The sequence below is a fragment of the Schistocerca serialis genome, chromosome 6, assembly GCF_023864345.2.
Source record: "Schistocerca serialis cubense isolate TAMUIC-IGC-003099 chromosome 6, iqSchSeri2.2, whole genome shotgun sequence".
Lineage (NCBI taxonomy): Eukaryota > Metazoa > Arthropoda > Insecta > Orthoptera > Acrididae > Schistocerca > Schistocerca serialis.
The window spans coordinates 748,006,677-748,150,855 of NC_064643.1; the positions used below are offsets into that span (position 1 = coordinate 748,006,677).

General features: G+C 43.5%; 1 protein-coding gene across 1 annotated transcript; it reads right to left on the reverse strand.

Moving 5' to 3' along the window:
- Positions 1–7,488: 7,488 nt before the first annotated feature.
- Positions 7,489–115,891, reverse strand: LOC126485064 (doublesex- and mab-3-related transcription factor 2). Its single transcript, XM_050108666.1, has 4 exons — positions 115,731–115,891; positions 80,197–80,429; positions 58,301–58,437; positions 7,489–7,844 (listed from the first exon to the last, which is right to left on the reverse strand). The coding sequence occupies exons 2-4, from the start codon at positions 80,400–80,402 to the stop codon at positions 7,489–7,491; spliced, it is 699 nt and encodes a 232-aa protein (XP_049964623.1). The 5' UTR covers positions 80,403–80,429; positions 115,731–115,891.
- Between the last annotated feature and the right edge of the window lie 28,288 nt (positions 115,892–144,179).

Below are 144,179 nucleotides of genomic sequence, written 5' to 3' on the forward strand. Positions count from 1 at the left end.
AGAAACCAATAAATGCATAATGAACGGGATGCCGTGAAAGACTTTTACCGCAAATGTAGGGATTTCATGCAGACATATTATTCGTGACGATAAGCATGTAAGTGAGAAACAGTTTAGAAAAGGATTGAAATAATGGTTACAGTTTTTTGGAAGTCGCTAAATGCTTTCATTATGAAAAACTGGATGGTTATCGGATAGGTAATTTGCGCTCTATTTTAAGCAGAATCGCCTTTTTGACGCATTTAATTATTTCTTGAACTATTTGCCGTACAGTGATACGTTGCAGGTGCATTGAGTGATACATGTGGATACGGTCTGCAAAGTGTGTTGTAATAGTTGGTGGAGCAGGGAACAGTATCGATAAAGACCAGGGCTACAGTACTGGTAAAAATAGCATCAGCAACGAACCATACTAATGTTGAGTTTGTGCCTGTTTTCAAGCGGTACGATCAATCCCAGTTGAACAGCTCTTTGAAGAGGGTCAGTGTGGAGTTGGATCGACTGCTTCGGGCTGGTACTAGGTCAGGGATTGGTTGGATTCCTGCTGACACTATTGGTAGATGGGGCTTTACTTTCCATGGCCTGCATCTTAATAGAATAGGGAATGATGTACTGGCTGGGCTGATTGCAAATTCTTTAAGTGGGGACACTGCAACTCATGGAAGTAGTTCTTTTTTAGGTTAAGCTCATTATCTACACATTCAATATTGAAACAAGATGTACCTGAAAATGTTAAGCATAATAATAAGACAAAAAAGTAACAGTAAATTTACTGCATCAAAATATCAGTGCTTTAAAAAACAAAATTAATGATTTTCAGATCTGTTTAGATAAGCTACAGTCTACAAATCCTGTTGATATTATTTGTATTACTAAGCATCATTTAGGTAGTGAAATTGAAATGCTGAATATGAAAGGGTATACCTTAGCTTCAAAGTATTGTAGAAAAGAGATAGAGAAAGGAGGAGTTGCCACTTACATTAGAAAGGGGCACAATTATAAAAACATTGACATTCTTAAATACTGTAGTGATCACCATTTTGAAGCCTGTGCAACACAATTAGAAACACACAAAAGAAAAATAATTATAGTCACAATATACAGGACTCCAATTAGTAATTTCCAGCTATTCACTAAACAGCTTTATGCAGTATTAAATTTCTTCTAAAAATAATCAACTCATACTAAATGGAGATTTTAATTTAAATTTTCTGGAGTATAGTCACTCAAGGTCCATACTAGAGTCTCTTACCACTTCTTATAATCTCATTCCCTTAGTGCAGTTCCCAACCAATGTTATGAGTACCAGCAGCACTGTTATTAATAACATTTTCATACATACTACCACACTAGCAAATCATAGTATAAATCCAGTATTTAATGGCCTTTCAGATCATGATGCCCAGTTGCTTACATTTAATGTAGTGGGGTCTGATTCAACTAATAACAGGATGTGGGAAACTATACGAATAATAAATGAAACAGGAATTGAAGGTATAAAAAACTGTATGAGGATTGCAGACTGGGAAGATGTATACAATTTACCTGGGATAAAGTGCACCTCAATATGGTCATAGGTCAAATTGAAAAGTGCTACCCTAAGAAAGTAATCAAAGCAAATAGATTAAATGTTTCAAAACCTTGGATTACAAATGGAATAAATGTATCTCACACAACAAAAAGAAGATTGTACTTAATGTCAAGGCAAAACGATGACTACAGAGCTAAATCACACTGCAAATTGTATTGTAAAATTCTAAACAAAGTAAGCAGAACATCAAAATGCATTTTTTCAGGAAAAAATAAATGTCTCTAATAACAAGATAAAAACTATATGGAACATAGTAAAAAGTGAAACAGGAAAAACTAATCAGGCAAATGAGAATATTATGTTAAAGATAAATAATGAGCTGATTAGAGATACCTCCAAAATTACAGACACTTCCAACAACTTTTTCCTTTCAGTAGCAGACAAATTAGGTTTGCATAGTTCCTCAGAAGACAGCTTAAAATATTTAAAAAATGCATTTCCGCTGACGTTTGACAAAATTCAACTATATCCTACCTCACCCAAAGAGAATTCTAATATTATCAGCTCTCTTAAAAACAAGTGTTCCAGTGGTTATGATGAAATCAGCTCTACCATAATTAAATGTTGCTCCTCAGAACTTTGTGACATACTGAGTTACTTATATAATGAATCCCTCAACAGTGGTTCTTTTCCAGATAGGCTTAAATATGCTATTGTCAAACCGTTACACAAAAAGGAGACAAATCATCAGTGGAAAACTTCTGTCCCATTTCATTATTGGTAATATTTTCAAAAGTGTTTGAAAGGGTTATGTACAGTAGACTGACTGGTTTGCTGTGGCCCACCACGAATAGTAGTACAGAAAAATATTCTCATTCGCAATCAGATTGGATTTCGGAAAGGATTGTCAACTGATCAAGCTATATTCACTTTTACAGATGATATATTAGAATCAATAAATCAAAAGTTATTACCACTAGGAATATTCTGTGATATGGCTAAAGCTTCTGATTGTGTTAAGCATGATATCCTTATACAAAAGTTAAGATATTATGGGATAACAGGAGTAGCAGGCTCATGGTTCTCATCCTATCTTTTTAATAGGAAACAGTATGTGTCTGTATCAGGCTTACCACATAACAATAGTCATTCAAAATATGAAACCATCAGACAAAGGGTACCCCAGGGCTATATATTAGGTCCCTTGTTGTTCCTATTATATATTAATGACCTTCCATATACAGTCTCACAAAATGCAAATTTTGTCTTATTTGCAGATGATACAAGTATTGGTATAAAAAAACAGTACCCATGATCTCAATGAGCAATCAGCTAATGAAATATTTGTATCAATGGGTGGTTCACAGCAGATGGACTGACACCGAATTTTGACAAGACCCAGTACATACAGTTTAGTACCTCACAAAGAATATCTGACCCTGTAAGTATAATGTATTCAAACACTGAAATTAAAGCTGTAGACAGTGTCAGATTTTTAGGGCTACAAATTGACCACAATATAAATTGAAAACCTCACACTCTAGACTTAATGAAACACCTTAGTTCAGCTACGTTTGCAGTATGCATGATAGCAGAAATAGGTGATTTAAAAATGAAGTTAGTTAAATGGCCTACTTCCATTCACTAATGAGTTATGGAATCATCTTTTGGGGAAACTCCTCTCACAAAGAGAACATTTTCAAAATTCAGAAACGAGTCATTAGAATTATATCTGGTGTCAAGTCCTAGATCATCATGCAGAGACCTCTTTAAGAAACTTGGTATTCTAACTACTACTTCTCAGTACATATACTCATTGATGTCCTTTGTCATTTCCAGCATATCTCTTTTTACACAAAATAGTGCAAAACATGATTATAATACCAGAACCAAAAAAATCTGTATAAGGACTATAAAAGCTTAACATTAGTACAAAAAGGAGTCAAATACATGGGTACTCATATATTCAATAACTTACCAGAGCATATCAAAGGTCTTGTAAGTGATAAAGATCGGTTTCGGAGTGAAGTTCTTTTTCCTGTTGGCCAGCTCCTCCTACTCCACCGATGAATATCTTCACAAACAAGGATTATAGCTCATAACTATCTATCTGAGTAAAAAAAAAAAAAAAAAAGAGGGAGAGAGAGAGAGACTTTTGACTCTTTCCACATCCCAGAGACTCCTCTCCAAGGGATCCATGGAAATCGATAAGTGTAATGTGATGTAAGATGATGAAGTCTGACCACATGAGCAGTGAAAATGTAGTTAGCGATAAACTTTTTCCTTCCATCATTTTGTGGGAGCAGCCAGTGACAAAAAGTTTCGTAAAAGGTTTGAAGTTATATGTGAAGTTTATTGGAAGTCGGTAAATGTAATCATTTTCAAGAAATGCATGAACGAAGTTGCAATATTTGAGCTCTTCAAGACATATACATAGTTTCTAATTGTAATACTTGTGTTAAACGTAAGATATTCTTAATGAGTAGATTATGACAGCATGTTACATTTTTAAATTTGGTCAACAATTACGCGAAGTACTGAAAGTGAACTTTTTGTAGCCGCTGGAAGCCGTTAGATAGGCCAGCCGCAACAAAAAGTCCAGGACACGCACACAGAAACGGATTTTATATCGTAGATTGTAGCTGTTGAGGATCCCTTAATAAAGCGTACGATAATTTCGATGCAAGTATACGCGGTCCAGTAACGCTGGAAGGGTGGCAACGTTGTTGCCTGAAGCCGTTTGCGCTATTAGAAACGCTGGCGTCAGAGACTTCCTTAATTTGACTCGACTGTACGAGTGACATTGATAAAGAATATATGTATTAAAACTACATCCGCAATACGGCAATCTTTTACGCATCTCAGTGCTCGTGACGTCATATCTCTATGTAACGTATTTGATTAGGAGCATTCAGCGGCGTATGTGGATATTCTCTAGGAAATATGTTGCAAATAGGGCCAGTAGTAAATGAGTAATAAATACACGTCAAGCATGAAGCGGCATTTTTCCACGCTTCTGGTTGTTTATGACGTCATATGTACTGAGCTACGTTAGGTACGTGGTTCTCACCCCCACAGCCGTTGTTGCCGGAGGACTGTAACGGATATCTGAACCAAGTTTGGGTGAAATCGCACCATTGTTTTAGGATCGATCTCACACACACACACACACACACACACACATTTTTATATTATGTTTGTTTACAGTTCACAAAACTACGTAATGGGAGAACACTTAACTATGCCGTGTTATATCTTCAAGACAGTATAGTGTTTTAATGTGTTATCTAATTCATGGATATTATTTTTGACTATTGTTAAAAGTGCGACAAGTGTTGTTTTCCATTGCCTTGAGTTTGGTAGCGTAGACAAAAAATAAGCTCTGAGCTGCTGAAGATTTTGTATAATTTCTGTGAGTGTCTTAAATGTAGTCCTTGGAAATGACGGAAATACGTTGAAGTTGATTTTCGCCTGTTTTGACTAGTATGTTTGTTCGTTACTAACATGTGCAATCCGCACGAATTTAGTTCTGAACTTTTTTGTCCCGTTCGCCACATGCTGGTAAAATTAGTTAAGAGTACTGCATTTATCTGTTTGTTCTGTAATGTGTCCTCGTAACGTGGAGGAGTATTTTATACTTTATATAGATGGTCTACGTAACAAGCGCTGATAGGAGCCTTGGCACACGCACTTTTTCTTAGTGTTGACTATCGATGCGCTTTCTGCGCCTGTAATCACTTGAAAATGATAACATGTCGAATTCCAACAGTGAATATTTTAATAAATAGAGTCTATGGCGACTATGACGTCATTAATAATTTCTGTGAGATTGTGATCTCACAACAACTACAATTTATAAAGATCGGAATGTTTTGCGGGTGTTTATGATTCGAAAAAATTAAAAACATTTCCTGGGATATGATTCGGATTAGTCTGTTGCGGCATACAGGGGATAGGCAAAATAATGTGAACAGTGGCAGTAATGGGATTCTTGTGTTTGACGGTCAACAACGCAGGTAAGGCACGTGTCGCACTGAAATGTGCGTGTTCAGTACGGACTAGGCATCAGTGCAGGTTATTTATGAGTACTGCACATTTCGTATTCGCATTCAGAGCCCGAGGTCGACGTGCAATGGAAGACCGAACAGAGTACGAAAGAGAGCAGATAGTGGGGGCGCGATTAGGTGGAGCGATGTAGTAACCAAGGCAGCCAACTTATTGAATGTTCCAAGAGAAATTGTTTCAACAGTCATGACAGCCTACACAAATTATGGAAAGACATCATCGTGTAAATGTAATAGTGGGCGCATATCAAAACTATATGACAGATCGTCATACTCTTAACACGAATTGTCTCAAAACAACACAAAAGTAACTGCAGAGCTCAATAGCCACCTTCGAGACCCCGTATCTATCGACACTGTCCGCCGAGAACTCCATAAAGCGAATATTCATGAACGGGCTGTTATACCGAAACCATCAGTGACGAAACCAACGCAAAGAAGCGTAAAACATGGTGTCAGGAGCGTAAATCCTGGACGGCTGATCAGTGGAAAAACGTCATACAGTCCGACGAGTCGACGTTTTCGTTATTTCCAACATCGGGCCGGGTTTACGACTGGAGAACACCAAAAGAAGCCCACAATCCTGATTGCTTGATTCCAACGGTTATGCATGGAGGTAGAAGCGTGATGGTGTGGGCATCCATATCATGGTATTCTGCTGGTCCCATCATTACTCTCAAACGCCGTGTTACAGCCAATGATTATGTGAACATTTCACGTGATCAAGTGCACCCCATGACTCAAATGTTATTCCCCAACAATGATGCCATATTTCAGGACGATAATGCACCCATTCACACACCAAGACAGTACAATCGTGGTATGAGGATCGTGCAACTCAACTGCAGCGTCTTTCCAGTCTTCCCTGGCCAGCACAGTCCCCAGACGTGAACATAATCGAACCCTTAATCTTCGTTGATCCATTATGGATCGTGGGACGACGGCTGGCATGAACTTCTTGATGCAATAATTTACCAACAGCCGTATGTATTGTAGAAATTTATTTTATTTTATGAACTTCTATGTGCTACCAGTTTCGGCATTACATTGATGCCAGCTTCAGGCCCCACTCGTCATAGTCACACAGTCTGTGTCGCCTGGCCACCAAGAGCTGTTGCAGGACGATTTGATACACGGATGCAGTTATATGGCTCCTTCCGTATATAGCGATTTTACGACTACGACGAGTGGGGTCTGAAGATGGCATGAATGTAATGCCGAAACTGGTAGCACATATAAGTTCATAAAATAAAATAATTTTCTACAATACACACGGCTGTTGGTGAATTATTGCATCAAGAAAAAAAAAATCGAACCCTTGTGGGCGGTATTGGAGCGCAGACCCTGGAGCAGATTTCCGCCTCCCTCGTCACTACAGGAGTTAGAAGAGTTTCTGATTGAGGAATGGCGTAACATTCCACTGGAGACTGTACAATCACTATATGCCAATACTCCAAGAAGAATCGCAGCACTATTACAGGCAAGTAGGGGTCCAACCACTTATTAATAAACCATTTCCAAGTAAGTACAAGAGCTCACATTATTTTGCTTATCCCCTGTATTTTAGATCTGAAACTTCCTGGCAGAGTACTGCGGAGAAATGGCTGGTCGTGAGTCCTGCCCAGCAGACAGTTTTAGTCCGCCAGAAGGTTTCAAAACGGTGCACTCCCCGATGCATTCAGGATTTTTCTGGTAATCTGGAAATAAAGTAGACTCAAAAGGTTAATCACATTCTCGGTAGCAAAGCTGCCGGTCGTGTTTTATATTTGGTAACATTAAATTACATACACACGAAGAATAACAACAATAACGAGAGCAGTTGAACACACTGTCAGAAACATTTTCTGTCCGTGCTCCTGTGTTGTAGTGTCCGCGGAAGAGTGGGCGTCGACGCTACTTGACGCCTATGATGGCCTCCACAGAGAACGACAGCCGGGGCCTGGGCTTAGGCGGGGGCGGCACTGCGGTGACGACGGTGGCCGGCGGGAGCAGCAGGTCCGCCGCGAGCAACAGGCGCGGGGGCGGAAGGGGAAGCGGAAGCGGAAGCTGCGTCACGGCCCGGTGTGCCGGCGGCGGCGCTAGCGTAGTCGGCGTCGTCGCCGCCAGAGCCGGGAGGAGCGCCGGCGGGGGCGGCGGCAGCAGCAGCGGCGCCGCCTCCAGGGCGCGGTCGGCGAAGGCGCGCCGCTTGCGGAGGCGGTCGCGCAGCGCCGCGGGCAGCAGCGGGTGGCGGCCGCCGGCCTGGCCCACGCCTGTAACACACGCACGACTTAGACGACTGTTTACGGCGTAGCACAGTGGCGGAGGCGACGTCGATACGAACAATTTGATAGGGGACACTTGGGTCGCCTTCACACGGGACGAGGCAGCTAACGTTGACGTGGACACGGAAGGGACATCCGACTTGACGAGGGAGAGAGAGCACTGCCGGCTCACGGGACGAACTGGCTAACGTGCTTTGCTCTCTCAGCGCTCTCAAGCGGTCTTTATCGGCTTTGTTTGGCTCGCAAGAAACAGTATCCTTAAGCCGTCGGCACAGAGACCGTGCATCCGAACGTTGAGCGTTGAGCGTGCCGAGTTTCTGACGTCATATCGTGGAATAGCACGCTCGGGAGTCTTTCCGAACGTGCAGAGCAATATCTGGCATGTCAGATATTCTGAGCGAGCGTCTGAGCGTTGACCAATGAGATGGCACAACGCCACCTACGCCACACGCACGCCGTCTCCCTTCAGTACAGAGTTGTGAGGCGCCATATTGGCATTCATTTCAAGCCTATACGTATACAGGGTGTTACAAAAAGGTACGGCCGAACTTTCAGGAAATATTCCTCACACACGAAGAAAGAAAGTATGTTATGTGGACATGTGTCCGGAAACGCTTAATTTCCATGTTAGAGCTCATTTTATTACTTCTCTTCAAATCACATTAATCATGGAATGGAAACACACAGCAACAGAACGTACCAGCGCGACTTCAAACAGTTTGTTACAGGAAATGTTCAAAATGTCCTCCGTTAGCGAGGATACATGCATCCACCCTCTGTCGCATGGAATCCCTGATGCGCTGATGCAGCCCTGGAGAATGGCGTATTGTATCACAGCCGTCCACAATACGAGCACGAAGAGTCTCTACATTTGGTACTGGGGTTGCGTAGACAGGTATTTTCAAATGCCCCCATAAATGAAAGTCAAGAGGGTTGAGGTCAGCAGAGCGTGGAGGCCATAAAATTGGTCCACTCTACCAATCCATCGGTCACCGAATCTGTTGTTGAGAAGCGTACGAACACTTCGACTGAAATGTGCAGGAGCTCCGTCGTGCATGAACCACATGTTGTGTCGTACTTGTAAAGGCACATTCTAGCAGCACAGGTAGAGTATCCCGTATGAAATCATGATAACGTGCTCCATTGAGCGTAGGTGGAAGAACATACTGACGAAACTAAAATGAGCTCTAACATGGAAATTAAGTGTTTCCGGACACATGTCCACATAACATCTTTTCTTTATTTGTGTGTAAGGAATGTTTCCTCAAAGTTTGGCCGTACCTTTTTGTAACACCCTGTATATGCCGTTTCTGAGCACCAGCAAATTGAGAATCACTGGAAAACTCGTTGTTAACTGTGTGATTCGTTCCAATAAAATAATGAGAAACATCATATTCGTGGCAAAAAAATCATTGTAAGTTGCGTATTATGAGAGTATGCTATTTGAAGGCAGCGACACACTGAAGATCCACCCAAAACGTATTGTTCTTGGTAGAATTTGTTATAATTAAATTTCAATTAGCAACATATCTACGATTACGGTTTTCAGCAAGGGGTAACATAATATGCTTATATATAAAAAATATGAAATTGGTTTAGCGTAATGAGTAGCGCCACTGTCCAGTATTGCGTTCCCGTCTTGATACTTCCAAATTCTTTTTCCTAACTTTCGCGTTTTTATTAGGTTCTTATACTTTATTACTAGTTTAATATAAACATATATTATAATATTTGATGTTATGTAAATATAAGTTCAACTGTTTTGAGGGGTGATTTTGTTCGATTGGCTTAATCTACAGGACAGCTTGCGGTACTTGTTTATTTTCCTCCTTTTTCTTTTACGCTTCATAATTCACATGTTGCAAAGATTCTGCTACTAGATAGGAATAGAGATCAAGTAAGACTGACCTTGGGGTTTTACTAAAATGTGGGAATGATGAAATAATGTTTATCTTATGCGGGGAAGTATTCCAAATTTGCAACGCACTGTTTGTAATGGAACATTTATAAGCCTGTGTCCTTATTGATTGGACATGGTACTTTCCTCTTCGTCGACGATGGTGGAAATGCGCGTTTTAATAGAGCTAACGTGGGAATTTTACGCGCGCCCGTTGAGTAAACAGTGTGATTTACGAACTAGAAACATCCCTCAACTGCCGCTGGAGTGCGTTGCGATCGCGTATACCACGTTGGGGCTCATGTACCGTATGCACAAGTCGCATCGTTCCTGAGCGTTCAGCAGCACGTTGAACTTGGCACGGTCAGCGTTAAACGTTCGATAGCACGGCCCGTGTGCCGACGGTTTTACGAAAATGAACGCGCGTAGAACGGCTGCGTTAACTCTGAATGCAGCTGTCGAAGAAGAGCGGAGAAAACCGCGAAGAAGATTGTAGAATCATCGACGGCTTGAACGGTGGATTCCTGGTAGAGGAAACTAGGTAAAGCCGTCGGCACAAGGACCGTGCTGTCGAACGTCAACGTTGAGCGTGCCAAGTTCAACCTGCTGCTGAACGTTCAGGAACGATGCGACTTGTGCATGCGGTACGTGGGCCCCAACGTGGTATACACCACCGCAACACACTCCAGCGGCAGTTAAGGGATGTTTCTAGTTCGTAAATCACACTGTTTACTCAACGGGCGCGCGTAAAATTCCCACGTTAGCTCTGTTAAAACGCACTTTCCTCCATCGTCCATGAAAAGGAAAATACCATGTCCAATCAATAAGGACACAGGCTCATAAAATTTCCATTACAAACAGTGCGGTACAAATTTGGAATACTTCTCCGCATAAAATAAACATTATTTCATCATTTCCCGATTTTAGTAAAACCCCAAGGTCAGTCTTACTTGATCACTGTTCCTATCCAGTAGCAGAATCTTTGCAACATGTGAATTATGAAGCGTAAAAGAAAAAGGAGCAAAATATCTTTATACAAGTAGCACAAGCTGTCCTGTAGATTAAGCCAATAGAACAAAGTCACCTCTGAAAAAAAGGGAACTTATATTTACATAAGATCAAATATATACTTATATTAAACTAATAATAAAGTATCAGAACCTAATAAAAACGCGAATGTAAGGAAAAAAATCGGAAGTGTCAAGACACGAACCACCGCCCCAACATACAACTCAAACCGAGCCAGTGACGCTGCTCATTACGCTAAACCAACTACCACATATACCATCTGATCATGTTATGTTACCCTTTGCTGCAAACCTTAACCGTAGATATATTACTAATTGAAATTTAATTATAACAAATTGTACCAAGAACAACGCGTTTTGGGTGTATCTTCAGTGTGTCGCTGCCTTCCAATAGCCTACTCTCATAATACGCACGTTACAATAATTCTTTTGCCACGAATATGATGTTTCTCATTAGTTTACTGTAACGAATAACACAGTTAACAAGGGTTTTCCAGTGATTCTCAATTTGCTGGTGCTCAGAAACGGCATATGTACATATATGCTTGAAATGAATGCCAATATGGCGCCTCACAACTCTGTACTGACGGGAGACGGCGTGCGTGTGACGTAGGTGGCGTTATGCCATCTCATTGGTCAACGCTCAGACGCACGCTCAGAATATCTGACATGCCAGCTATTGCTCTACACGTTCGGAAAGACTCCCGAGCGCCGGCCGCGGTGGTCTCGCGGTTCTAGGCACGCAGTCCGGAACTGTACGACTGCTGCGGTCGTAGGTTCGAATCCTGCCACGGGCATGGATGTGTGTGATGTCCTTAGGTTAGTTAGGTTTAAGTAGTTCTAAGTTCTAGGGGACTGATGACCTCAGTAGTTGAGTCCCATAGTGCTCAGAGCCAGCCACTCCCGAGCGAGCTATTCCACGCTATGACGTCAGAAACCCAGCACGCTCAACGCTCAACGTTCGGATGCACGGTCCGTGTGCCGACGGCTTAATGCTGTTCAAAATGGCTCTGAGCACTATGGGACTCAACTGCTGAGGTCATTAGTCCCCTAGAACTTAGAACTAGTTAAACCTAACTAACCTAAGGACATCACAAACATCCATGCCCGAGGCAGGATTCGAACCTGCGACCGTAGCGGTCTTGCGGTTCCAGACTGCAGCGCCTTTAACCGCACGGCCACTTCGGCCGGCAATGCTGTTCAACTATCTGAGATACACACTAGTACAAGTTACTACTTATCTCTTTCGAATTTTCATCCCATTTTCGGCTTTAAATTTGAGTATAGTGTCTAACGTCAGTCTGCGCATCTACAATATCCATATTCTCCGTGTTGCGTTGACTACCAACACTGAAATATCGCGCTACTTCACTTAGATTTCAAGATAAAAATTCGTTTCGTAATATCATTCGAATTGAAGAAGAGGTATTTTCGAAGCTGATAGAGATATATACCGGCAAGATACAAATACGAGCATATCTGTAAACTCACAGATACGAACATATATTTCACACAAAGTATCATAATGGCATAAACTTCCAGTGTGTAACTTCTGTTTACTTTCAGACACAAACTGGCAGTCACGTTTAGATTTCTGACCACTGGGGAAACATTCCATCGTTGGCCTTTGCAACATCAATTGTAGCAAATAGATTGTTTTTAATAAATAATATGACTTTTGGGATAATACTTGTATTAAATGAATAAGAAAGACACAGAATCTTTATAAATCAGAAGGTGGGAAAAAAGTGGTGGGAGGTTGGCACGAACCTACTAATTTTCTTTTCACCCTTCGTGAGCTGACGGCACTTCCCACTACGCTATAATTTCGACATTGTAGCAAGGTCTCCTTATATTGTATACATCAGGGGTGTCCAGCACGTGGCTCGCATGCGGCCTAATGCAAGTATCAGTGCGGCCCAACAAGTGAGCATGTATCACATGCTAAGTAAAAAAAATCCATTAAACCCTGTTTGTGTAAAGCTATGATGAATGAAATATTTTCCGTTTGGAACTCGTGCCATACAATCATGTGTGTGAGGTATACACGCATCCGACGTCCCCCTTTTTTGTCCGCTGTTTTTCTCAGTATAAATTATATTATGTGTGGCCCAGAAATACTCTCCTTTCAATGTGGCACTCGTAAGCTAACAGGCTGGACACCCCTGGTATGCACTATCTAAAGACTGTATGTCTTTATTTAACATTTAATATGCAAACTGTACCAAAAAGACGAGCTTTTGGTAAACCATCATTGTGCCGTAGCACTGAAACGGTACATTTTCGTACTAGCACACCAGTTATAACACTGAAAACAGCTACAGGGAGCCTCTATTTACCGATATTCATAATAGTTTGCTGTTGTTTTATTACAACAAATCGCAGCTAAAACGACTCGTTTTCGGGAGAATCTCAATCTTGTGATGCTTTGGAAGAACTTTTATTCATACCACGTACCCTACGAGAAAGAAAACACACCAAATACGGTTTAATGCCATACAGTATGGTAGGTCCTACGTTCTGCTTGTGACGTAAAACAACGTCGGACCTCACTGGCAACGTTCCTCTCGACGGGACAAAAATCTGACATCGCAGATTCTTTAATTCACACTCCACAGAGCAGCTCCACGCTGTGACGCCACCAACTCCTCGTCCACGTGCGTCTTCACGTCCAGTAACAGTTCCTGTCTACTAAGGCGAGAAACAACAAATTGGGCTGCAAAAGCCGCCAAAGCTCCAGGTTTTCAAATATCCTACCGCTCTCTCATGGCATCGTCTTAGTCGGTTGTTTTGTTGACATTATTGATCTAAGCTTACCCTTTAGGCTAATGAACAAAAAAAAGGATTTTGTAAACGTATGCAAAAACTAATTACGTTTACAGTTCGTTCTAAGGCTCGTGTGGTGTCATCGCCAGACACCACACTTGCTAGGTGGTAGCTTTTAAATCGGCCGCGGTCCATTAGTATACGACGGACCCGCGTGTCGCCACTGTCAGTAATTGCAGACCGAGCGCCGCCACACGGCAGGTCTAGAGAGACGTCCTGGCACTCGCCCCAGTTGTACAGCCGACTTCGCTAGGAAAGGTTCACTGACAATTACGCTCTCATTTGCCGAGACGATAGTTAGCATAGCCTTCAGCTAAGTCAATTGCTACGACCTAGCAAGGCGCCATTTATCCTTTGCTATGTATCTAATGACGCATATACTGTATCAACAAGACCAATGTTCACCAATTGTGGATTAAAGTTAAGTATTCCAGCAGCTACGTACTTTTCTTTATAGCATTCATTACGTATCCTGTTTCAGACCTCACGCCATCCTGCGTGATTTTAAGCGCGTGCCTTTCGGTTACCCGTCACTGTGGATTGGCTGTCTTGCCAGTCCACAACAGCTCGCATGGTACACTTGTGCTTAGCACACATGTGTGCTTAGATAGCCGTTGTAGGCCAATTTGAGGTAGCGTCCCGGTTTGATATTCCACAGGTGTTCTACATCAATCCGTTCATCTCGGTTTCGCCTATCCGCGTCCGGCCATCCTGGTTCAAGTTTTCTGCGATTTCCCTAAATCGCTTCAGGCAGATGTCGGGACGTTTCCTTTGAAAGGGCACGGCCGATTTCTATCCCCATCCTTGACACAATCCGAACTTGTGCTCCGTGTCTAACGATCTCGGTGTCGACGGGACGTTAAATCCAATCTTCCTTCCTTCCTTCCTTCGATTTAAGCTACACTACTGTGGTACGCTGTAAATAGTTACAGTTTACACTCTGTAGACTTAATCACACGCTCATGTTAACCCTTTGAGTACCAGTAGTTTCTGCCTGTTAATTTTTTTTTTTTTTTTTTTTAGTACCGACGCCTTTCGTATCAAACCAATGATGCTACTGCAAAGACAGAGACATCTAGTGGTACACTGAAGTACTTCTACGAATGTAGTGCATTGTAGCAGTCACTTCAGCGTTCAAAGCAACAGTGAGAGCCGAGATTGAGCTAAGTGATTCTAGTCGTGACATGCAATTTCTTTCATAACGATCGTGATGACAACATACTGACAGTGAAAGTAAGTATATCTAAAGTTATTGAATAAAATGTTCTCGGGTTTCCAGTCGCGTCAATTGCTTAAAACTACACGAGCTTTCGGCCAAGCACTCCTTGGACATTGTCAAGTGATATGACTTGATATCAGATGGAAACCCAGTTGTAAGCAAAGAAGGGAAAGCTGAAAGGTAGAAGGAGTATATAGAGGGTCTATACAAGGGCGATGTACTTGAGGACAATATTATGGAAATGGAAGAGGATGTAGATGAAGATGAAATGGGAGATACGATACTGCGTGAAGAGTTTGACAGAGCACTGAAAGACCAGAGTCCAAACAAGGCCCTGGGAGTAGACAACATTCCATTGGAACTACTGACGGCCTTGGGAGAGCCAGTCCTGACAAAACTCTACCATCTGGTGAGCAAGATGTATGAGACAGGCGAAATACCCTCAGACTTCAAGAAGAATATAATAATTCCATTCCCAAAGAAAGCAGGTGTTGACAGATGTGAAAATTACCGAACTATCAGTTTAATAAGTCACAGCTGCAAAATACTAACGCGAATTCTTTACAGACGAATGGAAACACTGGTAGAAGCCGACCTCGGCGAAGATCAGTTTGGATTCCGTAGTAATGTTGGAACACGTGAGACAATACTGACCCTACGACTTATCTTTGAAGAAAGATTAAGGAAAGGCAAACCTACATTTCTAGCATTTGTAGACTTAGAGAAAGCTTTTGACAATGTTGACTGTAATACTCTCTTTCAAATTCTAAAGGTGGCAGGGGTAAAATACAGGGAGCGAAAGGCTATTTACAATTTGTACAGAAACCAGATGACAGTTATAAGAGTCGAGGGACATGAAAGGGAGGCAGCGGTTGGGAAGGGAGTGAGACAGGGTTGTAGCTTGTCCCCGACGTTATTCAATTTATATATTGAGCAAGCAGTTAAGAAAACAAAAGAAAAATTCGGAGTAGGTATTAAAGTCCATGTAGAAGAAATTAAAACTTTGAGGTTCGCCGATGACATTGTAATTCAGTCAGTGACAGTAAAGGACCTGGAAGAGCAGTTGAACGGAATGGACAGTGTCTTGAAAGGAGGATATAAGATGAACATCAACAAAAGCAAAACGAGGATAATTGAATGTAGTCAAATTAAATCGGGTGATGCTGAGGGGATTACATTAGGAAATGAGACACTTAAAGTAGTAAAGGAGTTTTTGTATTTGGGGAGCAAAATAACTGATGATGGTCGAAGTAGAGAGGATATAAAATGTAAACTGGCAATGGCAAGGAAAGCGTTTCTGAAGAAGAGAAATTTGTTAACATCGGGTATAGATTTAAGTGTCAGGAAGTCGTTTCTGAAACTATTTGTATGGAGTGTAGCCATGTGTGGAAGTGAAACATGGACGATAAATAGTTTGGACAAGAAGAGAATAGAAGCTTTCGAAATGTGCTGCTACAGAAGAATGCTGAAGATTAGATGGGTAGATCACGTAACTAATGAGGAGGTATTGAATAGAATTGGGGAGAAGAGGAGTTTGTGGCACAACTTGACAAGAAGAAGGGACCGATTGGTAGGACATGTTCTGAGGCATCAAGGGATCACAAATTTAGCATTGGAGGGGAGCGTGGAGGGTAAAAATCGTAGAGGGAGACCAAGAGATGAATACACTAAGCAGATTCAGAAGGATGTAGGTTGCAGTAAGTACTGGGAGATGAAGAAGCTTGCACAGGATAGAGTAGCATGGAGAGCTGCATCAAACCAGTCTCAGGACTGAAGACAACAACAACAACATGACTTGATATCACTTGACTTGATATCACTTGATAATGGCCAAGAAGTGCTTCGCCGAAAGCTCGTGTAGTTTTAAGTAATTGACGCGGTTGGAAACCCGAGAACATTTTATTCAATGTTATCGCCGCGAGACTGCATTCATACATCTAAAGTTATTGTAACATAAATTTGAGTTTGTACTACTACTCTTTTGAGTGTTTTAGAAATGAAGTCACTGGAGCAGTATATACTTTTGATATGTATTTATTAAATTTTAGCGCCATTTTTGCTCATAAATTAGAACTATAATTTGATTTAGGCATTACGAGTTCATGGAAGTTTCGGGGTGTGGGATTGTTTCTAGGAAAATGGCGAAATTGCCTTCAAATGTAACTCATGAAGTATTGGGTGATTGAAAACCCAAGGTCCCAGTGGTTCCAAAGCGAAACCGTTTTCTTAAACAATTGATTGGTTACTTTTTGCCAATTTCTTCTTGCATTCCTTGCGTACTATGATGATAAAGGTCAGTTTTATTTTTTTTATATTGTTGGGACTCAAAGGGTTAAGAGGTAGGGCGGTGTAGCATGCCTGCAGGGTTGGTAACAGGGAATATGATATGTTTTTAGCCATGGATGTACACTATCCGCATTACAAACAGCCAAACACCATGTTCGGCCTGATGCGTCGATCATTCGTGATGCGACACTACATTTATTTTACTACGGAACTAAGCCATAAATTAAAATACAGTATAAACCCTTCCTTCTAATTTTCTGCGTGTCTCCGGGACGAGAGTGACACGGAAATTGCTATACATTATTCCCTCTTTATGTTGCTGTTGTGGTCTTCAGTTGAAAGACTGGACTGATGCAGCTCTCCATGCTGCTCTATCCTGCGCATCTCTGAGCTACTACTGCAACCTACATCCCTCCGAATGTGCTTATTGTATTCATCCCTTAGTCTCCCTCTATGGTTTACACTCCACACACTTCCCTCCAGTACTAAACTGGTGATCCCTCGATGCCTCAGAATGTGCCCTACCAACCGATCCATTCTTCTAGTCAGGTTGTGCCACAAATTTCTCTTCTCACCAGTTCTATCCAGTATCTCCTTATTAGTTACGTGATCGACCCATTTAATCTTCAGCATTCTTCTGTAGTACCACATTTCAAAAGCTATTTTCTTCGTGTGTAAACTGTTTATCGTCCATGTTTCACCCCCTTACATGGCTACACTCCATACAAATACTTCAGGACTTCCTGACACTTAAATCTATACTCTATGTTAACAAATTTCTCCTCTTCAGAAACACATTTTTTGCCCGTGTCAGTTTATATTTTATATCCTCCCTAATTCGACCATCATTCGTTATTTTGGTTCTTAAATAACAAAATTTATCTACTACTTTCGGTGTCTCATTTCCTAGTCAAATTCCCTCAGCGTCACCTGATTTAATTCGACTACATTCCTTTCCATTATCCTCGTTTTGCTTTTATCGATGTTCATCTTATACTCTCCTTTCAAGACCCTGTCCATTCCGTTCAACTGCTCTTTCAAGGTCTTTGCTGTCTCTAACAGAATTAGAAGGTCAAAGTTTTTATTTCTTTTCCCTGTATTTTAATTCCTACTCCAAATTTTTCTTTGGTTTCCTTTGCTGCTAGCTCAATGTACAGATTGCATCAGGAATAGGCTGCAATCCTGTGTCACTCCCTTCTCATCCACTGCCTCTCTTTCATGCCCCTCGACTCTTTATAACTAATGTCTGGTTTCTGTACAAACTGTAAATGGTTTTTCACTCCCCATATTTTACACCTTCCACCTTTAGAATTTGGAAAAGAGTGTTCCCATCAACATTGTTAAGAGCTTTCTTGAAGTCTACAAATGCTATAAACGTAGGTTTGCCTTTCCTTAACCTATCTTTAATGAGAAGTACAGGGTCCGGCATAAAAAACTCCCCGATTATAAAGTAACGTGCAGCGGACTGTAGAAGGAGCAGAGTGGTGGGGGGCGCGTCGTTAAGTAGCTGCCTACGTGCCGTTTTCAGTGTACGCCATGGCGTGGTCTGGTGAACATCGTGCCTTCGTAGTGGAAGATTTTATTAATACTCAACGTGCTTTTCGCGTTCGCTTTGCGCTCGGACGACGGGACCCTGTTCCCGATAAGAAAACAATTTATTCTTGGGTTGCTAACTTTCGTGAGACAGGTTCCGCATTAAAAAGGAAACCACCTGGACGACCACGGACTGCAACAGGCCCCGGAAATGTTGATGCAGTTAGAGCTTCAGTTCAACAATCTCCTCGACGATCCGCTAAAAAGCATGCGGCAGCATTACGGATATCTGATCGAAGTGTGAGAAGAATCTTGCACCGAGATCTTAAAATGCATCCTTACAAACTTGTAACTACGCAGGAACTGAGTGAACGAGACTGTGGTGTCCGTGTAAGTTTGTGCCAAGACCTTCTTCGGAACATTCGTCCCAACGATATTGTGATTTTTTCTGATGAAGCACACTTTCACCTTGCCGGAACAGTGAACAGCCAAAATTGCAGTTACTGGTGTGAACACAATCCCCAAGAACTTCATCAACAACCACTTCATAGCCCTAAAGTAACAGTATGGTGTGCTGTTTACAATTCCGGAGTGATCGGTCCTTACTTTTTCGAAGAAAATGACAGGAATTTAACCGTCAACAGTGAACGCTATTGTGCCATGCTCCGCGACTTTCTCCAACCGCAACTAAGGGAGCTTTTTGGTGAAATAGAGAACGTGTGGTTCCAGCAAGATGGTGCTACAGCCCACACAGCGCGGCAATAACTGGCATTGGTGAAGGAAATGTTTCCTGGACATGTGATCTCGTTGCGTGGAGACATTGGCTGGCCCCCACGATCGCCGGACTTAACGCCCTGTGATTTCTTTCTTTGGGGCTATTTAAAAGCAAAAGTTTATGAACAACGTCCATAATCTTTACGAGCCCTGAAAGAAGCAAATACACAAGATGTTGAAGCTATTCCACCTGAAATGACTCAAAGAGTAATGAATAACTTCAGGGAAAGACTCAATCAGTGTGTCGACAGTGCAGGAAGCCATTTAAGGAATGTTTTATTTAAAAAGTAAGACCATAAGAGTATTTTCTAAAATGGCATAATATGTACTTTTATTTAGTATAAATAAAATTGTTCTACCTTATTTGGTTTTGTTTTTATTAGCTTTCCTTAAAGGGGAGGTTTTTCTGCCGGACCTTGTAGTTGGGTCAGTATTGCCTCGCGTGCTCCTTCGTTCCTCCGGAATCCAAATTGATTTTCCCTGAGGTCAGCTTCTACCAGTTTTTTCCGTTCTTTTGTAAAGGATTCGTGTTGGTGTTATGCAGCCGTGATTTTACTGAACTGATAGTTGGATAATTTTCACACCTGTCAGTTCCTGCTTTCTTTGGAACTGGAATTATTATATTCTTCTTGAAGTTTGAGGGTATTTCGCCTGTTTCACACATCTTGCGCACCAGATGGAAGAGTTTTGTCATGGGTGGTTCTCCCAAGGCTATCAGTAGCTCTAACGGAATGTTATCTACTCCCGGGGCCTTGTTTCGACTTAAGTTTTCATGTTTTGTCAAATTCTTCACGCTGTATCATATCGCTCTTCCCATCTACCTCTGTGCCTTATTCCATTACCATAATATTGCTCTCAAGTACATCTCCCTTGTACAGACCCTCTACATACTTCCTCCAACTTTCTGCTTCCCCTCCTTTGCTTAGGACTGGTTTTCCATCTGAGCTCTTGATATTCGTACAGGTGGTTATCTTTTCTCCTAAGATATCTTTATTTCCTGCAGGCAGTATCTATATTATTCCTAGTGATATATGCTTCTACACCTTTACATTGGTCCTCTAGCCATTCCTGCTTAGCCATTTTGCACTTCCTGTCGATTTCATTTTTTAGACTTCGTATTGCTTTTCGCCCGCTTCATTTATTGCATTTTCGTATTTTCTCCTTTCATCGATTAAAGTCAACATGTCTTGTTACCCAATGATTTCTACTAGCCCTCGTATTTTTACCTACTAGATTTCCTGCTACCTTCTCTATTTCATCTCTCAAAGCTACCCATTTTTCTTCTACTGTATTCCTTTCCCCTGTTCTTGTCATATGTGCTCTAATGTTCCCTCTGAAACCCTGCACAACCTCTGGTTCTTTCAATTTATCCAGGCCCGATCTCCTTAAATTCCTACCATTTTGCAGTTTCTTCAATTTTAATCTGCAGTTCATAACCAATAAATTATGGTCACAGTCCACATCTGCCCCTGTAAGTGTCTTGCAATTTAAAATATGGTTCCTAAATCTCCAACTAACCATTATATAATCAAACTGAAATCTTCCGGTGTCTCCAGGTCTCTTCTACGTACGCAACTTTCTCTCATGATTCTTAAACCAAGTGTTAGCTATGATTAAATTATGCTTTGTGCACAATTCTACAAGGCGGCTTCCTCTTTCATTCCTTTCCCCCAATCCATATCCTTCTACTACTTTTCCTTCTCTTCCTTTTCCTACTATCGAATTCACTCCTCATCTGCGGAGCTAGGTGGAATATAAACTTGTACTCCTGCGGTGGGTGTGGCTTTCGTGTCTATCTTGGCTACAATAATGCATTCATTCACTATATTGTTCATAGTAGCTTAAACGTGTTCCTATATTTTTACTCACTATTGAACCTACACCTGCATTACCCCTATTTGTATTTATAGCCTTGTATTGTATTGTATTTATAGCCCTATATTCACATGACCAGAAGTCCTGTTCCTCCTGCCATGTAATTTCACTAATTCCCACTATATCTAACGTTAACCTATCCATTTCCCTTTTTAAATTTTCTAACCTACCTGCCCGATTAAGTGATCTGACATTCCACGCTCCGATCCGTAGAACGCCAGTTTTCTTTCTCCTGATAACGACATCCTCTCGAGTAGTCCCCGCCCGGAGATCCGAATGTGGGACTATTTTACCTCCGGAATATTTTACCCAAGAGGACGCCATCATCATTTAACCATACAGTAAAGATGCATGCCCTCGGGAAAAATTACGGCCGTAGTTCCCCTTGCTTTCAGCCGTTGGCAGTACCAGCACAGCAAGGCCGTTTTGGTTATTGTTACAAGGCCAGATCAGTCAATCATCCAGACTGTTGCCCCTGCAACTACTGAAAAGGCTGCTGCCCCTCTTCAGGAACCACGCGTTTGTCTGGCCTCTCAACAGATACCCCTTCGTTGTGGTTGCATCTACGGTGCGGCTATCTGTGTCGCCTAGGCGCGCAAGCTTCCTCACCAAATGCGAAGTCCATGGTTCATCGGGGACCCTCTTTATGATGAAACATAATTATTCGCTCTGAACAGGAGTAATTTTGGGCCAGATTAATTTCAAGGCAACGCCTTTCACATTGTAAGCACTGGTGGTCTCCAAGATTGCGGTGACCGTTAGAGACGTTCCTTGATCTGAAGCAGGATGCCAGGATTTCAGGGATACATTCCTCAGAGGTAGTTGGCGGTTATGACCAGCCGCGTTATGTCAACATAACAGAACTGAAGATTGTAAAATGTAAACTTCAGCGGCGGGGGATGTCAGACCCGTTAAAATGTTCGGGAATATTATGCAGTGGTCGGATGAATTTTTTACTCGTCCTCACCCGCGGAGGACATCTTCAAGTGGAGGTTGTAGCTTGTTTTCCGCTCCTGCGCGGAGGTGTGACGTCACATGTTTTGAATACTCCAGTGCAGGCATTCGCAGACGCGGGTCCGCTTAGCGCTGGTGGTATGCAAGGAAATTTCAGACTGTATGGATACAAGTAAACGAAATACGTACTGATATAACTAAGATTATTCTCTTACGTTACTTTGTTTTTAAAGTAAAATGATAGGCTGGCGGAGGTTCGAGTCCTCCTCGGGCATGGGTGTGTGTGTTTGTCCTTAGGATAATTTAGGATAGGTAGTATGTAAGCTTAGGGACTGATGACCTTAGCAGTTAAGTCCCATAAGATTTCCCACACATTTGAACATTTTTTGAAAATGATAGTGCGAAAACTGATTGATAAAACTAGCATCTGTATAACGTTAAAGGAAATGTATTTACTTCAGAATGTTTGCTTCGAGCCGTACTCAGTATACATGAAGGTTAGATTGTATCCTCCCACCCCCATCCTCCCTTTCTTCATTAGTCGTCGCTGCGTAGGCCGGAAATGATCCATCTTATTTTGAGAATGGCGATATTTTGATCAGATTATGGTGATAATGCGAAAGTTTTCGTGCTGCTTTGCAACTGCTGCAAACTCGTGTGGTGTACCGATATGTGGGGCTGCAACAGTTATTACGCAGTGAACGAATTGCTATTGTTAGTCTTTGTTGCACGTTACGTCATACGGGTGAGCAAGAGGGCGAAAATAGTTCCCTCCCTACTACGACTGTTGATAAAATATTGATATGTCGATAACTTTTACAAAAACTATCGATACATACCGGCGATATTTCTTACAACGTTATACGTATATATCGACATCGAAATGGCGAATTCGAGTACTGATATTTTTATTTTGTATTATATTTTTTCGCAAAGTAGTTCATTTGAAATTGTAGAAGAACATAATTTCACTTTCACTGTTTGAAGGAGTCTTACTAATTTTTGAGCTTTCATGAGCTTCATCGTCTTTGACTGTGTGAAGCGAGTATACATGGCACAAAGAAGTAGTCCCATTGCACAGGGGGTTTGGTGGCGTGAATGGAATAACAAGACATCCGATGTGAAGAAATAGCATACCAGTTGCGTAAAAAAACTTTAACGTAACTAGTGTGCTATTTCTTCACATCGGCATTCTTCAAAGACTCATGAACAAAAATCTAAATGACAAGATTGGTCATTCATGGATGTATGTGCCGTCTTTGCTGGTAAATGAAAGGCAGTTTTTTATTGCCTTACTCGTTTCGCCTCTTATTTGTGTAGCATCTTCAGGAGCCTGTAAGATATGTTTCTTTTTATACATATAATGAATGTATTATTTAGTAGCTACTATGTTACACTTTCTGATGTTTTTCTCTTGTTTTTCAGATTAGAATCAACTTTTATAGCACAAACTTCGTGAGGCGAAAATATCGTTCAGTGTTACTTACGATTTGCAGTGCTTTTAGCCCATATGTGTGGTCCTAGAGATGTGTTCATTAGTCCCCATGACGACAAGATTGGCCTTTGCGGTGAGGGGAGGCGCGTGAGGGGAAATGCTGACGCAATTGGCGCTCCCACAGAAAACGCAACGATTAACTTCACGCAATTTTGACATTGGAGCTGCTAGGTCTCTGGCTTTTGCAGAGATGAAAAGAACAGGGAAGTCGACTTTAAGTGTACCAGACAAACCCGACATGTGTCGAATCCGAATGACAGACCTATCGGATACCTTTTATTGTGCCACTTACGAGCAATTGCCATTGTCAGCAAAGTGGCTATCGCCAAGCTTGAACGTGCATCGTTTTCTTTTCATTTCTTGCCCTAAGGGGGATAAGTAAGCTGCTAGCATGTTGCTGTACCGGTTCTAGGCGCTTCAGTCTGGAACTGCGCGACCGCTACGGTCGCGGGTTCGAATCCTGCCTCGGGCATGGATGTGTGTGATGTCCTTAGGTTAGTTAGGTTTAAGTAGTTCTAAGTTCTAGGGGACTGATGACCTCAGATGTTAAGTCCCATAGTGCTCAGAGCCATTTGAACCATTTTGAACCATGTTGCTGTACAGAACATCTAATAATAAATCAATAGTTAAATATACAGCTCTAAAACTGGCAGTATATTTACAATGTGCAGCGGATTTTTTTTTGCATGTACGTCGATACTTCTTCCGTTTATATGTCGATAATAATGATTTTTTAAAATATCGATATATCTGGTTCCCCATATTTGTAAGAATATCAACAGTCCTACTCCGTACCGTTCCTCACAAGCCATAGGGAAACCAGAGCTCGTACGCAAAGATACAGGTGATCATTCTTTCCGCGCGCTATGCGAGATTGGAATAATAGAGAATTGTGAAGGTGGTTCAATGAACCCTCTGCTAGGCACTTAAATGTGATTTTATCGATGTAGACGTAGATGTAGATAGTGGCATGCCCAGATTTCTAAAAATGACATGTGGTGCAAAAAATCTGGGAACCCCTGCTGTAGTGCAGTTAGCCGTTGTTGGTTGTTGCTGGCAAGTATTGTTATCACCCTACGCTGGAAGACTGGTGTACACTTTCTGCATCGGCATCCAGATATCATTCAGTTTCACACCCCCCCATGTTCCGATTGAAATTTGGCTTTCTTTTGTAGTCTTTCACAGTATCCGTTCCCTTGTGAGTCTCTCATTCGCCGCATCTGTGACTGATTTTATGTGGTCGCTCCGCTTTAAATCGTTCCGTTACGCATATTCCTAGATATTTTATGGATGTTAGTGCTTCCAGTGATAGTTCTGCAATCGTGTAATCATACGATAATGGGTCTTTTTGCCTGTTTGGGTACAATAAGTGACATTTGTTTTTATACTGAAGGTCAGCCGTCAAGCCCTGCACCTAATATCGATACTCAGCAGGTGCTAAAATCTTGTTAACGTTCCGATTTCTCTGTATGCAGCAGCGTCGTCCGTGAAAAGCCTCATGGAACTCCCACTAGTTCATTTACCCACTAGTTCACCTACCCACTTGTTCACCTACCCACTAGTTCACTTACCCACTAGTTCACCTACCCACTAGTTCACCTACCCACTAGTTCATTTATAAAGCGTGAGCATTAATACGACCGACAAACTGCAGGGACGGATTCCTAACTGGAGCCGGCCGCTGGTGGCCGAGCGGTTCTGGCGCTACAGTCTGGAACCGCGGGACCGCTACGGTCGCAGGTTCGAATCCTGCCTCGGGCATGGATGTGTGTGTTGTCCTTAGGTTAGTTAGGTTTAAGTAGTTTTAAGTTCTAGGGGATTTATGACCTCAGCAGTTGAGTCCCATAGTGCTCAGAGCCATTTGAACCATTTGAACCATCCTAACTGGAAATAGCAGAAAAAAGGTCCTTAGAACATGTGCTCGGAAATACATCGTTGCCACGGCAGATGACGCTGACGAATTCCTCTGACCGCGTGTCGTGTGTTCCTTGTGTGTTCCAGGCTGTGTGATTGACGCAGCGTACTGTAAGCAGCACAGTGACCGCGCAGTGGTCAGTACACTGGACTCCCATTCGGGGGGACGACGGTTCAAATCCGCCTCCGGCCACCCTGATTTAGGTTTTCCATTATTTCCCAAAATCGCTTCAGGTAAATGCCGGGATGGTTTCTCTGAAACGGCACGGACGACTTCCTTCTCCACCCTTCCATAATGCGATGAGACTGATGATCTCGCTGTTTGGTCCCCTCAACCAACCTACTAAGCAGCAGAATGGTCCGGTATTCATGTCGGGAACAAGCCGATATGGTGTTTGTGTACGCCAAGCAGACGCAAACTGTCTAGAAGCAACATGGCTGCACCAAAACAAATACCCTCCCAGACACCAATCACATCACGCAACATTTCAAGCCAATTTTGGCGTTTGTTATTATGGGTCCTTCCAGACAGATGAACGTGCAGGGAGGTGGCCGACTGAGAGTACACCAGACTTGGAGGACCGGGTTCTAAAGTATATTGAGACGAACTCTCATACAAGCTCAAGGAGAGTGGTCCGCGAACATTGTGTAAGTCAAAGTACGATTATGTGTATCCTTTTTTTTTTTTTTTTTTTTTTTTTCTTTATTGTATTTCAATTCCCCATCGGGGCGGGCCGGCAGCAGCATATGCGCTGCTCTTCAGCCGAAAGACATAGAACAAAACAATAGAAGACAATTAAAAACAGCAAAGGAGAGACTAAGGTGAACATAGATATAAAAAAGGGGGAACAACATGGAAGGCAATAGACAAAAAAAATGGGGTGACTAAAATGAAGATAAAAAACTGTTTAAAAGTAGCACACACAAAAAGCCACACACTGCGACGATTAAAAGAACACAAGGCACAGTATAAAGGTAACGACGGATGGCATAGCACATAACATAACACTGACGGCGAACCTCAAGGCAGTACACAATTAAATCACACCTCTCGACGCACAGGAGAAAACAGCACTAGACAACACTGATGTGGCACACTGATGATGATCAATACAGAGGATCTGCCAGGCGCTAGGAGATGAGGGGGACCTGAAGAAGGGAGGGAGGGGAAGGGATGGAGGAGATGAGCGGGGGGCGCGCTGAAGAAGGCCAGGTAGGGAGGGATGTGGGAAGGAAAGAGGCAAGTATGGGGTGCAGGGTCTCAGGGGAGGGGGGGGGGGATGGAGGGAAATCCGCTCTGGGAGAAGGAGGGAAGAGGAAAAAGGGGGCCCTGGGGAGGGGGGGGGGGGGAACAGGGCCAGGTTATAGTTGGAAGGAAGGGTAGATGTCAGGGCGAAGTTCGTCATCCGGGAGGGGGAGGCGTTATGTGTATCCTTCATGATAACTGCTTTTATCCTTATCACCTGCAAAGAATGCAGGGATTATCAGAGGATTTCCCTCCACGGGAAGGATTTTGTCGATGGTTTTTCCACCAGACCACCACAATTATGGGATTTCTGTCGTCAGGCCTCTTTGCGACGAACCATCCAGGTGTTTACAGTACACTTTCAAAACACAAGGAACACAGGGCCTATGGTCAGAGGAGCTTCCAGTCGTCAGCGCCATCTACCATGCCAACGATGCATTTCTGGGCACATGCTCATACGACCTTTTTCCCTCCATTTCCATTCAGAAACCTGTTCCTGCAGTTCGTTAGTGAGCCCTGTATATTAACCTGTGAAGAGTAATTGTCCTATAACACTCCCTTGTCGTACGCCCAGCGCTGATATTACTCCGAAGATCTCTATCCGTTCAGAACGACATGTTCTGTTTGCTAGAAACTTTTCAGTCCAGTCACATAGCTGCTCTGGCATTCCGGTCGATCATATTTTGTTCATCATGTGACAATTTATACCTTGTGGAAGTCAAGGAGTACGACATGAACGTGGCCGCTGGTACCTTCTGCTTTCTGGGTCTCTCTGACAAACAGAGCGAGCTGGGTTTCACCGGTTCATTTTTTTTATACATGTTTATTCGCACAGAGGGGATTTTCTCTCTCAGTAAGTGTCATAAAACACGAGCATAAAACGCGTTCGAGAATTTTACAACAGACTATCCATAGTTTTTGTGCATCTGTACAAAGATCGTTTTTGAAAACGATTTATTAACTCCAATTTTCTGTATGATATTTCGATGATGGCCCAGTCGTCTTCTTTAGGTACAGTGATCTGTGTTATGTGTAACCGCTGCCTGGAATCCAGCCAGCTTGTGAAGTGCACGCCCCTTGATGCACATTTGTTACTCATTCGTTTTTCGGAATCCGCATTATTGTCCCGTAAAACGCACATTCTCTAAAAATATTCCAGCTCTGACGAATGATATGAACGGCGAGATCTTATAAACCGAGTGCCAGATCCTAAGACTCACTTAAATAGAACTTTTCCGATATCTTTATTTCGGCAGATTCCTTATTCACGCTGCCCCAAGGACTTTAAGCACCAGTGGCCAGATGATACTGGCGTGGTCGTAAAAAATTTCGTTATTACACTCGAGCCAGTGTTCGGTGACAGCTGATTTGCTCGGTTGTTTTCGTGTCGCTGTTTCCTTGCTCATCTCGACGGTTTTAATAGCCTGCCTAACATAAAATATGCCTCATTCGCATAGAATTGATTCCATATTTTTAAATTTCCAGAAGGCTTTCGACACCGTTCCTCACAAGCGACTTCTAACTAAACTGCGTGCCACTGGAATAACGCCTCGGTTGTGCGACTGGATCCGTGATTTCCTGTTAGGAAGGTCACAGTTCGTATTAATAGACGGAAAGTCATCGAGTAAGTAATACCTGGCGTTCCCCCAAGAAGTGTTATTAGCCCTCTATTGTTCCTGATCTATATTAACGACATAGAAAAGTCTGACTAGTCGTCTTACATTGTTTGCAGATGATGCGGTCATTTACCGTCTTGTGAAGTCATAAAATGACCACAATGAATTGCAAAATGATTTAGATAAGATATCTGTATGGTGCGAAAAGTGGCAATTCACCCTGAATAAAGAAAAGCGTGAAGTTATTCACATGACTACTAAAAGAAATCCGCTAAATTTCGAGTACGCGATGTCACACAAGTGTGAAGGCTGTAAATTCAACTAAATACTTAGGAATTACAATTAAAAATAACCTAAATTGGAACGATCACGTAGATAATGTTGTGGGTAGAGCAAACCAAAGACTGCAATTCATTGGCAGAACACTTAGAAGGTGCATCAGGTGTACTAAAGAGACTGCTTACACCCGCTTACCGGCCGGGGTGGCCGAGCAGTTCTAGGCGCTTCAGTCTGGAGCCGCGCGACCGTTACGGTCGCAGGTTCGAATCCTGCCTCGGGCATGGGTGTGTGTGATGTCCTTAAGTTAGTTAGGTTTAAGTAGTTCTAAGTTCTAGGGGACTGATGACCTCAGATGTTAAGTCCCATAGTGCTCAGAGCCATTTGAACCATATGAACACCACGCGTGTCCGACCTATTCTGGAGTATTGCTGTGCGGTGTGGGAACCGCATCGGGTGAAACTGGCGGATGACATCGGCTCGTTTTGTATTATCGCGAAATAGGGGAGATTGTGCCACAGACGTGATACGTGAATTGGAGTGACAATCATTAAAACAAAGGCGTTTTTCGTTGCGACTGGGTCTTCTCATGAAATTTCGATCACCAGTTTTCTCCGATTGCGAAAACATTCTGTTGGCACCCACCTACATAAGGAGAAATGGTCATCGCGATAAAATAAGAGAAAGCAGGGCTCGCACAGAAAAATTTAAGTGCTCGTTTTTCGTTTTCGAGAGTGGAACGGTAGAGGTGGTTTATTGAACCCTCTGCCAGGCATTTTGTTGTGAATAGCAGAGTAATCATTTAGATGTAGATGAAACTACAGGGTCATCACTTCCTTCTTCCTCATTCGAACAGGTCTCTGATTAAAACCATTCCCCAAAAAAGTCTGGGAAAGTAAAACGGCGTAAAACGAACTGGAAACCGCACTGAAAGAGAAAGCTAAAAAGTTAGCCGAAAGGGGAAAACTTGCACTAAAAGAGAAAAAAAGCGGTAGAAGGAATTAAAATAATGTAGTTAATGGCCTGGGCTGGCTGATCGCAAGAATAAAAAAGGATGAGCCAGTCATTCTGCAATGCACTAAAATCTCCACCCTAAGAACACAAGGCTAGAGAAACACAGATAGGGGAAAGACGAACATCAAGGCGAAAAAACAGCTAAGAAAGTGCGAGGAAGAGTTAACATGGTGGGAGGATAGGTTAAGTCCTAATCTACCTTTCACCAGATAGTAGACTAACTCGCACTCTTTCACGGATCATGTACGCTAACAGGAGAACCTAGTTCCTCATGGACTCGGTATGTCTTGAGAGTAATTAAACGTGAGGTAATAAGTTGTAGAATACTGGAAAGTTAGTAGACAAACAGAAAACCTCGGCCGGGGGATTAAACGTAAACACTCCCGGAAACAACCCCCGGCTTTCCCGAGCTCACCGTCCGCGGCAGTCCCCAGGGGACACCCAACACTGGGGCCACCTCGCTTGCAAGCAGGTAGCGGGCACCCAGTTCGCCCCGACCGTAAGCCGATCCCTTTGTTTCGGACGCGCGCGGGGGCGCAGCACACGACACTTATCGAGTATTTATAAACACGGGGGCCGCGGCAAGCTGTCCGCAGCCGGCGACTACCGGAGGAAGTGGAGCGGCAAAATAAACTCCACTTTACGACCTCTCCCGACCGACAATATGACGGCCCGCACGCCGAAAGGACCGCCGCACTAAAACCGTGTTGTTTTCGCGAAAGAGAAACCTTTGTGAATCCCTACGCCGCGGCCTCACACTCGTACACACGACTGTCGGCCCCTTGTATACAAGACTCGTTCGGAGCGAGTTGCGCTCTCGGCCGTTATCCTGCACGTCCGCCCACTATTTCCGAATTTTCCACTTTGTTGTTGAGCGGACAGCGTCTTCGGGCGGAACCACTGGTTAGGTGAGAACTTTTAACACTCCAGCAGTGTGTTCTCCTAGAGCTGGCCGCTGAGCTAAACGTCCCCGCACGATGTACAGATGAGCACTGACACCATCTATGGTGTCTTAATAATCAGGTGTATACACCTAGTAATCGGATCGATATGCATCTGACTACATCCAAGTACATTTAAACAAACGCCGATACATACACTGCTCAACAGTACAATCTACACTACTGGCCATTAAAATTGCTACACCATGAAGATGACATGTTACAGACTCGAAATTTAACCGACAGGAAGATGATGCTGTGATATGCAAACGATTAGCTTTTCAGAGCATTCACACAAGGCTGGCGCCGGTGGCGGCACCTACAACGTGCTGACATGAAGAAAGTTTCCAACCGATTTCTCATATACAAACAGCAGTTGACCGGTGTTGCCTGGTGGAACGTTGCTGTGATGTCTCGTGTAAAGAGGAAAAATGCGTACCATCACGTTTCCGACTTCGATAAAGGTCGGAATGTACGCTATCGCTATTGCGGTTTATCGTATCGCGACATTGCTACTCGCGTTGGTCGAGATCCAATGACAGAATATGGAATCGGTGGGTTCAGAAGGGTAATACGGAACGCCGTGCTGGATCCCAACGGCCTCGTATCAGTAGCAGTCGAGATGACAGGCATCTTATCCGCATGACTGTAACGGATCGTGCAGTCACGTCTCGATTCCTGAGTCAACAGATGGGGACGTTTGCAAAACAACAACCATCTCCACGAACAGTTCGACGACGTTTGCAGCAGCATGGACTATCAACTCGGAGACCACGGCTGCGGTTACCCTTGACACTGCATCACAGACAGGAGCGCCTGCGATGGTGTACTCAATGACGAACCTGGGTGCACGAATGGCAAAACGTCATTTTTTCGGATGAATTCAGGTTCTGTTTACAGCATCATGACGGTCGCATCCGTGTCTGGCGACATCGCGGTGAACGCACATTGGAAACGTGTATTCGTCATCGCCATACTGGCGTATCACCGGACGTGATGGTATGGGGTACCATTGGTTACACGTCTGGGTCACCTCTTGTTCGCATTGACGGCACTTTGAACAGTGGACGTTACATTTCAGATGTGTTACGACCCGTTGCTCTACCCTCCATTCGATTCCTGCGAAACCCTACATTTCAGCAGGATAATGCACGACCGCATGTTGCAGGTCCTTTACGGGCCTATCTGGATACAGAAAATGTTCGACTGCTGTCCTGGCCAGCACATTCTCCAGATCTCTCACCAATTGAAAACGTCTGCTCAATGGTGGGCGAGCAACTGGCTCGTCACAATACGCCAGTCACTAATCTTGATTAAGTGTGGTATCGTGTTGAAGCTGCATGTGCTGCTGTACCTGTACTCGCCATCCAAGCTCTGTTTGACTCAATGCCCAGACACATCAAGGCCGTTATTACGGCCAGAGGTGGTTGTTCTGGGTACTGATTTCTCAGGTTCTATGCACCCAAATTGCGTGAAAATGTAATCACGTGGCAGTTCTAGTATATATATTTGTCCAATGAATACCCGTTTATCATCTGCATTTCTTCTTGGTGTAGCAATTTTAATGGCCAGTAGTGTACTATTACTGTAGAGATATTCTGGTGTGGCTCAACCAATAAGCAACCTCTGGATGCCACTAACGGCCAGTTCCCACCCTTATATATCGGATAAAGGTACTAAATCCTAGATATGTTTACTCTAACAGGGACTGACAATGCGACACTGCCTGAACAGAATAACGTAAGAGCTCGGCAGGCGCAGTTTCGTCATTCTGCAGCGTGACTTACCATACAGTTACCAAATCGTTATACAACTGTGACTTCTCATAGACATCTTACTTAGCCAGAAATAAGTTAAAAATCCGGAATAGCACCAATCGCAAAACGTTTGTTTGTTATTACTTCAGAAAGTCGTGAGATGGGAACGGTAGTCTGACTAAGGTAATGTAAAATGGAAATTTCAAGTAAACTTATTATTTATTAAAGTAATTATTATGGCAAACTCTCAAACAGATTAATACCACATGAACCATCCGCTAGGCATGGGGCAGCCACGTGCTGCCCGATTCCTGAATCGGCAATATACAGGGTGTAAATTTTAGGTTGACAAACAAACGAAAAATAAGCTTCACACGAAAAATCGTGTAGAATCCAAGGTTGATTATTTTCGAGGGGGACATCTGCTGGTGCTAAAATTACCCCGTCACCACAGCCCCCTGGGGGTGGGGCGGGAGGCAACTTTAAATTTTTCATATGGGAACCCCATTTTTATTGCAGAATCAGATTCTACGTAAAAAAGCTACGTACATTTTGTCTTAAACATTTGTTTTGATTCTTGGTAGTTGGCGCTGTAATTCAAGAAAATCCATGTTCCCTTTTTTGCGTGGAAAATGGTTACGAATGAAAAATAAATACTTATTTTCTTCGTCAATTTTGATTCGCTAAAACTAAAACTCTCCCTCTCTCCCCATAGGGTGGGGTTTGAGAGACAGGAATTAGAGTTTTACAAACGTTGACTCAAATATTAATTTTTTCCGCTGATTAATATTTGGGTCGAAGCTTATTATTCGAGTTATTCTGGTTTGTCAACTTAAAATTTAAACCCTGTGTGTATACGTATATATTACATAAACCCACAGAAATATTACCATTTTGTTTGGTGAATGAAACAATGGCTCCAAATTCACAGTCAGTTTAAACATGGGATGCGAATATAATCAAAATGCTGTATATCGGTTCAAAAAAATGGTTCAAATGGCTCTGAGCACTATGGGACTTAACTTCTGAGGTCAACAGTCCCCTAGAACTTAGAACTACTTAAACCTAACTAACCTAAGGACATCACACACATCCATGCCTGAGGCAGGATTCGAACCTGCGACCGTAGCGGTCGCGCGGTTCCAGACTGTAGCGCCTAGAACCGCTCGGCCACCCCGGCCGGCTTGTATATCGGTCTCAGTCTAATCGTCACTCTCGTTCGTATGAAAACCTGATTAGTCACACGGCTAACACACCAAACCGTGTGGAAAACAGTATCACGTTTGCCAAGTATCGCTGAGCTAAATAAAAAGAGGAGTGACATGGGCATGTAATTCATTTAAAAAATGTAGCTCACTCTCAATATACGGGGTATTGCTGGTATAAGTGCAGAGATTTCTACTGGTGACTGGGGACGGTGTACTGAAAAACATTACATCAGTATTTACTTCATTTGCAGGATAATAATTATAGCTATTAGGAGTAGTATGTTTTTAGGTTTGTTACCGCCCTTTTCAACCTCTACTTGAAAAATATGATCGACCAATGCTCATTAGATGACAAAGGAGTAGAAATTGGAGGAAGAAGAGCAGGGTGTTTGAGGTTTGCTGATGACATGGTCCTTCTCGCCACAGGGGAAAAAGAATTACAGGATTTGGTGGACACCATTGAAGCTAACTGAAAAAATTATGGAATGAAATTTAACACAAAGAAAACAAAAGTATTGGCCCTAGGAGGAAATAAAGAAATAAAAATTATGCTGAATGAGAAATATTAGAACAGGTGCAAAATTTTAAGTATCTTGGAAGCAGGATAGACGCCGACTGGAAGTGTACCATAAAAACTGAAACAAGGATAGCAATGGCAAAAGAGGCATTTTACAAGGAAAGGAGAATTTTCTGCAGCGGTCTGGACAGAGAACTCAAGAAGAGACTCATAAAATGCCTTGTATGGAGTGTTCTTCTGTATGGCGCTGAAACATGGACTTTGGGGAAGAACGACAGAGAAAGGCAGGAGGCTTTTGAGATGTGGACATGGCGGAGGATGGAAAGAATAAGTTGGACGGACAGAGTAAAAAATGAAGAGGTACTGAGGAGAGTGGAGAGAAAAGACAGTTACTAGATGTAATAAAAAGAAGAAAAAGAAATTGGATTGGGCATATATTAAGAAAGAATGACGGACTGATAAAAACAGCTTGAGAAGGTTATGTAGAAGGGAAAAGGAACCGACGAAGGAAGAGATTCCAGATACTGGATGACGTGATAGACGGTACAACATACAGCAGCCTTAAGAAGGAAGCAATGGATCGCAGAACATGGAGAGGCAAAGGACCTACTAATATAGGAGAAAACTAATGATGATGAATACCTCCAAGGACATGGGGCAAGAGCAGTCCATTAATGGTTATTTTACCCTGGGCAGCAGTCAAGGTGGTGAAGAGTAGACACATGGATGCAAAACGGTTAGTCTCCAATGACTGGCGTAGTCGACTTAATGGTGCAATCACGGAGATGCAGAAAACATCAGTTCATAAAGTTTGTGACGTGCTTGTGGGAAAACAGTTCGACACAGAGAAAAACAACCAGCACACAGATGTGGGTACATATTAAAATACCACACCTAATAGTTCCGCATTTATATCCGCTCCGTATTATATTGTTGTTGTTGTTGTGGTCTTCAGTCCTGAGACTGGTTTGATGCTGCTCTCCATTCTACTCTATCCTGTGCAAGCTTCTTCATCTCCCAGTACTTACTGCAACCTACATCCTTCTGAATCTGCTTAGTGTATTCATCTCTTGGTCTCTCTCCACGCTGCCCTCCAATGCTAAATTTGTGATCCCCAGAACATGTCCTACCAACCGGTCCCTTCTCCTTGTCAAGTTGTGCCACAAACTCTTCTTCTCCCCAATTCTATTCAATACCTCCTCATTAGTTATGTGATCTACCAATCCAATCTTCAGCATTCTTCTGTAGCACCACATTTCGAAAGCTTCTATTCTCTTCTTGTCCAAACTATTTATCGTCCATGTTTCACTTCCATACATGGCTACACTCCATACAAATACTTTCAGAAACGACTTCCTGACACTTAAATCTATACTCGATGTTAACAAATTTCTCTTCTTCAGAAACGATTTCCTTGCCATTGAAAAATCTACATTTTATATCCTCTCTGCTTCGACCATCATCATTTATTTTGCTCCCCAAATAGCAAAACTCCTTTACTACTTTAAGTGTCTCATTTCCTAATCTAATTCCCTCAGCATCACCCGACTTAATTCGACTACATTCCATTATCCTCGTTTTGCTTTTGTTGATGTTCATCTTATATCCTCCTTTCAAGACACCATCCATTCCGTTCAACTGCTCTTCCAAGTCCTTTGCTGTCTCTGACAGAATTACAATGTCATCGGCGAACCTCAAAGTTTTTATTTCTTCTCCGTGGATTTTAATACCTACTCCGAAATTTTCTTTTGTTTCCTTCACTGCTTGCTCAATATACAGATTGAATAACATCGGGGAGAGGCTACAACCCTGTCTCACTCCCTTCCCAACCACTGCTTCCCGTTCATGGCCCTGGACTCTTATAATTGCCATCTGCTTTCTGTACAAATTGTAAATAGCCTTTCGCTCCCTGTGTTTTGTCCATGCCGCCTTTAGAATTTGAAAGAGAGTATTCCAGTCAACATTGTCAAAAGCTTTCTCTAAGCCTACAAATGCTAGAAATGTAGGTTGGCCTTTCCTTAATCTTTCTTCTGAGATAAGTCGTAGAGTCAGTATTGCCTCAGGTGTTCCAATATTTCTACGGAATCCAAACTGATCTTCCCCGAGGACGGCTTCTAGTAGTTTTTCCATTCGTCTGTAAAGAATTCGCCTAAGTATTTTGCAGCTGTGACTTATTAAACTGATAGTTCGGTAATTTTCACATCTGTCAACACCTGCTTTCTTTGGGATTGGAATTATTATATACTTCTTGAAGTCTGAGGGTATTTCGCCTGTCTCACCAGATGGTAGAGTTTTGTTAGGACTAGCTCTCCTAAGGCCGTGAGTAATTCTCCGGAGGCCTTGTTGCGACTCAGATCTTTTAGTGCTCTGTCAAAATCTTCACGCAGTATTATATCTCCCATTTCATCTTCATCTACATCCTCTTTAATTTTCATAATATTGTCCTCACGTACATCGCCCTTGTATAGACCCTCTATATACTCCTTCCACCTTTCTGCTTTCCCTTCTTTGCTTAGAACTGGGTTTCCATCTGAGCTCTTGATATTCATACAAGTGGTTCTCTTTTATCCAAAGGTCTCTGTAATTTTCCTGTAGGCAGTATCTATCTTACCCCTAGTGAGATAAGCCTCTACATCTTTACATTTGTCCTCTAGCCATCCCTGCTTAGCCATTTTGCACTTCCTGTCGATCTCATTTTTGAGACGTTTGTATTCCTTTTTGCCTGCTTCATTTAATGCATTATTATATTTTCTCCTTTCATCAATTAAATTCAATATTTCTTCTGTTACCCAAGAATTTCTACTAGCCCTCATCTTTTTACCTACTTGATCCTCTGCTGCCTTCACTACTTCATCCCTCAGAGCTACCCATTCTTCTTCTGCTGTATTTCTTTCCCCCATTCGTGACAATTGTTCCCTTATGCTCTCCCTGAAACACTGTACAACCTCTGGTTTAGTCAGTTTATCCAGGTCCCATCTCCTTAAATTCCCACCCTTTTGCAGTTTCTTCAGTTTTAATCTACAGTTCATAACAAATAGATTGTGGTCAGAGTCCACATCCGCCCCTGGAAATGTCTTACAATATAAAACCTGGTTCCTAAATCTCTGTCTTACCATTATATAATCTGATATCTTCTAGTACCTCCAGGATTCTTCCATGTATACAACCTTCTTTTATGATTCTTGAACCAAGTGTTAGCTATGATTAAGTTATGCTGTGTGCAAAATTCTACCAGACGGCTTCCTCTTTCATTTCTTAACCCCAATCCATATTCACCTACTATGTTTCCTTCTCTCCGTTTTCCTACTCTCGAGTTCCAGTCACCCATGACTATTAAATTTTCGTCTCCCTTCACTACCTGAATAATTTCATTTATCTCATCATACATTTTTTCAATTTCTTCGTCATCTGCAGAGCTAGTTGGCATATAAACTTGTACTACTGTAGTAGGCATGGGCTTCGTGTCTATCTTGGCCACAATAATGCGTTCACTATGCTGTTTGTAGTAGCTTACCCGCACTCCTATTTTTCTATTCACTATTAAACCTACTCCTGCATTACCCCTATTTGAGTTTGTATTTATAACCCTGTATTCACCTGACCAAAAGTCTTGTTCCTCCTGCCACCGAACCTCACTAATTCCTAGTATGTCTAACTTTAACCTATACATTTCCCTTTTCAAATTTTCTAACCTACCTGCCCGATTAAGGGATCTGACATTCCACGCTCCGATCCGTAGAACGCCAGTTTTCTTTCTCCGATAACGACGTCCTCTTGAGTAGTCCCCGCCCGGAGATCCGAATGGGGGACTATTTTACCTCCGGAACATTTTACCCAAGAGGACGCCATCATCATGTAACCATACAGTAAAGCTGCATGCTCTCGGGAAAAAGTACGGCTGTAGTTTCCCCTTGCTTTCAGCCGTTCGCAGTACCAGCACAGCAAGGCCGTTTTGGTTAGTGTTACAAGGCCAGATCAGTCAATCATCGAGACTGTTGCCCCTGCAACTACTGGAAAGGCCGCTGCCCCTCTTCAGGAACCACACGTTTGTCTGGCCTCTCAACAGATACCCCTCCGTTGTGGTTGTACCTACGGTACGGCTATCTGTATCGCTGAGGCACGCAAGCCTCCCCACCAACGGCAAGGTCCATGGTTCATGGGGGAGGGGGGGGGGGGGAGGAGATATTATAGTGTAGGCACCCTCAATGTCAATTCCAGTTTATGCCATCATCCTCTTCAACTGAGTGGCAGCAGAATTATCAGACCACAGCTCGCATGATACAAACAACGTTTTAACGACCTCTTCTGGCTTAACGCTGCGTATCCACACAAGATGACAATAATAGACACTTCATACGCGAAACTCGTCAGCGCCAATTAACTCTCAATAATATGCGCTACATTACCTGGCGAAATCGCTTAGAACAACTAACGTCTGTTCACAACAGACTGTCTCAGTGCGATTGGTTCAAATGGCTCTGAGCACAATGGGACTCAACTGCTGAGGTCATTAGTCCCCTAGAACTTAGAACTAGTTAAACCTAACTAACCTAAGGGCATCACAAACATCCATGCCCGAGGCAGGATTCGACCTGCGACCGTAGCGGTCTTGCGGTTCCAGACTGCAGCGCCTTTAACCGCACGGCCACTTCGGCCGGCCAGTGCGATTGCCTTTCCTTCTTGTTCTCAAATTCACCTACTCACATGGCACGACTACTCCCTAACCGTTCATTGGCCGAGCTACCGACTCCAAAAACTAGAAGTAAAACTTAAGTATGTCCCATGTAGTAGAGATAACTATCAAAATAGATCAATATGTGATCAGTAAATAAAGACAAAGAGCTCTCCCGTAACCAATGCGTAGAATGTACGATGTAAATGAAGGGTGGATGAGTCAACAGACATCTTTCAACAGCCTCATGGCTTCATCCCATAAGACACCATAGCGAAATTTAAAATTTGTTATAAGACACTGGCGTACACCCGTACTTCATCATACAGCTTAATGCACAGAGCGCGAGTTTGAGAGACAATGTCACGGATTAAATTCCGAACCTCTCCTTAGTGGCTCATGGAGACTGAATTTTTTGTTCGAAAATTACTTCGAGCAGGTAGAATACCACCTCGAGATGGTAACGTCTTAGACCTCCAAGAAAAATGCAAACTGGAACTTTTCGAATCAGTTAACGTAGAGGAGGGTACCATTGCAAGAAATGTTATAGAGGTTTGGAAAATATTTTTGCTTGGCAAGCATAACAGAACAGAAATGGCATGATATTTGAGTACTCAACATCAAATACCCAGTTCTGAGTACGAAGATATGGACCACAAATGGATAAAATTCGAAAGCATACTCCAGTACACCTTAGACAAGTACGTTCCCGGCAAGGTGTTAAGGAATGGTAGAAGCCCACCGTGGTTTTATAGCCTTGTTAGAAAGTTGTTACGGAAACAAATAGAGCTTTATCACAGACTTATACGAACTCCAAGCCTAGCTGACGAACAGCAGCAAGAAGCGAAAGTGAGCGTAAGGAGGGCAATGAGAAAAGCATTCGATGAACCCGAAAGCAGAATTTTGGCAACCGGTCTGGCTAAAATCCGTAAGAAGTTTCAGTTTTCTGTAAAGTCAGTAAGCTGATCGAAATTACCTATTCAGCTTCTCAATAACCACAATGTCACCGCACGGAAGATAACAGAAGACTGAAAATTGAATTCGGTCTTCCGAAATTCTTTCACTGCGGAGGAGGAATTCAGTGTTTAACGTCCCGTCGACAACGAGGTCATTAGAGACGGAGCACAAGCTCGAAGTAGGGAGATATGGAGAAGGAAATCGGCCGTGCCCTTTTAAAGGAACCATCCCGGCATTTGCCTGAAGTGATCTAGGGAAATCACGGAAAACCTAAATCAGGATGGCCGGACGCGGGATTGAACCGTCGTCCACCCGAATGCGAGTGCAGTGTGCTAACCACTGCGCCACCCCGCTGGGTTTCACTGCGGAACATCGTACGAGTAATAGGGTCCTTCATTTCAGTCATCGCACAAAATGGCAGATGTTGAGATAAGTGATCAAGGAATAGAGAAGTGACTGCAGTCGCTTAATAGCGAAAAGGTACCTTGGCCACATGAGGAACCTGTAAGGTTCTACAGAGATTTTGCGAAAGAACACGCTCTCCCGTTTAACAGTACTTCATTGTAGGTCGCTGAAACCACGAAGAGTACCCAGCAACTGGGGAGAAAAACAATCGCAGACCATTCCCATTTTTAAGAAGGGCCATAGGTCGTATGCACATAATTATAGGCCGTTGTCGCTGACACCAATCCGCTGTAGAATTATGGAACATATTTTATCCTCACTCTTTATAGAGTTTATGCAGAAAGAAAATCTCCGCTATCAAAAATCAACATGGGTTCCACAAACACAAATCTAGCGAAACTAAGATCACTGATTACTTATATGTATATGGTGTCCACCATATTCACATAAGTATATAGCTCTGGCAACACAGGCCATGACCTCCTTCTTCTGTGCGCACATATTCCCGAAACTCTTACGGGACTAAGTAAGAATGTCTTCCACGAGTAATGAGTGTGTTAGGGTATATACAAGGTGAGAATGTGGGTCGCGCGGGAGGCGTGCGCGAGATAGTCCCTGCACTCGCACTATCCTCTGTGCACTCGGTGGCTCAGCTGGATAGAGCGTCTGCCATGTAAGCTGGAGAGCCCGGGTTCGGCTCCCGGTCGGGGCACACATTTTCACCTGAAACCCGTTGGTATATATCAACGCCCGTTAGCAGCTGAAATTATTAATATAATTCTAATTTCAGATCACTATTCGTCCATAAGTACCAAAGTGTAGTAGACATCGCTGCTTAGGTTTACGGCGTGTTCCTTAACTTCAGAAAGGTGTTTGATACAGTTTTTCACTGTTATTTACAAATAAGAAATCAAGTTTATCGAGGATCGGGCCAGATTCTGGAACCAAATAGTCAGTTGTAAAAATAATTAAAGGAACATTTCAAGGAATTGTAATAGGTCCGTTACTGATACATGGTGAGGCAGTTAAGATAGGTCACGCCAAATATATCGAGAATAAATAAATAAATAGAGGTGCGGTTTTCACCAAATTATAGCTGACAATATGACGAATTTCCTAACATTCCCAAGTAATTATTGTCGTTTATATTCGCCGAATTACGACACCGACTGTTTTTTTTTCTGCTGGAACTACACTACTGGCCATTAAAGTTGCTACACCAAGAAGAAATCCAGATGATAAACGCCCATTGGACAAATATATTATACTAGAACTGACATGTGATTACATTTTCACGCAATTTGGGTGCATAGATCCTGAGAAATCAGTACCCAGAACAACCACCTCAGGCCGTAATAACAGCCTTGATACGCCTGGGCATTGAGTCAAACAAAGCTTGGATGGCGTGTACAGGTACAGCTGCCCATGCAGCTTCAAGACTATACCACACTTCATCAAGAGTAGTGACTGGCGTATTGTGACAAGGCAGTTGCTCGGCCACCACTGAGCAGACGTTTTCAATTGGTGAGAGATTTGGAGAATGTGCTGACCAGGGCAGCAGTCGAACATCTACTGTCTCCAGAAAGGCCTGTACAGGACCTGCAACATGCGGTAGTGCATTATCCTGCTGAAATGTAGGGTTTCGCAGGGATCGAATGAAGAGTAGAGGCACGGGTCGTAATACATCTAAAATGTAACGTCCACTGTTCGAAGTGCCGTCAATCCGAACAAGAGGTGACCGAGACGTGTAACCAATGACACCCCATATCATCACGCCGGGTGATACGCCAGTATGGCGATGACGAATACACGCTTCCAATGTGCGTTCACCGCGATGTCGCCAAACACGGATGCGACCATCATGATGCTGTAAACAGAACCTGGATTCATCCGAAAAAAATGACGTTTTGCCATTAGTGCACCCAGGTTCGTCGTTGAGTACACCATCGCAGGCGCTCTATAAAATAAATAAAATAAATAAATTAAAAAAAATATATTGTTGTTGTTTTTTAAATATGTTAATTATTCTATCTGTATGATGGTGATTGTGATTGCAATTGGATTTGCTTATCTGGAATGTGGACGTTTAATTATTCGATATCAGACGCTTGACAATGGCTTTTTCGTAAAGGCAATGTTACTCGTAGTTGACCGTGAAATAAAACTGAATAATCGGACTTCGTAATTAAATCGTTTCCAAAGATTGCTGCGGTAGGTGCGGACTCATAATCTAAATCTCAATATTACAATAATTTGCCAGCCATGCCAATACGTCGTACAGAGGTGATTGTCTACTAAACATAAAAAAGTTACACAGTTAGTTAAATCAGATATATTCAATGAATAAGCCTACAGTTCATAATCCTACTTACTTTTATAAATATAAATTCTTTACAGAATCGAGTGCCTAGTGTGGTTGCAACTCGCAGTATTCTTCTATAACATGAAATATGGCGGTGTGCCAGACAATAAAATAAAATACGTGCTTCTCGCACCACTTCAACCTGAGCTCTCTCTTTCTTAATCAAACATAAGAGTAACGTAATTGTGCTTTTGTTTTATCAGCGACACAGCGCTGCAGTTGTGTGCCATAGGCTTTATTTATTTGTCACTGATTATTTATTTAATTAGTATTTCGCGTTTCCGCGGAAACTCACGCTCGGCATGCAAATGTGCCTTTATAGCTCCTGTCTGTGATGTAGCGTCAAGGGTAACGGCAGCCATGGTCTCCGAGCTGATAGTCCATGCTTCTGCAAACGTCGTCGAACTGTTCGTGCAGATGGTCGTTGTCTTGGAAACGTCCCCATCTGTTGACTCAGGGGTCGAGACGTGGCTGCACGATCCGTTACAGCCATGCGGATAAGATGCCTGTCATCTAGACTGCAAGTGATACGAGATTGTTGGGATCCAGCATGGCGTTCCGTATTACCCTCCTGAACCCACCGATTCCATATTCTACTAACAGTCATTGGATCTCTACCAACGCGAGCAGCAATGCCGCGATACGATAAACCGCAATCGCGATAGGCTACAATCTGACATTTATCAAAGTCGGTAACGTGATGGTACGCATTTCTCCTTCTTACACGAGGCATCACAACAACGTTTCACCAGGCAATGCCGGTCAACTGCTGTTTGTGTATGAGAAATCGGTTGGAAACTTTCCTCATGTCAGCACGTTGTATGTGTCGCCACCGGCGCCAACCTGGTGTGAATGCTCTGAAAAGCTAATCATTTCCATATCACAGCATCTTCTTCCTGTTGGTTAAATTTCGCGTCTGTAGCACGTCATCTTCGTCGTGTAGCAGTTTTAATGGCCAGTAGTGTATAAACTTTTCTGTGGCATTTGAACGAAGCTTTGAAGAGAACTTCAACGACGCTACATGTATGAGATTTGATAGAATAATATAAAGATTACAGCTCCGCAAAGCACTGTCCCGCCATCAGGAGAAGAGGTTGTAAGTAGGCTGTTTAAGTTTTTTTATTGGTAACGCCACCTCTGTATGAAAATCACTGGCTGTGCTGTGTGCAGTCTGTGGCTGCTTTGCATTGTTGTAATACTCGCCATTGTAGTGTTAGGCAGCTGGCTGTGAACAGCGCGTAGCATTGCGCAGTTGGAGGTTAGCCGCCAGCAGTGGTGGATGTGGGGAGAGAGATGGCGGAGATTTGTAATTTGTCATGAACTGCTATATTTATATATGATGATATCAAGGTAAATACATTGTTTGTTCTCTATTAATATCTTTCATTTGCTAACTATCCCTATCAGTAGTTAGTGCCTTCCATAGTTAGAATCTTTTATTTAGCTGGCAGTAGTGGCGCTCGCTGTATTGCAGTAGCTTGAGCAGCGAAGATTTTTGTGAGGTAAGTGATTTGTGAAAGGTATAGTTTAATGTTAGTCAGGGCCATTCTTTTGTAGGGATTTTTGAAAGTCAGATTGCGTTGCGCTAAAAAAAAAAAAATATTGTGTATCAGTTTAAGGACAGTCGTGTATAATTGTTCAAAGGGGACGTTTCATTCCCCCGCAAACGTCTGCCCTATTATACCAGATGTAGGCAAACAGGTATCTCAGGTACGGTTCGTGTGTTTATTATCGCGGCTGTCATGCCAAGTGCTCAAATTATTGACTTTGAGCATTGCTGCACGGTATAAAGTATTTGTGGAGAAATGACACTGCGCGTTGAAGTTCATCTGGAGTTAGCGATAACACACACTCGTATTTTAAGGGATTTCATGCCTTCGGGACACGTCAGTGTTTCCTAATAGCACTCAAAGTTGATTTTCGCCGCAGATAAAAGTATAGGAGTGTTCCCTAAACAAAATTGGGCTTAGATATGCCACATCATTTCGCACTTTTCGTAAGTAATATTCGGAGAATTGGAAGCAATCTTGGAAGTCATTGCCATGGAGCTGTACATGCAGCAAAGTGTGAAGAGGATGAAACACGATGGGACGTTGTGTTCGCATATACCACACTTGCTTGCGAGACGCCTCTTACTGCTCCTAAAACGTTAGTTTCCTTTCCTTCATCAGTTGGCTTTTTTCCTTGGCGTATTCTATTCTTCTCACTTCCAGTTTCTACAACTTTTCTTAAAATAATGTTTGCAAAGACAGGCCGTGAGTGCTTGGCACGTTCTGGATACTCTCCAGTGTACAATCGCACCGCCGCTCTAGTATTTTGGTGACATTCACCATAAACGATATTCACCTTTTCGACTGTCGTATACATTGTGATTGTCTCAATAATTTTACGAGCAAGTTATGTGATTGCTGCAACAGCAGAACAGAGATTGATAGGCATCAAGAGCACAGGTAAACACACGAACCGTACCTGAGTTACGTTTTTGCTTGCATTAGCTATAACAGGGCAGACGTTTGTGGAATCTCTTCTCCTGACGCTGGGACTGGTTTGCGGCGCTGTTACCTTGACACTATTTGATCAAGTCCCATACATGTTATGTCGTTTAAATACTATTAGAAGCTTCACTGAAATGTCGCAGAAAAAATGTATAGTTCCTTCTTTAAAAAAAAAAAAAAAAAAAAAAAAAGCAAAGTCTCTGTCGTCGTCCAGCGACTATAAACCGTACAAATTACTTGGGAATGTCAGTAAATGTGCTATATTGTCAGCTGTAACTTAGCGAAAACCTCACCTCGATATTTTTATTCATTCTTGATATTTACTGAAGACCCTAAGAAACCGGTACAACTGCTTAAGATTTGGTGTAAGGTCTGACAGAATGCACAACACTTCAGCAGACGTCGCTATGTATGCTGATTACACACTGGATTCTTCGAACCTGCAGAACTATATTTTCTTCTTAGTGCTTGAATCAAAACAGGAGCTGCATATGCCAGTTACTGGTACCTTTGTAAATTATTTTCATCGCTCTTGTACCCAGTCCCCGGTTGAGCCTTGCTGATTTAGCTAAAGAATGAATAAATTTCGTGCATATTTCAGTCATGTACTGTGTGTGTCCATTGAACAAAAATTTATAATGAATAATTATAAAAAACTAAACTCCTCCCGAACAGGTCATGAAGGCCCAACGGTTCCGACCGGCCGCCGTGTCATCCTCAGCCCACAGGCGTCACTGGATGCGAATATGGAGGGGCATGAGGTCAGCACACCGCTCTCCCGGCCGTATGTCAGTTTACGAGACCGGAGCCGCTACTTCTGAATCAAGTAGCTCCTCAGTTTGCCTCACAAGGGCTGAGTGCACCCCGCTTGCCAACACCGACCGAATGGTCACCCATTCAAGTGCTATCCCAGCCCGACCGCGTTTAACTTCGGTGATCTGACGGAACCCGGTGTTACCACTGTGGCAAGGCCGTTGGCACTCAATAATTATATCCAAGTATTTTAATTGTTCAACTTGTAAAACATTATTTAAAACGATACTAAATGTTGCTCTGTGTTTACCCCTTCCCCTTTTTATTAGCATTACTTTCGACTTTTGCTCACTAAACGGGAATACGATCGGGTAATCTGGCAGGCCAGCCGAGGTGCCTGAAAGTTTTCCTCAAACAAGGAGCGTACGCACGAAACCGTGTGAACTCGGCTGTTCATCTTGATAGATAGGAGTGTCCACAGCCTACGAGGTGTGTGAGAAATGTAATGGGACTGACAACAGTGCGAGCGATCTGGCAACGGCGTGTTGTCCTACTTGTATAGACAGGTGAGTTCATCCCTTCCACACGCTCAGTCCGAGTGTCACTCTCTACAGCCATCAGTGATTTTTGAAAGTGCCGTCAGTGAAGTTATGTTTTTGTCGTGTGTTACGAAATTGGATCAGCGGAATTTAGAGCAACGTTATGCCATCAAGTTTCGTGTTAAACCTGAGGAACCCGCAAGTGTGACCTTCGAATAGTTGAAACAGGTCTATGGGGAACATTTTTATCAAGAGCACATGTTTTTCGCTGGCACAAAACATTTTTGGAATGCCGAGAATACGTTCATGATGAACCTCGCTCAGGGAGACCAACTTCAAAAACCGACGAAAATGTCGAACCTTTGCATGCTCTTGTGATATCCCGAACGACATTTAACAATGAAGATGATGCGTTCCCGGTTAAACATTTTCACCGTAAATCAAATATCGACTGAAGTTTTGCACGTGCGAAAATGGTGCCGAAAAACCTCAAAACTGAGCAGAAGGGCAATCGAAGAAATGTGTTCGTTGATCATCTTGAGAGGATTGCCAGTGGTCACGAATGGTTCCACCACCAGCAGGAGTCGAATCAGAGTACCTCCGAACCGAGCGCCACTGCACACGGGTGCCTTAGCAGCCTCGGCTATTGAGGCAGGTCTCAGGGTAAAGGCTCCAGGTGACTTAATATTTTGTTCGCTGTTCCAAGTGTACGGTATATAGGGCAGGCACCAGTGGTGAATCCTACATTTTTTAGCACAAGCCTGAGACAAAACAGCAAAGTGAAGAGTGCAACACCAAGACATCTCCTCGAAGGACAAAAGCTCGAGTAAGAGAATCAAAGTTCTTAACAATGCTGATTTGCTTCTTGACAGTATGGGTATTGTGCATAAAGAATTTGTTCTTCTAGGGCAACCTGCCACCGAGAGTTTTTCAAAGCTGTCCTTCAAAGACTGGGGAAAACGATAAATCGAGTGAAACTAAACACTGCAGACAATGACAGTGCCTCATGTCACACGGCCACGTCCATCTCGGAATTTTTGACCTCAAACGGCATTCATGTTGTTCCGCAGCCCTCCCAACTCCCTATTCACCTGATATGAGTCCGTATGAATTTTGTTTCCCCGAAATTGAAAAATGTGTTAAAAGGACGTCATTTTGGGACTCTGAAGAGGGTTAGTAGTAGTAGTAGTAGTAGTTGTAGCTTTATTCATCCGTAGATCTATTTTTACAAGGATATACGACATTCAAAGTATTTACAAGTTTAGACCAATTTAAAATTAGCTAATTCGCACACGCATACATTTGCAGACTTATAGTTAGTTAATAAAAATGCCTTCCGAAACGTCTTCACAAAAGAAGACGAAGTAAATATTCCAGAATTCGAATTAAGAACGACTGCCAACATGAGTAACGTAGAAGTAAATATCCTCGGAGTAGTGAAGCAAAAGCAAGTCTTCTGGTCCAGGCCGTACACCAATTAGGTTCCTTTCAGAGTATGCTGATGCATTAGCTCCATATTTATCAATCATATATAACCGTTCGCTTGACGAAAGATCCGCACCCAAAGACCGGAAAGTTGCACTGGTCACACCAATATTCAAGAAAGGTAGTAGGAGCAATCCACTAAATTACACGCCCATATCGTTAACGTCGATATGCAGCATGATTTTGGAACATATATTGTTTTCGAACATTATGAATTACCTCGAATAAAACGGTCTATTGGCACACAGTCAGCATGGGTTTAGAAAACATCGTTCCTGCGAAACACAACTAGCTCTTTTATTCACGTGAAGTGTTGAGTGCTATTGACAAGGGATTTCAGATCGATTCCGTATTTCTGGATTTCCGGAAGGTTTTTGACACTGTACCACACAAGCGGCTTGTAGTGAAATAGCGCGCTTATGGAATATCGTCTCAGTTACGTAACTGGATTTGTGATTTCCTTTCAGAGAGCTCACAGTTCGTAGTAATTGACGGAAACTCATCGAGCAAAACAGAAGTGATTTCTGGCGTACCGCAGGGTAATCTTATAGGTCTTTTGCTGTTTCTTATCTATATAAACGATTTGGGAGACAATCCGAGCAGCCGTCTCAGGTTGTTTGCAGATTACGCTGTCGTTTATCGAATAATAAAGTCATCAGAAGAACAAAACAAATTGCAAAAGAATTTAGAAAAGATATCTGAATGGTGCGAAAATTGGCAGTTGATCCTAAATAACGAAAAGTGTGAGATCATCCACATGAATGCTAAAAGAAATCCGTTAAACTTCGATTACACGATAAATCAGTCAAATCTAAAGGCCGTAAATTGAACCAAATCCCTAGGAATTACGATTACGAACAACTTAAATTGGAAGGAATACATAGAAAATGTTGTGGGGAAGGCTAACCAAAGACTGCGTTATATTGGCAGGACACTTGGAAAATGTAACAGATCAACTAAGGAGACGCATACACTACGCTTGTCCGTCCTCTTTTAGAATACTGCTGCGCGGTGTGGGATCCTTACCAGATAGGACTGACGGAGTACATCGAAAAAGTTCAAAGAAGCGCAGCACGTTTTGTATTATCGCGAAATTTTGGAGACAGTGTCACTGAAATGATACAGGATTTGGGCTGGACATCAATAAAAGAAAGGCGTCTTTCGTTGCGACGGAATCTTCTCACGAAATTCCAATCACCAACTTTCTCCTCGAATGCGAAAATATTTTTTTGACACCGACCTCATAGAGAGAAACGATCACCACGATAAAAGATGGGAAATCAGAGCTCGCGCCGAAGGATACAGGTGTTTGTTCTTTCCACGTGCTATACGGGATTGGTATAGTAGAGAATTGTGAAGGTGGTTCGACGAACTCTCTACCAGGCAGCTAAATGTGATTTGCAGAGTATCCATGTAGATGTAGAGACAATCGTTAGATTTACTCCTGGTATACTTCTTTTACAACTAACTTATTGTAATGCGATACTGTTCACTCATATCTCACTATCAGACACTACACTCACACATTGTTTCATAACACTTCACTCACTACATACGCACACACACACACACACACAACACACACACACACACACACTGGTGATCTCTGAGCCATTTTCTGTACCGCAACTTCCCATTTGCTATCCTGAAAAACTGAGTTAGCATCCCTCTATAATGAGCGAGATGTTGAACTCAGAAAGAGGAAGAGGTGTTAGTATTGTGCTATGCATAGCTTCGGGGAAAGTTTTTCTAGAAAAGGAAAAAAGAACGAAAAAAATAGTGTGAAGGTGTTCTGTGAAATGTTGGATGTTTTATAATCATTATTATTATTATTTATTTGTATATAATTTTTTTTACCAAACCCCTACTCTGCTTCATCTAAGTAATCCTTCAATGTAAAGATGTTTTGCATAACAGATACTGTTTAGCTGCCTTTTTAAATAAGTGTATTTTTGCAATTTCTTTAATCTCTTTTGATAATTTACTGTACAGTTTTAATGCTGTTTTGAGTTTTATGTTTATTTTTTCTTGGTAAATTTAAGTTGAGTCCAGCTCTTGTTCCATGGTCATGGACAGAGCTGTTTGTGCAGTATTTACTAATGTTACATTTGATGTGTACAACTGGCTGGTAAATGTATTCACACGGAGCAGTTGAATTCCCCAGTGTTTTGAACAGATCTTTACAATGAGTTCGACTAGTATTTTTTGTTATTATTATTTCGGTTGTTTTCTGGAGTTTGAAAATTTGTCCATGTTTTGTGCATTTGTTCCCCAAAAAAGAATGACATAGCTAAGAATTTAGTGTACATATGAATAGTATGTAACTAAATGACACTGCATGTTACACGCTGAAGATAGGATTCTAAGAACATAACATGCTGATGACATTCTGTTTGCAAGTGCCTTTGTGTGTTCACACCACTTCAACTGAGAATCAGTATTCATTCCTAGAAATTTTGCGTTTGTTACACAGTCTATAGAGGTACCATCTACATTTAATTTAACATTGTCATTTTCCCTCTTCAAACTAAAATTTATGTTCAAAGTCACTTTATTGGTTATTGACGAATCGTAAACTTCCTTGAGAGTTTCATTCAAATGTATGTGATCGACATGTTAAAGGCCCTACCAGACGAAGCCTCTCAGTTACCAAAACTGGGAACAACGACTTCACCGGTGTACAGCCGCCAAAGGGAATACTTTGTAGACGACAATATCGTTGTTTGAAAAAAAAAATGGGTATTTTGGTAGATAAAAAATTAGACTCATCTTTCTCAGACACGTCATACTTATTAAGATACAGAAGAAATGCTAATACTTGGTGAACGAAAATATTGAAATGAACTTCCTGGTCCACGTTCACGGAAACCTGAATGAGCAGGCCAAAGTGATGGCACTGAAAACACCTCTAAATATTAAACACTCCCGCCAGATGGAACTACATACTGCGGCTTAGCTCCATTATTTGAAAGAGAGAGAAAATCGCGACTAGTGCAACCACAATAGACGTCTTCAATCGGCTTCAATCCAGTTTCTCTGTTGTTTGCCCCAGTGTAGACGTGTAACTTTATGTGCCACTGTCAGCCACAGTTTTCTGCGAGGTATCCGACACAAAATGTTCTTCCTATGCAAAAAATGGCTCTGAGCACTATGGGACTTAACTACTGTGGTCATCAGTCCCCTAGAACTTAGAACTACTTAAACCTAACTAACCTAAGGACATCACACACATCCATGCCCGAGGCAGGATTCGAACCTGCGACCGTAGCAGTCGCGCGGTTCCGGACTGCGCGCCTAGAACCGCTAGACCACCGCGACCGGCTCTTCGTATGCAGTTCCGTGCGCAGTTTTCTTTCGCGATGAACCTGCATCCACTGACGTTAGCAAATCCTGTCTGGTTTGAAACCGATTGTCATTCACAAGGCGTGACAATCATTTCCGGGTCCACAGCTCGTGGTCGTGCGGTAGCGTTCTCGCTTCCCACGCCCGGGTTCCCGGGTTCGATTCCCGGCGGGGTCAGGCATTTTCTCTGCCTCGTGATGGCTGGGTGTTGTGTGATGTCCTTAGGTTAGTTAGGTTTAAGTAGTTCTAAGTTCTAGGGGACTGATGACCATAGATGTTAAGTCCCATAGTGCTCAGAGCCATTTTTGAATCATTTCCGGTCTCCGTCAGTAAGAGTCGTTTTACGACACATGCTGTTATGCGGGGTTGTGTGCGGTACACAGTTCCTGTTAAACGCGTTCGACAGTCCGCGTTGATGCATCAACAAACCGTGCAAATTCACTCACGGTATGCCTGTGGGCTCCTCGAAAGACGATTACTTCTTTCTGCTATTCTGTCACATCAACACGTCGAGCCGTCTCACACATGATTCGTGGATACCAGTTCTGCACTGCTACATAGTTATCAGAGTACCCTCTGAGGGTAGTAACTGATAATTTTCAGCTAACAAGGGAACCTCCCCGTCGCACCCCCCTCAGATTTAGTTATAAGTTGGCACAGTGGATAGGCCTTGAAAAACTGAACACATATCAAACGAGAAAACAGGAAAAAGTTGTATGGAACTATGAAAAAAATAAGCAAAATATACGAACTGAGGAGTCCATGCACAAGATATGGAATATAAAGGTTAGTGTAAACTCTTGAGCGCAGTGGTCCCGTGGTTAGCGTGAGTAGTTGCGGAACGGGAGTACCTTGGTTCAAGTCTTTCCTCGAGAGAAAAGTTTAACTTTTTATTTTCAGTTTATGTGACAAACTCTTATGTTTTCATCACTTTTTTGGGAGTGATTAGCACATCCACAAGAAAACCTAAATCGGGCAAGGTAGAACAATCTTTGTACCCATTCGCCAAGTGTACAAGTTAGGTGGGTCGAGAACATATTCCTGTCATGTGACGCACATGCCGTCACCAGTGTCATATAGAATATATCAGACGTGTTTTTCTGTGGAGGAATCGGTTGACCTTGCGATCAAATGTTTTCGGTTCCCATTGGAGAGGCACGTCCTTCCGTCTACTAATCGCACGGTTTTGCGGTGCGGTCGCTAAACACAGACACTAAACTTATTACAGTGAACAGAGACGTCAATGAACGAACGGACAGATCATAACTTCGCGAAAATAAAGAAGTAAACTTCTCGCTCGAGGAAGACTTGAACCAAGGACCTCTCGTTCCGCAGTCGCTCACGCTAAACACGGGACCACAGCGCTCCTGAACTCACGTTCTCCTGAATGTTGCATATGTTACGCATCAACTACTCAGTTTGTATATTTTTCTAAATTTTTTCATAGTTCCACACAACTTCTTCCTGTTTTCTCGATTGACCTGTGTTCAGTTTTTCAAGGCCTATCCACTGTGCCAGCTTATAACTAAATCTGAGGGGGGTGCGATGGGGAGGTTCCCTCGTAAGAACTTACGGTGACACAGAACGAGACTGAAGCTGAGAGTTTGTGGACTTAGATGATACGTTTAACCAGTGGTGGTCACCTTCCAAGTACATCTACATCTACGTATATACTCCGCTAGCCACCAAGCGGTGTGTGGCGGAGGGTACTATTCGCGCCAAAGTCATGTTTCCCCCCTCTGTTCCACTCGCGGATCACGCGAGGGGAAAACGACTCTCTGAACGCCTCAGTACGAGCTCTTATTTCGCTTATCTTTGAATGGTGATCATTGCGCGATATGAAAGTTGGTGGTAATAATATATGCTCCACATCCTCGGCTAAGATCGGATTTTGGAATTTAGTGAGCAGCCCCTCCCGTTTAGCGCGTCGTCTGTCTGAAAGTGTGTCCCACTTCAAACTTTCTACGAGATCTGTAACGCTCTCGCGATAGCTAAATGTACCAGTCACGAATCTTGCTGCTCTTCTTTGGACCTTCTCAATCTGTTGAATCAGACCCAACTGGTAAGAGCAATACTCTAAGACTGGACGAACTGACGTATTTGTAAGCTGTTTCCTTCGTTGCATCGCAACAGGATTCTTCCTATACACCGCAATCTAGAGTTCGCCTTACCCGTCACTTGTGTAATCTGACCGTTCCATTTGAGATCATTTCGAATAGTCACACCCAGATACCTGACGGACGTTACCGCTTCCAAAGACTGGGCATTTATTTTGTACATTAATGGGGATTTTCGCCTTGTTATACGCAGTAGGTTACACTTACTAATATTGAGAGATGACTGTCAATCTTTACACCACGCATTTATGTTCTGCAAATCCTCATTGATTTGCTCACAACTTTCGTGTGATACTACTATCGTCTAGACTACAGCTTCATTGGCAAACTAATGCTGCTGTCAATACCATTAACCAGATCGTTTATGTGAATCGTAAGAAGCAGCGGACCTATTACGCTGCCCTGGGCCACACCTGATGTTATGCTTGTTCCTGTTGAAGACTCCCCATTCAGGACGACATACTGCTCTCTGTCTGTTAGGAAACTTTCTATCCAGCCTCATATGTCATAGAATAGACCGTAAGAGTGCGGAACTGAGTCGACCGCCTTTCGAAAGTCGAGGAATATGGCATCCACCTGGGAGCCGGTATCTAGAACCTGTTGTATATCATGCACAAAGACGGCCATCTGTGTCTCGCATGACCGCTGTTTCCTAAAACCGTACTGGTTTCTGCAGATGAGCTTCTCAGAGTCTAGAAAAGTCATTATGTTTGAACACAAAATATGTCAGTGTGCGCTCGTGTGTGTGTGTGTGTGTGTTTTGCCGACCTGGGGTCTTAGAGGGACCATTTGCTCTTGTTTTATTCACGCACTTGTTAATGTTTCACTCCCACTTCATCACGCCACAGGAGAGCGGAAAAAAGGAGGGCTCAAAAAGCGTAAGTAACACTTGCTGCTACGGATCACGTTCAGATTTCGTTGAATGGCTTTGAATGGTCCGTAGTGGTTCCAGCCTGTATACGAGAGCAAAAATTACGGTCGCGCTGCACTTCAAAGGGCGTGTGATCTCGTTCAATGTAAATGTAGCCCAAAAATGTCTTTAGAAATGGACAGAAACGTCAGCAGTCTCGAAGATCGTCAACACCATCATCTTGTTGCTGGTCGCAATGCAAATTAACGTTTTCGACCGCTAAATACGTGGTAATCAACGCCCCTGGAAAAGGGGTGATTTCATTAAGCCCTTTACGTCACCCTCTTTGGCCTTTTCGTGTGTACTATGAGCAGCGGCGTGCCTGAAATGTTTTCGTCGGCCGCACATAAAGAAATCCCGTGATTTTAAGATTGGGTGTTTCTGTTCTGACCTCCATCACAGAGACGTCAAAAGAGGGGGTGAAATGTGGGTAAGAGGGGCTGCGATGACCTTCTCAAAATGTGACATGTCCACAGCGCCGTTGATCAGATTTTTGGTGAAATTTGGCGCCAGTGTGACATCATTCACCCACCTTACAGATCACATGAACTTCCGAGCTGTGGCATCTAGTTTTTTTCATTTTTTACGTCGCAAGCGCACACTTTAGCATCTCTACAGAGATAGATGGTACGCACCTTTGAGCAAAATTTCAAACTTATGGTTCCAATGAGAGGCAATTACGGGGTTTCCAAAAAGCGATCCTTTAATTTTGATGCGCAGTGTATATGTTCGGCAGATATGAAGTTGCTTTGCCACGACCATTCAATGGTCCTGTATCGAGGCAAACTTCGGTGGGTTCAGAATATCGAGAATAATACGTATTTTAATAGATATTCGCGTATGAAGTTTTCCTTCTTGTCAAATTTTCATGCAGACGCTCTGTGATTGCGGTCATAGCCTTTGTAGTTTTGCCTCTTGTATGAATCCGTGTCTGAAAATATTATTAAACAAATAATTAAGTACCCCCTTCTTTGTAAGAACTTGACGATACAGTTGCTGAGAGATTGCTACGTATGCGTGATACATCAGGGAAAAGTCTCAGGTTTACAACAGCACGTAGAAGCTCCTCTCGAAACGCTTGACGTCTTCACCAGATAGAGTACAATTGTCTCTTTTCTCAATATACTGTATATAGAATACAGCAGTACATCGGAATTTACATGAAACCTTATCTGAAGAAAAGATCTGTTCCCGATTGATTCCGCATGATATGACCGTAGCTGAGAAACTGACTAGTATCAATTGGTGTAAAGAAACTTCGATGGATGACACGTAAAATCCGTATCCAACACCATCACACGAGACGAAAATTGGATACATAGTATTCGTACAAGCAGCAAACTAAGCAGCACTCAGTTGTTTGAATGTCCCAGGATGACATAAAACCAATGAAAATGGTTCGTTTACGAAGTACTTCCAAGAAAATGATTGCTGATTTCTTTTGTTACGCTGGACAGGTCATGACCACTACCTGAGAGGCTCGTAGAACAGTTAGTACTGAATGGTTGACAATTTCTTTTACACAAACCATTGATAAAATCACAAGAAACAACCGGAAACGTCGCATCATTCTTTATCATGACAATGCTAGCCTAGCTGTTGCACCGCAAACAATTGATTATTTGATGGACGAAAACACTGCACAAATGTCTCATTGCCCTTATTCACCTGATGTAAATAATAAGATTATAACTATATGAGTAAATTACTAGAGGATGGTGAGACATTTCACCAATATGAATACTAGAAGTTCGAATAGAAAGAGGGGAAAAATTCCTGTAAGAAACACACTACACAGAGAGAATTATCAAATTATTTAGTACAGTTCTTCTACACAATGAATTTGCACAATTATGAATGACATTGAGAAGAGTCAATTTCATATATCTGTTACCGTAGACAAGACCAATTCGTTTTGTTTTTCTTATCTCGACAGTGCGAATGCAACGCCCCTTGTAACATTTGTGAAAAATAATTTATTTATATAATTTTTATTGTATTGATAATATGCTTTCTGGCACAAATTGGTGACATCAGAAGACAGGGAGTTGTGATTTTCATTGTTTTAATAAGCAGGTGAATCCATCCGAAACTATTACGGAGTGCTAACATCAGAATGGGGAAAATGTTTGCAGAACTGGTTCGAAATCATGAAAATTTTTTGGAAATTTATGGTAAGTTCCTATGGGACCAAAATGCTAAGGTCATCGGTCCCTAGGCTTACACACTGTTTAATCTAACTTGAACTAACTAACGCTAAGGACAACACATACACTCAAGCTTGAGGGAGGACTCGAACCTCCGACGGGGGTAACCGCGCGAACCGTGGGAAGGCCCCTAGACCGCACGGCTACCGCGCGCGGCTCAAGAAAAATTGCATACATTTTAAAGAAGAGTATAATATCTGATCAAAAGTATCCGAACACCTATTAATGGACGTTAGTAAGGGGTGTTTTTATCCTTTATCTTTATGACGGTTTGAGCTCTGCTAGGGTCACTTTCAGTGAGGTGTGTGAAGGTCTGAGGAGGAATCGCAGCCAATTCATCCTCAAGAGCCGTGACCAGAGGAGTGACGTTGGACGCTGGGTCTGGAGCGACGCTGACGTTCTCTCCCATCCCAGAGGTGTTCAGTTGCGCTCAGTTCGGGCCTCAGCATCGGCCAAATCCATTTGAGGAATGCCTTTGTCGACAAACGATTGCCTCACAGATACTACTTTATGACATGCTGAAACAATGCTCTCCGAACTGTTCCTCTACTGCAAGCAATACACAATACTGTAAAATGTGCTCGTATCCTCACTTAGCTTTTTGTTCATCATAATAAGGGGATCACGAAAAACACCAGCACACCTGCACTTCACTGTTGGCACTAAATATAATGCCAGGTAACGCTGTCCAGGCTTTCGTCAAACCCAAACCCTTCCACTGGACTCTCACTGCCCGATTCATCACTTCCAGTCACTTGTTTCCAGTCACCCACTGTCCAGTGTCTTTACACCACCGCAACTGTCGCTTTTTATCGCTTGGCCGTAACAACAGAAATGTAAGGTATATGGAGCTGCTGAGACCACTGTAACCCATACCTTTTGACTCGGTAAGCACAGTCATTGTAGAAACTGGAGTGCAGGTAGCACTTTGAAGCTCACAAGTGATTCCTCCTGCTAATTCCAGGCTGTTTTTACTACCACCGTCTGCAATTCTCGACTGTCCCTGTCTGTCAGTGTTTGAGACCTGGTTGATCTTAATTTAGCTATGATTGTTCCTTCACTTTCCCACTTCAGAATCAAATCACCGACAGTCGACTCGGGCAACTCTAGAAGTGATGAAATGTCGCTGATGGATCTGTCGCTCAGGTGATGACTAGTTAACATTCGGAGTCACTGAATTCTCCTAATCGACCCAGTCTGCTGCTATTCTACTGACAAAGCAAGACGCCCGCCACCTTTCATACAGGCGGGTCCGCCCCTCTTGAAATCTAGTGGTCAGTTCCGTTCTGCATAGGTGTTCTCGGATACTTTCGATCAGACAGTGTATTTTGAAAAACAAAACTATTGAAATGTTCTTGCAGATTAAAACTGTGTTGCCGGACCGAGACTAACTCGTGACCTTTGCCTTTCACGGGCAAGTGCTCTACCAACAGAGCTACCCCAGTACGACATGTCCTCATAGCTTCAGTTCTGCCAGTACCTCGTCTCCTAGCTTCCAAACTTCACAGAAGCTCCTCTGCGAACCTTGCAGAACTAGCAGTCCTAGAAGAAATGATATTGCAGAGATTTGGCTTAGCCATAGCCTGGGGGATGTTCCCAGAATGAAATTTTTACTCTGCAGCGGAGAGTGCGCTGATATGAAACTTCCTGGCCGATTAAAACTGTGTGCCCGATTGAAACTCGAGGCAAAGATCTCGAGTTCGAGTCTCCGTCCGGCACACAGTGCAGGAAGTTTCGTATCAGCGCACACTCCGCTGCAGAGTGAAAATTTCATTCTGAAACAAAACTGTTTTTTTACACATAGAAGAAAGTTAACCGGCTCACCTTGCAGAAGGTCTCTGGCAATGGCGTTCTGCTGGAGCGAGCGCAGATGCTTCTGATAGAGGCGCTTCTGGGCCAGCAGCGCCTCGGCTGACTGCAGGCGAGACCTCACGTCCGGGCTGTCCTCGCTCGACTGCTGTCTGCAACACGCCGCAGAGTCCAGTTCCTTATTTGTCGAGCGCAGGTTTCTGGCTGTTCAAACAAACTGACGGGAAGGGAGAGAGCTACACAGTGAACACTTTGGAAAAACTGGAAATTTGTGGTAAGGACTATGGGACCAAACTGCTGAGGTCACGGTCCCTAGGCTTACGCACTACTTAATCTAATTTAAACTTATGCTAAGGACAACATACACACACCCGTGCACGAGGGAGGACTCGAACCTCCGACGGGGGAGCCGCGCGAACTATGACAAGATGCCTCAGACCACACGCACCAACACTTTCATCGAACGCTACCAAACTACAGTTTTTCCATGCCTGTGGGATACGTTAGTTAAAATTGCATCCTTAAGAGATCTTTTCTTTCAGTCTAGATAAAAGCCATTCCTACAGATGAAGGCCAGCCGGAGTGGCCGAGCGGTTCTAGGCGTTACAGACTGGAACTGCGCGACCGCTGCGGTCGCAGGTTCGAATCGTGCCTCGGGCATGGATGTGTGTGATGTCCTTAGGTTAGTTAGGTGTAAGTAGTTCTCATTTCTAGGGGACTGATGACCTCAGAAGTTAAGTCCCATAGTGCTCAGAGCCATTTGAACCATTTTGAACCTACAGATGAAGAATGGTGTGAGTAGACGACGGCTTTTGGATCTGCCTAACGTTGCTGGTACTTTTCAGGTGGCGATTGTAAGACAGAATGCCCAGAAGATATGGAAGTGCAGATTATAACCATTTTTTGGAGTTTGAGAAAGTGAATCGTGGGTATGGTGGCCGTAGAAGCATCATACCGACATATCGCACAGATAGTTGGGTGTACTGGAATTACTGCAGAACCAGTCGTGATGAGATCAGGTTGAGACGACAATGTAGGGAAAGTCCCTTCCAAAAGGGCTGGATTACGACATGTTAGGGTAGTTCAGTTGGCTCTGAGCAATAGACAGACGGCAACAACTGATATCCGTACAGTCGCCCCCCGGTAGCTCAGCGTGTTCGGTCGGAGGGTTTAGCTACCCTCTGTAATAAAAAAACTGAGTGAACGGATCAACGAACAACCTGAACGAATGTCATCGGACGTCCGCCGCGAACAAAAAAAAGAAAATATAATAATAATAATAAAAGAGTGGTCAGCGTGATTTTCTCCGCTCAGGGACTGGGTGTTGTGTTGTCCTAATCATCATCATTTCATCCCCATCGACGCGCAAGTCACCGAAGTGGCGTCAAATCGAAAGGCTTGCACTAGGCGAGCGGTCCACCCGACGGGAGGCCCTCGTCACACGCCATTATTTATTATTATTACCACTAATTGACTTGAGCATATCACTGAAAGCTCAGGAGAGATCTGGAGTTGCCAAGCGTCGTTTACCCTGGCATCACACCACTGACGACAGAGACTCGAGTGATGCAGAGCCAAGAGTCAACTGGAACATTTGATGGGATTCTTCGGTGTTCAGCAATAGGCCTCGCTTCTGTTCACGGCGGTCAGAGCAGCGCCAGCGCGTCTGAAGACGACATGGTGGAACGTCACAGGAAGCAGCGTTTCTCGAGACAATTACCTTTCCAAATCTTGGACTCAGGGTGTGGGAAACCACTGGATATGACAACAACACTGATGTGGCAACTGTTGAAGGGAGGCTGAATGGTCACCAACATTTGGCGAGAATGGTAAACCCTGTTGGCTTGCCCTTTTTGACTAGGGTACCAAATGGCATTACTGCTGCACAATAATGCAAGACCATACACTTCAGTTCATCCCACAAACAATTTGAGGAGCGTACGAAACTTTGGCAAACCTACCTCGTCGTATGATTTGTCACCTACATAACACGTCTGGGATCTGGTGTCGGACACTGATTCAGATTCCCCACACAGCCTGAGAATTGATATAGAGTAAAGGGCAGAGACACTCGGGCTTCATAGCACGGCCGCAGCTAGCTCCGGTAGACGGTGCAGCAATGGGCATGTCACGTGGGCCTGTCCGCTGCTACAACGGTGGCCGGGTAAGATGGCAGGGCCTCTGGCCCTCCGACACATGATAGTAGACCCGCTACGCCAGTCCATCTGGCACTATTGTGTTTGATTCTGCATATACGCAAATTGCCTTTAATATGCGATGGACATACTTTGCTGTGCAAATCAGTGACCGGATGCTCTGTACCGACGTGTAAGTGAAATTATTTGCATAGGTGCGGCACGTATTTGAGTACGTCACGGTACCACCACGCCCTTGTGTGTGAGCAGACTACCGAGACGTGGGGAGTGGAGAAATAGGAAGTACCCCATAACAAACCAAAACTCTGGACCGAACACAGTAGATGCTAAGTCGGCTATCTCATAATTTCGCACTTCTTCCTCTCAGGCTGTAAATTCTTACGAGTGCAGTTCCACTCGTAACTACAGAACGCAGCATGTCATTCTCAATGGAGAGAAGTCTTCCGAAGTAAGAGTGATTTCAGGTGTGCCACAGGAGAGTGTCGTAGGACCGTTGCTATTCACAATGTACATAAATGACCTTGTGGATGACATCGGAAGTTCACTGAGGCTTTTTGCGGATGATGCTGCGGTGTATCGAGAGGATGTAACAATGGAAAATTGTACTGAAATGCAGGAGGATCTGCAGCGAATTGACGCATGGTGCAGGGAATGGCAATTGACTCTCGATGTAGACAAGTGTAATGTGCTGCGAATACATAGAAAGATAGATCCCTTATCATTTAGCTACAAAATAGTAGGTCAGCAACTGGAAGCAGTTAATTCCATAAATTATCTGGGAGTACGCATTAGAAGTGATTTAAAATGGAATGATCATATAAAGTTGATCGTCGGTAAAGCAGATGTCAGACTGAGATTCATTGGAAGAATCCTAAGGAAATGCAATCCGAAAACAAAGGAAGTAGGTTACAGTACGCTTGTTCGCCCACTGCTTGAATACAGCTCGGCAGTGTGGGATCCGTACCAGATAGGGTTGATAGAGAAGATCCAACGGAGAGCAGCGCGCTTCGTTACAGGATCATTTAGTAATCGCGAAAGCGTTACGGAGATGATAGATAAACTCCAGTGGAAGACTCTGCAGGAGAGACGCTCAGTAGCTCGGTACGGGCTTTTGTTAAAGTTTCGAGAACATACCTTCACCAAAGAGTCAAGCAGTATATTGCTCCCTCTTACGTATATTTCGCGAAGAGACCATGAGGATAAAATAAGAGAGATTAGAGCCCACACAGAAGCATACCGACAATCCTTCTTTCCACGAACAATACGAGAGTGGAATAGAAGGGAGAACCGATAGAGGTACTCAAGGTACCCTCCGCCACACACCGTCAGGTGCCAATGCGGAGTATGGATGTAGATGTAGATATGTAGCAGCGGAATCAATCCGGAGCAACTACTTACATGCGCTGACAAATTTAAGGATAGAGCTTACGGACAAGGGAACCTCCCCATTGCACCTCCCTCAGATTTAGTGGTAAGCTGGTCCAGTGCATAGCCCGTGAAAAACTGAACACACATTAAGCATGCAGACAGGAAGAAGGTGTACTGAACTATGAAAAAAAAAGCAAAGTAGAAACAGTGAACGGTCCAAGCTTAAGAAGTGCAAGGTCGAGGAAAGTTCAAGACCCGTGGCATAGTGGTTAAGCGGACACAGCGCTGGACTGCGAAGTGGGCGAGCCGGGGTCTTTCACCCTTCATGGCACTTCTTTCTATTATTTTTTTTCGCAACTTTATAAACTGTCCGTCCGGTCATTGTAATGTTTGTTCTTTTTCTGTAGTCTCGTAGTTGTCATACTAAACACTGGTTATGGAGTATAAGTCATGTGCTGAGAATACATTAACGTCGCAAGTAAATGTGATGAATAGCGAGAGCAGGCGAAATACGAAATAGACGTCTCACAGAAATGAAAACAACAAATAAACGGATGTGAGCTATGTCACAACAAAGGAATTTAAGCGTCGAAACTTCCAAAACGGAACGCAACTCGAAAAACGTTGAAAACATATATTTTGACAGAGCAAAAAGAAACTGAGTGACTGTGAAACTTGCGTTCATTTGTTGAAGTTTATGTGACAAACTATTATGTTTTCATCATTTCCTTGGGAGTCATCGCATGCACATTCATACGAACACCTATATCGGGCAAGGATGCATATCACACGCACTCACCAGACGTAGAAATTAGGTCCTATCATATGACACAGGTAATGTTGCTAATGCCGTGTGTGACACACCAGACGTCTTTTACGAGGATTCGGTTGACTTGTCGCCGTGTCATCAAAAGTTTGCGGTTGCCATTCGAAAGCCACTTCCCTTCGGCTGCTAATAGATTAGTTGTGCAGAATCAAATTACAGGTCCATTCGTTACACCTCGCTGTTGGAAACGGACGTAACACCACGACACGGACGCAAATCTGAATACAGCGAACAGCGAGAGAGAGAAAAAAAAAATTGTCACGGAGTTTTGGACACGGATCGCCGAACGCGGCAGTCCAACACTAACCAGTTACCCACGACGCCTCTATTGTTTCAAGCTGCTCTGTACTATACTTCTTGTTCTTGGACCGCTCACTGTTTTTGATCTGTATTCAATTTTCGACGGTCTCCACTGGGCCCCCTTACCACTAAATCTGATGGGAAGGGGGTGGGCGGGGTGCGATGGCGAGTTTCGCTTGGAAGGAACAACGATAACAACGAAAGGAAAGAACACCAGCACACAACCCAACGGACCCTGTCAATGGCGCGTCATCACGAGGTGCAAAGCCTCATCGTGGATCTCTGTGGCCTTAATAATCAGCGTGATGACAACGCTAGAGGGATATAATGTCTCTTACCATCGCTTTCTTTTAGCTCTCAACATGTATTAAGATAAATGTACTCACAATCCCGTGGAAGTCATACTGTTTCTTTCGTCTCATATCATTACTGAGGAATTAATTTCGACAGTGGTATCTGAAAATTTGTTTCCTTGGGTGGGTGATGTTCACAGGAGTTGCACTCACAAATTACATTGGTGAGAGACTGGATATGCCTGGACAGCGCGCTAACTCAAAAAAGGTCAGGCTAGGTAACAGTTTTTTTGTCTCAAATATCATACTTATACATACCCTTCTTTCTTTTCTAGTGTTATCACAATGCACGCTAGTTTTATTGATTTCTTTATCTTACGTCTTAGCTCATAATTAATTTGGAGGAGTACAAGGTTGGGGGGGGGGGGGGGTAGTCTTATGTATCAGTTTAACATTAGCAATAATCAGATGTCTTAAAATACTCAGAATCAGGGGTACCCCACACAAACAATTCGCTTTAGTTGCGTCACATACGACTAAGTATCCTTAAGATAGACGATAAGAATTTTCTTTGCTACATTTCATGCTATGTTTGAATATTCCTTTGTACTTGTCAAGTAAACACATTACTATTATTAAAACATATTTCGATATCAATTTCGGGTCACATCCCAAGTATGAAGAACATTACTAAGTTTTATAATCATTAATATTATTTTATTAATATTATTATATTTATAATCATTAATATTATTATTCTGCTGTAAGTAGGCTGTTTAGGTTCTTTTATAGGTAACGCCACGTAGCGCTCTGTATGAAAACCACTGGCTGTGCTGTGTGCAGTCTGTGGCTAGTTTGCATTGTTGTCTGCCATTGTAGTGTTGGGCAGTTGGCTGTTAACAGCGCGTAGCGTTGCGCAGTTGGAGGCGAGCCGCCAGCATTGGTGGATGTGGGGAAGTGAGATGGCGGATTGTTGAGAATGGATAATCTGGAGGTGTGTCCATCAGAAACAGTACATTTGTAAGAATGGATGTCATGAACTGCTATATATATTATGACTATTAAGGTAAATACGTTGTTCTCTATTAAAATCTTTCATTGCTAACTGTGCGTATCAGTAGTTAGTGCCTTCCGTAGTTTGAATCTTTTATTTAGCTGGCAGTAGTGGCGCTCGCTCTATTGCAGTAGTTCGAGTAACAAAGATTTTTGTGAGGTAAGTGACTGATGAAAGGTATAGGTTATTGTTAGTCAGGGCCATTCTCTTTAGGGATTACTGAAAGTCAGATTGCGTTGCGCTAAAAAAATATTGTGTGTCAGTTTAAGCACAGTCATGTATAATTTTTCTAAGGGGACGTTTCATACAGCTAACGATGATTGCTACTGATAACACTTAATGTTATGTTATGTTATGTCAGCCGGGGACCTAGAAACGATAGAGAGGCTCCATCCCCGCTGCAGCCGCAGTGGTCCGCAACTCCACGACGACTACCGCAGTCCACTTCACCCCTCCGCCGCCCCACACCGAACCCAGGGTTATTGTGCGGTTCTTTCGGCCCCCGGTGGGACTTCCCCCCCCAGGGAGCGTCTCACACCAGACGAGTGTAACCCCTATGTTTGCTTGGTAGAGTAATGGTGGTGTACGCGTACGTGGAGAACTTGTTTGCGCAGCAATCGCCGACATAGTGTAGCTGAGGCGGAATAAGGGGAACCAGCCCGCATTCGCCGAGGCAGATGGAAAACCGCCTAAAAACCATCCACAGTCTGGCCGGCTCACCGGACCTCGACACAAATCCGCCGGGCGGATTCGTGCCGGGGACCAGGCGCTCTTTCCCGCCCGGAAAGCCGTGCGTTAGACCGCACGGCCAACCAGGTGGGCGATAACACTTTAGGTAAACATTTCGTAAGGGTTGTGGTCAGTGGTTAGGCGAATTTGCGTCCTAGGATTGTGCAGGCGACAACCGAGATGGAGAGGCAGAATCATTTGCGGACGCGCACCGAGTGGCACAGGATGGGGGGGGGGGAAGAGGGGGGGGGGTCGTTGTTGCACCGGACGTGGGGGGCGCTGGCCTCCGCCTGGCAGCAGGCAGTGGCGAGCTGGAAGCTGGAGTGGCCGCTTTCCTGGGTGGTGCACAGACGAGCGGGCAAAGGACGGGGGGATTCCCGCTGTAGGCGGTCGAGTCACTCTCGCTGCCGATGAGATGGCGTGTGCCACAGCCGCGGGCGGTCCTTTGCCCAACACAGGGCCCACCAGACAGCCGGGCGCCGCGTCGCATCGTGGCAGAAGGACCGCGCCGACGCCCAGGGCCACACGTCTTCTCGTGGGACGAAGCCGAGAGAAGCTGTAGAGCCGCAGGGCGTTCAGGGCCGCCTGCAACGTGCTGACTGCAGGGCCGCCCGTAGGCACGCTAGCCCGGGGATCCCCAAACTACGGCCCGCGGGCCGAAACCGGCCCGCATTAGCTGGCTGGACATCCCCGGTATCCGGCCCCCCAAATATTTGAGGTGGTGCCTATACTGGCAACAGCTGAGTTTCGAGGCCTATCGCGACCAATACATCGCGACATTCTTGGAGCTCTATCTTTACAAAGAGGTAGCTCATGGTTAAACTTGTGGCTATCCACAATAAACAGACAGACCATTCTCCGTGCGATAGTGAAAAAAAAAAAAACTGTTTGTAACCTCCCCCTCACTTATCGACCTTAATGACAGTGAAAAATTAAACCGCGTGTACCTATTGGAAATTTGGGAAAAGCAAGTCGTCACCGAAGTTAATCTGTCGGTAAAGAGGGAGGAAAGGGTTACATCTAAATGAAAGGAAAAATGCAAATGAAACTGGTGGAAATTAATTTTGAAAAGGGATAAAGTTAATACAGATAGTAAATTTGCGGCCGTTACGTCAACAATTAACTAGCGGTAATTAGATATTTGAGATTTGGGGGAAATTACGGTCGTCAGTCCTAAGGACAATTACTATAGTAACTGAAAAAGAAAGGTTATTACACATATAATTAGCACTAGAAGCGTGGCAACTGAAGGTTGACATGTGTAGTGTGAAAACTGAAAGTTTGTCAGAAGTAACAAATTTCGCTACACTCTGACTTAATTTAGCAAAAGAATTAATAAAACCGGAAAATTGAAAGTTAATTTAGTGACTGAGATTAACATTGAACTTTGTTTCTGAAGCATATCGAAATTCAGCAAAATACAGTTAGTCTTGGACTACCTCAACAATCATTTCAAAAGCTACTTGAATCTACGCAATTTAGAAATAAGAGATTTAACTTCGAACTTGAATTAAATGATTCTGAACAATTAACAATAGTAAAATTTAGTACGTACCAAGCTGAGCTGGAGTCACCGGAAGCTAAAATACGGTAACAAACTCGCACTCTTAATTTGTATTTGTGTAATCTAAATATTGTAGCCAGCTATGAATACCTTAAGTGAACTTTGAAATTAAAGCAGTGAAATCGAATGCTTTTACTTTAATGCTGGCGTTTGAATTTCAACTACACTCGAGTTCATTCCGGAAAAGGAAGGGACCCTGCTTGGTAATGCAATTGGGACAATGAGCAACAAATGTTCATGCTAAGTTACTATAATTATAGTTACGAAAATGGAACAGTTTGAAAAGCTGGGGTCTGCCATACAGTTCTAAAACTTTACGTGCTTCCAGTCTTCCTTGTTGGTTGATTGAAGGTTTGAAGCCGTCGATCGAGGAGGTGGCGACAGTCACTCATTGTCGGCCGTCGCTGTTGCAGAAGCTGGATGTTGGCGCGCCTTCTTCTCGACACGGTCACCAGACGAAACGGGCTCTTGATGTGCGCCAGCTAATGCTTCCCGTCCGCGACACCATGTCACAAACTATCATAGCAAGTCGAGCGCAATTACATGTCGCTAAACCCCGAAAGCGCGGCAACTCGCGGGAGCGTCACACAACACACCTGCTCCACGGCACCACCCCAGCCAGACTCCTCTGCTCTGCCCGCGCTCCACGCGACAGAGTTAACACTACCAAAGATCCTAAACACTTTGGTTCTCCACACGACCTATCGATGTATTCGTTCGATAGCATAGTTTTCCCTAGGCCAGACCCAGCGTATAAATACAAATATTATTCACAAAACAAACCAACATAAATGCATAAATATATATATACAAACAGTAAAACAATTGCAATGTATAAAGAGACAGAAATGTCATATCTTCAGGCGACAAAATAAGGAAAAATCTATAGTACAATAGATGGAAATAGAAGGATATGCATTTCCGGCGTTACATGTTAACAGACTAGTTGGGCGAAAACATTTTAAGTAAAAAACTTCTTTCGTAACACACAGCAAAAACACGACTTCAATGATGGCGCTCTCAAAAATCACTGGATAACTGCACGGAGCTGAAACTCGGAGTGAGCATCTGGAAGGGATGAACGCACCTGAATACACAAGTAGAACAACACAGCGTTGCCAGGTCGCTCGCAGTGTTGGCAGTCTCATTACTTTTCTGAAACACCTCGTATGCCTCCGGAGTCCTTCTAAGTAAGGACTTGTCTACTTCAGGACACGCAGAACCGTTGATGGATTGCATACCGAAACAATCGTCGTCCAGCCTGGATCACAAGTTACCAGCGGGTGAGTGTCACGCATACGTCATGGCGCAGGTTTGCCACCCAAGCACTGATGGAGTTGTATGATACAAGCAGTCACCCATCGTTCTGTTAGTACAAGCCGTGTGTATTACACAGTACCAGGATGGGCCTGAAGGTAGTACTAAGTAATCGGCTTCAGTATCTGTGCCGTGCACTGATCGATGGGCAGCGTATAAGAAGAAGGAAAGGAAGATTAGCATCTAACATCCCATTGATGATGAGATCATTAGAAATGGAATCTTGGATAGAACAAGGATCCGGTACGAACTGGCCATGCTCTCTCCAAAAGAACTGTCACAGCATTCGTCTTCAGTAATTTAGGGAAACCTCCAAATCCTGTCTGGACAAGCAGAGGAGGATTTTTATTCTGCTCATTCTACATGTGATCACAGTAACTTAACCAATTTGCCACTTTATCAGAGATGTAAGTGCTGTAGTAATTTTAATCTAACGATAATCTATAGCACAGAACCAGGGTACGTGTCAATATGAGGGTGCATAACATATGAAATGAGCATACATGCACTGCCAGACCTGAATTCGGCAATGATGGTGCTGTAAACTAAAGCATGAGTCTTTGGAAAAGATGTGGCGTACCATTCGCCTTACCACGCATACAGATGTACATGCACTACAACAGCAAACGGGTTTCGTAAACGGTCATTGTTAGCTGTAGTAATGGGCAACTGGAAGATATTCTGCTGCTTCAGAAGCTGACGAGTCAAGCATGCTGACCCAGACGAATATATGGAAAAGTGAGTTGAGTTGGCAGTTATTTCTGTTATTGGCAGGCACACTAGACGGCTATTTCATTGGTGCTCCGAAGCTATTTGAGTAATTTGCACCAACACTGACTTCATAAATAGTAAATATAGCGCAACGACAGAGGCTCTCACTATCTACATCAACAAGAACCATGCTGTACCTGTCGGCAATAGTAGTGAAGTTCTCAGACGCGAGTGGCTCGAAGACTTCTCAGGTACTAGAATCCAGTACGTTGTCCTGGAAGCCAGGTGTTTGTTAGAGAGAAGGGTACTGCCAGGAGTGCCCTAGGGAAGTAAAACCACTCTTGTTACCTGTACGTACAACGATCTGAATTATAGGATGAGCATCAGTCTGTGACTGTTTGTGATAACACTGTATTATACGGGAAAGTATCGTAGTTGAGTTTCTGTAGGACACAGGATGACTTGAACTGGATTTCTATTTGATGTGATGAATGGAAGCTTGCCATAAATGTAGAAAAATGTGAGTTAACGGAGAGGAGCAGGAAAAACAGTCCTGCAATGTTCGAATGCATTATTAGCGGTGTGCTGCTTGACAGCCGTGTCGATTAAATCCCTAGCCGCAGCGATGCAGAGCGGTGTGAAATGGAACGAGCACGTAATGTCAGTTGCAGGAAAGGGGAGTGGTCGACTTCGGTGTATTCATCTGTGAAAGAGACCACGTACAGAACACTTGTGCAATCCATTCTTGTATACTGCTCGAGGGTTTGGAATCTCCATCAGGTCGGACTACAGGGAGACGTCGAACCGATTCAGAGGCGCCCTGCTAAATTTGCTACTGGTAGGTTCAATCGACATGCGAATAATACGTAAATATTCCATTAACTCAAATGGCGATTCCTGGTGAGAAGACGACGCTGATTTCGTGGAACACTGTTGAGAAAGTTTGGAGAACCACCATTTGTGACTTCAGAACTATTCTACTACCCTGCCTCCCCCCTACCCCGAACATTCCGAGTAAGGATCGTAAAACCAAGATAAGAGAAATTAGGACTCATACGGAGGCAGATGGACGGTTATTTCTACGAAGTTGTTGTCCAGGAAGACGAATGCCTCACCAATATGCTGCCGATATGGCTGCACTATCGGTCGGAGGATGGCATTCACGTCTCGTACAACCATTACGGCGCCTTCCATGACGACCAGCGGCGTGCGTCGGCCCCACATAATGCCACCCCAAAACAGCAGGGAACCTCCACCTTGCTGCACTCTCTGGACAGTGCGTCTAAGGCGTTCAGCCTGACCGGGTTGCCTCCAAACACGTCTCCGACGGTTGTCTGGTTGAAGGCATTGCGACACTCATCGGTGAAGAGAATATGATGCCAATCCAGAGCGGTCCAGAGCCCTTCATGGCATAAAGTAACGATGCGGACGCGATCGAACCGCGGCATTGAACGTCTGGGCACGGTTGAACTACAGACAACACGAGCCGTGCACCTCCTTCCTGGTGGAATGGCTGGAACTTATCGGCTGTCGGACCCCCTCCGTCTAATAGGCGCTGGTTGTTTACATCTTTGGGCAGGTTTAGTGACATCTCTGAACGATCAAAGGGACCGTGTCTGTGATACAATTATGACAAGCTTCACAGTCAACGTCTATCTTCAGGAGTTCTGGGAACTGGGGTGATGCAAAAACTTTTTTGATGTGTGTAAAAACAATAGGTTTCTTGGTCATTCATTTTACGTGATTGTAAACTGTCATATTGTAATACTACTCAGCTTTATTTCAATAACATTCAGAAAAGTGGTTAAAACTTGGTTTCATTCATTTCTTTCATAACCATAATAAACTTCCGGTCACGAAAAAAATGAATGAAACCAAGTTTTAAACCCCCCCCCCCCCCATGAACCACGGACCTTGCCGTTGGTGGGGAGGCTTGCGTGCCACAGCGATACAGATAGCCGTACCGTAGGTGCAACCACAACGGAGGGGTATCTGTTGAGAGGCCAGACAAACGTGTGGTTCCTGAAGAGGGGCAGCAGCCTTTTCAGTTGTTGCAGGGGCAACAGTCTGGATGACTGACTAATCTGGCCTTGTAACACTAACCAAAACGGCCTTTCTGTGCTGGTACTGCGGACGGCTGAAAGCAAGGGGAAACTACAGCCGTAATTTTTCCCGATGGCATGCAGCTTTACTGTATGGTTAATGATGATGGCGTCCTCTTGGGTAAAATATTCCGGAGGTAAAATAGTCCCCCATTCGGATCTCCGCGCGGGGACTACTCAAGAGGATGTCGTTATCAGGAGAAAGAAAACTGGCGTTCTACGGATCGGAGAGTGGAATATCAGATCCCTTAATCGGGCAGGTAGGTTAGAAAATTTAAAAAGGGAAATGGATAGGTTAAAGTTAGATATAGTGGGAATTAGTGAAGTTCGGTGGCAGGAGGAACAAGACTTTTGGTCAGGCGAATACAGGGTTATAAATACAAAGTCAAATAGGGGTAATGCAGGAGTAGGTTTAATATTAAATAAAAAAATAGGAATGCGGGTAAGCTACTAGAAACAGCATAGTGAACGCATTATTGTGGCCAAGATAGACACGAAGCCCATGCCTACTACAGTAGTACAAGTTTATATGCCAACTAGCTCTGCTGATGACGAAGAAATTGAAGAAATATATGATGAAATAAAAGAAATTATTCAGATAGTGAAGGGAGACGAAAATTTAATAGTTATGGGTGACTGGAATTCGGTAGTAGGACAAGGGAAAGAAGGAAACGTAGTAGGTGAATATAGACTGGGGGTAAGAAATGAAAGAGGAAGCCGTCTGTTAGAATTTTTGCACAGAGCACAACTTAATCATAGCTAACACTTGGCTCAAGAATCATAAAAGAAGGTTGTATACATGGAAGAAGCCTGGAGATACCGACAGGTTCCAGATAGATTATATAATGGTAAGACAGAGATTTAGGAACCAAGTTTTAAATTGTAAGACATTTCCAGGGGCAGACGTGGACTCTGACCACAATCTATTGGTTATGAACTGTAGGTTAAAACTGAAGAAACTGCAAAAAGAGGGGAATTTAAGGAAATGGGACCTTGATAAACTGACTAAACAAGAGGTTGTACAGAGTTTCAGGGAGAGCATAAGGGAACAATTGACAGGAATGGGGGAAAGAAATACAGTAGAAGATGAATGGGTAGCTTTGAGGGATGAAGAAGTGAAGGCAGCAGAGGATCAAGTAGGTAAAAAGACGAGGCGTAGTAGAAATCCTTGGGTAACAGAAGAAATATTGAATTTAATTGATGAAAGGAGAAAATATAAAAATGCAGTAAATGAAGCAGACAAAAAGGAATACAAACGTCTCAAAAATGAGATCGACAGGAAATGCAAAATGGCTAAGCAGGGATGGCTAGAGGTTAAATGTAAGGATGTAGATGCTTATCTCACTAGTGGTAAGATAGATACTGCCTACAGGAAAATTAAAGAGACCTTTGGAGAAATGAGAACCACTTGAATGAATATCAAGAGCTCAGATGGAAACTCAGTTCTAAGCATAGAAGGAAAAGCAGAAAGGTGGAAGGAGTATACAGAGGGTCTATACAAGGGCGATGTACTTGAGGACAATATTATGGAAATGGAAGAGGATGTAGATGAAGATAAAATGGGAGATACCATACTGTGTGAAGAGTTTGACATAGCACTGAAGGACCTGAGTCGAAACAAGGCCCCAGGAGTAGATAACATTCCATTAGAACTACTGACAGCCTTGGGAGAGCCAGTCCTAACAAAACTCTACCATCTGGTGAGCAAGATGTATGAGACAGGCGAAATACCCTCAGACTTCAAGAAGAATATAATAATTCCATTCCCAAAGAAAGCAGGTGTTGACAGATGTGAAAATTACCGAACTATCATTTTAATGAGTCACAGCTGCAAAATACTAACGCGCATCTTTTACAGACGAATGGAAAAACTAGTAGAAGCCGACCTCGGGGAAGACCAGTTTGGATTCCGTAGAAATATTGGAACACGTGAGGCAATACTGACCGTACGACATATCTTAGAAGCTAGATTAAGGAAAGGCAAACCTACGTTTCTAGCATTTGTAGACTTAGAGAAAGCTTTTGACAATGTTGACTGGAATAGTCTCTTTCAGATTCTGAAGGTGGTAGGGGTAAAGTACAGGGAGCGAAAGGCTATTTACAATTTGTACAGAAACCAGATGGCAGTTATAAGAGTTGAGGGACATGAATGGGAAGCAGTGGTTGGGAAGGGAGTGAGACAGGGTTGTAGCCTGTCCCCGATGTTATTCAATCTGTATATTGAGCAAGCAGTGAAGGAAACAAAAGAAAAGTTCGGAGTAGGTATTAAAATCCATGGAGAAGAAATAAAAACTTTGAGGTTCGCCGATGACGTTGTAATTCCGTCAGAGACAGTAAAGGACTTGGAAGAGCAGTTGAGCGGAATGGATAGTGTCTTGCAAGGAGGATATAAGATGAACATCAACAAAAGCAAAACGAGGATAATGGAATGTAATCGAAAGAAGTCGGGAGATGCTGAAGGTATTGGATTAGGAAATGAGACACTTAAAGTAGTAAAGGAGTTTTGCTGTTTGGGGAGCAAAATAACTGATGATAGTCGAAGAAGAGATGATATAAAATTTAGACTGGCAATGACAAGGAAAGCGTTTCTGAAGAAGAGAAATTTGTTAACATCGAGTATAGATTTAAATGTCATGAAGTCGTTTCTGAAAGTATTTGTATGGAGTGTAGCCATGTATGGAAGTGAAACATGGACGATAAATAGCTTAGACAAGAAGAGAATAGAAGCTTTCGAAATGTGGTGCTACAGAAGAATGCTGAAGATTAGATAGGTGGATCACATAACTAACGAGGGGGTATTGAATAGGATTGGGGAGAAGAGAAGTTTGTGGCACAACTTGACTAGAAGAAGGGATCGATTGGTAGGACATGTTCTTAGGTATCAAGGGATCACCAATTTAGGATTGGAGGGCAGCGCTGAGGGTAAAGATCGTAGAGGGAGACCAAGAGGTGAATACACCAAGCAGATTCAGAAGGATGTAGGTTGCAGTAGGTACTGGGAGATGAAGCAGCTTGCACAGGATAGAGTAGCATGGAGAGCTGCATCAAACCAGTCTCAGGACTGAAGAGCACAACAACAACATTAACCTTGCGAACCTATTAACTTTGGACACAGTCATTTTTGCAAACAGTAGTAAGTAGAACTATTGAGAAGAGTTAAACAATTTTGGTTTCTTTTCATTTGCTTTTAATGTCACTTTTTCCTTATTTATGTAGTCTGCAAGTGTTTACCTAATTTGCATGTTTTGTTGTTCTGCTTTTAACCTCATAGGAGTTGTCGTGCACTGCCGATTTATTTTGCGCTCTATGCATCAATTGCCATTGCATCAGTAGACAGCAACATGTCATGAGTTGTCCAGTTTCTTTAGGAGAATATTTTACCAGTGGTTATATGTTCGATTTGGGCTAATAGGTGATAATCCGTATTGTTATAGTTTTTGGGTAATTACTTGCATGTGTGAATGCAATGTTCAGTCTAACTAAAAAAGGTAGAGTATTCCTGGTTCCAGTTAAAATTTCCGGATGAGATAGTTGAACACGGTCGGGGCTATCTCAGTCGATGTTTAAGGAGGTGCTGTTACATTTCGTGATGCCCTCTGATTCGTTATCGCCACACCTTCAACTTTATTTGTTATCTCATTCAGTGTTGTGATAACAGAGCAAGCGGGAGGGCTTTCATTCCGAAAGAACAACTAGGAAAGGAAAAGTTAGAATACAATTTTTTATCTTCACTGCCTGATGATAGGTTATATGATGTTATTTCAATGGTTACAAAATCGAGTGAAATTTACACAGAACTTGGCAGTATGAGCTCTGTTATGTTCCCTTAAGCCTGGATGCATGCACTACCCAAGTGGGAAGGATGTCTAGAAGCCATTGTATCCTCTTCTGGGGTATGATCGACCCTAACTGTTGTAACAAGTCCTTGAAACCCTAGATACTGGCATTGGGATGTAGTTTACATCCAAGCTGCCCCCCACATGTTCTTGATGGCCAGAGGAGTACCATACCAGCACACAGACTGTTAAGAGACATGTGCTATGTATGGACGAGCATTTTATTGTTAAAAAATTTCAGCACGATCCTACCGTATGAGAGGTAACACATGAAGTCGCAGGGTATCCGTGACTTATTGCTGTGCTGTCACTGTTCGCTCAATCACAACGATCGATGGTCTGAAGTCTAGCCGGCCGCTGCGGCCGAGCGGTTCTAGGCGCTTCAGTCCGGAACCGCGCTGTTGCTACGGTCACAGATTCGAATCCTGCCTCGGGCATGGATGTGTGTGATGCCTTAGGTTAGTTAGGTTTAAGTAGTTCTAAGTTCTAGGGGACTGTTAAGGTTAGTGATAATCTAGCTCACTTAGAGTTTTCTTTGGATCCTGTTTTACGTTACCTCCTCTAATTTTGAGCTCAGGCTGTAAGAGGTCCATGACTAAGGAATTTATTGCTAGCGCGCTCGAGTAGATGTAATTTCGATGGATTGCTCACGCTCTGCCTGCGAAATTTACCAGTTTAAATTCACAGTCAATTATTGAAAGGTTGTAAGTGAGCCACAATTTTATTGAGAGATTAGTCACATTGTATTATTGGTAGGTTACGGAATTTTCTATTGGGAGGTTACAATGCCATGCGTGTCTGTACAGTATGTCTGCGTTTACCTATCACGTTTCACCACATTTCGGTAGTGTTGTAGCATGCTTTACTGTTTAATCCGTTCACATACACCACTGTGCTAATTTCTCCCAGTCGAATACCGCATTGTACGGTTTCCAACCTGCTACACTAAGCACTCGGAGCGAGGTGGCGGAGTGGTAGGACATGAGACTCACATTCGGGAAGGCCAACGGCTTCTATACGCGACCGGTCATCATGACTTAGGTTTTCTGTGATTTCCCTAAATGTCCTTAGGCAAATGCCAGGATGGTTCCTTTGATAGGGTACGTTCGATATCTTTCCCCATCCTTCCTCAATACGAGCTTTTGTTCCGTCTTGATAACCTTGTTGTCGCAACATCGTTAAACTCTAATCTTCCTTCCTCTTACACTAGCCGGCTGTGGTGGCTGAGCAGTTCTAGGCGCTTCAGTCCGTAAACGCGCGACTGCTACGGTCGCAGGTTCGAATCCTGCCTCGGGCATGGATGTGTGTGATGTCCTTGGGTTAGTTAGGTTTAAGTAGTTCTAAGTCTATGGGACTGATGCCCTCACATGTTAAGTCCCATAGTGCTCAGAGCCATTTGAACCATTTTTGAAGCCTGAAGTCTAACTTGATAGATCCCCGCAGCATGAAGCCATGCTGTGCCTGTCTAAAACATTGGAAGAATGAGACCTCTCCCCAGATCGCTGCCACATTCGCCGACAATGGTCATCCATGGTATCGCAGGACCATGATTCCTCGCTGAACATGTGATGCCAGTCACCAGCAGTCCATGCTTCCCAATTACAGTATCACTCCAAATTCAAGTATTTCGACTGTGGTGTTAATGGCAGCCTACACGCTGGATGGAAATTCCCTAATCCGACTGCTGCATCTCCAGTCAGTGGTGAGGGATGACAGAATGTTGCAGGGGGTGCATTATTTGTTCTCGGACTGCAGGCCCAGATGTGGTTACAATGTGCTTAGTGCACAATATGACGGTACTCCCTTGTCATGATCTGACGTGTTTGACCAGAACCATGGGGACAACTATGAATGCCATCAAGTTCCCATTCAGTCCAAGCTCGAGCCTCTGTCACATCTGGTGTCCCGCAAATCTGGATATTCGACTAGCCGACCAATGAAGACCCTTAATGAGACCCCTTTTAAATTTTCAACTGCTGACAATGCTGTCTCTAACGGGTACGCAGCATCTCCACTGTGGTCATCAACGTCTAATGCTTTTCACGCCGCTCATGTACCCAACCAGCGAAATGCAACTCTTAAATCATTTACATACCCATCTATGATGTGTGCACATACGAAGCTACGCATCCAATCACAACTTCTGGGTGGTTCACTTTTTTTGTCAGTGTCTTGAAATAATTACTGGAGGGTGAGCCGTGCGTGGCTCGTGTTCATGCCATCTCTTATATAACATCCTGTTTTTGCCGTACTGCCACCTCGTTACGTTAGTTTCAATTACTTGCGTCACTGAGCTGCTGCTTTGCCTGCCCGTGAGCGGCAGCAGCAGCGCTTATCGATATAAGCCCTGCCGAATTATCTTTGCTGGACTGCATTTACTTCCCGATCGTCCTGTGTCGACCAGTGAGTTGGAAAAGAACTCACCAGCAGTGAAGTCGGGGACGGAGCGCAGATGAGGCGCAGACAGGCAGTACTCGCCCGACCGCTGGCGACACACATGCATTGTCCGACGAAAGGAGATTTGAACGGGGACGACCGTTGGTTGATCGTTCGGTCGGTAGTCTCATCGGGCAACGTGTAACTGGCTCTCTGACCGCTTCTGGGCCCCTTCAGTTGCCATCTTGTGGAACTTGGGTCGGTCCTTTGCTGGTGCAGGGATGTCGGTTGGCCAGTGGGCGTGTTTCCTCTGCATGGTCGGGTCCGAGCCGGTATTTCCGCCGTCGTGTGTCTGGAAGTGAGTGGGAGGCGCACCAGCAGTGCAGTCGCGACGGAGCAGCAGTCGCGGACGGACCAGCGGGCAGTCGGTCGGTTGGCGTGGAGCAGCGAGGAAACCTCGGCGCGTGTTTTGGCCGAGCCCGCGGGCTGCGTCCACGCGCTGCCTGAGTGTGTTCTGCTGTTCCCATTGCTACGAGGTCCGTGGCTCACCGATCCTGGACACGAAAGTTAAGTTTAACTTAAGATTAAGTCGCTGTTCGGATTGTGTCGTTCGGATTTCGTTGTCGGCTGTTGGGACATGTTATCTTGTCCGTGGATCCGTTGACAGTCGGTCGGTTTGGGTTGTCGTGGGATTGTAAATCGTTGGCCCTACTGCCTGTCTCACCTAAGCGAGCGTTAGTGTTTGAATTACAGGCCGACCCTCGAACATTTGAGCGCCCTTGTGTGTACTGCCTTATTCAAAAAATGGTTCAAATGGCTCTGAGCACTATGGGACTCAACATCGTAGGTCATAAGTCCCCTAGAACTTAGAACTACTTAAACCTAACTAACCTAAGGACATCACACACACCCATGCCCGAGGCAGGATTCGAACCTGCGACCGTAGCAGTCCCGCGGTTCCGGACTGCAGCGCCAGAACCGCTAGACCACCGCGGCCGGCTACTGCCTTATTATTTTAAAATTTGTTCTTGTTGTTGTTACTTGTGTGGCTTCTAGTCGGTTTTGTGTTTTAAATTAGAGTTGTTTTGTCCTTAAGGCCTTCAGCCTAGCTGAAAGCACCGTTTCACATAAGCCTTTTGGCATTTCAAAATTTTTTAGAATTTTTAAGTCGTCGGCCTTCAGCCGGTTTAAGTTTCAGTTGTTTGTTCTTAAGGCTTTCAGCCTAAATTAAAGAACTGTTTCACGTAAGGACTTTGGTATTAAAAAAAAAAAATAATGTTTTGGAGTTTTAAGTGTTTGGCCTTCAGCTGATTTGAATTTAACTTGTTTACTTCAGCCTAACTAAAGAACTGTTTTTGAGATAAGGCTTGCCTTTTAAATTTCTGATTATGCTTGCATTTTAAGTTATTGGCCTTCAGCCGTTTTTAAAGTAAAGTCACTTTCAGTCGGTAATTAAATCCCAAAGATTAAAGCTGTGTGTTTAATTTTTTTTTGTTTTTTGGCTCTTGTAATGTTTGATCAAAGAATAAAGTTGTATGTTGGAGTGTAACTGACAGCCCCTTATTTTGGCCTCTTTCCACAACCAAGCCCGCATCTCGTGGTCGTGCGGTAGCGTTCTCGCTTCCCACGCCCGGGTTCCCGGTTCGATTCCCGGAGGGGTCAGGGATTTTCTCCGCCTCGTGGTGGCTGGGTGTTGTGTGATGTCCTTAGGTTAGTTAGGTTTAAGTAGTTCCAAGTTCTAGGCGACTGATGACCATAGATGTTAAGTCCCATAGTGCTCAGAGCCATTTGAACCATTAAACTCTTTCCACAAATTATTCTATCTGTCCTGTCCTGCGGATCATGTAACAGTGGTCTGCGCCGATTAAGTAATAGTAATAAGAATAAAAACAAGGACCCAGCCAGGTTAGAGCCACTGTTGCCAATGACGACCGCTCTGAGTACTAAATTTCGCATGAATCACCTCGAAGGGAACGATCTATTGATACGTAATTAGCATGGTTTCAGAAAACATCGTTCTTGTGCAACGCAGCTAGCTCTTTATTCGCACGAAGTAATGGCCGCTATCGACAGGGGATCTCAAGTTGATTCCGTTTTTGTAGATTTCCGGAAAGCGTTTGACACAGTTCCTCACAATCGACTTCTAATTAAGCTGCGGGCCTATGGGGTATCGTCTCAGTTGTGTGACTGGATTCGTGATTTCCTGTCAGGAAGGTCGCAGTTCGTAGTAATAGACGTCAAATCATCGAGTAAAATTGAAGTGATATCAGGTGTTCCCCAGGGAAGCGTCCTGGGACCTCTGCTGTTCCTGATCTATATAAATGACCTGGGTGACAATCTGAACAGTTCTCTTAGGTTGTTCGCAGATGATGCTGTAAGTTACCGTCTATTAAGGTCATCCGAAGACCAGTATAAGTTGCAAAGCGAATTAGAAAAATATTGCTGTATGGCGTGGCAGGTGGCAGTTGACGCTAAATAACGAAAAGTGTGAGGTGATCCACACGAGTTCCAAAAGAAATCCGTTGGAATTCGATTACTTGATAAATAGTACAATTCTCAAGGCTGTCAATTCAACTAAGTACCTGGGTGTTAAAATTGCGAACAACTTCAGTTGGAAAGACCACATAGATAATACTGTGGGGAAGGCGAGCCAAATGTTGCGTTTTATTGGCAGGGCACTTAGAAGATGCAACAAGTCCACTAAAGAGACAGCTTACACTACACTCGTTCGTCCTCTGTTAGAATATTGCTGCACGGTGTGGGGTCCTTAACAGGTGGGATTGACGGAGGACATCGAAAGGGTGCAAAAAAGGGCAGCTCGTTTTGTATTGTGACGTAATAGGAGAGAGAGTGTGGCAGATATGATACGCGAGTTGGGATGGAAGTCATTAAAGCAAAGACGTTTTTCGTCGCGGCGAGATCTATTTACTAAGTTTCAGTCACCAACTTTCTCTTCCGAATGAGAAAATATTTGGTTGAGCGCAACCTACATAATTAGGAATGATCATTAAAATTAAATAAGAGAAATCACAGCTCGAACAGAAAGGTTTAGGTGTTCGTTTTTCCCGCGCGCTGTTCGGGAGTGGAATGGTAGGGAGATAGTATGATTGTGGTTCGATGAACCCTCTGCCAAGCACTTAAATGTGAATTGCAGAGTAATCATTTAGATGTATTTAATCACGTATTTCCTCCTATAAAATTTCGTTATTTGCTGTCCTCCTCGACGTTTGCAGTTTCGACAGCCAGCAGTGTAGTTGAGATGAGCGACGTCTGACTGACCTGCGGAGAGCGACCTGCGCCGCCATGACGCGCTGCCTCTCGACCACGAGCTGGCAGGAAGCGCATGCGCACTCGCGCCAGCGGCACAGCCGCTTGTGGCCCTTCAGGCTGGAGATGACGCCGTGGTTGCGGCAGCGCGCACACTTGGGTGTCCTCAGCAGCCTCCGCGCGCGCCCGCCTGCTGTGGCGGCGCCGTCTTCCCCCATGCTGACCGCGGGGATCCCCGCCACCTGCTGGCAGCAGAACGCGCCATCCGCAGTTAGCCTCGGTCCGTAGCTGCGCGGTCTTACCTCGTTCAACAGATATACACTACTGGCCATTAAAATTGCTACACCAAGAAGAAATGCAGATGATAAGCGGGTACTCATTGGACAAATATATTATACCAGAACTGACATGTGATTACATTTCCACGCAATTTGCGTGCATAGATCCTGAGAAATCAGTACCCAGAACAACCACCTCTGGCCGTAATAACGGCCTCGATACGCCTGGGCATTGAGTGTACAGGTACAGCTGCCCATGCAGCTTCAACACGAGACCACAGTTCATCGAGAGTAGAGACTGGCGTATTGTGACGAGTCAGTTGCTCGGCCACCATTGACCAGACGTTTTCAGTTGGTGAAAGATCTGGAGAATGTGCTGGCCAGGGCAGCAGTCGAACATTTTCTGTATCCAGTAAGGCCCGTACAGGACCTGCAACATGCGGTCGTGCATTATCCTGCTGAAATGTAGGGTTTCGCAGGGATAGAATGAAGGGTAGAGCCACGGGTCGTAACACATCTGAAATGTAACGTCCACTGTCCAAAGTGCCGTCAGTGCGAACAAGAGGAGACCGAGACGTGTAACCAATGGCACCCCATACCATCACGCCGGGTGATATGCCAGTATGACGATGACGAATACACGCTTCCAAGTGCGTTCACCGCGATATCGCCAAACACGGATGCGACCATCGTGATGCTGTAAACAAACCTGGATTCATCCGAAAAAATGACGTTTGGCCATTCGTGCATCTAGGTTCGTCGTTGAGTACACCATCGCAGGCGCTCCTGTTTGTGATGCAGCGTCAAGGGAACCGCAGTCATGGTCTCTGAGGAACTGACAAACGCTCTTAACACCATCCAAGAACACTTTTCGCAGATTGGTAAAGGTAAAGAAAGCTAATGGAGGCACAACATGGAACTTATTGCGGCACAACACAGAAGCGCTTTTTGATTGCTTGATCACTGGAGATGACACATAGGTCCTCTATGGTAATTCAAAATGCAAAAGGCAGTGCCTCTCTCCAAATGAGTCTCCAAGAAGTACAAGCAAGCAAGTTTTACACCCCAAAAAAGCGCTTTTGTGTGTTTCGTGGAGTATTTGCAAGGTGTTATCCTGTAACAATAATGCAAGACGAAACCTGGAAAAGTTTATGAGATGGTATGGGAGATATTGCCTCCCCCACTATACTCTCCCGTCACTGCATCAGATTTCCATTTATTCCGATCGCTACAACATTTTCTATGTGGCAAAAAATTTATAAATGGGGTCGATGTCCAATATATACTTTGTTCAGAAACCAGTGGGTTTTTGTGGATCCGGCATTGAAAATTTGCACAACAGATGGCAATAGATTGTTGATAATGAGGGTGATTACACCAATGATTAAAAATAAGAACTTGTTAATAGCTTATCAGTTCAAATTTAATGTAAAAAAAGAAACGACATTAGTTTCCGGTCTCCCTAATGTTTTGATACGTGCCCCAAGGGAGTGTGTCATGACACTTACTATTTATGTTTTATACAAGTATTTATGACTTGGCAGACTGGAGTAATAGCAACATCAAACTTCTTGCTGAAGATGCAGTTATGTATTCGAGGTGTTTCTAAAAATTTCCGAGAATGCCCTCGTAGATATCAGAAAAGTTACGTTGCACCCTAATTTCCACCTTCCAAGGAGTCTCCTTGTGCTTGTACGGAACACGCTCAGTAAGAAGCAGTGCTAGAAGTCTGCTGACTCAAATGTATTCAAAATCAGTTTCAGTTCCGCTTCAATCTCGTCTATGGTACTCATTTTACAAATGTTCGAAGCTCCTCTTGATGTTCTTCCGTGTTTGAGATTTACAATTGGGTTGTTTTGGAAATCATCCCCATGCAAACACAAATAGATTATTTTTGTATTTACCCAGACATGTTTCGACACCTAAGTGTCATCTTCTGTGTGTCAAATACTTATTTCTGTAAAGTACAATATCAGATTTTATAATAATTTAACTGCTGTAGGCCTAAGAATTACAATATGTGCAATTTTCTTTGTTTTGTTTAGACGCTCACCTTAAAATTACATCGCTTGTCATCTGCAAAACTAGCCATGAAGAAAATTAATGCTTATTTATCAAGAACTTTTCCGTGGGTGGAGGTTATGTGCGTTTCTGCACGTACATTTTGTCGTCCTGTTGCGTGTCTGGTTGTTGTATCGAGCAACAGCTATTCAGTGCACTGTTTCCACATAGTTGTTCTCGCAATTTTCGATCACTAGTTCACCTCACATGCACTTACACAACAGACGTGATCTGAGCAGGAACTTCTGACTCCATTATCAGGGAGAGATGTTATGTTATGAGAGAGAGAGAGAGAGAGAGAAAGAGTGAGAGAGAGAGAGAGAGAGAGAGAGAGAGAGAGAGAGAGAGAGAGAGAGCTGGAATGAGGGGTGGGAATGGAACCGAAAAACATTTATTATTTTTATTTTTATATAGGCTGTTTGAGTATTGTGTTTTATGTGGGGGAAGTGCCTTTATATAAGTCTTTGAGTCTTCCGAACAGTGTTTTTGTTGCACAATGTTGTATTTTCATTCAGGACATTCTCCCCTTGCATTATTGCTTTTTGTATGTGGTTGTTCTCTATTGCGAGTTTTTGATAGAAACTGTTGCTTTCTCTGAGAATCTTAAGATCAGTCTCCATGTTATTTGGGTGATGGTTCTCTGGTATCAGATAATCTGCAAAAGTGGAGTGTGTACAATCACTTCTTAGGGCTCTGAGGTTTTCAGAGTACCTCGTTCTGAAATTTCTTCATGTTTGGCCTATGTAGACCGACCGGCATTAACTGTAAGTTAACTGATATATTCCAGTTTTGGAGAATTGGTCTGCTTAGGAGTTCTTAGTGTTTAGATTTTTGTGTACTGTGTTATTCGTGCGGAATGATATTTGTAGTCCTTGCTTCTTCAGTATGTTTCCCATCCTGTGTACGTCTTTGTTACTGTATGTTAGTGTCTGCCATGCAGTACTCTTTACAGGGTGTTCCTGGTACCCTGTGTTTGTCTGGAGTTTGTGTACTTGGTTCTCTGTTGTGGCTGGTAATTTCTTCATGTTCGTGGTGTGTTCTCTTTTAATTTGATTTTTAATTTTGCTGTTCAGTTTGTTTATCATTTGTGTGTTGTACCCATTCTCTCTGGCTATTTGTTATATTGTGTTTAGTTCCTGCGTGTAGCTGAGTTTGTCCAATGGAGTTCTGTTGAGCCTGTGTAGTATGTGTCTGAAACGTGAGAGTTTGTGTGCTTGAGGGCTGTTAGAGTTTATGTGAATGGTTGTACTTGTGGCTGTAGGTTTCCTCAAAATTATGTTTGTTGTTGGTTCTGTGTATAGTGATGTCTAAGAAATTAAGTTTCATTTCCTCTTCTGTCTCAACGGTGAATTTCATTTTGGGGTGAACTGTATTTGTGCAACTGTGTAATTGTTTTATTCGTGTGTGTTTCATCAAGCAAGCAAATGATGCCATCCACATATCGGTACCAGTATATAATCTTGAACTATTTTGGATGTATGATTTCAGTGAATATTTTGTTTTTAGTGAGGTTTAGAAATATGTTTTCAAGTAGACCACTGATAGCTGAGCCCATTGGTAGGCCATCTTTTTGTACATAGATCTCCTTGAAAGTGAAATAGTTCTGTTATAATATTCTGTTTCATCTATCTGTGCGCTTGTTATGTCCCCTTGATATTAAAACGCTGATTGTTTCTTCTACTGGCACTTGTGTACATGGATGTGATGTCGAAAGATACCTGGGTTGCTGTTGATGATATGTTTATATCTTTTATCTTTTCTATCAGTGCACTGGTATTTTTTAGGTTTCTGTTGTTTGTTAAAGTATATAATTTCTGTAGTAATGTGTTTAGGTGTCTAGCTAGGTGGTAAGATGGTGCAGTTTTTGAAATTGATTACGGGCTTGATTGGACGGTTATTTTTGTGTATCTTTGGTAAACTATTGAGGCTGGGTGCTTTGGGATTCTTTTGTGTCATGTATTTGCATAAGGCGGATTTCCAAAACAACGCAACTCGTCTATGGTGTCAAAACTCCGCCTTTTTAAATTCAGTTTCATTTTCGGGAAGACAAGAAATCATACGTGGCTAAGACCAAGAGAGTGTGGTAGATGGGGTATAGTTATGTTCTTCTAATCCAGGAATTCCATAGCGATGAGCGAGATGTGTGCAGGTACATTTTCATGATACAGCGGACAGTTTTTGTTCTTCTCTCTCTCTGAGCGTTTGCGTCTAATATCTACCACAGAATCTCCTGAAAACATTGGATTAGAACTTTCCTGTGACTGTCTGACCACACGGAATAAATTCCTGACGGACAATTCCATTAATCTAAAAGATAAATCATTAGCAATTCATTAGCATTGACTATACGTTGCTGCGAAATTGGCACGTTGTTTTTTGGATCGCGGAGATGGTGTTTTCCACTGCAACGGTCGTCGTTTTGTTTCACCTAAGATTCCTCGATAGTTACGAACCTGGATAGGAAATCTGGGTCAACTACTTTTTGTAATTCAGTGCATATCTAAACCTTACGGTCTCGTTAGTCGGCGTTCCAAAGACGAGGAATGAAATTCATCTCATGGCTAAGTCCTTCAGCTACAATACGTTAACATACCCTATGTGAAATTCCAACGATTTCATAAACATAATAGACTGTTTTCCGTCTGTCTTGTGATTACTTTGGAATATATTTTCGAAGTTGCACATGATGATTAGCTCGCGTTTTCATCATGCTTCTCAGACACATGGACATCTTGACATCACTTGAACCACTTAAGTGCTCTTGCTTATCTCAGTCAAGGCCTTCCTCTACTTGCGGTTTCAGCTGTAGCTTTGCGGAAAACAAAATTTCCAAATTTGCGGACTTACTAGGACACAGCATAAAGAAATCAGCAACAATCTTCGTACCGAAGCACTCACCACGTACGCGACGTCACATACTAGCAGTAGGGGTGGCAGTTATTGCTGAAACAATCGAGTTTAAATTACACCGGTTCTTTTCGTCTCCAAATTGAGCTGGCTGTCACAATCCTTTAAAGAACTGGTTTATGAAACAATCGACTTTCGGTTCTTTAGTCCTGGTACTTGCAGTTATAAACGCAGAATTCGAACAAAGATTGAAATTCCTAATGAAGGTGAAGGAGTGGGAGATTATGACTGATGGGATGAGGCTGTGACAGAAATCTGTCCCACCGTCCCCAGCGAGGATGGGGTAGGTGAAGGAGACGGGCGCGGCAACAGCGAGAGCGAAAGGTCACAAGTTGATTTCCCTGCATCGTCACTTCTGGATGATATCAGTATTTCAGTGTGAAACAAAGACAAAATTAGATATTCAGTTATTACCCCAAGTTTATAGTTTATAGCGACGGCTCTGCGCGCATTATAATTCGTCCAGTCTTGCCTTCATGACCCCTACGAGAGAAATACGTAGGGGGTTGTTGAAGTATGTGCCAGTTCGGTTCTTTCAGCATACCCATGATGCTGCCCCACAGGTGAAACAAACCTGTGACTGTGTTGTCCTTCGCTGTATATGTTGAATATCCCCTGTTGGTCATTTCTGTTATGGATCCCACACACTACTGCCGTATTCTAGAATGGGTAGCACGAGTGTTTTGTAAGCAAATCTCCTTTGTAGACCGACTACATTACTGTACTGAGACTTGGAACGCTTAGAGACTGCTGGCGTTTGGGCACCAGCAAGTGATGACGTGGTACGCACCATAGCGTGTCATCCACCCTGGTGGCACCCACTCTGACCAGAGGCCCACCCCACGGGCATCGCGCAGCCGCGGCAAAGGCCACCTGGCAGGATGGCCGTTGCCGGGAGTCCCGATGCCCCAGCGTGACGGGCATCTACTCCCTGGCATACGTGGGGAGTAACAGGCGCAGGCATCAGTAGAGCGTGTACATGGCTCAAGAAGTACACAGCACTACCACGAGAGGCCACCACCACACAGGCACAACTCGCCAGCCGCCTCCCAGCTTCGACCAGCTGACTCCAGGTGGAGCTCGCTAATCGGGACTAGCTTCTGCTTCCGCCTCACGTCCACCTGCGCGTCGGATTCATCCGCCAATGGTGATACCAGCCGCCAGAAGAGCACAGTCAACAGCGCACTACTTCGCTTTTGCCTAGAATGCTTCCGCCAACATACACAAGAAACGACGCGCTGTCGGCACTCTCTCAGGAATACTGTGCCAGGAATTCCTGCAATTCTCCGTCACAGTTTCTGCTGTTCACTCCAGTCCAGTCGCACCTCCGCCACAGTTCCTATTGTTCGCACCAGTTCCATCACAGCTCCGCCATATTTTCTGGAATTACGCTGTTGTTTGTTGCTGTTGCGGTCTTCAGTCCTGAGACTGGTTTGATGCAGCTCTCCACGCTACTCTATCCTGTGCAAGCTTCTTCATCTCCCAGTACCTACTGCAGCCTACATCCTTCTGAATCTGCTTAGTGTATTCATCTCTTGGTCTCCCTCTACGATTTTTACCCTCCACGCTGCCCTCCAGTACTAAATTGGTGATCCCTTGATGCCTCACAACATGTCCTACCAACCGATCCCTTCTTCTGGTCAAGTTGTGCCACAAACTTCTCTTCTCCCCAATCCTATTCAATACTTCCTCATTAGTTATGTGATCTACCCATCTAATCTTCAGCATTCTTCTGTAGCACCACATTTCCATTGCTTCTATTCTCTTCTTGTCCAAACTATTTATCGTCCATGTTTCAGTTCCACACCTGGCTACACCATACAAATACTTTCAGAAACGACTTCCTGACTCTTAAATCTATACTCGATGTTAACAAATTTCTCTTCTTCAGAAACGCTTTCCTTGCCATTGCCAGCCTACATTTTACATCCTCTCTACTTCGACCATCATCAGTTATTTTGCTCCCCAAATACAAAAACTCCTTTACTACTTTAAGTGTTTCATTTCCTAATCTAATTCCCGCAGCATCACCCGACTTAATTCGATAACATTCCATTATCCTCGTTTTGTTTTTTTGATGTTCATCTCATACCCTCCTTTCAAGACATTGTCCATTCCATTCAACTGCTCTTCCAAGTCCTTTGCTGTTTCTGAGAGAATTACAATGTCATCGGCGAACCTCAAAGTTTTTATTTCTTCTCCATGGATTTTAATACCTACTCCGAACTTTTGTTTTGTTTCCTTTACTGCTTGCTCAATATACAGATTGAATAGCATCGGAGACAGGCTACAACCCAGTCTCACTCCCTTCCCAACCACTGCTTCCCTTTCATGCCCCTCAACTCATATAACTGCCATCTGGTTTCTGTACAAATATTAAATAGCCTTTCGCACCCTGTATTTTACCCCTGCCACCTTCAGAATTTGAAAGAGAGTATTCCAGTCAACATTGTCAAAAGCTTTCTCTAAGTCTACAGATGCTAGAAACGTAGGTTTGCCTTTCCTTAATCTTTCTTGTAAGATACGCTACAAAGAACATTTCCAGTAGTCCTGTACAGAAGACTACAGCTCCAACTTAGTGGTAGCTTTTTACAGAGCAATAGCAACAGTCTACTATGAGTATCTTTGTAATACTTTCATCAGTTGTATGGACTGCATCACACTGCCATATGACAGCAACGTCATTTACACTGAAGCACCAAAGAAACTGGTGTAGGCATGCGTATTCAGAGATATGTAAAGAGGCAGAATACGGCGCTGTGGTCGTCAACACCTGTATAAGACAACAAGGGCGTGACACACTTGTTAGATCGGTTACTGCTGCTGCGATAGTAGGTTATCAAGATGAGACACAGCATCTCCGAGGTAGCGATGAAGTGGACATTTCCCCGTTTCCCCGTGTTTCACGAGTGTACCGTGAATGTCAGGAATCCGGTAAAACATCAAATCTCCAACATAGCTGCGACTGGAAAAAGATCCTACAAGAATGGGACCAATGACGACTGAAGAGAATCGTTCAATGTGACAGAATTGCAACCCTTCCGCAAATTGCTACAGATTTCTTTACCGGACCATCAACTAGAGTCAGCGTGCGAACCATTTACCGAAATATCATCGATACGGGTTTCGGGAGCCGAAGGCCCACTAGTGCAGCCTTGATGACTCCACGACACAAAGCTTTACGCCTTGTCTGGGCCCGTCATTACTGACACTGGACTGTTTGTTGACGACTGGGAACATGTTGCCTGGTCGGACTAATCTCGTTTCAAATTGTATCAATCAGATGGACGTGTACAGGTATGGAGACAACCGCATGAGTCCATGGACCCTGCGTGTCAGCCAGGGACTGCTAAACCTGTTTGAGGCTCTGTAGCGGTGAGGGGCGTGTGCAGTTAGAGTGATATGCGACCACTGACACGTCTGCTCTGACAAATGACACCTGCGTTAGCATCGTATCTGATTACCTGCTTCCATTCATGTCCATTGTGCATTCCGACGGACTTGAGCAATTCCAGCAGGACAATGCAATACCCCACTCATCCAGAATTGCCACGGAGTGGCTCCAGGAACACTCTTCTGAGTTTAAACACTTCCGCTGGCCACCGAACTCCCCCGTCATGAACATTATTGAGCATATCTGGAATGCCTTGCAACGTGCTGTTGACCTCGTACTATTACAGATTTATGGACAGCCCTGCAGACTTCATGGTGTCAGTTCCTCCAGCACTACTTCAGACATTATTTGAGTCAATACCACGTCGTGTTTCGGCAGTTCTGCGTGCTCGCGGGGGCCCTACACGACACTAGGAAGGTGCACCAGTTTGTCTATCTCTAGTGTAGTATCATTGTATCAGATAGAGGACATGAAGTGCCATGCATCAAACTGTTACCAAAGTTAAGTAAACTGTGTATCTTAACAATTAGTAAACATTATTGATCATATCTTACTGTGTTGTCATATCTGTTCTGGTGCCATCCTGTCAGGCAAGTGTATAATTACATTTTGCTAGGGTGTATAGTGCCACCTTAAATTAGAGCTATAGTGGAAATACTCTTTCTGCTACCGCGCGTGATTGGGCTGAACCAATGGTATGACTGAGTTCAAGATCCCACATTTATCTCAGAACCGATGTCTTACAATCTGCTTTACCTCCGACTGGTCCTACGTCATAGTTCCATTTCATATACAAACAAACTGTTATGTGCAGGTATTTGCATGGGGTGCCGATTTCGAATACATTTCTATGACGTACATAGGACACATAGCTTCTAAGGAAAGATTTTTCAACATGGTAGAGGTATTAGAAATTTCTCGTAATAAAATGTGCTTTCCAAATCATATATTAAATTAACAGCGTGAATATGGATATAATTATTGTTTTAATATTTTCGAGGAGTGGCCTGCATAATGTCACAGCCTGTCTCTATTTGTTGATTTGTAGTGTGTTAAGAGGCAGAAATAATAGTGTTTCCTGTGCATATTTGAAGAAAAATTCTCCTCGTGGCCCATCTACGCTCTGTCAAAATATAACAGCAGCTGAGTAGAAGACTAGAGAGCTCGTCAAAGCAAAAGAGATCCCTGGTGGTTGCATAAACGCCGTCGGTGGACGCTGCAACGTCCAAAGACATTTTTGTGTTTTACTCTGCGCAACACAATTAAAAGGGTCATCTTTTCGGAACCCCGTAACTGTGTCTCCCGCTGCGACGCAGAAGTGTGAAATTGGGTTCACAGGCTCCTACAACCTTTCTTTGTACTGTGCAAAAGCGTGGCGTCCTGCAACATCACCCTCGCACTCTGCGATGCTTAAACATAATGATGTCACTCTGGCACCAAATTTTACCACAGTTCTGGGCAGCGCCGCAGTGGGCGTGTTACACGATGAGAAGGTCGTCACACCCCCACTCACTCATATTCTGTCCTGAGGAAAACATTACAGGGACACCGCCGGCCAGAAGCGACATTAAAAGGCCTCAGGCAGTGGCATAAAGGGCGTCAATGAAACCACTCCTTCCTTTGGGGTCTTGATTCCCACACATTTCGCAGTCAAAACGATAGGTCGCAATGCGATGGGCAACAAGGCTAGTTTCTTGACAACCTTCCACTCTGCTGATACTCCCTGTTCAAAATGGCTCTGAGCACTATGGGACTTAACTTCTGAGCTCATCAGTCCCCTAGAACTTAGAGCTACTTAAACCTAACTAACCTTAGGACATCACACACATCCATGCCCGAGGCAGGTTTCGAACCTGCGACCGTAGCGGTCGCGCGGTTCCAGTCTGCACCGCCTAGAACCGCTCTGCCACTACGGACGGCACTCCCTGTTCAATTCAACGCTTCTCTAAGAGCACTGAGGGGCTATAAACCCCGTGAATATGATGCGCCCGCAATTAAATGTTCTGGTAAAGAGGGTGGTACCTCTAGGGATCTTTAAAAACCATTCGACGAAGTCCGAAAGTAATGTGAAGCAGCAAAGGTTGTTTATGCTTTTGCAACCGTCCAGTTTCGGACCTTCATGTGGCGTGATCATGGGAGTGTGACACTGACATATGCGAAAGTAAACTGACAATGGTCTCTCTCTAAGACCTTTTGGGACGATGGCGTATTAAAGTAAACGTCGACAAGTGCGAAGCAGTTCTGTCCACACGCAGACCGAAATTACTGCGCCAACATCAAAACTGTCGACAGGTAACGCTACATACATGCCCAATACGTTTCCGAGAGAAACTCAGATATCTGTGTCTGGCTGGACCGGAAACTTATGGGAGGGACCACATTGAATACGTTGTCAACATAGCGCCCACGAGGCTCAAACAACTCTACCCAATGCTCAACAGGGAAAGCACACTGAATAGGAGGGTGTCGACGTCCATGTACATGACACTGATTAGACCTTTGATGTACGCAGCTCCCGTCTGGGAATACGCAGCTCCTATACGCCTGAGCCGCCTGCAGATCATACAGAACAAAGTGCTGGGCATCACTAGCAACGCTCCACGCTACACACGCACCGTGGATCTTCACAATGAATACCGCCTTGAAGCCGCGCGGGATTAGCCGAGCGGTCTCAGGCGCTGCAGTCATGGACTGTGCGGCTGGTTCCGGCGGAGGTTCGAGTCCTCCGTCGGGCATGGATTTTTGTGTTTGTCCTTATGATAATTTAGGTTAAGTAGTGTGTAAGCTTAGGGACTGATGACCTTAGCAGTTAAGTCCCATAAGATTTCACACACATTTGAACATTTTTTGAACCGCCTTGAAACCCTCAAGGAAGTATTCAATAAACACGCCACACGACTATACAGGAACTCGAGACACTCTAACAATCCTTTCATCCTCACTCTGGGGAACTGTGATCACAACCATATGTGAAAGCAGAAGCGGGCAAAGACATTACAAGCTAGGGCATAACCAACTATGGCAAGCTAACATACACCCACAAGCGACAACGTCGGCAAGACCCTACATAGCAACAACGTTGACTGGATATGTCAGCTGCTATTAAAGCCGACCAACAGGATACAGCAGGGAGACCGACAAGCTCGCACTCTGACGCGCAAACAAACCTCCAACATTACCCTACACTGTGCATCTGATACATGACCTATCGGACACAAAACGATGATGAACCTGTTACAGGTATGTTGACGCTGATCGAGAAATCAACACCGGCACCCAGCGGCAGCCGCCCGGTAACACCACCGCACATCGTCAAAGGTATCGACCTGCATGTTACCCACTACTAACAAATCCTACCCTTGCATGACGTGTCGCAGGCAGCAAGAAAACCGCTGCTGCTCTTACAACCCGTCCCAACTACCGCAGAGGTTTTTTCCCTTGGCTCTTGCCTTGGCACTTTTTTCCCCTCTGCCATTCAAACCGCTACACTTCGTTCAACCTTCGCCTCATTCTATCTCCAGATGAGCGCACATTAATGGTTAACCTTAAACAGACGTACGCAAACATCGCAGTACCCACATCCTGCAAGACCTTACTTTAGTGAAAAGTAACCCTTTTGCAGAAGTGGGGGTAGACCTTTTGTGTTGGCCATCATTCCTGTGTGGGCGTGGAGGGGCTCTACCTCTTATTAAAAAAAAACTAAGACCTCCAGTTTGGCAACACCACCGCACCTTTGTTGGGCACTTGAAAAATGTTCCTGTACAGAGATAGCCAACCGCTGATTCCAAGGCGCCAGCTTGACAGGCGTCCCTTTCGGCACACCTCAGATTTTGCACGCGGCCAGGAGGCGCTAGTTCAGCAGCGATGTAGCGCCGCTCAGCTGACGTGTGTCGAAAAGACTGGAATCAGCGAGAGGATGTCTATGCACAAAGACATTTTTGAAGTGTCTAATAAAGATGCGCACGTGGCACCGAGGCCAAACTGGGAGGTCTTACAGAGTCTCTTTGCCATTTGATTCACGCACGTGTGGCAGCCCCCAAAGACCACGCCGCATGAGGGCGCGAAATAGGATAGCCGAAAAAATATAAACACCCTTTGCTGTTTCAGATCACACTCAAATTTCTTCGTATGCTTCTGAAAGATCCCCTGTGGTTCCACCTTGTATACCACAGCAGAAAAAGCGATCGCACGACACTAGTCGCACGATGTCTTGACTTCCGCAAGGCGTTCGATACAGTTCCCCACAGTCGTTTAATGAACAAAGTAAGAGCATATGGACCATCAGACCAATTGTGTGAGTGGATTGAAGAGTTCCCCGACAACAGAACGCAGCATGTGTTCAATGGAGAGAAGTCTTCCGAAGTAAGAGTGATTTCAGGTGTGCCGCAGGGGAGTGTCGTAGCACCGTTGTTATTCACAATATATATAAATGACCTTAGGGATAACATCGGAAGTTCACTGAGGCTTTTTGTGGATGATCCTGTAGTATATAGAGATGTTGTAACAATGGAAAATTGTACTGAAATGCAGGAGGATCTGCAGCGAATTGACGCATAGTGCAGGGAATGGCAATTGAATGTCAGTGTAGACAAGTGTAATGTGCTGCGAATACATAGAAAGAAAGGTCCTCTTGCAATATAGCAGGTCAGCAACTGGAAGCAGTTAATTATCTGAGAGTAGGCATTAGGAGTGATTTAAAATAGAATGACCGTATAAAATTAATCGTCGGTGAAGCAGATACCAGACTGAGATTCATTGGAAGAATCCTAAGGAAATGCAATCCGAAAACAAGGGAAGTACGTTACAGTACGCTTGTTCGCCCACTCCTTGAATACTGCTCACCGGTGTGGGATCCGTACCAGATAGGGTTGATAGAAGAGAGAGAGAAGATCCAACGGAGAGCAGCGCGCTTCGTTACAGGATCATTTAGTAATCGCGAAAGCGTTACGGAGATGATAGACAAACTCCAGTGGAAGACTCTGCAGGAGAGACGCTCAGTAGCTCGGTACTGGCTTTTGTTGAACTTTCGAGAACATACCTTCACCGAGGAGTCAAGCAGTATATTGCTCCCTCCTACGTATATCTCGCGAAGAGACCATGAGGATAAAATCAGAGAGATTAGAGCCCACACAGAAGCATACCGACAATCTTTCTTTCCACGAACAATACGAGACTGGAATAGAAGGGAGAACCGATAGAGGTACTCAAGGTACCGTTCGCCACACACCGTCAGGTGGCTTGCGGAGTATGGATGTAGATGTAGATGTAGACGTCCTTACAGAAGGGTTGAATCATCAGCGGGAATGTCAGCAGTGTCAAGGTTGGCAAAAACGTCGTCTTGTTGTTCGTCGCGCTGCGACCCCTAGTTTCCGGCTGCGAAATTTGTGGGAATTAGTGCCGAAAGGGATGTGGTGGTTCCATTGACCCCCTTTATGACACCCTCTGACCCCTTTTAGTGTCGCTTCTGAGTGGCGGTGTGTCCGAAATGTTTTTCTTTGATGCCCACAAGAAAACAGCGTGATTTCAGCCCTGGGTGTCGCGGTCAAGATGTAATAGGACACCCTCCTCTGACATTACCTTTATTTACAGAAATAGTCCATACCAGAGATATTTTCGAATCTCTTATATGTGAACATTATGTTGGCTGTATCACTGAGAGAATTTCATATGATTTTGTATACGATGTGTTGTATTTCAGGCTAAAAAGTATAAAAAGAAATTAATTTGTTACAATCGATATTTACTAGCTCTGTCTGTATTGCTAAAATTATTCTTCTTTTAGAAATATTTGAAATTACGTAATACCTGGCACACTTAAAATTCATATTATTAATTGCACAGGGTAACGCTAATTATTAAAATTATTTCTGGATTCATTTACAAAATAATGTTATAACTTGTTAGTGATTCTTCTTTTGTCAAGAGGCTTTGTATGCTCGAGTTCCATAAACTCTTGTTCCGTAAACCCTTGTTCCGTAAACTGTTTGGAATGTGCTAGTACCGCAGAATGAGTGAGTAGTAGTGGGGCATGCCTCTGATGAAAACAGACATGTTTTTAATTTTGGCAATATTAATGTAAATTTTGCCTTTAAGGAAACGGAGATTGTGAAGTCAGTCTGATATAGAAGAATGAGATAAAATGAAAAGTCATAGAAACAGAAAGTACTTCAATTATTATGTCAACTGGGACCCACAAAATCAAAATTGCGCCCTCAACAATCTACCCGTAGACTACTGCAGCTAACAACGAGAAAATAAAGATAAGCAAGAAATGTTTTTTGTATATCTTTCGCATCTCTAAGATTTTGAAACTAATGAAGAGACTGAAAATTTACTGGTGGTGTGTGGGAGGGTAAGATTACAAAGAAAAGGGGTCAAATGTGTGTAAGAGGGGTGTGCGGATTAAGGCGAGGCGTACGTTTGTGTCATTCAGGATACATGAGTGGGCCTTCGACTCCGAAAGCCCATATCGATGATGTTTCGTTGAATGGTTCGTACGCTGACACTTGTTGATGGCCCAGCATAGAAATCTGCAGCAATTTGCGGACGGGTTGCATTTCTGTCATGCTGAACGGTTCTCTTCTGTCGTCGTTGGTCCTTTTCTTGGAAGACCTTCTTCCGACCGCAGAGATGTCGAAGATTTGATGTTTTACCGGACTGCTGATATCCACGGTACACTCGTGAAATGGTCGTAGGGGAAAATGCCCACTTCATCGCTACCTCGGAGATGCTGTGTCTCATCCTTCGTGCGCCGACTATAACACCACGTTCAAACTCCTGCCATTGTAGCAACAGTAACCGATCTAACGACTGCGTCAGACACTATACAGGCGTTGCCGACCGCAGCGCCGTATTCTGTTTAGAGGTTCTGTATTTGAATACGCATGCCAATACCAGTTCCTTTTGCGTTTCGTGGTATAAATGAGTTACTGACACATTTGTTTGATATGTAAACCAACGAAGTATTGAAGGCATAACTCTGCAAAATGACGACAATAGACTGGAAACATGTCGCCTGGTCGGACGAGTCTCGTTTCAAATTGTATCGAGCGGATGGACGTGCAGGGGTATGGAGACAACCTCGTGAATGCATGGACCCTGCATGTCAGCAGGGGAGCCTCTGTAATGGTGTGGGGCGTGTTCAGCTGGAGTCTAGATACGACTCTGACAAGTGACACGTACATAAGCATCCTCCCTGATCACTGCATCCATTCATGTCCATTGCGCATTTCGACGGACTTTGGAAATTTCAGTAGGACAATGCGACGCCCCACACGTCGAGAATCGCTTCATAGTGGCTCCAGGAACACTCTTCTGAGTTTAAACACTTCCGCTGGCTGCCAGAATCCCCAGACATGAACATTATTGAGCATATCTGGGATGCCTTGCAACGTGCTGTTCAGAAGAGATCTCCACCCCCTCGTATTTTTTATAGATTTATGGACAGCCCTGCAGGATTCATGGTGTCAGTTCCCTCCAGCACTACTTCAGACATTACTCGACTGCATGCCACGTCGTGTTGCGGCACTTCTGCGTGCTCGCGGGGGCCTACCCGACATTAGGCAGGTGTACCAGTTTCTTTGGCTCTTCAGTGTATTACCTTGTATACATCCACTTTCCTTAAAACCTTTCTCTTATTTTTTAATAGTGCAAATACGTTATCCAACAATGACGAATAACGGATGACGAGGATGAATCATTTAAGTATTATTACGTACTTCGTTAAGACACAATCTTTATTTTACTCACATGTATCCCTTTTGGTCGCGTCGCTTCCCTGAACTTGAACTTACGTAAGTCACTAAGGTTGCAAAGGTATCAGATATCATTTCGGATAAGAAAACCGTGTACAAGTATCGCATCTTTAAACGTATTACGCGTAATGTCATCCGAACAGGCATCAGTGGCTGATCAGGAAACCCTGCTCCAAACCGTAATACGGCCCTGCTCTTCCGCTAGCTTCAGTTTCGCTGAGTCACTTATGAGTGTGTGTGTGTTTTCCTTACATAAGCTATCGCCAATGTTTTATTCACCATTTTACGAACCACGAATTTCTTAGACAGGGTTGTTCAAAAAGATTCATACGATTTCACAACACTATCTTCCGCGTGAATGAAGACAGAAGCTTGTGGCCAATTGTAACTTAGGCACCGGAACTAGAAGTTTATCTTGGCGCCAGCTGCAAGTTGCTGGTTCATGTGATTGGCAGCAGCGGTCTCGCTGGTGTTGCCAGCTCATTCACTCGCTCGTTCATTACGCAGTTACGAGGATAAGCCAAGAAAATTCATTTTTCAACAGGACAGAGCACCACAACGCTGCCACATGCACGTAAGACCATTTTTTAACAGTGAGCAGCCTCAATGATGAATTGCCAGTGAGAGGCTTACGGATCTGTTACTGCAGCATTTGGGACATTGCATATTAGTGAAAGGTAAACGAAAACACTGAGCCTACCAAACGTCATTATAACACAGACCGCTAGGTTCTACGTACACGCATATAAGAGGCTACTACTTTTAACTTGATTTAAAAAAAAATACAAGCATAGTAGTCCTGCGCCTAAGTTCAAATTTACCCCAAATTACTTTATTCATTCATAAAGAAGATATATTTTGGTGAAATCGGATGAATGTTTCTGAAGTACCCTGTATTGTTGACAAGGAAGCACGCCGTCAATAGCAATAACTTTTAAGGCGTGAGATGAGACCATAAGAAAACTTTTGATTCATATCCAGTGAATTCCAAGCCATTAAATCTGAATAAATTTAAAATAGTTCGGCATGCAAAGAGACGCGAGCGTTTTTCGCTGTCATTTCCGTGTATTAGTAAGTTATCCGCCTCTAAGAAAGCATTTTGTTTGTGGGACGACGAACAGTGTTCTTTGTATAATTACCTAAATAGGAGTATCGATATTAGAAACGTTATGCTCACTATTCGAAAATTATTCGTAAGTGGTCAAGTATGGTAGAGGTGACGTCGGTAAAATCTTTGATTATAGCCTTCTAGACTTATTTTTCGTGTACAACATTGTTCACATAGTGGTATGAAACTGGAATCCGATTGATAATGCTTAAAGGGAGGAAATAAAATTAGGTCTTGTGTACCGCAGGCGACAGAGTCATTAGAGATGGAACGAGTTTAATTGATTGAGAATGGGGCAGCAAATCGGCAGAGGACTTTCCAAGGAATCATCCAGGCGTTCACTTCGAGTTATTCTAGTAAACCACTAGAAACTTGTATTTGGATCGGATAAGTCCTGTTTCTTAAGCACTGAGCCACCTCACTCGTTAACAAAGAATAAAAGTGATTGCTACTGATGTATCGAGGCATTATTTTTTGTCAAAGCTGCAATCAATACACTATTTCTATAATTTTGTATGTAGACAGGAATGACGCGTAATAACAACCACAACAACAACAACATAACTGACAGTAACCTCGAAAACTAGTGTTGGATCAGTTTGTGTGCAGAATTAAAAAAAAAAAAAAATTTCTGAAGGAGTGCTAAAATTCTGATGCTGAGTGTGACGAATAAAGCTTCTGCCAGCTATGCATGCGATCGAGCGCAGATTTGAACCGTGGACCTTCCCGAAAAGGCTCACTAGTTTCTTTTGATATATTATAAGCAACTCAAGCCGCTGTATCACACCACTTAGGGTTAGCAGATTGCGAGGTTTCGTCCGCCTTTGTGATCAGTGTCAGACATTTTCTATTGGATTAAGATCGTGAGACTTGTAGGATCTGCCTGCGTGCGACAGGGTGGATGCATGTTCTTCAAATCAAGAACCTAAGCGTGGTGTTCTGTGAACACAGCTGTCGACGTCTTGGAAACTTGAGTTTCCTTAGCGTACTCATTGATGTGGAAGAGAGGGCAATTCTTGGCGAACGAGAATACTGAAATAAACATCCTGGTTCGTGTGGACGATAACTTGAATGATTGGGTCCAAGACAAGGTATGAAAAACAACCCCAAAACACTGCGGAACCATCACCAACCTGAAATGCACTCTCTACAACCGGCAGTTAGACGTTTCATTGGGACTTACATCATATGAAAAGAGCAAGATCGCGACTCGTCAAGATCACACCATTTGCCACCAGTCAGCTACTGTCGACTTTATGTGATGCTCAGCACCTTGAAGGCTCGCAGCTTTGTGTACCGAAGTAAGCAATGATTTGTATGTAAACACGATCGCTCAGAAATTGTCTGAGGTGGACCTGCATTCACCGACATCAGCTACTGTCGGTTTTCACACGGATTGACACTGGCAAGACGTTACACTCGTCTTTAGTCTCTCTTTATTGGTTTCATTCCCCACTTATATGAGTCGAGCGTAATGTTCGATTTCAGGTCCACTAAAGAGTCGCAGTTCTTTTCAGCCAATTTTCACAGAAGCTGATAGGGGGAAATGATAGATCCCAATCGGGAATAAATGAGTATGGTTTATCAATTTTAGCATACACCTTTAGTAAAGGACAAGTTTCCAAAAAGCTTAAAAGAAACTAGGAAGTTGAAGCTAAATTAATTTTTTAATGGTACAACGTCCTTCACCGTGAACATTGACCTATCCATAAAGAATAATATACCGTGCGTGTAAAATCAATGAAGATATTGAATGAATTTGGAAGTGTCATTGACCATCTTTTTATGGCTGCACGTCATATTATGTAGCTGCGAGTGGTACATTGTTCCTTACAGACACGTTAGACAGCCCACTACAATACACCAATACATCAGGTGACTTCATTCACGATGTGGTCAAGGCACGTACAAACAATGTAGCTCATCTCCGCCATTCTGCCAACTGTACTCGCGTTAAGGACGGCGGTTCGAGCCTCCGTCCGGCCATCCGTATTTAGCGTTCCCGTAGATCCCAAAATAGCATAACGTAAATGCCGGGACGATGACTTCGGAAAAAAGACATTTGATTTACTTTCCCAAACCAAGCTTGTGTTAGGTCATTTCTGATGACCTGATTGTCGGCGATACTTTCAACCCCAATTCTGATTCCTTCGATCCTCCCTTTCTTTGGTGGATTATTGAAATAAATCGTTCATCCAGTCGTTAAAAATTTACTTCCACCTCAGCTTATTTAGTTAATTTGATCATGTTCCACTGATCATTTGCACGATAAATCGTGCCACCGAAATTCCCTTGGTCTTGGGGATCTTCTTTCTGGATTTCTCTCGCTGATCCTTGAATTTCTCTGGTTGGGAGGGCTTCACTGATTCAGTCTCCAGGACTGAGGAGGATCGTGAAGCCCCACAATCAGCTGCTTTTGAGCACATCAGCCACTGTCGGGTGTCATCTTTCCCACTAGCAGAAACCTGGGAAGAGAGTGACCCAAGAGACCCATTCCTAGCGAGAGGAGTCGAAAGAGACTTACACTTCTCTGGCTGAGAAGTGGGGACTGGTGTCCTGAATCGTTGGGGGGACTGGTGTCCCCAATGGTTGGGCGGACAGTGTTCCTGAGGTAGGTGGTGCGGAAGCAACAGGGACGGAAGTGCCCCCCACCATCAAGGGGGCAGCTGTAGATTTCCGGCTCTGAGAGCCGACTGGAACTCGCGGAACTGATGGGGCTACAACTATTCTCGTAGCAGCGGCATAAGAGATCATAGCCACAGGATGTAGGCACTCAAATTTCCTCTTGGCTTCAGTGTAGGACAGTCAGTCCAGGGTCTTTTACTCCATGATTTTCCTTTCTTGCTGTAAAATCCTGCAGTCTGGTGAGCAAGGGGGATGATGCTCTCCACACTTGACACAGATGGCAGGCGGGGCACATGAAGCATTTGGATGGGATGGACGTCCACGATCTCGACACGAGATGCTGGAAGTACAGTGGGAAGACATATGGCCATACTTCCAGCACTTAAAGCACTGCATTGAGGGAGGGATATATGGCTTGACATCACAGGGGTAGACCATCACCTTGACCTTTTTGGGTAATGTATGACCCTCTAACGCCACGATGAAGGCACCAGTGTTAACCTGATTATCCCTTGGACCCTGATGGACGCGCTGGACGGAATGAACTCGTCGCTTTCAGTTGGCGCGCATCTCGTTGTCCGACTGCAGAAGAAGGTCCCTGTGGAATATAATACCCTGTACCATGTTTAAGCTATTATGAGACGTGATGGTAACGGAAACCTCCCCCAGCTTGTCACAGGCGAGTAATGCCTGTGACTGGGCAGAGGATGCCGTTTTCATCAAGACTGACCCTGACCGCATTTCGGACAAGCTCTCCACCTCTCCAAACATGTCCTCTAAAGGCTGTACAAAAAAATAAAAAGCTGAGGTTGCGTCGAGGCAAAGGAGTCCCCATCAGCTCTTGTACATCCAAGGTCCCAGGGCAAAGAAGGTTCGCTGCCATCCTTAGCCTGACGTTCCTCCCATGGTGTGGCCAGGGAGGGTAACGACTTAGGATCATACTTCCTTGCATTGTACTGAGACTTCGAACGCTTACAGACTGCTGGCGTTTGATCACCAGCAAGTGATGACGAGGTACACTTCATCGCGCATCATCCGCCCTGATGCCACCCACTCCAATTAGGGGCTCTCCCCATGGGCACCACACAGACGCAGCAAAGGCCACCTGGCATGATGACCATTGCCGAGAGTCCTGATGCCCCAGGAAGACAGGCATCTACTCCTTGGCATACAGCTCAGGCATCAGCAGTGCGATCCCTGTGTTGTCAGGGGGCTACCACGAAATCGGTACATGAAGGCCACACCATAACGGATTGGTTACCATGCTGTATATTGGACCAGAAAATCTGTCATGGGGGCGAAAGAGGACAGGAGACAACAGAAGAAGATGACGTACCCCCGAAAGTGTCCTCGCCCAAATAATTGAATTGCGGGTGGAGTTGCAAAGTCATGACAAGAGGTTCAGTAGATCGAATCTAAGGGCACTATGGATAACTCATGCACCACATAAGGTGTCATTCCCCATATGGCCCTCACTTCTGTAGATTCTCGAAAGTGGCAGGTCAAACCATAAAATGGGACCTGAAAAAAAGTGTGAGGCTCCTTTTAGTCGCCTTATACCTTGGACCTATTCTAACCCCCGGACCCGCAGGGCGAGGGCTTTTCGAGTCGTAGCTTTATGAGAAGAATTAATTTTGTGTTGTTTCTGTTGGACTTGCGATCCTTACTCTACTGCATATCTCGGAAATGAAGCAACTTCTGCCAAACCTTTAACATTTTACTCTTATGCTGATGCATACATTACACCCCATGTCGTTATTTGTCTGTCAAGTTTTCTTTCACTATTCATACTCTGCCGCCGTGCTACTTGCTCACCATCTGTTTCGTTTCTTCGCTGCTCCTTCGTTACATTCGTTATCAATTCACCACGACAGGGTCTCCCGCTCTTTACGTTTCCGTATCCTGTTAAATATGAATATTACTTAACACAACAAAATTCTACTTATTACATTGTTCATTACCATAACCAATTCACTCACGTTTATTTCAATTTCCATCGCCTTCATTTTTCCTTGAACCCCTCTAATTGATCTGGAAATGTATACAGACGCATGGATCTCGACATCGCCTGTATATACGCTTCTGAACTGGAATGCGTCTCCCCCCCCCCCCCTCCCAGAAAAAAATAACGGGAAATGCGAGAACATTTCTGAAGATCTTTTAACATTCTAGAGTATTCATGAACATCACGCGAGCTTTAGAGTCTTCTAGAACATTCTACAACATTCTGGAACATTCTACAACATTCTGGAACATTCTACAACATTCTCCTGCCCCCGAAATTTTTTTCTTAATCCAACATCGCGGTCGCAATGTGCTTTGTCGATATGAGCTCTCGAAAACAATTACGCTATTATCCTATGGAACATTCTACAACATTCTCCAATATTCTTGAACATTGTAGATGGACTATTCTGGCCAGTATTGGCGTCTTCAACGCTCGATTACAGTTGCTTCACCGACTTTCACAAGAAGTCCATTGTTGCGATGCCCTCTTTTGACATCCACATCTTCCAACCCAACTCCCATAGTTCTAAACTAAAACCTCCATCATGTATGGGCGTGGAGTGGTACCATACTACGAGGGTTGTAACTTAAACAGTGGCAACTATTTATTCACAACCGATACAAAAGAGTTACATGTTTGCTCCTGTTACTGTCCTTCAAATGAGTCACCAGCGATGTGTAGAACCCATTGCCAGCGATGTGGAAGGCGTAGTATACCGTTAGCAGAGCCTGTTCTGTTGATGGTGCGAATGGAGCGGTGTAAAGCTATCGTCATTCTCGTGTACGACTGAGATGGTATTATCCTAACGCATTACGTTCCTCCACGGCAAACCGTCAATGCACAGTATTACTGTTCGTTTTTGGAGCATCACCTGCGACCAGCTTTGCGAAACAAGCGGCGACACTTTTGCGCAATTCACCCATCATTTTGCACGACGATGCGCGGGCGCAAACAGCGCAAGCTGTGGCTGCTCTGTTCGGTCGATGGGACTGGCAAGTACTGTATCATGCACCATACTACCCGGCCTTAAGTCCTTGGGACTTTGATTTGATTCCGAGTATGAAGGAACCACTTCGTGGCATTCGCTTCAGAACTGTTCCAGAGATTCGACAGGCAGTAGACCGCTCCATTCGCACTATCAACAGAACAGGCTCTGCTAACGGTATACTACGCCTTCCACATCGCTGGCAACGGGTTTTACACAACGCAGGTGACTACTTTGAAGGACAGTAACAGATGCAAAAATGTAACTCTTTTGTATCGGTTGTGAATAAGTAGTTGCCACTATTTAAGTTCCAACCCTCGTATAACACCTATGGGGCTGTGGACGTTGGTTGCGGAGTTATAGTGGCACGCATGGACAGACCGTGTTTACATTTGTTGTATAAATTGGTTTTCGAGAGACGGTAGGTTCAAATGATACAAATGGCTTTGAGCACTATGGGACTTAACTTCTGAGGTCATCAGTCCCCTAGAAGTTAAAACTACTTAAACCTAACTAACCTAAGGACATTACACACATCCATGCCCGAGGCAGGATTCGAACCTGCGACCGCAAGAGACGGTAGGATGTGACGATGCAACGCTCACCACTCTTTCTCAGCCTTAATCCTTCACAGGATAGAAACCAGAAGCATACATGCTAGTCAATAATTCTTGCAATGTACTAAGTCATAGTGTAGAAATATGTTGCTAAGTAAATAATTTTTCAGTAGTTCTCAACAGTATTACTAGAAACTACGTTCTGATTTCACGTTCGCAACAAGAACGGCAACACATTTCTTGTAAAACTTACGGCACTGTTTGTTGTATTATTTTCTGAGCAAGTGATACGAATAAAAATACGGAAGTTTCGGGTGAGTAATACTGATTTCACTAAAAGAAAATAAAAATAAGAGTGTGGACAGCAAATTTGATGCGCTGTCCCATGATAAGCGAAATACTAGTGTTGAACCGTCCCCCCCCCCCCCCCTCCCACGAATGTGTCACCCCTTCCCCCCCGCCATCACAGACGTCATTTTTTCCCCGAAAGTTATACGCTTGTTGTGCAAAAGAAACGACATGGGCATCTGAATCAGCATGTAAGCTTAATAATTAGTAACTGACGTAAGTCATTAAAATATGTGTCTTCGTACCAACATAGCATTCGAAATAACAGTTAACAACATAAGCAACAGAGCGTCTTAAAGGCTGGTAACGGTAACACTACTTTTACATCAAGAGAAAGTGTAATATAGGAGGAAGGTTATTCAAATAAACTGAATGGAAATGAGAACCACAAGGACCAGAAACAATTCTAAGTACCGAGAATTAATCTTAAATTCTTTATGAAACAAACTGGAATAAAAACCGAGAAAAGATCTCGCAGAAATATCGTAACTTCAGAGAAAGGGTAATAATCAGTATTTAAGAACATTTAAATACACACGCAAAGCGAACTCCAGGTGTGAAACATACTTCTCCGAAAAACAACACAACAGGAATTAAAGATGCTGCATTTAATGGCACCAAAAAGCTGTAGCCACGAAAGAGTAATTAATAATGACACATACTCTATATAGACAAGTGACTGATCTAAAGAAAACAATACAGGTGCCGCATCCAGAAAATACTGCTCCTTTTCTTAATGGCTAAACGCGTCTGAATATATTTTAACTCTAGCAATAACAACGCATTTTCCAATTTTCCATAACGTGTTTATTTTATTACCGGGGGGGGGGGGGGGGGGGGGGGGAGCTGGGAGGCATGCGACTACCTCACGGACACCACAAAAAAGTTAAATAACAAATTTCGTTAATTGTTAGCTTTTAGTAACAACGCACTTTTTAAATAAGTACTGATGTGTAAGTACGGTCCAGAACCTGAAAATATCTTATCACAATCTTAGCAATACCAGTTCATTTTCCATAATATATGCTACTAAGGGCGGAGGGGGGGGGGGCTAATTTATGACACACACAAAAAAATAACAAAATTAGTTAACTGTCGTATACAGTTATACACAAAATACTTTTTAAAGATACGTTAATGCGTAATAATGGTCCTGAATGAAAATACGAATATGACATTTGCTTTGAAGATTATCAAAACTAGACATGATTATCTTAATGGGATTTCCGCGATCGTTCTTTAAATAAAAATATGGCATTTCAGTCTTTGATCGCTATCTTTTTATTTTCAATGGGCAGCTAGCCTGAAACCGGTCATTGAAAGTAAAAAGATAGCGATCAAAGACTGAAATGCCATATTTTTATTTTTTGTTTTGAAGATGTCACATTCGCTACTAAGACTTAAATTTTTGGCTTAAGTTCAATCGAAAAATCTAAGACATTTATGAATCATTAAAAACAAATATTTTTTCAAAATTTTAAAATATGAAGTACATAGCTAGATTACAATATTTTCACAAGAAGGCATGAGGCAGCCTCTCCCCCTCGGTATTGCGAGGGTTAATAATAAAAAGGCACAAATGTTTGGAAAAATGACCTCATGGGGTAGAATATAGTTTTAGTCAATACATGAAAGAATAAATAGTTGAGATTTTTCAAACATTTCAAGGAAAGTATCACTGTGCAACTAGATGTCACTGTCATGTAGAAATGATAATAATAAAGTATATACTCGTACTACAAAAGTGTATCAGCAGTACTAAATCGTCACTAATTACGTCGTCAACGGAATACTAAATCCTAATCTTCTTTCTTTTTCCAGCAACCCTAGAAACTAAGAAGACTGCGGCAGTGGACGTAGACCTACTATACTATGAATATAAAACCACGTACTGGCAATAAAATTTGATTTTATTACGATGAATAGGCATCTCGAAACAAGTATTCCGTCTTCAAGGATTATCGGTTGGTACAGATCAATGATAGTCACCTTTAACGTGTAATAGCTGAGATCGGTAAGTGAATGTAGATTGGTTGGTTTGGGGAAGGAGACCAGACAGCGAGGTCATCGGTGTCATCGGATTAGGGAAGGACGGGGAAGGAAGTCGGCCGTGCCCTTTGAAAGGAACCATCCCGGCATTTGCCTGGAGCGATTTAGGGAAATCATGGAAAACCTAAATCAGGATGGCCGGACGCGGGATTGAACCGTCGTCCTCCCGAATGCGAGTCCAGTGTCTAACCACTGTGCCACCTCGCTCGGTAGCGAATGTAGACTTCTCCAGCATATACCGCTGACGAATCCGGGTTCCACTGAATGCTGTGACCATCATATAAATTGAGGACAATCCTAAAAGAAGCAACCAACTGAGAATTCTTCCTTGTCCATCAGCTTGCTTTCAGGCTTTAGTAGACTCTTCGTCAAATCGTCAAATTTATAGTTGACTTCTTGAAAAATTTGCTGATAGCTACAAAAATTGTAATGATATAGAATGAGGACGTGGGAAATCTCTGGTGACTTTACATCTACATCACACTCCGCAAGTATGGAGGAGCGTACTTTCGGTACCACTATCTGATCCCTCCAACCACGTTCCACTCGCGAATAGTGCGTGGGAAGAATGATTGTCGGTAGGCCTCTGTATTGGCTCTAATTTCTCGAATTTTCCCCTCGTGGTCAATACGCGAGATGTATGTGGGGGGGAAGTAATATGTTGTCTGTGTCCTCCTGAAAAGTGCTGTCCCAAAATTTCCATAGTAAATCTCTCCTTGATGCACAACATCTCTCGTGTAACGTCTGCCAGTGGAATTTGTTTAGCATCTCCGTAACGCTCTCTCGCCAGCTAAACGATCCCGTGACGAAACGCGCCGCTCTTCGTTGGATCTTCTCTATCTCCTCTATCAGTCCTACCTGATAGGGATCCCAGATAGATGAACACCACACAAGAATCGGGCGAAGAAGCGCCTTATAAGCTACATTTCCTTAAGATTCTTCCGATGAATCTGAGACTTGTGTCTGTTTTTCCCGCTATCTTTTTATATGGTCATTGCACTTACGGTCGCTCTGGATAGTTACGCCAAGATACGAGGGCTATCCACAAAGTACATTACGTTTTGGAATTTAAAATAAATAAAGTATTAGAAATTTTTTTAATTATATACAAATGAAAGCCACACTTAAATACTATTTTTCTACATAGTTGCCATTCAAATTAAGGCACTTATCGTAGCGATGGACGAGCTTGGAAATTCCTTCGTCGTACAATTCGGCCGCCTGCGCCTTCAACCACGTGGTTACCTCTTTTGGGACAGAAAAGGTGTGATTTTTGTGGATTTCCTGGAAAAAGGCACTACAATAAACTCTCAAAGGTATTTCCAAACTCTGCACAACCTCAGAAGAGCAATACAAAACAAGCGCAGCGGAAAGTTGGGCTCAAAGATCTTGCTGATTCACGACAACGCCCGGGCCCTCACGGCAAATGCCACTCGTGAAGTTCTCGAATCTTTTAAGTGGGAGTTGTTTCCTCATCCGCCGTACAGTCCCGACCTGGCACCGAGCGACTTCCACTTATTCCCAGCAATGAAGAAGTGGTTGGCTATGCAGCGTTTTGATGACGACGCGCAGCTTCAAGAAGAGGTAACCACGTGGTTGAAGGCGCAGGCGGCCGAATTTTACGACGAAGGAATTTCCAAGCTCGTCCATCGCTACGATAAGTGCCTTAATTTAATTGCAACTATGTAGAAAAGTGGTATTTAAGTGTGGCTTTCATCTGTACATAATTAAAAAATTTCCAATACTTTATTTATTTTTAATTCCAAAACGTAATGTACTGTGTGGATAGCCCTCGTATTTTACGGCAGGCGCTGTCTCTAGCTGCTTTTCATCAATAGTGTAGCTGTACAGTGGTGGATTTCTTTTGCTATGTATGCGCAATATGTTACATTTGTTTACGCTCAGGGTCAACTGCCAGAGTCTGCACCATTCATCAATTCTCGGCAGGTCGTTCTGCAAATTCTTACTATCTTCTGGCGTTGCTACTTTGATATAAACAACTGCATCATCTGCGAATAGCCTTAAAGAGCATCCGACGCTTTCTACTATATCATAGTGAACAGCAACGGTCCTGCGGTACTCCGGATATTACCTTTACATTTGTCGATTTAGTTCTGCTAAGAGCGACGTGTCGGGTTCTATCTGCAAGGAAGTCTTGAATCCAATCGCAGGTCTGCTCCGATACTCCGTAAGAGCGTATTTTTTTTATTAAATGACAATGTGGGACGGTTTCAAATGCCTCACTGAAATCAAGGAGCACGGCATCAAGCTGAGCGCCGCTGTCCACTGCACTGTGGATCTCATGGAGGAACAGAGCGAGCTGAGTTTCGCAGGAGCTCTGTTTGCGGAATCCATGTTGATTTTTATACAGGAGCTGTTCATTTTCCAAGAACGTCTCAATTCTTGATCATGAAACATGTTCCATAATTCTACAACAGATTGACGTCAACAATATCGGTCTATAATTGTGTGGTTCTGTCTTTCGGCCTTTCTTAAAAACGGAAAGGACCTGCCCTTTTTTCCAGCCGTTTGGCACCTTTCGTTTATCAAGCGATCTACGATAAATTACTGCTAGAAGAGGAGAAAGTTCTCTCGCGTAATCGTTATAGAATGTTATAGGTATTTCATCTGGTCCTGAAACCTTTCCACTACTAAGCGATTGTAGTTCTTTACAATTCCGCGATCGGTTATCTCAATATCTGCCATTTCGACGTTCGCACGACGATTGAAAGGAAGGACAGAGTCACGATCTTTCGCGGTGAAACAACTTCGGAAGGCCGAATTCAGTATTTCGGCCTTATCTCTTATCTTTCGTTACGGTGCCGATGTGATCGCTGAGAGAATGAGTAGATTTTGACCCACTTACTGATTTTACATACAACCAAAATCTCTTAGGGTTTTTACTCAGGTCGGCTGACGACGTCTTCCTTTCGAAATCATTGAACGCTTCTCTCAGTTCTCTCCTTACTCTCCTTTTCGCTTGGTTCGGCTTTAAAATCCATACTTGATTTTCGGACGCTGTTTCCCACATAATGTGTTAATGGGTCTCCTGTTAATTATACGCCAGGAGTAACGGAAATTTTAAGGAATAAAATATCCCTATTCTCATTTCTACGAGAACACTATAGCTTTCGTGAAGATCGTGTCGTTTTTGCTGTAATCAGCTAAGAATGTCACCAGAACATTATACTAATGTCTGAGTGCTAGTTACTGCACAAAAACACGTTTCAAGAGATAACTGCTACTGGTTGCTGTCTCTTCTAAAGCTATCCTCAATTTTTGTGTTCAAATATACGGGATGAACCCCAAAACCAGGCGACCAAATTTCTGAGGCTGTTCAGGAATATTTTCTGAACATGTTTATGTAGGAGACCCTCGGTCTCCGGTAGTTCATTAATGAGTATTAATGAAATTCCGATTTATTGTCTATTACCCAGTTAACTTTGTTTCTGTGAAAAGAGCGTCAAAACAGACGTAGCTTATACACATTCGCAGAAGCAGTGTGAAACACCTCAAAGCAACGTCGCCGTCCCACTAATCCACCGCTTCTAGTAAATCCCACACAAGCTGCATATCGACCAACCCTTCATTAGTAAACCTACCTATACAGCTGTATTTTACTGTAACGTACAACCAACACTGCTGGAAAAACAAACCCGAGACAATCGAGCAGCACTGAATGCGAGCTTGAGGACGAAAAGTAACAGTTGGCACTACTGCTGTCAACAATACAAGATACACAGCGCGCACAGTCGACATTTGCACTATTGGCAGATATTTTCAGTGGAACACAGACACAATGATAAATAGGGACAAAGATACCAAACGAAATGCAGTAACTCTGCACAGGGCCGTCGGATACGACGTGTCCCTTACAACAAAATACCAAGAAAATATCCCATAACAACCTCCGAAATTTTGTCTCCTGCAACAAGAGCGTCGCCATGTCGGGATCTGCAAACGGATAGGAAATGGGTCCCGATCACAGATCCTACACGCAAAAAACACCTGCAAACCACGAAAATTAACGTTGAACACGTGTCGTCGGCAATAAAATTTAATTTGGTAGATGAACTTATTCGCCAGTATTTTATTTCCCGTTGTTCCTGACTGCCGTCATATGCCCACCCGTCTGCATTCTATTTTGTGACTACACCCCCCCCCCTCCCTACACCCGCTCGGTTCTTTAAAGAATCAAGCTCCCATGTTTAAAACAGCACCAAACGTCTCATTAATTTACAAATGAGTTAATCTATTAAATATTTGACGTTGAGTGTGTAGGCGAGAAAAAGTGTAGAAAAGATTTTAAATTATGCTTAAAAGTTTGTTGGAAGTCGCTAGAAGCTCTCATTATCAAATGCTGGATCAGTATAGTGTGGCTAGTTTGAGCACCGTTTAAAGCAAAAGCTAGTTTTTCACGCAGCTGAATCTTTATCACGTAATATCTCCTGTGCTATGTGTCGTTCAATGATACAATTTTGCAGGTACATTCAGTGGTACATGTTGATACCCGTCTCAGACATTTGTTGCGAATAGAGTCGCTAGTAAAGAAGTAATAAATTAAAACGTCGTGCCTGATGCTCAAGTTTTTGTGGATGAACAGCGAAAATATAGTGACTTATAAACATTTTTCCTTTCACCATTTTGTGAACGCTGCCAGCGTGAAAAAGTTTGGCAATGTTTTGAAACTGTATAAAGTTTGTTGGAAGCCGCTAAATGTTGTCATTCTTAAACACTAGATGAATATAGTCTGGGTAATTTGCACTCCACGAGTTACGCTGCCTCAAGATTACACGGTTTCTAACCTAATACTTGACTTACTATGTTAAACCTTTAACATAATATTAAACCTCTTAATAGGTAGATTATGGCAGCATTTTAAATTTTTAAATTCGGTCAGTAATTATTTGAACCGTTGAAAATCAAATTTTCGCTGTCCCTGGAAGCCATTAGATACACGACTTGCAACGGGGACCGTGCATCGTGTTAGATTTTTAGTAATACAGACGATGAACACAGAAGGAAGGCGCATTCACTGTGCTGCTACCTGTTACACTTCGGCACGGGGTAAATGCCAAGTAGGAGGTGGGATGACACTAACAAGGATATGGTTAGACTTTTCATGCCGAAACATACACTCCTGGAAATGGAAAAAAGAACACATTGACACCGGTGTGTCAGACCCACCATACTTGCTCCGGACACTGCGAGAGGGCTGTACAAGCAATGATCACACGCACGGCACAGCGGACACACCAGGAACCGCGGTGTTGGCCGTCGAATGGCGCTAGCTGCGCAGCATTTGTGCACCGCCGCCGTCAGTGTCAGCCAGTTTGCCGTGGCATACGGAGCTCCATCGCAGTCTTTAACACTGGTAGCATGCCGCGACAGCGTGGACGTGAACCGTATGTGCAGTTGACGGACTTTGAGCGAGGGCGTATAGTGGGCATGCGGGAGGCCGGGTGGACGTACCGCCGAATTGCTCAACACGTGGGGCGTGAGGTCTCCACAGTACATCGATGTTGTCGCCAGTGGTCGGCGGAAGGTGCACGTGCCCGTCGACCTGGGACCGGACCGCAGCGACGCACGGATGCACGCCAAGACCGTAGGATCCTACGCAGTGCCGTAGGGGACCGCACCGCCACTTCCCAGCAAATTAGGGACACTGTTGATCCTGGGGTATCGGCGAGGACCATTCGCAACCGTCTCCATGAAGCTGGGCTACGATCCCGCACACCGTTAGGCCGTCTTCCGCTCACGCCCCAACATCGTGCAGCCCGCCTCCAGTGGTGTCGCGACAGGCGTGAATGGAGGGACGAATGGAGACGTGTCGTCTTCAGCGATGAGAGTCGCTTCTGCCTTGGTGCCAATGATGGTCGTATGCGTGTTTGGCGCCGTGCAGGTGAGCGCCACAATCAGGACTGCATACGACCGAGGCACACAGGGCCAACACCCGGCATCATGGTGTGGGGAGCGATCTCCTACACTGGCCGTACACCACTGGTGATCGTCGAGGGGACACTGAATAGTGCACGGTACATCCAAACCGTCATCGAACCCATCGTTCTACCATTCCTAGACCGGCAAGGGAACTTGCTGTTCCAACAGGACAATGCACGTCCGCATGTATCCCGTGTCACCCAACGTGCTCTAGAAGGTGTAAGTTAACTACCCTGGCCAGCAAGATCTCCGGATCTGTCCCCCATTGAGCATGTTTGGGACTGGATGAAGCGTCGTCTCACGCGGTCTGCACGTCCAACACGAACGCTGGTCCAACTGAGACGCCAGGTGGAAATGGCATGGCAAGCCGTTCCACAGGACTACATCCAGCATCTCTACGATCGTCTCCATGGGAGAATAGCAGCCTGCATTGCTGCGAAAGGTGGATATACACTGTACTAGTGCCGACATTGTGCATGCTCTGTTGCCTGTGTCTATGTGCCTGTGGTTCTGTCAGTGTGATCATGTGATGTATCTGACCCCAGGAATGTGTCAATAAAGTTTCCCCTTCCTGGGACAATGAATTCACGGTGTTCTTATTTCAATTTCCAGGAGTGTATATTGATTTTCTCACCAGTGTTAATTGTGAAGCAGGTACTCACGTGAAATTGTAGCTGCTGACATTACCGGAAGTCACCTAAATAAAATCACGAAAACGGCTGTTTTCCTTGCTTGGCGCTTGCAGTGAAGGCTAGCCACCAGCGAAAGTCACGAGTCGCGAACTGTTGGTATGGTGAGCATTGGGCGCATGGCCGGGAATGCGACCGTTTTACTGCAGCGTTCACTAAAGAGGATTATAGCTGCAACGATTTGGTTCATCTGTGGGATGCAGTTTCCTATAAAGCCTGGTACATATTTCGAAACATATCGTCGTGAAGCTAGCTGGAGTTGTGAAACAAGTTCTATACATCTACATATATACTCTGCAAGCCACTTTATGTCGAACATTCAATCTCCAATCACAGTTGATGGCTAACTATGTAAATGTTTTGCTGCTTGCTACGGAGATTTACAAAAGACGCCAAATCAAGCCATCAACAGAAAACACGTGTGAAGACTACGTGATGCGCTAAATGGTAGTTGAAGTAACTAAATAAAGAAGTAAATAGCGCTAGAAACTGTGCGTCCACAGACGCGAAGAAACTGAAGAAAGTTGTATGCATGAAGACTCTTCGAGTGACAGTTTCACGTATAATCATCAGTTATCTCCGAAAGCAACACCAGGAACTAAAATTACCCTGTCAGACAAAGAAAAAGTGGTGATGTATTGGTTGAACGAAAGCGTTAAGAAATGCCTGTGTATCAGTAGTGTTCAAAATAAATATCGCTTTGTCCGTTCTGAACGTGAATTGTACAGATGGAAGTCGCTCGACGACATAAGAGTCGACTGGCAATTGCGACGAAGTTAAATGCGCAACTTTTTGAGCTATTTACTGAAGCCAGACAAAAGCCATTTAGTATGAACGATACAACTTTACGTGATTGGGCTCTAAAGAATTTACAACCTCTCAAAGTTGATTAAGTCGCTTCAAAAGATCACATAAAATTGTAGCAAGAAAAACAATAAAATTTGTATCGAGAAACAAGTTCGAAAAATGAAGTGATGCAGACTGAAATGATAGAAGCTTTTATTACGAAAGAGAAGCATAAGATCACTAGTCTCGACGAATCCTATATTTTTACAATGCTGCTCAGTCCTGTTTTCAAAAAGAAACGCTTGCTGAGAGAACACTGTCATTTCAAGAGGAAAAACGTACAGATGCGACTGCGCAGTCCACCACTACATTCATACACTACAATGCCTGTAATTAGTCTGGATGGCTTATTACTGCCTAAACGATACGTATGCCTTCAAGAATCAACGCGACGTTTAGGACCACGTGTCAAAAGAACAGTTTTTTGGTAAACGCATCGAAGTCATGCTTTTCTTCCGTTCTGCGGGAGCAAATCTCTTCTTCTAGATTCGTGGTCAGGTCATAAAAGTTCTGAGTCATTAAAAGCTGTATTTGAAACTCATCCTGAAGAAGAAGCAGAGACACTTCAGATACCATCCGGCACTATGAACGTAATTCAATCGCCGGCCAGAGAAAAAAAATGGTTCAAATGGCTCTGAGCACTATGGGGTCATCAGTCCCCTAAAACTTAGAACTACTTAAACCTAACTAAACTAAGGACATCACACACATCCATGCCCGAGGCAGGATTCGAACCTGCGACCGGAGCGGTCGCGCGGTTCCAGACTGTAGCGCCTAGAACCGCTCGGCCACCCCGGCCGGCTCGGCCAGAGAATTTTCCCGTCAGTGGAAGGCATTTTACAGAAATCTAATAGAAAATTGTGTGCAGACCGCTACAGTTTCCACGCTACCACAGTGACAACATTCACAAGTTGAATCAGTAGTACATTATCAACACTCCTCTTCATTATTTCAAAATATGATTAAAAATGTGTGGCAGTCCTCGAAATATGGTGGTATTAGGCCTCATTCAATCCGAACAAAGTTTTGCCTAAGGACGCGTAATAACGACTGTAACTCCCAGGTCTGTCATATGTCTCAACTTTTGTGTTCTTGGTGGACAAAAATATATGTTTGGAACATTGCATCAATATTTAGCATTATTGCGGTAATTACAAGTAATAAAATCAATTTTGACGGATTCTATACCGAATATTTATTTGTGTATATTCCACAGAAATTTGGAAAGTGTTGTAGATAATGTATTAGTTGTACTAGTCAACGAATGGCTCTGAGCACTATGGGACTTGACATCTAAGTGGAACTTAAACCTAACTAACCGAAGCACATCACACGCATCCATGCCCGAGGCAGGATTCGAGCCTGCGACCATAGCGGTCGCGCGGCTCCAGACTGTAGCGCCTAGAACCGCTCGGTCACTCTGGCCGGCCTCGTCAACGAATGTTTTTCTTAAGGTCGCTTTCAATGGACGAAGCAACTTTTATTGCTGTGACAAGAGAGCAACGCGTAGCTAACGCCACCTTGTGCTTAGGTGGTGTTGGCATAACTTAACGAGAGAGATCAGTGTTGTCGTATAGGTAGTTACTAGCGCGGAAACCTGGCGACAAATGTCTTACTACATAAAGTTTTTTTTACGGACATTCAGGTCTTGTCAGCAGCTAAAATACTGCGTGCGGACTTTTTTCAACGTTAACTCACCGTGGCAAAGGAAGCGATACAGGTTTCGACATGTGACCATTCTCTTTTAAATATATGAAATGATCGTATGGCATGCGGGGAAGTTCGGCCGCCGTATTGCAAGTCATTTTAAGTTGACGCCACTTCGGCGACTTGCCAATCAACGAAGATGAAATGATGATGAACGCGCAACACCCAGTCATTACAAGGCACAGAAAAATCCCTGACCCCACCGGGAATCGAACCTGGGTCCTAACGCGCGGGAAGCGAGAACGCTACCGCAAGACCACATATATATGAATACGGAAAACCAGTTTCACCTGCGAGTGCGTCACGCCTTCGTATCCTCTGGCGCAGGGCACCGGCTGGCGCGCTCCGTCTGCCGCAGCTCTGGCGTCTCGTGCGCCCCCTGCAGGCAGGCTGCTTTGACGTCTACTCGCGGTCCGCCTCCTCGAGACACACTGACAGCCGCCGCCGCCGCCGCGGCGCGCAGTAGGACGACCCGACGCCCATTGGCCGTCGCCGTGCCCGGGGCGGAGCCCAGCAGCACGTCGCCACCGCAGCCTCCTCCCGCGCACTCCCCAAATCAAAGCAGCGTGCACGTGGAAACAGTAATTAAAGGCCCGACACACGCACCAACCGACCGACTGACAAAATGGACGTGTGCAAGCGTTCTGACTGACCGACCGACGAACTTTGGAATGTCAGGCGCGTAGGACCACCAGACAGCCAACCTCCTCCCACCCAACTTCCAATCAACAAATTGTGCCGTTTGTAGCGCTGGTATGCCAACCGCCCGACAGAAGTTCGTCTTCTGTAACTGCACGCAAGATATTGTTTCTTTATTGTGGAGAACGGTATATACAGCGTGATTCACGAAGATATGCAAATATTTTAATAAGTTACTCTACAAGTAAAACTAAAGAAAAAAGTTCCGATAAACACAGGTCCGCGAATGTTTAGTTACCCAGATTTAATTTCCGATAAGTATCGGAAATAAAACCCAAAAGTATAAATATAGAAGGTCGACGGTCTTTTCTCTGTGTGTCACACCAAACCATTATGGATTCGTTGTACTGGATGATTCACAAAGATATGCAAATATTTTAATATGTTATTCTAAAAGTGAAACTAAAGAAAAAAGTTCATATAAACATAGGTCCACAAATGTTTAGTTACTTTAGTTACGGAGTTCCGGTTAATATAAGATTTTACCTGAAATTTAGCAACTTTGCTAATATGAACCCATCGCAAAACTGTGCGAGGTTTATTTTGTTATTATTGATCTGGTGAATCTAATAAAACATGTCCCATATGTGTACCTGCAGTTGTTTTCCAGAACATCCAGAGAAGCGAAGAAGTAATTTAACAAAATTTTTAATTTATGAATTACTTGGCCCAATTTGTTTTTCAAATTCCAGACAATCGCACAAAGATATCAACGGAAGTTGTAGAGAATTTAATTTTGGAGAGATGATGATAGTAACGTTAACTGAAACTGTATGAATGTGTCAGATAATCTGCTTTTATTAATACGACAGCACACGTGAATTCATCTTAAACCGGAAAAAACAAAGTTCAGTGTTAAGGATGTTGTGCAGTGTACATAAAATTTCACAATACATTCAAAACAAATGTTCAAAAGTGTCTCCACCGAGTTCAATGCATTTAAGCTGCACGTGTGTGAACAGATTTCGTTGCCTGTTTCAGTTTCACAGGGGTGTTCTTAATTTCGTTTATTGCATTCATAGTGCGAGCAAGTAATGCCTCTCGTGTATTGATTTTGTCCTCATAAACTACGTCTTTAGTCCATCCCCATACACAAAAATCCAATGGTGTTAAATCGGGCGATATGGGTGACCCTAGATGTATAGTACCATCCCTATTTCATAAATAATCTACAAACTACAGCAGTTACTATGTGGTTTCACTCAAATACACTGTTGTTATTATGTTCTTTCACTGAAGAATACAGAAAACTAACTCATTTCGAGGTTAGGAAACCACTGAAACAACTCACTAACGGTTGCCAACAATGACAAACGTTTCTACATTCTTAATGGAAAGTAAACAAATTTACTTGTATAATAATCTTTGCTTCTCTGGATGTTTTGGAAAACTAATGCTGATACAAGTCTGGGGCATGTTTTTATTAGATTCACCAGACCAATAACAACAAAATAAATGGAAATTGTGCTTTACTTTAACATCGTACAGTTTTGCGATGGCTTCATATTAGCAAAGTTGCTAAATTTCAGGTAAAATCTTTTATTAACCGGAAATCCGTGACTAAAGTAACTAAAAATTTGTGGACCTTCGTTTATATGAACTTTTTTCTTTAGTTTCACTTGTAGAATAACATATTAAAATATTTGCATATCTTTGTGAATCATCCTGTATAACGAATCCATAATGGTTTGGTGTGACACACAGAGAAAAGAAAAGACCGTCGACCTTCTATATTTATACTTTTAGGTTTTATTTCCGATACTTATCGGAAATTAAATCTATGGTACCCAAGGTACTTTATGTTTTTATATATTTTAGTTCATCTACATCTACATGCATACTCTGCAAATCAGACTTAAGTGCCTGGCAGACGGTTCATCGAACCACCTTCACAATAATTCTCTATTACTCCAATCTCGAACAGCGCGAGAAAAAAACAGGTGCCTATATCTTCCCGCGCGAGCTCTAATTTCCCTTATTTTATTATGATGATCTTTTCTCCATGTATAGGTCAGCGTTAACAAAATATTTTCTCATTCGGAGGAGAAAGTTGGTGATTGAAATTTCATGAGAAGATTCCGCCCCAACGAAAAACGCCTTTGTCACGTCACTGAAACTCTCTCCAAAATTTGGCGATAACACAAATGTGCTGCTCTTCTTTGAACTTTCTCGATGGACTCCGTTAACCCTGTCTGGTAAGGATCCCACACAGACCAGCAGCACTCCGAAAGAGGACGCACAAGTGTAGTGTAGGCAGTCTCTTTAACAGATCTGTTACATATTCTAAGTGTTCTGCCAATAAAACAGTCTTTGGTTTACCTTCCCCACAACACTTTGCGTGTGTTCTTTCTAGTTTAACTTAGTATTTAGTTGAATTTACCGTCTTTAGATATGACTGATTTATCGCGTAACCGAAGTTTGACGGATTCCTTTTAGCACTCATGTGCTAGAAGGACAAATATTTTCTAATATGTTGTCTTTTATCCACGTAACAACGCATTCTTCCAATAAAACGCATTCTTTGGTTTGCCTTCCCCACAACATTTTCTATGGCGTTTTTTCTTATTTAAACTGTTCGTAATTGTACTTTCTAGGTATTTAGTTGAATTTACGGCCTATAGATTAGACTGATTCATTGTGTAACAGAAGTTTAATGGATTCCTTTTAGCACTCACGTGGATGACCTGGGCCTCACACTTTTCATTACTTACAGGCAACTGCCAATTTTCACAGCATTCAGATATCTTTTCCTAAATCGTTTTGCAATTTTTTAATCTCAGGATGAGTTTATTAGACGATAAACGAGAGAACCATCTGCAAACAACCTAAGACGGCTGCTCAGATTGTCTCCTAAATCGTTTGTATAGATAAGAACAGCAGAGTTGCTAAATGCTTCATTTCTTATGCATTTGTTGTGGTACTTATTAGATGATGTGTGCCATCACCATGTGTAGTCTTTCTTCTTCGAATTTGTAATGAATTTCTTAAACTTACAGGTCAGTTTTTATGCTACATACATAAATGAATTAATAACGTTTACGTGAATGTCTTTCGTTTTGATAGTTTTTATTTTTGCTGGCACCACAGTCATAGTCAGATTTTTGAATGATTCCGGCGTCATTTAGCTGCAATAATTTGAATTTTATTGCTATACGATTCAGATTTCTACTTATAATAGATCTCACCTATATGACCGGATATGCTTCTTCGTCAAAGACTTGTATTTCATACCAGTCTGATGTCTTTTGATATAAAAATAAATTTCTGCACTTGAAAATGGCCTAAGGCCGATATCGGAATCTTATAACAATAGAATAAAAATTATCACACTCAAATTGCGACAGCATAATTAAAAACGTCTTTTATTTTATTTATCTGATGTATTTCTGCAGTCAACTATAAAGCACATTCCAGGATTCAGGAATCATTTGGGTCAATAACTGAGGGGATATAACAGCACTGAATCTGAGGTCTGATTAACTTTCTGCCAGTAGCTAGAAATCGTAATATAGCTAATAGCCTCTCCTTGCAGCTTACAGCTTCTCTCATGAGTGTATAGTTTTCCGTTAGGAATGGTTTGATGATGTTCATCAGTTCCGATATGCTTATACATCAATTCTTAGATAATTACAGAAATCATCGGCTTCCAGCTGCTTAAATAAAGGAACATGGGTCAATTTCTTTCCTTCCATTAGACCCTCTTTGCCCACGGCTTTCTGTCTCTCTTTTTGTGGCCTTCCTAACTCTAAAACAGCCAAGCCAAACGCCCGTTTTTGCTTCTGTGTAAAACCAAGCGGGCTCTCGTATAACATGAACTACATGAACGAAAGACAAACCAGTTACTACAACAGGGCGGCGCTGTAATCTTTGCGTACGGTCGATCGGGGTGTTTGCTAACAGGCTGCCATGATATTGGTCGGTCGGTCGACTGATAAATTAGTGCGTGTGTAAGGGACTCGTAACATTGAAACGTCCCCTTAGAAAAATTGTACAAGACTGTGCTTATCCTGACACACAATATTTTTTAGCGCAACGCAATCTGACTTTCAAAAATCCCTACGAAAGAATGACCCTGACTAACATTAACCTATACGTTTCACAAATCGCTTACCTCACAAAAATCTTGGTTACTCGAACTACTGCAATACAGCGAGCGCCACTACTGCCAGCTAAATAAAAGATTCAAACTACGGAAGGCACTAACTACTGATAGGCATAGTTAGCAAATGAAAGATTTTAATAGAGAACAAACAATGTACTTACCTTAATAGTCATAATATATATAGCAGTTCATAACAAATTACAAAACTCCGCCATCTCTCTCCCCACATCCACCACTGCTGGCGGCTCACCTCCAACTGCGCAACGCTACACGCTGTTCACATCCAGCTGCCGCTGCCCAACACTACAATGGCAGACAACAATGCAAACTAGCCACAGACTGCACACAGTACAGCCAGTGATTTTCATACAGAGCGCTACATAACATTGCCAATAAGAAAACATAAACAGCCTACTTACATAGCCCCCATGCTCCCCACAAAAAATTTTACAAATTGTTTTGGGCAGTGGCCAATAATGATTTGAAAAAATTTTTCATAATTACAATAACAAAGAAATCAAATGCACACACTTATTGATACAATGTTGGTCAAAAGCTAAAATTTTCTCACAGTCGATAAAGACAGTCCTGATCGTTTAACACAGTAAAATTGCAGTGTTTTTCTCAAAGTCTAAGCAGTACAAGAAAATGCACACGGAAGTAGTGGATATCCAAGCAGTCTTGAAGAAGTAGTGTTGTCCTTCCAACGGAAAGACAGTGCTGACTCTTGACATGCAGAGAGGTAATGGGCTACAACAGAGCAAACCCACAGCAGAGTCAGTCGAAGTTCAAGAATATTGGTAGGTAGGTCGTCACAGAGTAGACCCACTGTAGTCCTGGTAGAGACTACGGTATTGGTGGGCCACCAGAGGTGCAGACCCACTGCAGTCCTTGTAGAAATAATGGTATTGGTGGGTCATCAAAGATGCAGACCCACTGTAGTCCTTGTAGAGATGGCTAGCAGCCATCCGTTGCAACTGTGCAGGTGCACAATCACCATCGAAGATTCTTGCAGAGAATATAGCAAGTCCATAAACCACCACTTGTGCACGCACAGAAAATTTTTTTTGAAATGTCCTTAGAACCAGCAATGCTGTTATCCAGTCCCTTGCTGAATTATCAACACATGTGCAAGCACTAACAGTCCCAACTTCTCACATACTGTGCATATATTATGACCAACAGAAACGTGTGCAGTGAAATGATACTTAATTTGAAGAACTGGTAACAATTACAATTTGATAACATGAAAATACAATAACAAAGGTACAAAATACATCTTTAACGAGCATAACAATACAGATAACATTTGTGGTAATGCAGGCTTTACAAAAGAATAGAAATAAACATATACATCAGTGTTACAAAAATAATGACATAAGTACATACATAAAGATCAGAATAACTTTTGAAACATCACCTCCACATATGAGCAACAAAACAGAATAAATAATGTCTAAACATCTTTACAAAGTAAATAACATAGTATTAGAAAAATTCTACAACATAGCTGTCATCAGCTAAACACATAAAGACAGGAAAAACACAAATACACAAGGGTACACAAACACATAGAGGACTGACACAAAAGGAAAGGACAGGGTTTGTTTTACTGCAGTATTTTGCATGGAGATCTCCCTTCGTTCATCATTATTCCCAAAAAGTCCTATCTATACCTGCTTTCTGTACTTTTTTCGTAAAACTTCTCAATGCATTTTTTCCAATTCATCGCAACTCATGCTCTTATATAGTCTACCCCTGTTAAGCTAACTTAAATCTACTGAGCTCAGATACTAAACTAAGGGCCGAGGCAATGCAGCAGCACAAAACAATTAATACAAACAGCAATGAAAAAAATGGAAACTGTCAAAGCAAGCAGCAGTAAAATAAATTAGCAGAGCAATTGCAATATTACAACTAATATAAGGCAATGTGCAGCAAACAAAAAAAAATAAATCAGTAGTAAAACTGGCTTCACAGAGTAATACAAAGTCAAATTCAGTAACACTATGCCTGGCAAACAGCAGCAGTAAATGCTATAACGTATACCTAAGCATGACAAAGCTCAAGCACAAAAAATAGTACACTAAAAATGGCCATGTCTAATACCTATGTCACATCTTAACACTAGAGTGATGCATCACGAGAACTTACACTAGCAGATAAGTTACCAAATCGTAAAGAAATTATTTATGCAATTCCTGTGAAGGGAAATGTCTATTTATGTACCCTCGTTTTCTTGGAAGTAGATCATAAATTTCTTATTGACTGGATCTGTAGGCATAAAATAACTATATTAGTACATATAATAAATTTTATTTTAACCAATGCTGCAGTGCAGCTAGAAACTAGATATTAAAGAAAATGAGCAAATATGTACAAAGGACGGAATGAAACATCATTCATTAGCCATATGGCATTTCATAAGGCAGTAAAAATTCTCTCAATTCTCGAGAAAGATGCTTGTCATAATCAGGTGTGCAGATGTAAGTATCTTTCCAAGTAATGAGCGTGTCGTATTTGCGGTGCTTTCTACAAAGGAATGTCAATAGCGAGGATAATGGCCTCCCTTTTTTTTTCTTTTCTACCTGTGCCTCTGAAAAGGCACGCACTAATGGCTTTTTCTCCAGGCGTCTGACACAGCTGTGTGCCCATGACGCATTACGTGCAGGTGGTCACTTAACTTTCTTATGGAAATATTTACGACAGCAGTTTCCGCTACAGTGGCAGTCTCATATAAAAATTTCAGAAGTCGAGAATTTGCGTTGCAAATGTGTAGATACAAAATCTTATGAATATAACAGTGTCCAAAAAATTTTCGACGGCATTGTGATACATTCACGCATTTACACACATTTCATATCTCTTAAAGTACGATTCTTGGTTTCCAACATCCTTTTTCACAAGTCAGAGTCCCTAACCACTATTCATTACTCCTTACCTTATTACACATATAAATATTCGTCGACACTTCTTCAATATTTCATCATAACAGATACGTAGCATAATCAGATAACTCATATAGCATCAGCTTATTGATCATGAACATACCACAACAGCATAATACACATAGTCGCCATAATAATAGCATCATAACACCTCAGTCAACTCTCAAAATCGTCGTAGCTTCCTCCAATAATTTCAAAACCTAAAAAAAATTCTCTGCTCATGTCAAAAGTGTCAGCTGCCTCAAACGTACTTTAAAAATCGTGATCCCATACCAAATATATCATTCAAAGCTCTCATAATATCACAATGGGTCCGAAAAAATATGAACAGTTCACAAAGTACAGACAAAATACAATTTCGTAAGTGTGAAGTTACCCAACTGTGTAATTGCGTAAACATGTGTCACTGATGTAGTAAAAAAAATGTTTATCTCTCAGTTAAATGATCAGATAGCTGTGTAATTCTGTGTTAGAGAGATATGGTACCGATGTGTAAAGTCGTAAAAGCAAATACCATATTAGCTAGGGCTCCTTGTGCTTGCCAAACACATGGTACACAAAGTAAGCGTGTACCCCCCTGAGGATTAACGTAATTATACCCTCAGGTGTTACAGATTACAGCAATGGAATGAAATGTATCACGGAAAACTTACTTTGTATCCAAAAATCTTTAAAAATAAATGTTTTAAGTATAAAATTAATCACTCAAATACGTGTACTGTAGCACTAAACTGTGCGTCTTGTTGTAAGATAATCTCTGTGGAAGTGTCATAGTTATCATCCTCCAAAAGCTAAGTTCTGCAGAAGTCAATGTACTTACATCATGATAAACAAAAGTGAAATGCTTTGCGTATAGATATCGTAGTTATTACGTACCTTACCGTGATCAAGAAAGTACTGAACTGTAACGTATTGTTGTGCTACGGAAAAGGCTGTCTCATTATTGCTATACCACAAAAGTTACTACTAAAACAGGTTTTACTTTACAGAAGAATTCAGAAAAACTGTGCAGATATAAAACAGATACACCGCAAAAGCAACATTGTAAATTGTCACTAATTAGTAGCGTCGTGATAAAATCGTGTAGCTGTCACATAAACTAACCACTGTGTCATCTGGTATCTCACTGAAATTACTTTAAATCCAGAATGTATTTTCAAGTAAACCAAAATGTTGCATTAAAGTCTCATTAGCAGTACTGGTAAATGTTCTAAGTATGTGAGCCTTATAGTCGTTACGTAATCGTGCAACTAACAAGGAAGAATGTACACACACAATAACACTGTGTCGTCTGTTCACAATAACAATGCATTCGTAATTTTTGTTTAAATAAGTTCTCTTGGTTCTTGATTGGATATTTAACTTCAAACATTGTTACATGGTAACAGTTTCTCAGTGTGACAAATTGTACTAGTAGCGTGACATGAAAAGTTTTATGGCAAAGACTAAGTTAAAAAACGGATTATCTTTCAATAAACGGTTTTACATGTGAAATGTGGTGTAAACCTTTACTCTTCCTAGTACGCAGAGTTTCAACTTCAACGCAATTGTCATGCGGTATACGTCGGTAAGGAATACTGGAATTTTTCTCAAGGTTAGCGTCTATGTTATTTTTCTCTGAGCCAGCCGGCGCACGTGCTTGCCTGCAGTGCGGGTCATTGTCTGTTCCTTTGTTGGCGCGTGTCGTTACTGGGATTAGGAGACCTAACTTCTACAAATTCGCCTTGACGAGAAGGCCCTGCTCTGTTTGAAGCTCGCCAGTTCTGATGGAATTCAGGTCTGTCGTTTTGTCGGTAGTTTACATAGTTTCTTGTTTGTCGGTCATGTGGTGGAGAATTTCTCCCGGAATCGTAACTGCGTGGTGGACCGTTGCATCTGAAGTTATTCTGTCTCCCTTGATAATAATTATTTTGGTTCCCATGTTGTCTGTTTCTATGGTTATCTCTGTCATATTCATTACTACGGAAATGCGATCTTTCTCTGTAACTATTACTCTGCCAGTGGTTGTCATATGGGTGGTGTCTGTTTTGTTCACGATTTGTGTTGTGAGAATAGACTTGTCGTGTCCAGTTATTATTTCCCTCATCGCGGAATTGCGACAGATGTGACCTGTAATTGTTGTGTTCCAGTTTTCGCGTTCCGCGATTGTCAGTGTCAATTTCCAGTTCTTGTAAGAGCCCCTGGAAAGCTTCAATGTCGTCTTTGCAACGTCCTGCCAAAATAATATGTCGTAAATGTTCAGGTAATTTGATTAAGCAAATGTGGATGAGTTCTGAGGGGCTGTATGGGTTTGACAGGTACTGATTCTTGTGCAACATGTCTTCAAAATATTTGACAAGACTGGAAAATTCAGATTGTTCAAAGTGTTTCATCATCATGATGCTATGTTTTACTCGGTCTTGTGTAGCTTGAGACCAATATGCTGAGAGGAACGCATGGTAAAATTCTCCTTCACTGTAACAATCGTGAATGACTGATCGCATTCTTTCAGCTGGTTCATTCTCTAAGTAGCCACACATAAATTCTAATCTGTGCTGTAACGACCAGTTGGGAGGAAAACAATGAGAGAATTGATGGAGCCATGCTTGTGGATGAATGTCGTTGCCAGAATTCTTAAATGTTTTGAATTTACGTGTAGTAATGAACAGCTTATAGTCAAAATCATCATATCGGCGAGTCACATGTCGGTCATTGTTACGTCGTTTCGGCGGTTCCATCTCAAAATTCAGTGTGCCTTGCCAATTTCTTTCATAATTTCCGAAGTGTCCTGTGTTATTATTTTGTGGTTGTTCCGTATTTCTAAGTCCCTCTTCCCGTGTTGGAGCGCGAGTGTCCTCTGAAATATGAAATTTTTGTATTACTTGTGCCAACTGATCTTGTACTTCCCGGATTTCTCTTTTGTATTGCGTATTTATTTGATTCTGATTTTGTTTGAATTTCCTAATTTGTTCGCATTCTTCTGTGTCATTAAAGACTACCGGTTTTGTGTCATTCAGATTATCATCTGCCTTCGTAGATAAATTATTTAGCTGATCCGAAAGTTCAACTACTTTCTCTGATAATGAACTTATTTCCTCTGTGTGTTTTTCTGAACCAAGTTTCAGAGTGTCCATTTGTGTTGAAATCGTATCTACTGCGTCCTTTAAGTTTTCTTGAGTTTTTGCAAGTTGCGTAACTGAATCGGTAGATGCAACTGAGTCAATTTTAGCTTGCAAGGTGTCGTGAGTTTCATGAACAATAGTTCGCAGTTCTTTTATGGCTGCTTCGTGATTCTGTAATGCATTTTCATGGCGCGAAAAAATAGGTTGAAAATGCTCACAAATTTGTGTTTTTACATCATTACAGACTTTTTGACATTTCGATTCAATGTTATGTAACTCGGTAGTTAAATCTTCACATGTTTGTTCAAGCTTATTTTCCACTGAGTCTAACTTTTGAAGCTTTTGTTCCATTGCGTCTAACTGTTGCTGTGTTTGTCTCTGGTGTTGTTCCATTGTGTCTAACTTTTGAAGCTTTTGCTGTGTTTGTCTCTGATTTTGTTCCATTTCTTGCATTAATTGCAATAATAATGTATTAGTGTCTGGAATCTGTTTCTCTACGCTTTTTGGCAGTGCATTTTCACCGGCAACATTCACATTTTGACAAGCAGAAAATGTGTCTTGACTCATTTGAGAAAACGGTGAGGAACCAAAACCTGTCTACAGTATTTGCAATATTGTGTTCTGTCATTTCGGATTCCTGAGGCGAGCTGTTGCCGACCGATCGATCGATAATGCTTCCTTGTTCACTACCTGTTTCATTGTCTACACCATTATTTGCCGCCCGCTCCATTTCCCTATGCACAGTTACCAAATTACTACTTCAAATGTCTGTTAATTCACTACACAGTGGTGCTGATAAGCTACGCTCGTCATCACTATTATTTCTCAGTTTACTTTGGAGCCTAGTGTTACGTTTTTCACACGCCATTATTGTCACAATATTTCACACGATAACACAGAAAAGCACAATTTGAAGAGCAAAAATAAGAGGACACATTAACATAGCACTGAAAATAATATCTAGTAAATTGCAAGCGCAGCTGCGAAATACTTGGTGCAAATTTACATGCATGTCACAACCGTTTTACTGTACAACAATGAAAGACTGCAACTACAAAGGAGATTCTCTCTACAATTACGCGCTAGCAATAAACAAAATCTACACTAATTACGCAAAATACAAGAAAAAAATCAGAAGATTCCAGTGAGGCATCCTCGGCTAAGGGTCGACATATGAAACGTCCCCTTAGAAAAATTGTACAAGACTGTGCTTATCCTGACACACAATATTTTTTAGCGCAACGCAATCTGACTTTCAAAAATCCCTACGAAAGAATGGCCCTGACTAACATTAACCTATACGTTTCACAAATCGCTTACCTCACAAAAATCTTGGTTACTCGAACTACTGCAATACAGCGAGCGCCACTACTGCCAGCTAAATAAAAGATTCAAAATACGGAAGGCACTAACTACTGATAGGCATAGTTAGCAAATGAAAGATTTTAATAGAGAACAAACAACGTATTTACCTTAATAGTCATAATATATATAGCAGTTCATGACAAATTACAAAACTCCGCCATCTCTCTCCCCACATCCACCACTGCTGGCAGCTCACCTCCAACTGCGCAACGCTACGCGCTGTTCACATCCAGCTGCCGCTGCCCAACACTACAATGGCAGACAACAATGCAAACTAGCCACAGACTGCACACAGCACAGCCAGTGATTTTCATACAGAGTGCTACGTAACATTGCCAATAAGAAAACATAAGCAGCCTACTTACAACATCTACTTGCGAGGGCTAACGGAAAGCGTAACATTTCTGCTTGCCGTAAGACAAATCTGTATTAATAAACGACAATCGCGGAATCTGGAAGACTGTTCCAATAGTAGGTTGTGTATCTACCGGCCTCTAGGGAGAACAAACATTTGATTTTCTATAATTCGCGTAATTATTGATCGAATTTAAAAATTTAAAAAGCTGCCGAAATCTAATTACGAGGTATAATCTTACGTCAAAACTTTAACACAATAAGGCAAGTATTATAATTAAAAACTGTGTGTTCATATTAAGGCAACGTAACTTAACAGCGTGCAAATTCATCCAGTATTTGAGAATGAGAACACTTTGCGACTTCTAACAAATTTTACACAGAATTTCTATCGCTGACACCCTCCAACAGTACGTTGAAAGGAGGAACGTTTATCGCTTACTATATTTTCGCAGTCCTTGCAGTGAAACTTCAGAATTAGTAATGACGGTTTAATTTATTACTATTTTACCGCTAACTATATTCGCGACACAGTTTGCAGACATTATCCACCTATACCACTGAATACCCCTGTATAATTAAATCATTGTACAACACATAGTCCGGGGGGTAAGACATCACAGACATTTAGACGCGTGAAAAACTAGCTTCTTCCTAAAATAGCGCGCACTGCCACTACGGCATCGGGCATAACGTTTTAATTCATTACTTCTTTACTACCAACTCTATTCGCAACATACTTCGCAGACAGTATATACACTACTGGCTGTTAAAATTGCTACACCAAGAAGAAATGCAGATGATAAACGGGTATTCATTGGACAAATATATTACACTAGAACTGACATGTGATTACATTTTCACACAATTTGGGTGCATGGATCCTGAGAAATCAGTACCCAGAACGACCACCTCTGGCCGTAATAACGGTCTCGATACGCCTGGGCATTGAGTCAAACAGAGCTTGGATGGCGCGTACAGGTGCAGCTGCCCATGCAGCTTCAACACGATACCACAGTTCATCAAGAGTAGTGACTGGCGTATTGTGACGAGCCAGTTGCTCGGCCACCATTGACCAGACGGTTTCAATTGGTGAGACATCTGGAGAATGTGCTGGCCAGGGCAGCTGTCGAGCATTTTCTGTATCCAGAAAGGCCCGTACAGGACCTGCAACATGCGGTCGTGCATTATCCTGCTGAAATGTAGGGTTTCTCAGGGATCGAATGAAGGGTAGAGCCACGGGTCGTAAACACATCTGAAATGTAACATCCACTGTTCAAAGTGCGGTCAATGCGAACAAGAGGTGACCGAGACGTGCAACCAATGGCACCACATACCATCACGCCGGGTGATACGCCAGTATGGCGATGACGAATACAAACTTCCAATGTGCGTTCACCGCGATGTCGCCAAACACAGATGCGACCATCATGATGCTGTAAACATAACCTGGATTCATCCGAAAAAATGACGTTTTGCCATTCGTGCACACAGGTTTGTCGTTGAGTACACTATCGCAGGCGCTCCTGTCTGTGATGCAGCGTCAAGGGTAACCGCAGCCACGATCTCCGAGCTGATAGTCCATGCTGCTGCAAACGTTGTCGAACTGTTCGTGCAGATGGTAGATTTGCAAACGTCCCCATCTGTTGACTCAGGGATCGGGACGTAGCTGCACGATCCGTTACAGCCATGCGGATAAGATGCCTGTCATCTCGACTGCTGGTGATAGAGGCCGTTGGGATCCAGCACGGCGTTCCGTTTGACCCTCCTGAACCCAATGATTCCATATTCTGCTAACAGTCATTGGATCTCGACCAACGCGAGCAGCAATGTCGCGATACGATGAACCGCAATCGCGATAAGCTACAATCCGACCTTTATCAAAGTCGGAAACATGATGGTACGCATTTCTCCTCCTTACACGAGGCATCACAACAACGTTTCACCTGGCAACGCAGGTCAACTGCTGTTTGTGTATGAGAAATCGGTTGGAAACTTTCCTCACGTCAGCACGTTGTAGGTGTCGCCACCGGCGCCAAGCTTGTGTGAATGCTGTGAAAAGCTAATCATTTGCATATCACAGCATCTTCTTCCTGTCGGTTAAATTTCGCGTCTGTAGCACGTCATCTTCGTGGTGTAGCAATTTTCATGGCCAGTAGTGTAATACGTTATTTCTTCTTGCACTGTTTGTGTCACAATCATATCTAGACATTGGATTATACAAGGTGATTCCGTGATGATGTCATAAACTTTAAGGGATGATTTGAGGTAAGGAGATGACCGAGTTCTGAGTTAAAAGCGAAAATAGTTTTGATACCTTTTACGATGAAATACACGTACCAGTACTGTTGTTGCTAAGATTGTAGTGTAGGCAATTTCAACGAGCGCTGAGGTCTACAGATTGGGATGATAACTACTCCAATGCAAATGGCGTACTGTGTACTGATATGAGTGATCCTGGCGTGTAATGTCTGTGTATACAAGCTGAGGTAGTAACGTCGATCAGTCGTAACCAAATGGAGATGAAGACGGTGACGGAAATAGCAGACATGATTTTCGTTTATGGGCAAGCAAATGGAAGCAGCAGGAAAGCTTGCACAGACCAAATATCGGCGTAAGAGACGTGCGACCCACACCTTATTCCCAAGACTGTTCCAGCGATTAACTGACACACTACCACAGTACAACGACCGAGGCCGGCGACGAACTACTCGGACTCCCGACTTAGAAATGCAGGGCATGCTCGAGTGTATTGTAAGCAGGCTGTTTAGGGGGCAGTTGGATGTGAACAGCGTGTAGCGTTTCGCAGTTGGATGTGAGCCGCCAGCAGTGGTAGATGTGGCGGGAGAGATGGCAGAATTTTGAGAGCGGACGATCTAGACGTGTGTCCATCAGAAAGAGTAAATTTGTACTACTGTATATCATGAACTGATATATATATATATATATATATATATATATATATATATATATATATATATATGATTACTTTTGAATATTATTAAGGTAAATCTTTCATTTGCTAACTATGCCTATCAGTAGTTAGTGCCTTCAGTAGTTAGAATCTTTTATTTAGCTGGCAGTATTGGCAGTAGCTGTATTGCAGTGTTCGAGTAACGAAGATTTTTGTGAGGTAAGTGATTCATGAAAGGTGTAGGTTATTGTTAGTCAGGGCCATTCTTTTGTAGGGATTATCGAAAGTCAGACTGCGTTGCGCTAAAAATATTGTATGTCAGTTTAGTGTTGATCAGAATAAGTAAAGAGAGAAATGTCTGAGTACGTTCAGTTTTGCTCAGCTGTTTGAAAATCAAATAACGTAAGAGGTTTATCATCACAGTAATTCATAAATTTTTCTAAGTGGATGTTTCAGTATGAGGAACCTACAGTCAACACACGATCACTGGCACCTCAAATGAATGTTTCGCAGAGTACTGTGTGGCGAGTATTACGAGAAATGCAGCTACAACTCTACATCTACAATCGACAGACAGTGCATGCTTTGACTCCTACTGACTTCGGACCTCGTGTCGTGTTCAGCCAATTGTTCTTGCAGCGCCTTACAGTCGAACCTCACCTTCCTGCGTGTGTAATTTTCACGGATAAAGTCTGTTTCGTCAGAGGTGGAATTTAAATAGTCGTAACAGTCATGTTTGGGCCTATGACAACGCTACGTTACAGTTGTGAATGAAAGCAACCTGCTTTCACAAAATAATACTTATTGCGACGCCCTTCGTAAATGAGAGAGATCAGATCTTGCGCAGGATTTAAGTGTTCGTTTCTCCCGCGCAACGTTCGGGAGTACAACGGCAGAGAAACAACGTGAAAATGGGTCGATGATCCCTCTACCAGGCACTTAAGCGAGAACTGTAAAGTAGTCATGTAGGCGTAGATGCAGATCTGGAGAACATGATGGCCAGTGCAACACTCGAACTTCCATTGTATTCAGATGGGTCAACAGAACGGGGGAAATGCGGTCTTACGTCATCTTGTTGAAAGATAACAGCATGGAGACTCAGCGAAGGTCACCAGCTCTAACGTGTCATAAATGTAACTTCAGCTCTCCAAAATACCGGAGGTGGTCGTGTTGTGTACCGAATGGCACGCCATGCCATCGCGCTGATGTTGGGCTCATATGACGACGGCGATAGCAGCCTAGCAATATTCATTCTCTTCGCAGCCTCCACTCACGTGCAGAGTCATAGTGATGTTATAAGCATAACCGGGACTCGTCTAAAATAAAACGACGTGGCGCCACTCCCGTGTTCAGTGTCGTCGTTGATCTTACCACTCTTCCTTCTCCTCGGATAGCCGTAACAATGGCCGCCTAGCTGATAGAACCCGGTGCTTCAGATGCAATCGCACTCTTACAAAAAGCCAGACAGGGCTCCGAAGCTACTCGTCGGAAGAGGAGCGAATCACACACTGACGCGATAGCCACATAATGTCCACCGACTCCGGTACGTACATGGCACTCATCACTTCCTGCTTTGCGCTCGCTAGATAAACACGTCGCCCGCCAGCGATGGACCGTGACTCGCAGGAGGAAGTAATGCCAAACTCAAGTTGCGTGCCAACCACGGCTCACTGTTCGTGCAGATACTTCTCTTGCCGCATTCAAGCCTGTTTCCTGACTAAAAGTGGCGTGGCGTGGCTGTACAATCCTGCAAGGTCGGGCAAACTACGAGTACACACTGATCAGCCACAACGTTATGACCAACTTCCTAAAAGCCAGCATATCCACCCTTGCAGGCTTAACAACGGCGGTGCGTCGTGGCATTGAAACAATGAGGTTTTGGTAGGTCGCTGGAGAGAGTTGGCACCACATCTGAAAACACAAGTCACCTAATTGGAAATTTGTGGTAAGGGTTATCGGACCAAACTGCGGAGGTCATCGGTCCCTAGGCTTACGCACTACTTAATGTAACTTAAACTAACTTACACTAAGGACAATACAAACACCCATGCCCGAGGGAGGACTCGAACCTCCGACTGGGAGAGGCACGCGAACTGTGACAAGACACCTTAGGCCGTACAGCTACCCCACACAGCAGTCACCTAGTTCCCATACATTCCAGGGAGGGGTACGATGAGCTCTGAAGCCTCAGTCAGATCCTAGATGTGTTCAATAGGGTTGAGATATAGCCAGTTGGGTGGCCTGCATATCAATTGGAACGCCCACTGTCTTTCTCGAACCACTCCACCACACTCCTGGCCTTGTGATATGGCGCATTATCTTGTTGAAAAATACCACTGCGATTGGGAAACATGGTTGTCATGATGGGATCTACGTGGTCTGCGACCTGTGTAGGATACTCCTTGGCCATCATGGTGCCTTGCACGAGCTCTACTGAACCATGGAAGCCCACGTGAATCTTCCCCAGAGCATAATAGACCCGCCACCAACTTGTCGCTGCCCTGCAGCGCAGGTGTCTAGGAGCTGTTCTCCTGGAAGACGACGGTTTCTTGCCCTCCCATTGGCATGATGCAGAAGGTATCGGGATTCATCAGACCATGCAACGCTCTGCCATTGCGCCAACGCCCAGTGCCGATGGTCACGTGCCCATTTCAGCCATGTTTGCCGTTGTCGTGGTGCTAACACTGGCACATGCACAGATCATTGGCTGCGGAGGCCCGTCCTTAGGAGTGTTCAGTACACTGTGTGTTCAGATACTCTTCTACTCTGTGCAGCTTTATAGTCTGATGTTACTTTCACCACAGTTCGCCACCTTTCCTGTTTCACCAGTCTGCCCAGCCTACGACATTCAACATCTGTAATGAACGGTGGCCGCATAACCCCACGATGTATGGACGTTATTTCAACTTGGTTTCGCCACGTATTGAAGATACTCACCACACCTCTCTTCGAAAACTGGACCAGCCGTCCACTTTCCGAAATGCTCCTGCTGAGCCTCTGGGCCATCACAATCTGCCCTCGGCCACATGCAGATAGATCGTGCACTTTCCGCGTTCTATACCCGGACACCACATTCAGTAATGTGTGCACCGTTCCTGTGTGTGACTAGCAGTAACTACTCGCCAGGTGTCGCTGCTATCGCCTGGTGGGGTTTATATCGGCAGCAAGTTGGCGATCATAATGTTCTGACTGACCAGTGTATGACTGAACACCTGAGCACTGTTCACACGGGAATGTTGTGGTACAAAATGGTGGTGAGTATGGCCTCTGACCGCACTGAAACGTGGTGGGCTGTAGCCAGCCTCATGTTTCATTCTTTTTCTCGCAGCACGCTTAATTCCTCAGTATGGTAGGTCTAACGCTTACGGCGTTGCCGCAGTGGTCACACCAGTTGCCGTCTGATCACCAATGTTAAGCACTGTCGGGCTTGGCCAGCACTTTGGATGGGTCACCGCCCGGGTCCGCCGAGTGCTGTTGGCAAGCAGGGTTCACTCAGCCCTTGTGACGCCCATTGAGGGGCTCCTGATTGATAAATGGCGGCACTGGTCTCGAAAACTGACAACGGCCGGAGAACGGTGTGTTGACTGCATGCCCCTCCATACCCGCCTGCGGTGACGCCTGAGGGCTGAGGGTGACACGGCGGCCGGTTGGAACCGTTCCAATGTATATGCAATGTGCAGTATTTTCCGTCGGAGTGCACAATGATTGCAGACGCTTTCCCATAATTTCTTTTAATTCTAAAATGCATGTTTAATTCATTTTTCTGGTAGTTTGCAGGGAGTGAAAGCTTGGCCCGTGCAGTTTCCACTTCTCTCGGCCTGCCCTCAGCGGGCAAGCTGTGTGTCGCGACGCACACCTCAGGGGGTAAACACAGGGAGCAGCCACTTGTTGTCCCATTCACTTCAGCAGAGGGCGGCATGCGTCCTTGACAAGATTGTTCAAATGTGTGTGAAATCTTATGGGAGTTAACTGCTAAGGTCATCAGTCCCTAAGCTTACACACTACTTAACCTAAATTATGCTAATGACAAACACACACACCCTTGCCCGAGGGAGGACTCGAACCTCCGCCGGGCCGGGACCAGCCGCACAGTCCATGACTGTAGCGCCTTAGCGGCTAATCCCGCGCGGCTTGACAAGATTAGCAAAGCTCGAGGACGAAAGCGGTTGCCTGCTGACTTCAGTGAACTCGCCCAGACCTCGTCGTGGTGGCGAATATGAACGCAGAGTTTCCTTCGAAGGAAGAGATCACCGTTGCAAATGGCGGTCCCGTATGATAACATTGCACTTTCCTGAAGCAGCTACGGGGCACCTCCGCAGGCGAGTCTTTTGTCTCGTACCGACTGTACGCTGGTGCCGCGAGCGTAAACATTAAGAAGGTGAAGTTATAGAAAGTTTTGGCGCAACGTCCGTTGACAGGTCGGAGCTCACGCTCTTCTACATCTACATCTACATTGATACTCCGCAAGCCACCCAACGGTGTGTGGCGGAGGGCACTTTACATGCCACTGTCATTACCTCCCTTTCCTGTTCCAGTCACGTATGGTTCGCGGGAAGAACGACTGTCTGAAAGCCTCCGTGCGCGCTCTAATCTCTCTAATTTTACATTCGTGATCTCCTCGGGAGGTATAAGTAGGGGGAAACAATATATTCGATACCTCATCCAGAAACGCACCCTCTCGAAACCTGGCGAGCAAGCTACACCGCGATGCAGAGCGCCTCTCTTGCAGAGTCTGCCACTTGAGTTTGTTAAACATCTCCGTAACGCTATCACGGTTACCAAATAACCCTGTGACGAAACGCGCCGCTCTTCTTTGGATCTTCTCTATCTCCTCCGTCAGACCGATCTGGTACGGATCCCACACTGATGAGCAATACTCAAGTATAGGTCGAACGAGTGTTTTGTAAGCCACCTCCTTTGTTGATGGACTACATTTTCTAAGCACTCTCCCAATGAATCTCAACCTGGTACCCGCCTTACCAACAATTAATTTTATATGATCATTCCACTTCAAATCGTTCCGCACGCATACTCCCAGATATTTTACGGAAGTAACTGCTACCAGTGTTTGTTCCGCTATCATATAATCATACAATAAAGGATCCTTCTTTCTATGTATTCGCAATACATTACATTTGTCTATGTTAAGGGTCAGTTGCCACTCCCTGCACCAAGTGCCTATCCGCTGCAGATCTTCCTGCATTTCGCTACAATTTTCTAATGCTGCAACTTCTCTGTATACTACAGCATCATCCGCGAAAAGCCGCATGGAACTTCCGACACTATCTACTAGGTCATTTATATATATTGTGAAAAGCAATGGTCCCATAACACTCCCCTGTGGCACGCCAGAGGTTACTTTAACGTCTGTAGACGTCTCTCCATTGATAACAACATGCTGTGTTCTGTTTGCTAAAAACTCTTCAATCCAGCCACACAGCTGGTCTGATATTCCGTAGGCTCTTACTTTGTTTATCAGGCGACAGTGCGGAACTGTATCGAGCTACGATTTGCTTCAAGGTAGCACTGGCAAATTTTTGGAACGAAGAGTCGGGGTAGGTCGGAGGATGAGGAGCGGATTACTGTTTAACGTCCTGTCGACCACGAGGTCATTAGACATGGAGCACAATCTCGGATTAGGAAAGGATGGGGAACAAAATCGGCCGTGCCCTTTCGAAGAAATCATCCCGGAATATGCCTGAAGCGATTTAGGGAAATGATGGAAAATCCAAATCAGGATGGCCGGACATGGGTTTGAACCGACGTCCTCCCGAATGCGACTCTCGTGAGATGACCATTGCACCGTGTGGTTTGGTTCGGCATTTGCAGTCTTCCAGAAAGCGGTGCCGAATCTTCCAGAACAAAGTTGTTAGGACTTTTCGGATTAGAGAAAGAAAGTACGCGATCTCATACTGGCGAGAAAGGCAGTTTTGGCCAACACATAGCGCGAAGGAGCGGGAGAACAAAGTATGAAACACTTCTTTGCCGGGAGCCGTAGAGAGGACATTTCATCGTCACGTGGAGGAGAGAGCGGACTTCTTCGCCACCGGTAGTAGAGGGAGGAACAGCCGATTCACGAGCAGATTAACCTCGCCATGCCAACGTCCATATCTGCCTGTGGTCCACGCCTCGTCTCCAGCAACTGATGTTAAGCTTCACAGCTAAACAACAATATGATAGGTGCATTGTTTCACATTAGTTAATCAGGAACTATATCGTGACCTCTTGGCTATGATTTTACTCTTTTGGGGTTCTGTTTCTCATTACCCACTAACTTTCCAATGCAGTCATCACCACCAATTCATTTTCACGACTAGCAGTTAATTGATGTGATTACTTGTCCGTTCGTTCTATTCTATCGGAATTTTCTGGTCCTTTTCTTCCGAACATCCGCAGTTACACCTTAACACATGTATAGGCCCTCATTCTCCCATGAGGTGTATTTGTTTGTTCTGAGCGATCATTGAATGTGAAACCAATAAATGTACGTGATTTGTAATCCCTGTTTCTTTACAACAGCTGACAGTCTCCATTATTACTTAGTAACTGTGAATTTTTAATCAGGGCACACAACTACGATCCACGCGTCAGAGCCAACCCTTTCCTTCCGTTTCCTTGCGCACAATTCCTTTACTTACATCTGGACTGTAGTGAGGGACTTGCTCTTTGAGTGGGGATACTCGGTGCATACCAGTGACAAATCAGACTAGAGCCTTCACCCCAGTGACGCCCTGCAACATCGATTCGTCATTCTCACCACGGCAGTGTGATCCTGAGCGGCGCGAACGACAATATCGCCCCATGATAAACAGCATTTTCCATAGGCCACGATCCTGCAGCTGTCGCATTCCGACATGTGTTGGTAGACGTTACTCCCTACATGAGACGTACCACGTTCTTCTCGCAACGAAACAACACTCATTACCGATTTCTGTCCACTCTTGGTAGCTGAGTGGTGTCGGCACGGTAGCTCAGCGTGTTCGGTCAGAGAGGCACTGGCCCTCAGTAATAAAAAAACTGAGTAAAGGCATCAGCGATCAACTTGAACGGATGTCCTATGACGTGCGCCCAGACCAAACGCAAAGAACTTTACCCAACAAAATAGAAACAAATAAATAAATAAAAAATAAAAAAGTGGTCAGCGCGACAGAATGTCAATCCTAAGGACCCGGGTTCGATTCCCGGCTGCGTCGGAGATTTTCTCCGCTCAGAGACTGGGTGTTGTGTTGTCATAATCATCATCATTTCATCCTCACTGACGTGCAAGTCGCCGCAGTGGCGTCAAATAGAAAGACTGACACCCGGCGAATGGTTGGGAGGCCCTAGTCACGCGACATTTCTATTTTACCGATTTCTGAATGAGAAACCCGCTGTGCAGTGATTATATGATAGCGGAACAAACACTGGTAGCAGTTGCTTCTGCAAAATATCTGGGAGTATGCGTGCTGAACAATTTGAAGTGGAACAATCATATAAAATTAATTGTTGGTAAGGCGGGTGGCAGGTTGAGATTCATTGGGAGAGTCCTTAGAAAATGTAGTCCATCAACAAAGGAGATGGCTTACAAAACACTTGTTCGACCTATACTTGAGTATTGCTCATCAGCGTGGGATCCGTACCAGGTCGGGTTGACAGAGGAGATAGAGAAGATCCAAAGAAGAGCGGCGCGTTTCGTCACAGGGTTATTTGGTAAACGTGATAGCGTAACGGGGATGTTTAGCAAACTCAAGTGGCAGACTCTGCAAGAGAGGCACTCTGCATCGCGGTGTAGCTTGCTATCCAGGTTTCGAGATGGTGCGTTTCTGGATGGGGTATCGAATATATTGCTTCCCCCTACTTATACCTCCCGAGGAGATCACGAATGTAAAATTAGAGAGATTCGAGCGCGCACGGAGGCTTTCCGGCAGTCGTACTTTCCGCGAACCATACGCGACAGGAACAGGCAAGGGAGGTAATGACAGTGGCACGTAAAGTGCCCTCTGCCACACACCGTTGGGTGGCTTGCGGACTGTAAATGTAGATGTAGATGTAGTCTTCCCTTATAGTATACAAAATGCCCAGGGCCCAGGGCAAAAGTCGAACACCCACTGTATCGATGTAAATCATCATAGAATGAGCAACATACGATCTTGAGTCATGTTATTGAAAGACAACGTCAAGGAACCTCGCAGACAGGACACAGGCACCGGCGCTAAGACATCAGAAACATGTGGTTGCTCTGAAGTGCGCCGGCCGGGGTGGCCGAGCGGTTCTAGGCGCTACAGTCTGGAACCGCACGACCGCTACGGTCGCAGGTTCGAATCCTGCCTCGGGCATGGATGTGTGTGATGTCCTTAGGTTAGTTAGGTTTAAGTAGTTCTAAGTTCTAAGGGACTGATGACCTCAGAAATTAAGTCCCATAGTGCTCAGAGCCATTTCAACCATTTTTTTGCTCTGAAGTGCTAATAATTGTAATACTTATTTCATAACGTCTGTTCCTTCGGATATATATGTACGTCTGAAGGGACAGACATTGTAAAACAAGTATCAAAAGACTAAGACGGGCAAAACGACGATAATAATGTTAGACACGTAGTCTCAGTTTCCCTATTGCGGAAATCAAAGCAATGTTGCGGGCACTAGAGTATGTAAGAAGTGTGGCATATGCAGCGAGCATGGTAAGCCGAAGTACGTGATGCGACCACTCGCAATAAGCGGGAAATGTGGGTTGGGGTTCCAGCCTGGCACAAATTTTCGTGTATTACTAACAAGTAGCATATCTCCATCTAATACAGCTGACGTCAAAGAATTCGCATCCGCGAATAAATTTCGTAATAATCTGAACATCCAGGCATGCTAATTTTACGTTTACTGCATGTCGCTTTTATGTTGCAGCTTTGATGGGCAGCAGTCTACTAGGAGGGGTAGGAAAGGACACAAATGTATCAGGGAGCAGACTGGAGTGGTTTAACGCTGACAGTTCTTTGCTAGATTATAAGAGATAAGAAAAGGAATAGACAACGATATACAAGGGACGTCCATTAAGTACTTTTTTTCTCGGCCAGTTTCGGTTGAAAAAATGCGTAACTTGTTGTGGGACATCGTGGAATATTCCCACTTCAGCCCCTGTAGTTCCATGAAGTTCCGATAGGTGGCTGCGCTGCATGTATCCCTCCTGCCGTCTGTAACGGAAGTGGTTTCCAAGTAGACAGCTGACATCGAGTTTCTTTTGGCACAAATCCAGACCATCACAGATATTTGTAGGCTCTTGCAGATTGTCTACGGAGATCTGACAGTGAACAAAGCACGGTGAGTCGTTATGCGGGGCGTCTGCCAACATCGCAAGAAGGTTGCTAAAACCTGCCCCATCTTCCGCGTGCCGGCCGGGTGCACACAGCTGTGCCTCCTGCAATGCTGGAACGTGCGGACATAGTCATTCGAGGTGATCCACGGATCACAATCAAACACCTCGCTGCTCACCTGGACGTCTCTGTTGGTAGCGCTGGCACACTCGTCCACCAGTTGGTGTACTCAAAGGTGTGTGTCCGCTGGGTTCTTCGCTGCCAAACCGAAGACCGTAAAGAACAATGAAGGACGAATTGCTTGCGTCTTACAAGGCTGATCGTGACAATTTTTTATCGAACGTCGTCTCGGGGGATGAAACATGGGTTCATCACTTCGAACGAGAAACAAACAACAATCTATGGAGTGGCGCCGCTCCACCTCTGCTCTGAAGAATAAGTTCAAAGCCGCACACTCCCCGTCAGGTCATGGCAACGGCCTTCTGGGACTTTAAAAGGGTTATTCTGTTTGATGTCGTCCCTCATGGTGCAGCAATGAACTCTGAAGTGTATTGTGCTACACTCAGGAAACTGAAGAAAAGACTTCAGCATGTTCGTCGCCACAAACATGCAAACGAACTATTCCTTCATGCTCATTAAAAAGATATTTGAGTTTTTCGGTAGAAAGCACAAAGTTGCAGCGTACTGTTTTACAAGCACAAACAAGACGTCCGAATTTAGGGAACAAGCTCCAAGACGTCTTCAACAGAGATGATGATGATGATGATGAGAGTTTGTGGAGAGCTCAACTGCACGGTCATCAGCGCCCGTACAAATTCCGAATCTGTACACAGTCCAATCTAGACAGTTTCACGAATGATGATGGAATGATGAGGACGACACAAACATCCAGTCCCCGAGCAGAGAAAATCCCCAACCCGGCCGGGAATCGAACCAGGGACCCCGTGATCCAGAGATAGCAACGCTAGCCACTAGACCACGAACTGAGGACTTAAACAGAGAGCTATTCCACAAAAATATATTGGAGAACGAAATAATCGAGACGAACAGTCGAAATTAAAATGTGGTGTCTTCCGAACAAATGAATGTTAACAAGCACACACACAAATAATTAAAGTTTGGGCGCAGAAGAAAGCTCAGTAAACCGACAAAGGCAACACGGCTTAGCGTGGTGCGAATCGGTCTCAACTGATTTTAATTAAGTAAATCTGTTTCTATATTTTTGGAGTGTACTTTTATTGATAAAAACTCTCGCTACATTTCTTAATAGGATCAGAGTTCTTCTACCTGAGGAAGTATGAAACACGCGCTGTGAGTACTTTTCTTATAAAAATAATACAAATCATAGGATACTCTTGTCACATCACAGAACATTGTTGTGCTGGTGCCAACGTTGGCATTTGTTCACGCATTTTTTAAAAGTACTCCTGGCGTCTGGATATTACCCATTCTGCCAGCTTCTAGCCAATCAAAAAATTTCTGTCTAAGGGCGTTGCTACAGTGTATATGAAACGTAGTGCGACTCCGATGCTGGTGTGCACCTGTTGTAGAAATATGAAACTGGAATTTGGTTGCAATAAATACACGTCTGATATACAATATTTCATTCAAAATCATCTCCATTGCTATTTATATATTTCTCCCACCTCTAAGGCAGGCTATGAACGCCAAAAAAAAAAAAAAAAAAAAAAAAAAAAAAAAAAAAAAAAAAAAAAAAAAAAAAAAAGTTCTTCTTTTGAAGCAAACCAATCAACTAGCCATTTTCGTACATTTTCATACGAACTGAAGCATTGTTCAGCGGCATCATGTTCCAGTAATGCAAATAGATAATCGGACGGAGCCAAGTCTGCAGAATAAGCCGCATGCCCTAGTATTTCCGAATTTAACGCCTCGATCGTTTCCCTGACACGTTTTGCTATACGTTATCATGGAACAATATGAGCTTCTGTTGCCTTTTCCATATTCCGGTCGTTTTTCACCTAATGCCCGATTTAAATCGATCGTTTGCTGTTGGTAGCGATCAGTGTTAACGTTTACATCAGGTTTAAGGAGCTCATAATAGATGACACCCTTTTAATCCCACCAAACACAAAACATTGTCTTCTTTCCAAAGCGATTTGGTCGTACAGTGGATGTCGATGGTTTGCTTGGATTCACCCATGCTTTAGGACGCTTAGGAGTCAAAAAATATATATGTTTTTCATCACCTGTCACTATTTGATGAAGAAACAACTTCCTCTTGTGTTTGGCGAGCAGCATTTCACAACTGGTCTTTCGAATTGCTTCCTATATTTCATTCCGTTCATGCGTAACCCATTTCCCCCACTTTCTGCACCTTTTCCATAGCTTTCAACCGAAGAGAAACGGATTTCTGCGTCACATTAAATTGTTTCGCGAGTTCCTGTTGAGTCTGAGTATCATCTTCATCCAATAAGGCCTGCTATTCGTTGTCTTCGAACTTTTTCGGTGGTTTCCCGAGCTCGTCGTTTCTCACGTCAAAATCAACACTTCTGAATGTATTGAACCATTCGAAACACTGTGTTTTTCCAAGAGCATGTTCGCCGAAAGCTTTGACAAGCATTCGATGCGATTCTGCAGCAGTTTTCTTCAAATGATAACAGAAAACCAATGCTGACCGCAAATCGTAGTTCGTAGGCACAAAACTCGACATATTTACGGGTTTGAAACAGATAACAATGTACACTAAATGATCAAAAGTATCCGGACGCCCCCCCCCCCCCTAAACGTACGTTTTTCAAATTAGGTGCACTGTAGTGTCACCTACTGCCAGGTACTCCACATCAGCGACCTCAGTAGTCATTAGACATCGTGAGATGAATCGAGCTGTGAAGTATGCCAGACCGATGGAAGGCTTTGGGTTTGGTGAATGCCTGGAAACGTTACCTGCCATCATATGTACAGGGTTATTACAAATGATTGAAGCGATTTCACAGCTCTACAATAACTTTATTATTTGAGATATTTTCACAATGCTTTGCACACACATACAAAAACTCAAAAAGTTTTTTTAGGCATTCACAAATGTTCGATATGTGCCCCTTTAGTGATTCGGCAGACATCAAGCTGATAATCAAGTTCTTCCCACACTCGGCGCAGCATGTTCCCTTCAATGAGTTCGAAAGCATCGTTGATGTGAGCTCGCAGTTCTGGCACATTTCTTGGTAGAGGAGGTTTAAACACTGAATCTTTCACATAACCCCACAGAAAGAAATCACATGGGGTTAAGTCGGGAGAGCGTGGAGGCCATGACATGAATTGCTGATCATGATCTCCACCACGACCGATCCATCGGTTTTCCAATCTCCTGTTTAAGAAATGCCGAACGTCATGATGGAAGTGTGGTGGAGCACCATCCTGTTGAAAGATGAAGTCGGCACTGTCGGTCTCCAGTTGTGGCATGAGCCAATTTTCCAGCATGTCCAGATACACGTGTCCTGTAACGTTTTTTTCGCAGAAGAAAAAGGGACCGTAAACTTTAAACCGTGAGATTGCACAAAACACGTTAATTTTTGGTGAATTGCGAATTTGCTGCACGAATGCGTGAGGATTCTCTACCACCCAGATTCGCACATTGTGTCTGTTCACTTCACCATTAAGAAAAAATGTTGCTTCATCACTGAAAACAAGTTTCGCACTGAACGCATCCTCTTCCATGAGCTGTTGCAACCGCGCCGAAAATTCAAAGCGTTTGACTTTGTCATCGGGTGTCAGGGCTTGTAGCAATTGTAAACGGTAAGGCTTCTGCTTTAGCCTTTTCCGTAAGATTTTCCAAACCGTCGGCTGTGGTACGTTTAGCTTCCTGCTTGCTTTATTCGTCGACTTCCGCGGGCTACGCGTGAAACTTGCCCGCACGCGTTCAACCATTTCTTCGCTCACTGCAGGCCGATCCGTTGATTTCCCCTTAGAGAGGCATCCAGAAGCTTTAAACTGAGCATACCATCGCCAAATGGAGTT

Bases quoted from the DNA above. Each gene is read 5' to 3' on its own strand.
- LOC126485064 (XM_050108666.1), bottom strand. From the start codon at position 80,402: ATGGGGGAAGACGGCGCCGCCACAGCAGGCGGGCGCGCGCGGAGGCTG. The intron at 58,438-80,196 runs GTCAGTCAGACG...GGCGTGTTGCAG, and splicing joins GCGCAGGTCGCTCTCCGCAG to ACAGCAGTCGAGCGAGGACA. The intron at 7,845-58,300 runs GTGAGCCGGTTA...CGTGTGTTACAG, and splicing joins TGCCAGAGACCTTCTGCAAG to GCGTGGGCCAGGCCGGCGGC.